Source organism: Salvelinus alpinus, chromosome 29, assembly GCF_045679555.1.
Source record: "Salvelinus alpinus chromosome 29, SLU_Salpinus.1, whole genome shotgun sequence".
Lineage (NCBI taxonomy): Eukaryota > Metazoa > Chordata > Actinopteri > Salmoniformes > Salmonidae > Salvelinus > Salvelinus alpinus.
Window position 1 is genome coordinate 41,077,206 of NC_092114.1, and position 142,030 is coordinate 41,219,235.

General features: G+C 42.8%; 8 protein-coding genes and 3 long non-coding RNA genes across 23 annotated transcripts in view; 5 read left to right on the forward strand and 6 right to left on the reverse strand.

Moving 5' to 3' along the window:
• LOC139559019 (bone morphogenetic protein 8B-like) overlaps positions 1–20,515 on the forward strand; it is a 22,006-nt gene extending 1,491 nt beyond the window's left edge. Inside the window, exons 1-7 of one of the 2 annotated variants that reach the window (XM_071374640.1) lie at positions 1–103; positions 3,876–4,068; positions 4,472–4,620; positions 4,875–5,069; positions 5,270–5,349; positions 5,539–5,649; positions 18,433–20,515. The exon at positions 1–103 is cut by the window's left edge and continues 1,491 nt beyond it. In XM_071374640.1, the coding sequence (XP_071230741.1) occupies positions 1–103; positions 3,876–4,068; positions 4,472–4,620; positions 4,875–5,069; positions 5,270–5,349; positions 5,539–5,649; positions 18,433–18,582 (981 nt within the window). In that variant the 3' untranslated portion in view covers positions 18,583–20,515. The remainder of the gene's footprint in view (positions 104–3,875; positions 4,069–4,471; positions 4,621–4,874; positions 5,070–5,269; positions 5,350–5,538; positions 5,650–18,432) is intronic. The other variant, XM_071374641.1, reaches the window with a different exon arrangement.
• On the reverse strand, positions 10,584–13,634 carry LOC139559020 (uncharacterized). The gene is made up of 13 exons (XM_071374642.1): positions 13,427–13,634; positions 13,113–13,219; positions 12,958–13,029; positions 12,785–12,868; positions 12,514–12,660; positions 12,344–12,424; positions 12,068–12,217; positions 11,891–11,940; positions 11,701–11,770; positions 11,519–11,605; positions 11,322–11,420; positions 11,132–11,212; positions 10,584–11,043 (listed from the first exon to the last, which is right to left on the reverse strand). Exons 1-13 carry the CDS (start codon positions 13,590–13,592, stop codon positions 10,906–10,908), a joined length of 1,332 nt encoding a protein of 443 aa, XP_071230743.1. The 5' UTR covers positions 13,593–13,634; the 3' UTR covers positions 10,584–10,905.
• LOC139559021 (putative nuclease HARBI1) lies at positions 14,344–18,126 on the reverse strand. Of its 4 annotated transcripts, XM_071374646.1 has the most exons (10): positions 17,686–18,126; positions 17,328–17,398; positions 17,064–17,240; positions 16,912–16,973; positions 16,743–16,829; positions 16,614–16,655; positions 16,372–16,545; positions 15,604–16,292; positions 15,211–15,322; positions 14,344–15,116 (listed from the first exon to the last, which is right to left on the reverse strand). In XM_071374646.1, the coding sequence occupies exons 1-8, from the start codon at positions 17,841–17,843 to the stop codon at positions 16,257–16,259; spliced, it is 807 nt and encodes a 268-aa protein (XP_071230747.1). In that variant the 5' UTR covers positions 17,844–18,126; the 3' UTR covers positions 14,344–15,116; positions 15,211–15,322; positions 15,604–16,256. The 4 variants fall into 4 exon arrangements, with proteins under 4 accessions (XP_071230747.1, XP_071230746.1, XP_071230745.1 ...); XM_071374645.1 differs by having other exon boundaries at positions 15,604–16,545; XM_071374644.1 differs by lacking the exons at positions 17,064–17,240; positions 17,328–17,398; positions 17,686–18,126 and adding an exon at positions 15,419–15,534 and having other exon boundaries at positions 15,604–16,829; positions 16,912–16,972.
• Positions 20,516–20,955: 440 nt separating the features above from the next.
• Positions 20,956–22,541, reverse strand: LOC139559025 (uncharacterized). Its single transcript, XR_011671678.1, has 3 exons — positions 22,329–22,541; positions 21,280–21,379; positions 20,956–21,143 (listed from the first exon to the last, which is right to left on the reverse strand). It is a non-coding gene; the product is annotated as an uncharacterized lncRNA (long non-coding RNA).
• On the forward strand, positions 22,429–26,978 carry LOC139559027 (uncharacterized). The gene is made up of 2 exons (XR_011671680.1): positions 22,429–22,484; positions 26,775–26,978. It is a non-coding gene; the product is annotated as an uncharacterized lncRNA (long non-coding RNA).
• Positions 22,912–25,094, reverse strand: LOC139559023 (uncharacterized). Of its 3 annotated transcripts, XM_071374650.1 has the most exons (9): positions 25,050–25,094; positions 24,880–24,960; positions 24,603–24,753; positions 24,426–24,475; positions 24,236–24,305; positions 24,053–24,139; positions 23,856–23,954; positions 23,666–23,746; positions 22,912–23,575 (listed from the first exon to the last, which is right to left on the reverse strand). In XM_071374650.1, the coding sequence occupies exons 3-9, from the start codon at positions 24,744–24,746 to the stop codon at positions 23,438–23,440; spliced, it is 669 nt and encodes a 222-aa protein (XP_071230751.1). In that variant the 5' UTR covers positions 24,747–24,753; positions 24,880–24,960; positions 25,050–25,094; the 3' UTR covers positions 22,912–23,437. The 3 variants fall into 3 exon arrangements, with proteins under 3 accessions (XP_071230751.1, XP_071230749.1, XP_071230750.1); XM_071374648.1 differs by lacking the exons at positions 24,880–24,960; positions 25,050–25,094 and having other exon boundaries at positions 24,603–24,841; XM_071374649.1 differs by lacking the exons at positions 24,053–24,139; positions 24,880–24,960; positions 25,050–25,094 and having other exon boundaries at positions 24,603–24,842.
• A 10,472-nt stretch (positions 26,979–37,450) lies between the features above and the next one.
• Positions 37,451–65,179, reverse strand: LOC139559016 (zinc finger MYM-type protein 4-like). 3 transcript variants are annotated; one of them, XM_071374631.1, is made up of 28 exons: positions 64,574–65,179; positions 62,324–64,250; positions 61,923–62,069; positions 61,647–61,708; positions 61,247–61,396; positions 61,028–61,079; positions 57,950–58,220; positions 57,487–57,676; positions 57,041–57,244; positions 56,645–56,795; positions 56,421–56,536; positions 56,018–56,194; positions 55,687–55,837; positions 55,400–55,572; positions 52,135–52,285; positions 48,527–48,658; positions 48,193–48,230; positions 47,298–47,433; positions 45,971–46,083; positions 45,538–45,736; positions 44,045–44,254; positions 42,800–42,924; positions 42,404–42,581; positions 42,068–42,219; positions 41,856–41,970; positions 41,345–41,602; positions 38,899–39,028; positions 37,451–38,719 (listed from the first exon to the last, which is right to left on the reverse strand). In XM_071374631.1, the coding sequence occupies exons 1-28, from the start codon at positions 64,604–64,606 to the stop codon at positions 38,485–38,487; spliced, it is 5,976 nt and encodes a 1,991-aa protein (XP_071230732.1). In that variant the 5' UTR covers positions 64,607–65,179; the 3' UTR covers positions 37,451–38,484. The 3 variants fall into 3 exon arrangements, with proteins under 3 accessions (XP_071230732.1, XP_071230731.1, XP_071230733.1); XM_071374630.1 differs by having other exon boundaries at positions 38,899–39,031; positions 64,574–65,178; XM_071374632.1 differs by lacking the exon at positions 48,527–48,658 and having other exon boundaries at positions 38,899–39,031; positions 64,574–65,178.
• Positions 65,180–75,294: 10,115 nt separating this feature from the next.
• LOC139559017 (splicing factor, proline- and glutamine-rich-like) lies at positions 75,295–95,934 on the reverse strand. Of its 5 annotated transcripts, XM_071374635.1 has the most exons (13): positions 95,360–95,934; positions 94,875–95,314; positions 94,042–94,230; positions 93,618–93,919; positions 93,412–93,507; positions 92,041–92,237; positions 91,868–91,952; positions 91,671–91,785; positions 91,541–91,583; positions 91,225–91,337; positions 76,367–86,672; positions 75,524–75,598; positions 75,295–75,400 (listed from the first exon to the last, which is right to left on the reverse strand). In XM_071374635.1, exons 1-11 carry the CDS (start codon positions 95,787–95,789, stop codon positions 86,559–86,561), a joined length of 2,124 nt encoding a protein of 707 aa, XP_071230736.1. In that variant the 5' UTR covers positions 95,790–95,934; the 3' UTR covers positions 75,295–75,400; positions 75,524–75,598; positions 76,367–86,558. The 5 variants fall into 5 exon arrangements, with proteins under 5 accessions (XP_071230736.1, XP_071230737.1, XP_071230734.1 ...); XM_071374636.1 differs by having other exon boundaries at positions 76,367–76,418; positions 94,875–95,934; XM_071374633.1 differs by having other exon boundaries at positions 94,875–95,934.
• Positions 95,935–99,588: 3,654 nt separating this feature from the next.
• Positions 99,589–100,933, forward strand: LOC139559026 (uncharacterized). The gene is made up of 3 exons (XR_011671679.1): positions 99,589–100,219; positions 100,317–100,355; positions 100,624–100,933. It is a non-coding gene; the product is annotated as an uncharacterized lncRNA (long non-coding RNA).
• Positions 100,934–116,087: 15,154 nt separating this feature from the next.
• On the forward strand, positions 116,088–136,503 carry LOC139559014 (golgin subfamily B member 1-like). Its single transcript, XM_071374627.1, has 6 exons — positions 116,088–116,288; positions 116,782–116,855; positions 117,309–117,557; positions 120,661–124,889; positions 126,619–135,544; positions 136,453–136,503. The coding sequence occupies exons 2-6, from the start codon at positions 116,834–116,836 to the stop codon at positions 136,455–136,457; spliced, it is 13,431 nt and encodes a 4,476-aa protein (XP_071230728.1). The 5' UTR covers positions 116,088–116,288; positions 116,782–116,833; the 3' UTR covers positions 136,458–136,503.
• Positions 136,504–137,738: 1,235 nt separating this feature from the next.
• The window catches only part of LOC139559015 (golgin subfamily A member 4-like), a 12,712-nt gene continuing 8,420 nt past the window's right edge, over positions 137,739–142,030 (forward strand). The window contains exon 1 of the mRNA XM_071374629.1: positions 137,739–142,030. This exon is cut by the window's right edge and continues 8,420 nt beyond it. Coding sequence (XP_071230730.1) covers positions 137,758–142,030 — 4,273 coding nt within the window. The 5' untranslated portion in view covers positions 137,739–137,757.

The window sequence follows — 142,030 nt, forward strand, 5'->3', positions numbered from 1 at the left end:
GGCCACGTCAGCCATGCCGCACTGCCCACTCTCAGCACACACACGCCGCCGCTGGGGACGGTGGTCAGCGAGGCCGATACGGTCATGAGCTTCGTTAATCTGGGTGAGCTACTGACCGTTGATACACCTGTAATTTTACATTTCTGTGTTTTAATTGGTTATTACTTTCTGTCTCGTTATCCAATTAGTTGGGAGTTTTTTTTTGTTCAGCCAATGGTCTCCCAGTAGTTATTTCAAAATAGAGGCCCCAGGGCCTGATCTGGCCCAAAACTTCTCCTGTGATCTTTTACATGTCTTGCAAAGAGCCAATGTAACTGAAAAAGGTCATCTAGCTCGAATTTTCAATGAGAAACTACGCCAACCTGGCAACCTTATGCAGTGTTGAACCAGTTCACCTCTCAGGGACAGACTTGTTATCACATGAGATACTTTTCCTGTGCTGCACCAGCCCAGACAGTAGACCAACTGATGCTTATCTGAAATGGCATAAAAATTAAACATCCTTTTCCCAATTGTTTCCTTCTGCTATCTCTCCTGGAATGAGATCAGAAACCTTGTTACCGTGGGGAAACGTGATTTCGTGTTATTTCTCTTCACTACTTTCATAGACATTTTGCGTATTGCTTGAACACTTAATATGCTAGTTTCTCTTCGTATTTCTACAGTATTTGGACGTACATATTAATGTTTATTACTGCACCATATATGACTGTTTTTGTTATATATTTGTGTAATTACAGTGGCTTGTGAAAGTATTCACCCCTTTGGCATTTTTCCTATTTTGTTGCCTTGCAACCTAGAATTAAAATTGATTTTTGGGGGGTTTGTATCATTTGATTTACACAACATGCCTACCACTTTGAAGATGCAAAAATATTTTTTCTTGTGAAACAAACAAGAAATAAGACAAAAAAAATGAAAATCTTAAGCGTGCATAACTATTCACTCCCCCAAAGTCAATACTTTGTAGAGCCACCTTTTGCAGCAATTACAGCTGCAAGTCTCTTGGGGTTTGTCTCTATAAGCTTGGCACATCTAGCCACTGGGCTTTTTGCCCATTCTTCAAGGCAAAACTGCTCCAGCTCCGTCAAATTGGATGGGTTCCACTGGTGTAGTAATCGTTAAGTCAAACCACAGATTCTCAATTGGATTGAGGTCTGGGCTTTGACTAGGCCATTCCAAGACATTTAAATGTTTCCCCTTAAACCACTCGAGTGTTGCTTTAGCAGTAGGCTTAGGGTCATTGTCCTGCTGGAAGGTGAACCTCTGTCCCAGTCTCAAATCTCTGGAAGACTGAAACAGGTTTCGCTCAAGAATTTCCCTGTATTTAGCGCCATCCAACATTCCTTCAATTCTTTTTTAAATTTTTTTTATATATATATATTTTTAATTTTACCCCCTTTTCTCCCCAATTTTCGTGGTATCCAATCGCTAGTAATTACTATCTTGTCTCATCGCTACAACTCCCGTACGGGCTCGGGAGAGACGAAGGTCGAAAGTCATGCGTCCTCCGAAGCACAACCCAACCAAGCCGCACTGCTTCTTAACACAGCGCGCCTCCAACCCGGAAGCCAGCCGCACCAATGTGTCGGAGGAAACACCGTGCACCCGCCCCCCTTGGTTAGCGCGCACTGCGCCCGGCCCGCCACAGGAGTCGCTGGAGCGCGATGAGACAAGGATATCCCTACCGGCCAAACCCTCCCTAACCCGGACGACGCTAGGCCAATTGTGCGTCGCCCCATGGACCCCCCGGTCGCGGCCGGCTGCGACAGAGCCTGGGCGCGAACCCAGAGACTCTGGTGGCACAGCTAGCACTGCGATGCAGTGCCCTAGACCACTGCGCCACCCGGGAGGCCCACATTCCTTCAATTCTGACCAGTTTCCCAGTCCCTGCCAATAATAAACATCCCCACAGCATGATGCTGCCACCACCATACTTCATTGTGGGGATGGTGTTCTCGGGGTGATGAGAAGTGCTGGGTTTGCACCAGACATAGCGTTTTCCTTGATGACCAAAAAGCTCAATTTTAGTCTCATCTGACCAGAGTACCTTCTTTCATATGTTTGGGGAGTCTCCCACATGCCTTTTGGCAAACACCAAACATGTGTGCTTATTTTTTTTCTTTAAGCAATGGCTTTTTCTGGCCACTCTTCCATAAAGCCCAGCTCTGTGGAGTGTACGGCTTAAAGTGGTACTGTGGACAGATGCTCCAATCTCCGCTGTGGAGCTTTGCAACTCCTTCGGGGTTATCTTTGCCTCTCTGATTAATGCCCTCCTTGCCTGGTCCGTGAGTTTTGGTGGGCGGCCCTCTCTTGGCAGGTTTGTTGTGGTGCCATATTCTTTAAAGTTTTAATAATGGATTTAATATTGCTCCGTGGGATGTTCAAAGTTTCAATTTTTTTTATAACCCAACCCTGATCTGTACTTCTCTACAACTTTGTCCCTGACCTGTTTGGAGAGATCCTGCCGCTTGCTTGGTGGTGTTGCAGAATCTGGGGCCTTTCACAAAAAGCGTATATATACTGAGATCATGTGACAGACCATGTGACACTTAGATTGTACACAGGTGGACTTTATTTAACTAATTATGTGACTTCTGAAGGTAATTGGTTGCACCAGATCTTATTTAGGAGCTTCATAGCGAAGAGCACGCACCACTTTTCCGTTTAAAACAAAATATATATATAATTCTTTTTTGAAACAAGTAATTTTTTTCATTTCACTTCACCAATTTGGACAATTTTGTGTATGTCCATTACCTGAAATACAAATAAAAATCTATTTCAATTACAGGTTGTAATGCAACAAAGTAGGAAAATGCCAAGGTAGATGAATACTTTTGCAAGGCACTGTACATGCCTTTCAGTTAATGTTTCATTTGATCTTATTTTGACAATGTCTGGTGTGATGCCTTGAACCACCATTTTAAGACCATTTAACTAATCTAGACAGTTTCTCAATTATAGCCCCTGTCAATTGGAATCACCCATCACACACACACCCTATCAATCCGAACCAGTCAAGGCCATGCAACCCGCTCAAGACCGTGCGTAGGGGACACAGCTGTAAGGAATTACAGGCCCCACTGACACACACACACAAACGGAGAAACGGGCTCAGAATACTGCAGGAGAACGCTCTAAAAATACTGCCCAACCTGTAGTTAGTGGTGTGTGTGTTGAGCAGCTGCTGTTGAAGGCCCTTAGTGTCTCTAATTACTGTATACTACAGAGACCGACCAGGGTTGTTACTCTGCTTTGCAGGGCTCCCTGTGGAGGACGTGTGTGTGTGTGAGAGAGAGAGTGCGTGTGAGAGCATAGCGTGTCTTCAAGTATGTGTGTGTTCATGTACGTAGTCTCGCTTGAGACACTGCGGCTGTGGTGAGTGACCAGCGTTTGCGTGTCCATCCCTATATTTCTCAGTCTTTCCCTATTGCCTCTTTCTCTCCCCTCTCTATATTATCGCTATCCAGTCCTCCTTCACTTGGGCTCGCCTGCTCACCTCCCGCCACACGTCTGCTCCTCTCCTCTCGTTCCCCCTATTTCCAATGACTCAGTCACTCACCTTCCAATCCTCCCATCTCCCTCCACACCTTCCCACTTCTGGTGCTCTTCTCTTTCCCTCGGTCTTCTCATTCACACACTTACATATTAGATGTATTGCTCTTTCACCTCCCCCCTGCCCTTGTCCTTCTTGTGTCATGTGGGAATGTCTGCATCATACAATGAGAATATCTCTGTGTTTGTATTAGTCTTTTGAGGGCTTGTTGACTGGAGTGGAAGTAGTGTAGATGTGAATATGAGGTATTGTGCTGTTTACATGTGAAAATGTCAGTGGCCTTACATCGACCTTCCTCTCTCCTCCTCTCCCTCAGTGGAGCAGGAGCGGGACCTGCTGCAGCCACGGCCGTACTGGAAGGAGTTCCGTTTTGACCTGACGCCCCTCCCCCAGGGGGAGACAGTCACAGCTGCAGAGTTCCGCATTTACAAGACCCTGACCATGGGCCAGAGGGCCAACCGCACCCTACACATCTCTGTCTACGAGATCCAACGGGAGAACAAACACAGGTTCCTGCCACTAGATCGACATAATATGTCTATTTAACGCTCTCTCCCTGACATGTTTATAGGATCGGGTTTGGTTTTTGCATGAAAAAAAGGATCAAGGATATCAAATAATCCCTTTTATATTCCCCTCGCTCTCGTTGAATACTCTGTGTTCTCTCTATACACCATGGTTTGTTGCTGCGGCAAAATGCAATGTTTAAAAAGAATTGCAATTCAACTTGACCTCAAACAGCTCCTGGCAATAGAACTCATTTGGCCACGTTGTGGCTTGCGAGGACGTCTTGTACAAGAGCTGAAGCTCAGTGGCTGTCTCTCTGTTTGTTTGTCTCTACTGCATGGCCATACAACATGCTTTGTGTATCTCTCCAGAGGTTGTCTCATGCCACTCCTCTACTTTCCTCAGAGAGCCAGAGTTGGTGCTGCTGGACATTCAGTCAGTGCCCGCGGGGCAGGAGGGCTGGCTGGCTTTTGACGTGACCTCTGCCAGCAACCGTTGGCTCCTGCACCCCCGCAGCAACCTGGGAATCCGGCTTTATGTGGAGACAGAGGAGGGTGAGCCTCATAGAGTTAATACTATGGTCAGGGTCAGGAAATGCTCTGCAGATGGGGAGGTTATTTCCCACAAAATTGATTTCTTGATTATTATGCCTTTGAATAAAGAGGCAAGATAACTCAGAATATGACAGCTGTACCTGTGAAGTAACATAGCATGTGTTATTGTTTAGTAAATACATAGAAATGGAGATATGCTGTTTTGGTTTACCTCACGATTATATCTCACACACACATTGTTTTCTCTCCATCAGACCGGTCCTTGTCAGCTGGGTGGGTAGGCTTGGTGGGTCGAAGGGGCCCCCGCTCCAAACAGCCCTTCATGGTGACCTTCTTCAGAGCCAGCCAGGTCCCCTGTCGCCCCCCACGCGCCCTGAAACCCAACCCCCGCAAGAGGAAGCCCAAATATGACCTGCCCCTGCCCAGTATACATGGTGAGGTCCTACAAGGTCAGGGGACAACACTGGTTTTAGGTCTTGTTGTGAAGCTTGTTTAATGCAACGTAACGTTTAAAGGCATAGTTCATCCAAATGACTAAATTAATTAAGTTGTGTTTACATTTAATTGTGTCTTTATTGTAAATCCAATGCATCCAAAGTGTGCTTTACAGTCTGTCTTGTCTCAAAACATATTGTTTGGTCCCTTTCAGATCACAGCCACGTCAACAGTGGGCGTCAGGCTTGTAAGAGACATGAATTATATGTGAGCTTTAGTGACCTAGGCTGGAAGGTAAGCTTCTGTCTCCCTTAACTACTCATTCTACTGAATAGATAATATCATGAGCTAACATTGTGGCACACAATTAATGTTTTTAGGGAAGCAAGGCATTTGTGTAGTACGTGCATTGTAGTGTATGTATTTCTGATAGAAATATAGTCTGTTCTAGTCATCCTATTTCTATGGGATTCTCTCCATTAGGACTGGGTCCTGGCTCCTACGGGTTACTCTGCCTTCTACTGTGATGGAGAATGCCTATACCCTCTGGGTTCCTGCATGAACGCCACCAACCACGCTATGATCCAACTAGTGGTCAGTATGCACTACTACACCCTCTCTCACATGAATGATTTTTTATTTTTTATTTTATTTTTTATTTCACCTTTATTTAACCAGGTAGGCTAGTTGAGAACAAGTTCTCATTTGCAACTGCGACCTGGCCAAGATAAAGCATAGCAGTGTGAACAGACAACACAGAGTTACACATGGAGTAAACAATAAACAAGTCAATAACATGGTAGAAAAAAAAGAGAATCTATATACAATGTGTGCAAAAGGCATGAGGTAGGCAATAAATCGAATAATTACAATTTAGCAGATTAACACTGGAGTGATAAATCATCAGATGATCATGTGCAAGAAGAGATACTAGTGTGCAAAAGAGCAGAAAAGTAAATAAATAAAAGCAGTATGGGGGGTGAGGTAGGTAAATTGGGTGGGTAGTTTACAGATGGACTATGTACAGCTGCAGCGATCGGTTAGCTGCTCGGATAGCAGATTTTTAAAGTTGTTGAGGGAGATAAAAGTCTCCAACTTCAGAGATTTTTGCAATTCGTTCCAGTCGCAGGCAGCAGAGAACTGGAAGGAAAGGCGTCCAAATTAGGTTTTGGCTTTAGGGATGATCAGTGAGATACACCTGCTGGAGCGCGTGTTGCGGGTGGGTGTAGCCATCGTGACCAGTGAACTGAGATAAGGCGGCACTTTACCTAGCATAGCCTTGTAGATGACCTGGAGCCAGTGGGTCTGACGACGAACATGTAGCGAGGGCCAGCCGACTAGGGCATACAGGTCGCAGTGGTGGGTCGTATAAGGTGCTTTAGTAACAAAACGAATGGCACTGTGATAAACTGCATCCAGTTTGCTGAGTAGAGTATTGGAAGCTATTTTGTAGATGACATCGCCGAAGTCGAGGATCGGTAGGATAGTCAGTTTTACTAGGGTAAGTTTGGCGGCGTGAGTGAAGGAGGCTTTGTTGCGGAATAGAAAGCCGATTCTTGATTTGATTTTGGATTGGAGATGTTTGATATGAGTCTGGAAGGAGAGTTTGCAGTCTAGCCAGACACCTAGGTACTTATAGATGTCCACATATTCTAGGTCGGAACCGTCCAGGGTGGTGATGCTAGTCGGGCGTGCGGGTGCAGGCAGCGAACGGTTGAAAAGCATGCATTTGGTTTTACTAGCGTTTAAGAGCAGTTGGAGGCCACGGAAGGAGTGTTGTATGGCATTGAAGCTCGTTTGGAGGTTAGATAGCACAGTGTCCAAGGAAGGGCCGGAAGTATATAGAATGGTGTCGTCTGCGTAGAGGTGGATCAGGGAATCGCCCGCAGCAAGAGCAACATCATTGATGTATACAGAGAAAAGAGTCGGCCCGAGAATTGAACCCTGTGGTACCCCCATAGAGACTGCCAGAGGACCGGACAACATGCCCTCCGATTTGACACACTGAACTCTGTCTGCAAAGTAGTTGGTGAACCAGGCAAGGCAGTCATTAGAAAAACCGAGGCTACTGAGTCTGCCGATAAGAATATGGTGATTGACAGAGTCGAAAGCCTTGGCCAGGTCGATGAAGACGGCTGCACAGTAATGTCTTTTATCGATGGCGGTTATGATATCGTTTAGTACCTTGAGCGTGGCTGAGGTGCACCCGTGACCGGCTCGGAAACCGGATTGCACAGCGGAGAAGGTACGGTGGGATTCGAGATGGTCAGTGATCTGTTTGTTGACTTGGCTTTCGAAGACCTTAGATAGGCAGGGCAGGATGGATATAGGTCTGTAACAGTTTGGGTCCAGGGTGTCTCCCCCTTTGAAGAGGGGGATGACCGCGGCAGCTTTCCAATCCTTGGGGATCTCAGATGATACGAAGGAGAGGTTGAACAGGCTGGTAATAGGGGGTGCGACAATGGCGGCGGACAGTTTCAGAAATAGGGGGTCCAGATTGTCAAGCCCAGCTGATTTGTATGGGTCCAGGTTTTCCAGCTCTTTCAGAACATCTGCTATCTGGATTTGGGTAAAGGAGAAGCTGGGGAGGCTTGGGCGAGTAGCAGCGGGGGGGGGCGGGGCTGTTGGCCAAGGTTGGAGTCGCCAGGAGGAAGGCATGGCCAGCCATTGAGAAATGCTTGTTGAAGTCTTCGATTATCACGGATTTATCGGTGGTGACCGTGTTACCTAGCCTCAGTGCAGTGGGCAGCTGGGAGGAGGTGCTCTTGTTCTCCATGGACTTTACAGTATCCCAGAACTTTTTGGAGTTAGAGCTACAGGATGCGAATTTCTGCTTTCCCGAAAAGCTGGCCTTTGCTTTCCTGACTGACTGCGTGTATTGGTTCCTGACTTCCCTGAACAGTTGCATATCGCGGGGGCTCTTCGATGCTATTGCAGTTCGCCACAGGATGTTTTTGTGCTGGTCGAGGGCAGTCAGGTCTGGAGTGAACCAAGGGCTATATCTGTTCTTGGTTCTGCATTTTTTGAACGGAGCATGCTTGTCTAATATGGTGAGGAAGTAACATTTAAAGAATGACCAGGCATCCTCAACTGACGGGATGAGGTCAATATCCTTCCAGGGTACCCGGGCCAGGTCGATTAGAAAGGCCTGCTCGCAGAAGTGTTTTAGGGAGCGTTTGACAGTGATGAGGGGTGGTCGTTTGACCGCGGACCCGTGGCGGATACAGGCAATGAGGCAGTGATCGCTGAGATCTTGATTGAAGACAGCAGAGGTGTATTTGGAGGGCAGGTTGGTCAGGATAATGTCTATTAGGGTGCCCATGTTTACGGATTTAGGGTTGTACCTGGTGGGTTCCTTGATGATTTGTGTGAGATTGAGGGCATCAAGCTTGGATTGTAGGACTGCCGGGGTGTTAAGCATATCCCAGTTTAGGTCACTTAACAGAACAAACTCTGAAGCTAGATGGGGAGCGATCAATTCACAGATGGTGTCCAGGGCACAGCTGGGAGCTGAGGGGGGTCGGTAGCAGGCGGCAACAGTGAGAGACTTATTTCTGGAGAGATACATTTTTAAAATTAGAAGTTCGAACTGTTTGGGCATAGACCTGGAAAGTATGACAGAACTTTGCAGGCTATCTCTGCAGTAGATTGCAACTCCTCCCCCTTTGGCAGTTCTATCTTGACGGAAAGTGTTATAGTTGGGTATGGAAATCTCAGAATTTTTGGTGGCCTTCCTAAGCCAGGATTCGGACACGGCAAGGACATCAGGATTGGCAGAGTGTGCTAAAGCGGTGAGTAAGGCAAACTTAGGGAGGAGGCTTCTGATGTTGACATGCATGAGGCCAAGGCTTTTTCGATCACAGAAGTCAACAAATGAGGGTGACTGGGGACATGCAGGGCCTGGGTTTACCTCCACATCACCCGAGGAACAGAGGAGTAGTAGGATGAGGGTGCGGCTAAAGGCTATCAAAACTGGTCGCCTAGAGCGTTGGGGACAAAGAATAAAAGGAGCAGATTTATGGGCGTGGTAGAATAGATTCTGGGCATAATGTGCAGACAGGGGTATGGTGGGGCGCGGGTACAGCGGAGGCAAGCCCAGGCACTGGGTGATGATAAGAGAGGTTGTATCTCTGGACATGCTGGTCTCAATGGGTGAGGTCACCGCATGTGTGGGGGGTGGGACAAAGGGGGTATCAGAGGTACGGAGAGTGGAACTACAGGGTCCATTGCAAACCAAAACAATGATAATGATAACTAGCCTGAACAACAGTATGCAAGGCATATTGATATTTGAGAGAGACATACAATAAGGCATAAAGTGATTGCAGGTCTTGATTGGGAGAGCTAGCTAAAACAACAGGTAAGATAACAGCAGCAATAACAGGGTGCTAGTCTAACACAGCAACAACAGGTAAAAATGGCGACGACTAGGCAGAGAGGGTCGGATTAACTACACACAGATCCTGAGTTAAAGCACAGAGCCGACAGATAAAACACAAATAAACAGAATGGAGTACCGTGAATTAATGGACAGTCAAGCATGCATCAGCTATGTAGCCAAGTGATCATAGTGTCCAGGGGGCAGCCGTAGATGGAGCAGGGAGGCCTCCACTAAGCTAGCACGCGGCGTTTAAAGTTAGTAGCCCGGGGGGTGGTCTGCTCAGACGGAGAGGGTTTGCTCAGACGTGGTCGTGTCGACAGAGAATCCAAGCCGGATGGCGAAAGAGAGGTTGTGAATTGTAGAATTGTGTTTGCTAACTGGTGCTAGCTTGATAATGATAACATTGGTTTCAGTGGGAAAGACGGTAATTGGCTCAGACATTAATGGGAAATATGGCAAATTTAAAGTAAAATACCCATGTTAACTGAGTCTACAATGGCAGACTCTGAACCACCACCCAAAGGACATTGAACAAATTTGACACAACTGTGGGAAGCATTGGAGTCAACATGGGCCAGCATCCCTGTAGAACACTTTCGACAGCTTGTAGAGTCAGTACAGTATCACACATCACAATACAATAAAGTGTGGGCCTGTAGTACCTGTAAATCAACTAAACGTTGTTGTTTATTTCCATATCTAAAAAATAAAGCATAATTGTTCATGTAATATAGCCTCATATTTCCAGGAAGAGGAAATTGTGATGAAATAATCAAGTAAATGAAAAGACAGAGACAAATGCTTTTGAACTACTAGTTATTTTATTTAAAAATGTAAAATTCAGTGCAAAGTAATGTAGTGCATTAGTGTCTAGATCCCTGTTAGGTGGCAAAGTGTCACAAGAATCCTGTGGGGAGAGAAAACAAGAGAATACATTAATTTAATGGGTGTTAACTAATCACGGTTCAACGAAGCACTTCAAGTCCTCATATCCTGAGAGAGAGAGAGAGATGGACAGAGAGAGAGAAAGATGGACAGAGAGAGAGAGAGAGAGAGAGAGAGAGAGAGAGAGAGAGAGAGAGAGAGAGAGAGAGAGAGAGATGAGAGAGAGAGAGAGAGAGAGAGAGAGAGAGAGAGAGAGAGAGAGAGAGAGAGAGAGAGAGAGATGGACAGAGAGAGAGAGTGTGGCCTTTCAGATCTCTGCAGTAAGACTACATGCTGGCCATGAGGTTCTCCAGGTGGTACTCCAGGAGGCTGGAGAGCTCAGTGACCAGAGACACTGGGTTAAAGTACCAGGCCAGCTGCTGCCCAAACATGTCATCTAGCAGAGCCATCAGCCCACCCTGAAGAGAACACCACACAACACATAGATAATGGCTCTGAGTTACTAGCTTATCAAGAGGAAAGAGACAATGAGAGTTACTCCCTGTAAAACGTCATTGAAACCCTGTTAATCAGGAAAAAGTAAACTAGGAATAAGGAAGTAAACTCTTGACTCTTACATTGAGCAGCAGCAGGTATCTCTCAGCCTTTGGCTCAATGCTGGCAGCAGCGGGCAGGAAGGAGTACAGGAGAGCGTACAGACGCTCCATGAACCCACCAGGGTGCTAAAGGAAACAGAGGAGGAGAAGAGAAATTGAAGTGAAATTGCCAAGAGAGCGACATCGAAACATGTACCAGTGAGATGCTACTTACCACCATCAGGGACTTCTGAGCTGTCATCATCCCAAACATCACCAGTTCAAAGAGGACATCTATCAGGTTAACATGATGGATCTAGGACAAGAAAACAGGAACGATTTCAAAAAGATCAGATACTGTGATGTATAAAATACATGCATGTGGAAGAACTCAAAGTGAGACATGAAAGAGTTAATGAACTCACCTTTGCCTCAGCCAGCTCCCTCTCAATGTCAATCTTCTTGGAGGGGTCACTCAGGTAGTCCACAAAGTCCTTATAGGCACGGATGAATTCGGCCTCGTCCTATCACAAAGCAAAGAGCATTGATGTTAGTGAACAGAACACATTTCCCACTGAGGACGCTCTCTTTCCCTTGAATGAATAATGAGTTAGTGAGTTACCATGTGGTGGGCCTGAACCAGTGCGCCCATTAGGACCTTTCCCGCCACAAACAGATAGTTCCTGCTCAAGGTGGAACCAAGCAGTGTCTAGAGAAGAGGGAATAGTTAGGGTGAGACACCCATCTTCCGCTAAGAGACAGAGAGAACAAGAAGATACAGAGAGAAAAAAGTGGGTCACTCACAGTGAAGGCCTGGCGCAGGGAGACGAGCCTCAGGGCGATGTCCTCCACTCTCTTGGTGGTAAGGTAGAGGCTGTGGGAGGGAGGGAATGGAGCATGTCAACCATTAGAGTCAATGGAGATAACAGCATGGTGACCACTATCCTTCAGCATCTGACAAGCCCAGACTACACAGACATTTAGAGGAACTCACTTTAGCAGAGGAACCTCCCTCTCCTCAGGCAGCAGGTCCTCCTCCCAGCCCTACAACAACAGAACAAACATTCAACATCAGTGACCAATGCAATGACATGACAAACAATGGGTCAATGGAAGGATCTTAATGCTACTTAAGTCAATAGAATGTGTAGCTGTGTGTCTAACATCTGACCTCATAGCAGTTGTGGCCCTCAGGCTCTGGCTCAGTGAACGTCTGATTGGTGGGCGTAGAGACGGAGGCAGCCTCCGACCACGCCGAAGAGGAGAGCAGCCCGTCCAGCCCCATGTGGAGAGTGGCGTACACCACCGAGACATCAGTCTGCTGCTCCAAAAACACACACAACACACCTGTTTACCACACACACACCTTATTAGAAAACAGAGCATATCTAATGGAAAAATGCCCAGTAATTGGTATTCTATATACATCGAAAAACCTTTTATTTACCTGGTAGCAGCCAAGCGTCACGTCCACAGACGTCTCGTGGCGGAGGTGAGATGCATACTGGGTCACCCTGCCAGCCACATACTGACAGAGAGAGACGACATGTTAAGGCCAAATGGAATAAGTGAAGAAAAGCCTAATCTAATACTATTTCAGTAGTATTTACATCTTACCTGGATCCAAGTGACGGACTGCACCTTGGTGACACAGTAGGGGATGCCCTCTGGACTAAGCCTGGCTGTCTCCTTGGAGATGGCCCACACCAGTTGAGTCTCCAGGCCTCGAACCCTACTCACATGGTGCATCCTCACCACCACCTGCTGTGGAGAGAAACAACAAGTAACATCAACAAAACAACATCAGCCATCGCTGTAACACATTTCCATCAAGATCACATGACTCTGACAATGTAGATTAGGACTAGGTAGTTACAAAGACACATACCTGGGATCCCCCACGCATGTAGGTGATAATGGGGCTGATGAACTGCAAAGTTCTCCAAGCTTTAGCCACCGGACCGGCATTGTTCTGCACAAGAGGGGGGTGACATTACAATACATTCAGGTTAGAAACAGCAAACATTGTAACGGTGATGTGACTCTGTGTGCTTCTCTTACCCTGATCACAACAGGCCCACAGTACAGGGGGCTGAACCTAATCGGTATCAGCTGCCAATTACCAGTGGCCTCCTAAAGCAGACAACAAAGATTTTAAGAATGAATATGTGGGGTACTTTTCAAACATAAAACCAAAAACGTTCTGAAAAGTGTACCTCAAGGATAGTCGGCACATCCTCAAGGATGATGGCAGCATCCTGGACATGAAGGATAACTGGCAGCAGTGGCACATCCAACTGGACCTCATCCAGTACAGTTGATTCTAAAATTAGGAAAAGGAAAACAACCAATTATTAGGACGTAAAACGTAGCACCCTAGCTAGTACTACTAGCAAAAGTGCATCGCTTAGCAACAATTACTAAAGTTAACGTTAGCTTGCAAGTCAGGATTACAGAAATACACAACATTTCACATATTAAATTGTCAATGTTGAATGTGGTAAAATAAGACGTTTAAAACTCCACATACCCTCTTCGAAGTCGCTGTCGCTGTCCACCTCCCGACGATCGCGAACCCTGCAAAACGGAAAAAGACAACAAAAACAACCCACAAATGAATTTGAACAACCTGTCGACGCAGAAGGCTGCCGACGTCCTCGCACTCTCTCCGTCAATCTTGAAAAGCACCCAGGCATTTTCCAGTCGATGTTTCAATCTCAGGGGCCTGTTGCACAAAACTAGGATAAGGGATTAAGCCAGGATATCTTGGTGATCCTGGCTCAATTGATCCGTAATCCGGTTTCACTAAAGATGGATAGGGGGCAGGAGGATATGTTATGGTATAAATTACCATGGAGATTTATTCTGTGGAGCTAGCCTGCTCCAGACCAGGCTAAATTCCAGGATCTATTTAATCTCATCCCTAATGTCAGTCAGCAGTCACCACAAATGGAAACCAATAGTTATTTCACTGCTCACTATACATTGTTATCACATATAACTAGACCCACTGTTATTATTTAAACGTTTGTGATCATTAATTTCAATGATTTTGGATAAAAAATGATTTTTAGATGATGTTGCTATCATTAGATAATTTACAGTTTCCCATAGACTATAAGGCTATATATAAAATGATAGAATATTAGGGCCACAGAGGGGAAAAAAACACAAGTCATAATATTGTAACCAGTTGTTTTAAAGGAGGACAGTTGTTAAAATGACAGATGTGGGGCATTTCGTGAAATTGTACTTCAGTATGGTTTCATAAACAAAGACATGCTGATGTGCCAGAATATTAAGTATCACATTGTCATAAGTATCAAAACTGTAAAAACAATATGTAGCTTTTCTGCAGAAAGAACCAGCCTCATAAATTTATGACTTTATCCTTTTTCTTCAGTGTGGCCCTAGTACTCTGTCATATAAACAAATACACATTCCATATGAATATAAAAACACAATGTGTAACATTATGTTCCTTTATTGAATAAGGACAAAACAAAGCAGGTAAACCATCAGCTCCTTTCGAAACTGAAGTCACAGTGACTCTACAAGATGGAAAGCACAGAATCCAAGCATATTATACAAAATGATACATACACATTCAAAGGTCTGTATATAACACACCCTGCATGTCTGCACACTAAAATAAATGCAGGACAAATCCATACACATCAACTGAACAGACAAATGAATGGATGCAGTAGCCTCCCTGCAGCCTTGTATTACACACAGTATACCGCACAAACATCATAAGAGGCCAAATTCGTCAAAAAACGAACCCAAAAAAAACCAAATTCCTCTGCCACCGCAGGACATATTTAACCAAAATTGAAAGCACACATACTAACTAAAATAATTCAACACATATTGGTCCCTCAGCAGCCGACCACTGTCGTCATCAGGGAAGATTGCCGGATTGTCCCAGTCCATGGCTGGTGGCACTCTGGGGGCCCTCTCCTTCCTCAGGCAGGCCACATTGTGGAGGACAGCACAAGCCACAGTAATATCACATGCCCTAACAGGGCTGACCCTTAATTTGTGAAGGCAGTGAAAGCGTGCCTTCAGGAGGCCAAAGGTCATTTCAACTCTGGCCCTGGTCCTGGCATGGGCATGGTTGTAGGCCTGCTGTGCTTCCTGGGGGTCTGTGAAAGGTGTCAGGAGAAAAGGCTGGCAGCCATACCCCCTGTCTCCCAGCAACACACCAGAGAATTCACCTGTCAACACAAAATCTCATCATTACTACCTCATAAACACAGTGATATTCTTGACACAGCCATGATGGTTATAAATAGGGGTTGTGTGGCTTACCTTGTGATAGGCACTGATAGATTTCAGAGGCCCGAAAGATTCTGGAGTCATGGACTGAGCCAGGCCATTTTGCCACAACATTGCTGATCACACAGTCAGCATTGCAGACCATCTGAAATCATAAGATGAGGAATATTACACCAATCAATGCACATCACTGGCAATGCAGAGTGTTCGTCAATGGACAATATCAAAAAGTTATGTTCACCTGAACATTAATGCTGTGAAAGGATTTCCTATTCACAAAATCGGCCTCATGGGCACCTGAGGGGGCTTTTATCCTTATGTGTGTGCAGTCCACTGCACCAATGACATTGGGGAAACCTGTCACACAAAGTAATGAGTATCCTACTATGTGTTAACAGTTGTCCTGTAATTTGTAGATCCTCTTACCTGCAATCCTATAGAACTCCTCTTTGATGTCACAGAGTCTTCTGTGGCCAGGGAAGGAGATGAAGACATCTGCTAATGCTTTGATAGCCAGACACACACTCCTTATTGTGCGGCAAATTGTGGCCTTGTTCAGCTGTTCTGCATCCCCCACTGAGTACAGGAAGGCTCCACTAGCAAAAAAGCGCAAGGCCACACAAACCATTTGCTCCACACTCAGTGCATGGCTCCGTGCAGTGCGGTGCTTAATCCTGGGACCCAGTAGTCTGCATAGATACCTGATGCCATCTGCAGAAAACCTGTATCTTTCATATAGATGGTCATCAGGGAAGGCCAGTGGGTCCAACCGGTCCCTGAAGACCCTTTCTCGCCTGAAGGCTCTCCTCAGCACAAGTGCTTCTTCATCCACCAAATCTCGCACGAATGGGCATGCCATTGTCAGAGCAGAAAGGAACACACAATTTTGGGCCTTCATATAGGCTAGTGGCCACACCTGGTGCTGGGGGGGTGGGCAAAAGAGGGCGATGCCTTATAACGATGATTTGGTTGTACTGATTGCTGGGAAAATAAAAAAAACCTTAGAAAGATGCCACCGTCCTGTGTGCTCACAATAAGAGCTCATATGTCATGGCTCACTTGACTTTACGAGAATATACCTAATTTTTATTTTGAGCTGTGTCATCTTCTTGGAGCTGGGGGAGGAAAGAAAAATAATGAATAATACATTTGTGTTACAGTTAGCATACAGTGTACATTGAAGGCATATCTCACCTCCCTCTCAAGTTTTTTTATTTCAAGGTCCAGTTTCCTAATTGTCCTCTTTTTTATTTCGGACTCCAGTGCAAGATTTTCCATCTTTTTCTTCTTGTACTGAATGTCTATGTCTGCCAGTTCTATTTGGTGCCGGAGGTGGTTGCCATACAACTTTCTGATAGCTTGTGAGCTCTGTGAACACAATACAATTAGCGCAGCTGGAATTTGGCAGGATGTGGTGTCCTTTTATTAATACGCACTATGTTGCCAGGCTGGTTTTCCCACTGTATAGCATCTGGGTCCTGTAAAAGAAATTAGATTTTTTGATTTTGATGAGGACTCCTCACCATTGTAGAGTAAATAGTACTTTCACAGTCTTAACATGATACCTCATGCCTTCTGGAATCCAGAGAGATGGTCTCCTCCTCATCATCGTCTCCATCATGTGCTGTTGCTGCTGCACTGGGGCCTTCACCCTATCACATTTAATCGGATTCATATTGAAGCTAGTAGACAAGACATGCCAGGCCTACAGTATGCCTTTGATGGAGTACTCACTGGATCAGCATCGTCTGGTGCTTGTGCTGGTGGCTCTAACAGGAACACAGTGCTGCCAGACACTGCAAGGCAATAGGTAAACCAAAGTCAGACAGTCCAAATTGATTCAATATGAATGTGGTTGTATCCCATGTAGAGATGGAAGGACATACCTTGAATGAAGCGGGTGGCATCTTGGGAGGAACCTATGCTCGTCTCTTTCCCCCCAGGGATCCCCTCTAAGACGGGCCTGCCTTTATTTAGCTCCAAGGCCATGTCCTCTGCTGGGGTAAGGTCAGCCTTTGGTGACCCACCACCCGTGCCTTGTCTGTGGGTATTCTTTTTCACTGCTAAAACAGTACAGACAATGTGTGAGCAGGCACCTTCTGGGTACAATATATGCTTGTGCTTTGTTAAATATTAGTCAGGGACCATACCATTCTGCAGAATGTTCTTGTATTTGATTTTGACCTGCTGCCATGTCCGTTTTGGCCCGTTCATGTTTAATCTACACACACACACACACACACACATTTAATGGAGTCACACTGCAAAAAATTACTTGGTATTTTTGTCTTGTTTTCAGTAAAAATATCAAAAAATTTATCATAGCTTTATACAGTGTGATGGAGTTACTTTACACAATTTCACTCATATCTGCAGTGCATTTCAATTAAAAATTTAACCGTTTCATAATTACAGTACAACTGCATTTTTGGAGATGTGAATTAAATATTTGAATTGTAATTGTGATGTTTCAGCGGAGCGGTGAGTGTGTAATTGTGCACTACTTACGCATTCAGGCGGTCTGCAATACTTTGCCACGCTTTTTCTCTTTGCTTTATCACTGTGGCGGTGTTGCCTTTCTTCTTAATTATATCTTTTACCTCCTCGTATGCCTCCATGAGGATTTGTGCTTCCGACGGGGAAAAGTACGCGGCTCTAGTTGCCATGGTAAATCAGTTAATCTGTGATCTGTGGCGGGGTCTATTTGAGTGAGCCGTGAGCGCGCACCTATCCAGGATTGGTTTCACCTGGCTTAATGAATCCGTGTCTGCTCATCCTGGCTTGGTCTTTGTGCAACCAATTAAGCCTGGACGCACATGTTTTGGCTTCATTGAGCTCAGCTGAGTCATTTATCCCGGATGTCTTAATTCTACTTTTGTGCAACAGGCCCCAGAGGCTTTCCTATGTTGTGTGTGTATAATATAAAATAAAAATACCAAATGTTGTTTTTTTAAGTCACTAGCTAGGTCAATGGCCCATTGAAATGTTTTAGTTTGTTTCATGGAAGTTGTTGAACTTCTGAAAGTCTAGGCTATGCCTCAGTGGGCTATAAAGTCTTGTGGAGCACAGACAACCCGGGGTTAAAACATATTGACCACATTCAGACAAGGGGGGCGAAGCCACAGCCCACTGAGGTAGGAGAGCACTGAAGCATCTGCATAATAATAATCCATATCTCTTTTATAAACAGGATATTATCATTGATTATATCAAAGTGTATGTATGAATAAGTCAGTCTGACCTTTTTCATGGCAGGTTCACCTTTTGAAGCCAGATGAGGTTCCAAAAGCGTGCTGCGCACCCACCAAGCTCAGTCCCATCTCTGTACTCTTCTACGACGACAACAACAATGTGATCCTAAAGAAGCATCGCAACATGGTGGTCAAGACCTGTGGATGCCTGTGACATCTGTGGTGGCCCATCTATTCTACATCATTTTAATAAACTTCACTACCATTGTTCCAAAAGATACAAACAGGGTAATATACCTTGCAACCAGCAGTTGATAGCAATAATCTGGCAATATGCGGAGAAATAGTATGTATTTACACTGAACAAAAATATAAACGCAACATGCAACAATTTCAATGGTTTTACTGAGTTACAGTTCATATAAGGAAATCAGTCAATTAAAATATGTTCTTTAGGCCCTAATCTATGGATTTCACATGACTGGGAATCCAGATGTGCATCTGTTGGTAACAGATACCTTTAAAAATGAAGATAGGAGCGTGGATCAGAAAACCAGTCAGTATCTGGTGTGACCACCATTTGCCTCATGCAGCGGGACACATTTAAGTTAATACGTTTTTGTTATTTTTTATTTAACTAGGCAAGTCATTCTTATTTACAATGTCGGCCTACCCCGGCCAAACCTGACGACGCTGGGCCAATTGTGCGCCGCCCTATGGGATTCCCAATCGTGACCGGATATCATGCAGCCTGGATTCCAACCAGGGACTGCAGTGACGCCTCTTGCACTGAGATGCAGTAACTTAGACCGCTGCGCCATTCGGGAGCCCACATCTCCTTAGCATAGTTGATCAGGCTGTTGATTGAGGCCTGTGGAATGTTGTCCCACTCCTCTTCAATGTATTTTTAAAGTTGCGGGAAGTGGAACATGCTGTCGTGCACGTCGATCCAGAGCATCCCAAACATGCTTGTGAGTATGCAGGACATGGAAGAATTGGGACATTTTCAGCTCCCAGGAATTGTGTACAGATCCTTGCGAAATGGGACCGCGCATTAACATGCTGAAATATGAGGTGATGGCAGAGGATTACTGGCACAGCAATGGGCCTCAGGATCTCATAGCGGTATCTCTGTGCATTCAAAATGCCATCGATAAAATGCAATTGTGTTCGTTGTCCGTAGCTTATGCCTGCCTATACCACTGCCACCATGGGGCACTCTGTTCACAACATTGACATCAGCAAACCGCTCGCTCATGCGATGCGGGATTCATCCTTGAAGAGCACACTTCTTCAGCGTGCCAGTGACCATCGAAGGTGAGCATTTGCCCACTGAAGTCAGTTATGATGCCGAACTGCAGTAAGATCAAGACCCTGGTGAGTATGACAAGCACGCAGATGGCCTTCCCTGTGACGGTTTCTTACAGTTTGTGCAGAAATTCTTCAGTTGTGCAATCCCACAGTTGCATCAGCTATCCGGGTGTCTGATCTCAGACGATCCAGCAGGTGAAGAAGCCGGATGTGGAGGTCCTGGGCTGGCGTGGTTACACGTGGACTGCGGTTGTGAGGCCGGTTGGATATACAGCCAAATTCTCTAAAACTACATGGTAGAGAAAGGAATATTAAATTCTCTTGCAACAGCTCTGGTGGCCATTCCTGCAGTCAGCAGGTGGATGGATTATCTTGGCAAAGGAGAAATGCTTACTAACAGGGATGTAAAGAAATTGGTGCACAACATTTGAAAGAAATAAGCTTTTTGTACATATGGAACATTTCTGGGATCTTTTATTTCAGCTCATGAAACATGGGACCAACACTTAATATGTGGCGTTTATATATTTGTTCAGTATAATATATTGATTTTGAGTATGAGAATGGTATATGAATAACACCCATTGCCTCTTTCATAAAGAAGGATAACCATACTTCACCCCTTAAACTATTCAAATCTACAGTCATTCAGATAATTACATCACCCTTTGTCATATATTCTATGTATCCAATCAAAGCTGTAAAGTACTGTGACATAAGTACAATGCTACATTTCTACCCTTTAGATGGCTATGTTGTCTTGTTGAACCATGAATTTCTCATTGTCTCTTTTAGATGTACTACACATGGTTAAATTAAAACACTAAATATATGGACTATAAGTTTGTGCATTTCTTTAGTTCTGCCTGTAACCAGAACACCTTAGTAGCAATGGAAAATGTCAAATTCAATTTGTTTTGCCATTTTTCTATGTACAGAGGATCCAATACACAGGAATGTGTCATTGTTAATATATTTATGGAGGACTGTGTACTGCTATATTTGTAATAAAATAAACTAGAATATTTATTGCAGAAGTGAGAGTAAATGCCAGTGAACACAGACTTCCAGAAACTGATTGACACTCCTATCCTAGACAGTGTCACCACTCTTCAGCTACATAGCATTGCAGTATGTTGGAAATGCATTTGAAAATACTTATAAGTATGCATTAGTCTGGTATCAGTATAGACGGAATGGAGTTTAACTTGCATTTGGAAGTAACACATTTTCTGCTAGCATTACAAGGCATACATATTCTCTCACACACACAAAAGGTATTCACTGCTTTCCTTCTGAATGGATCAAATAGGCAGAGGAATGCTTTTATATATATTTAGACATTTCTTGGAAATGGTCAAATGCAAAATACAATTGTTACAACGTGTCCAGGAGTCTCAGTGTTTTGTCTCTTTGACGCCATTTAGTTCCAGTTGCAGCGCTCCAATCGTGGTCATCCTGTGTCTGTGAATCACAACATGAAAGGAGATGAGTGACTACAGATCCACATATTGAGTCATACAAAATACAACTTTAACATAGGGCAAGAGTTTGCTTCTAACATGTATAGTGGGAGTCTGAATGATGAGAGCATCTTAACCCAGCTGTAGGTCCATTGTGTGTGTTGGTCTTTTAAGCCTCAGCATCATCCAGCTCTGGGGGCATTGGGGATGCTTGCTCTCAAAGTGCTGCATGAATGACTAAGGAATGGAGGATATCAACAATTGTTGACTGAGACTGACTGGTGACAAACGATAACAAAGCAATAAGATGTATCAAACTACTCCACATAACAGGCCAGTACAATGGTCTAGACACGAAGAGAAATCTAAAAGGTAGGGATGTCAAACGTTCAGGCTGCTGTACAGACTATGGAGGCTCTAGTCTAGAGCGCCCAGTTAAATTGGGTTTGAGAGCATACGCTCTAAATGGTCAAATGAGTGAGAAAGAGATGTCATTGTTGCAATAGTTTGTGAGTGGGCAACATACTATTATCTTAAATGTATATGTTAAATTATTTTGCCATAGTAAATTATATATTACACTAATTTCCCACAAGCCTGCATTTTCACCCCATAAAATCTTGTGGAATTACACATCCATTTCACCTCAGATTGTTGATGCTAGTATAAAAGTGTATAGTTTTCAAGATGACATATGATTGATTGCTTAAAACAGATCAATATATTTTGTTTTGTTCCGATGATTTTGTCACACGCGCTGGGTTATGCAGGACTTAGAAATGCCACATAAGTTAATGAAATGGCACAGAAAATTAAACGCTGTCTCTCTATAAAAGTCGATGGCCACACACCAATAGAGTCAAACTGTCACTTAAATAGCAGCCAACCGTTGTCACTGTTGATATCCTACGTGATTCGTTTGAAGTTAAATAACAAAAAAGTTGTCTGTTTCCTACCGAAATCAACACCTGACATTCCAAGATAAAAATGTAATTCCGCTACAAGTTCTTCTAACCAACCGTGTTATTCCAAGTGTGAATAGTGTTACTTCAAACAGCGCTACACCACAAACATTTAACCCCCATTCTATTGATTTCTATTGACGAAGTCGGCTGATGTAAAAGGTCTTTATAAATACATTTAATTGATTGACGTTTTTAACAAAAAAGTATTGCATTACACTTACCGCGTGGCGACCCACTTAAAACAAAATGCAACAATTCAAAACGTAGGACTAGCTAGCTGTCTCTTACAAATTGTCCTCTAAACAGTGATGTAAACATTATTATACCCTCTGGTTTCCTGCATGAACGCCACCAACCACGCTATGATCCAACTAGTGGTCAGTATGCACTACTACACCCTCTCTCACATGAACGATAACATTGGTTTCAGTGGGAAAGACGGTAATTGGCTCAGACATTAATGGGAAATATGGAACATTTTAAGTAAAAGTCTACAATGGCAGACTCTTAACCACCCAAAAGACATTGAACAAATTTGACACAACTGTGGGAAGTATTGGAGTCAACATGGGCCAGCATCCCTGTAGAACTCTTTCGAGCAGCTTGTAGAGTCAGTACAGTATCACACATCACAATACAATGCCATAAAGTGTGGGCCTGTAGTACCTGTAAATCAACTAAACTTTGTTTATTTCCATATGCAAAGAATAAAGCATAATTGTTCATGTAATATTAGCCTCATAACTCCAGGAAGAGGAAATAGTGATGAAATAATCAAGTAAATGAAAAGACAGAGACAAATGCTTTTGAACTACTAGTTATTTTATTTAAAAATGTAAAATTCAGTGAAAAGTAATGTAATGCATTAGTGTCTAGATCCCTGTTAGATGGCAAAGTGTCACAAGAATCCTGTGGGGAGAGAAAACAAGAGAATACATTAATTTAATGGGTGTTAACTAATCACGGTTCAACGAAGCACTTCAAATCCTGAGAGAGAGAGAGAGAGAGAAAGATGGACAGAGAGAGAGAGAGAGAGAGAGAGAGTGTGGCGTTTCAGATCTCTGCAGTAAGACTACATGCTGGCCATGAGGTTCTCCAGGTGGTACTCCAGGAGTCTGGAGAGCTCAGTGACCAGAGACACTGGGTTAAAGTACCAGGCCAGCTGCTGCCCAAACATGTCATCTAGCAGAGCCATCAGCCCACCCTGAAGAGAACACCACACAACACATAGATAATGGCTCTGAGTTACTAGCTTATCAAGAGGAAAGAGACAATGAGAGTTACTCCCTGTAAAACGTCATTGAAACCCTGTTAATCAGGAAAAAGTAAACTAGAAATAAGGAAGTAAACTCTTGACTCTTACACTGAGCAGCAGCAGGTATCTCTCAGCCTTTGGCTCAATGCTGGCAGCACCAGGCAGGAAGGAGTACAGGAGAGCGTACAGACGCTCCATGAACCCACCAGGGTGCTAAAAGAAACAGAGGAGGAGAGAAAATAAATTGAAGTGAAATTGCCAAGAGAGAGACATCGAAACATGTACCAGTGAGATGCTACTTACCACCATCAGGGACTTCTGAGCTGTCATCATCCCAAACATCACCAGTTCAAAGAGGACATCTATCAGGTTAACATGATGGATCTAGGACAAGAAAACAGGAACGATTTCAAAAAGATCAGATACTGTGATGTATAAAATACATGCATGTGGAAGAACTCAAAGTGAGACATGAAAGAGTTAATGAACTCACCTTTGCCTCAGCCAGCTCCCTCTCAATGTCAATCTTCTTGGAGGGGTCACTCAGGTAGTCCACAAAGTCCTTATAGGCACGGATGAATTCGGCCTCGTCCTATCACAAAGCAAAGAGCATTGATGTTAGTGAACAGAACACATTTCCCACTGAGGACGCTCTCTTTCCCTTGAATGAATAATGAGTTAGTGAGTTACCATGTGGTGGGCCTGAACCAGTGCGCCCATTAGGACCTTTCCCGCCACAAACAGATAGTTCCTGCTCAAGGTGGAACCAAGCAGTGTCTAGAGAAGAGGGAATAGTTAGGGTGAGACACCCATCTTCCTCTAAGAGACAGAGAGAACAAGAAGATACAGAGAGAAAAAAGTGGGTCCACTCACAGTGAAGGCCTGGCGCAGGGAGACGAGCCTCAGGGCGATGTCCTCCACTCTCTTGGTGGTAAGGTAGAGGCTGTGGGAGGGAGGGAATGGAGCATGTCAACCATTAGAGTCAATGGAGATAACAGCATGGTGACCACTATCCTTCAGCATCTGACAAGCCCAGACTACACAGACATTTAGAGGAACTCACTTTAGCAGAGGAACCTCCCTCTCCTCAGGCAGCAGGTCCTCCTCCCAGCCCTACAACAACAGAACAAACATTCAACATCAGTGACCAATGCAATGACATGACAAACAATGGGTCAATGGAAGGATCTTAATGCTACTTAAGTCAATAGAATGTGTAGCTGTGTGTCTAACATCTGACCTCATAGCAGTTGTGGCCCTCAGGCTCTGGCTCAGTGAACGTGCTGATTGGTGGGCGTAGAGACGGAGGCAGCCTCCGACCACGCCGAGGAGGAGAGCAGCCCGTCCAGCCCCATGTGGAGAGTGGCGTACACCACCGAGACATCAGTCTGCTGCTCCAAAAACACACACAACACACCTGTTTACCACACACACACCTTATTAGAAAACAGAGCATATCTAATGGAAAAATGCCCAGTAATTGGTATTCTATATACATCGAAAAACCTTTTATTTACCTGGTAGCAGCCAAGCGTCACGTCCACAGACGTCTCGTGGCGGAGGTGAGATGCATACTGGGTCACCCTGCCAGCCACATACTGACAGAGAGAGACGACATGTTAAGGCCAAATGGAATAAGTGAAGAAAAGCCTAATCTAATACTATTTCAGTAGTATTTACATCTTACCTGGATCCAAGTGACGGACTGCACCTTGGTGACACAGTAGGGGATGCCCTCTGGACTAAGCCTGGCTGTCTCCTTGGAGATGGCCCACACCAGTTGAGTCTCCAGGCCTCGAACCCTACTCACATGGTGCATCCTCACCACCACCTGCTGTGGAGAGAAACAACAAGTAACATCAACAAAACAACATCAGCCATCGCTGTAACACATTTCCATCAAGATCACATGACTCTGACAATGTAGATTAGGGCTAGGTAGTTACAAAGACACATACCTGGGATCCCCCACGCATGTAGGTGATAATGGGGCTGATGAACTGGAAAGTTCTCCAAGCTTTAGCCACCGGACCGGCATTGTTCTGCACAAGAGGGGGGTGACATTACAATACATTCAGGTTAGAAACAGCAAACATTGTAACGGTGATGTGACTGTGTGCTTCTCTTACCCTGATCACAACAGGCCCACAGTACAGAGGGCTGAACCTAATCGGTATCAGCTGCCAATTACCAGTGGCCTCCTAAAGCAGACAACAAAGATTTTAAGAATGAATATGTGGGATACTTTTCAAACATAAAACCAAAAACGTTCTGAAAAGTGTACCTCAAGGATAGTCGGCACATCCTCAAGGATGATGGCAGCATCCTGGACATGAAGGATAACTGGCAGCAGTGGCACATCCAACTGGACCTCATCCAGTACAGTTGATTCTAAAATTAGGAAAAGGAAAACAACCAATTATTAGGACGTAAAACGTAGCACCCTAGCTAGTACTACTAGCAAAAGTGCATCGCTTAGCAACAATTACTAAAGTTAACGTTAGCTTGCAAGTCAGGATTACAGAAATACACAACATTTCACAAATTACATTGTCAATGTTGAATGTGGTAAAATAAGACGTTTAAAACTCCACATACCCTCTTCCAAGTCACTGTCGCTGTCCACCTCCCGACGATCGCGAACCCTGCAAAACGGAAAAACACAACAAAATCAACCCACAAATGAATTTGAACAACCTGTCGACGCAGAAGGCTGCCGACGTCCTCGCACTCTCTCCGTCAATCTTGAAAAGCACCCAGGCATTTTCCAGTCGATGTTTCAATCTCAGGTCTCAAAAATCAGTCAAATTTGTTGTTGTTGAACAGCAAATTGAAGTTGTTCTTGTTTTCGAACAGAAAACGTTCAATAGAATGCCGATATGTTCTAACGGTTAGATGTCTCATGGCAACACATATATTTGAAAATGGTTGTTTACAAGAATTGACAGCTGTGTTGCCATAGAAATGAGTTTGGAACTCTATGGTTACCATTAGAATCCTATACAATTCCTGGTCATCATTCTAATTATATTGACCCTATTTTGTCACCAGAGGCTTTCCTATGTTGTGTGTGTATAATATAAAATAAAAATACCAAATGTTGTTTTTTTAAGTCACTAGCTAGGTCAATAGCCCATTGAAATGTTTTAGTTTGTTTCATGGAAGTTGTTGAACTTCTGAAAGTCTAGGCTATGCCTCAGTGGGCTATAAAGTCTTGTGGAGCACAGACAACCTGGGTTAAAACATATTGACCACATTCAGACAAGGGGGGCGAAGCCACAGCCCACTGAGATAGGAGAGCACTGAAGCATCTGCATAATAATAATCCATATCTCTTTTATAAACAGGATATTATCATTGATTATATCAAAGTGTATGTATGAATAAGTCAGTCTGACCTTTTTCATGGCAGGTTCACCTTTTGAAGCCAGATGAGGTTCCAAAAGCGTGCTGCGCACCCACCAAGCTCAGTCCCATCTCTGTACTCTTCTACGACGATAACAACAATGTGATCCTAAAGAAGCATCGCAACATGGTGGTCAAGACCTGTGGATGCCTGTGACATCCGTGGTGGCCCATCTATTCTACATCCTTTTAATAAACTTCACTATTCAGACCCCTTGACCCTTTCCACATTTTGTTACGTTACATTCTAAATGTATGTATACAGTGGGGAGAACAAGTATTTGATACACTGCCAATTTTGCAGGTTTTCCTACTTACAAAGCATGTAGAGGTCTGTAATTTTTATCATAGGTACACTTCAACTGTGAGAGAAGGAATCTAAAACCAAAATCCAGAAAATCACATTGTATGATTTTTAAGTAATTAATTTGCATTTTATTGCATAACACAAGTATTTGATCACCTACCAACCAGTAAGAATTCCAGCTCTCACAGACCTGTTAGTTTTTCTTTAAGAAGCCCTCCTGTTCTCCACTCATTACCTGTATTAACTGCACCTGTTGGAATTCGTTACCTGTATAAAAGACACCTGTCCACACACTCAGTCAAACAGACTCCAACCTCTCCACAATGGCCAAGACCAGAGGGCTGTATAAGGACATCAGGGTTAAATTGTAGACCTGCACAATGCTGGGATGGGCTACAGGACAATAGGCAAGCAGCTTGGTGAGAAGGCAACAACTGTTGGCGCAATTATTAGAAAATGGAAGAAGTTCAAGATGACGGTCAATCACCCTCGGTCTGGGGCTCCATGCAAGATCTCACCTCGTGTGGCATCAATGATCATGAGGAAGGTGAGGGATCAGCCCAGAACTACACGGCAGGACCTGGTCAATGACCTGAAGAGAGCTGGGACCACAGTCTCAAAGAAAACCATTAGTAACACACTACGCCGTCATGGATTAAAATACTGCAGCGCACGCAAGATCCCCCTGCTCAAGCCAGCGCATGTCCAGGCCCGTCTGAAGTTTGCCAATGACCATCTGGATGATCCAGAGGAGGAATGGGAGAAGGTCATGTGGTCTGATGAGACAAAAATAGAGCTTTTTGGTCTAAACTCTACTCGCCATGTTTGGAGGAAGAAGAAGGATGAGTACAACCCCAAGAACACCATCCCAACCGTGAAGCATGGAGGTGGAAACATCATTCTTTGGGGATGCTTTTCTGCAAAGGGGACAGGACGACTGCACCGTATTGAGGGGAGGATGGATGGGGCCATGTATCGCGAGATCTTGGCCAACAACCTCCTTCCCTCTGTAAGAGCATTGAAGATGGGTCGTGGCTGGGTCTTCCAGCATGACAACGACCCGAAACACACAGCCAGGGCAACTAAGGAGTGGCTCCGTAAGAAGCATCTCAAGGTCCTGGAGTGGGCTAGCCAGTCTCCAGACCTGAACCCAATAGAGAATCTTTGGAGGGAGCTGAAAGTCCGTATTGCCCAGCGACAGCCCCGAAACCTGAAGGATCTGGAGAAGGTCTATATGGAGGAGTGGGCCAAAATCCTTGCTGCAGTGTGTGCAAACCTGGTCAAGAACTACAGGAAACGTATGATCTCTGTAACTGCAAACAAAGGTTTCTGTACCAAATATTAAGTTCTGCTTTTCTGATGTATCAAATACTTATGTCATGCAATAAAATGCAAATGAATTACTTAAAAATCATACAATGTGATTTTCTGGATTTTTGTTTTAGATTCCGTCTCACAGTTGAAGTGTACCTATGATAAAAATTACAGACCTCTACATGCTTTGTAAGTAGGAAAACCCGCAAAATCGGCAGTGTATCAAATACTTGTTCTCCCCACTGTAGTTGACCGAGGCAGCTATAGCAGGACAGAAATTTGACTAACTGACTTGTTGGCAAGGTGGTGCCATGTTGAAAGTCACTGAGCTCTTCAGTAAGGCCATTCTACAGCCAATGTCTGTCTATGGAGATTACATGGCTCCGTGCTCAATTTTATACACCTGTCAGCAACGGGTGTGGCTGAAATACCCGAATCCACTAATTTGACGGGGTGTCCACATACTTTTGTATATATAGTGTATACTATCATCTTAAATTGACATGTTAAATTATTTTTCCATAGTAAATTATTATATAAGATGACGTGATTGATTGCTTAAAACAGATCAATATCTTTGGTTTTGTACTGATGATTATGTTATGGGCTTTACTATTACATTTATGAGTAAATTATGGATTTCATGATTCAACAAGAAGAGAGAAGTGGTAGTCATGTGACTAGGTTGTTTATTCATTCTTAGTTAAAAAAACGTCTAAATCAAGAATTGATTGAGCAAAGAATTCCACCCACTTGCCCCACAACCACAGGTGAGTAGATTCTACTATGCAGAAATGTCCCAAATGGTGGCACACTATTCAGTAATACCTAAAAGTATTACCTAAAAGCTTTCAATGTTAAATAGGCATGTGTTTTACATTTATAGAATTTACTAAATTGGAATTAATAACAAATGTACATTTCCAGGACACAAAATGGAAGTTAATACACAGAAAGCAATGATTTTATAGGTGAAATGTTAGGTTTAAGCTTTAGTCACTCCTTATTTCTAGGTGACATATATATGGATAGTAAATCAACATGTTTATATTCATAATGGCAATTGTGAAAATGTTGTCTCAGTTCAATATATGAATCTATGCTGTCAGTAACATGAAAGATTAATGCCTTTTACCTGTTCATATAGTATGGTATATTATTACATAAATACTCTGTTTTTGGAATGGGACTGTAGACATATGATTGATGTGGGACACTGAATGGCAGTAGGGTTATTTCTGTTCCCTTCCTCCACAGGGAATACCAGTCTATGTGCCAAAGGCTGGGAGCAACATGGGGAGGGGGGGTGCTATTACTTCTCCACTGCTTAACTGACCTGGAATCAGTCGGGATATGTGTATTTCCATGGGGGGACTCCTGGTCATCATAGACAGCCAACAGGAGCCAGTATTACTATTCAATGACATTATGATAAAGTACACCTAAATCACCTTCTACTAAAGCCTTAGATATCTGTGTTAACCCAGAGCAGTACTCTAATATTCATCTTCAGTTATAGTTTCTGGTTAAGACCTTTTGTAGATGAGAAAGTTCTTAAAAAGATCCTTAACAATGACATCAAGTTCTGGATCGGGCTAACGGATGCACAACAAGAGAAAACGTGGTTGTTGGGGGACAACCCACCTCTAGATGAAAAGGTCCGATATTTTGTATTCAAATAGTAATGCATTTGCTTCTAAGCACAACTCACTGTACGCAAAGCATGATAATTCAGTTACATATTGCTGCCATGTACACTACCGTTCAAAAGTTTGGGGTCACTTAGAAATGTCCTTGTTTTCCTTGAAAACATACATGAAATGAGTTGCAAAATGAATAGAAAATATAGTCAAGACGTTGACAAGGTTTTAAATAATGATGTTTAATTGAAATAATAATTGTGTCCTTCAAACTTTGCTTTTGTCAAAATCTTCCATTTGCAGCAACTACAGCCTTGCAGACCTTTGGCATTCTAGTTGTCAATTTGTTGAGGTAATCTGAAGAGATTTCACCCCATGCTTCCTGAAGCACCTCCCATTGGATTGTTGGATTGGCTTGATGGGCACTTCTTACGTACCATACGGTCAAGCAGCTCCCACAACAGCTCAATAGGGTTGAGATCCGGTGACTGTGATGGCCACTCCATTATAGACAGAATACCAGCTGACTGCTTCTTCCCTAAATAGTTATTGCATAGTTTTGGAGCTGTGCTTTGGGTCATTGTCCTGTTGTAGGAGGAAATTGGCTCCAGTTAAGTGCCGTCCACAGGGTATGGCATGGCGTTGCAAAATGGAGTGATAGCCTTCCTTATTCAAGATCCCTTTTACCCTGTACAAATCTCCCACTTTACCACCACCAAAGCACCCCCAGACAATCACATTGTTGCCATCATGCTTGACAGATGGCGTCAAGCACTCCTCCAGCATCTTTTCATTTTTTCTGCGTCTCACGAATGTCCTTTGTGATCCGAACACCTCAAACTTAGATTTGTCTGTCCATAACACTTTTTACCAATCTTTCTCTGTCCAACAAGAATGTTCTTTGTTTCTGGCCATTCTGAGCCTGTAATCGAACCTACAAATGCTGATGCTCCAGATACTCAACTAGTCTAAAGAAGGCCAGTTTTATTGCTTCGTTAATCAGGACAACAGTTTTCAGCTGTGCTAACATAATTGCAAAAGAGTTTTCTAATGATCAATTAGCCTTTTAAAATGATAAACTTGGATTAGCTAACACAATGTGGAGTGATGGTTGCTGTTAATGGGCCTCTGTACACCTATGTAGATATTCCATTAAAAATCAACCGTTTCCAGCTACAATAGTCATTTACAACATTAATGTCTACACTGCATTTCTGATCAATTTGATGTTATTTTAAATGGACAAAAAAAAGACTTTTCTTTCAAAAACAAGGACATTTCTAAGTGACAGCAAAATTTTTAACGGTAGTGTATATTGTGATGTGTTTTCCATGACTGACACGACACACAAATACTGGGGAAATCGTGAGGGTTTGTTACCCCAAATTTGTATTTATTTATGTGTTACCATCTTTCTACCCTAGCTTCTGGTATGGCAATGAGCCTGATAACTGGCCAGGAGAAAATGTAGAAAATCTCAATGCTGAAGACTGCTAGAATGGGGTAGTAAAGACCAAGTTTTGTTGTCAACTGTGATACGCCTCAGAGAATAATATGAGACAATCTTAAGTGAATGAAACAGTATCTTGAATTTTGCTCTGAATACAAGTATTTAAAAATATTTTTAGCTAGCGTTGATGAGTAGAAACTGTATTGGTGAGTGGAGTACAGGAAATTCCTGCTAATTTTCTACATACATCACAACTTTCATATATATTTGAAATATTATGGTGTAACACAAACCAAACCTATAACTCAGCCTGGCAAAAAAAAACATGTCGGATATCTTCCGTTCACGCAATGTCTCTTTATAGCACACCATGTTGATTGTGTTTTGTACACATGTATTTCTGCTTTTCAGTGATTCTAGACCTAAGGTTTGAAAACAAGAATGTTGTGTGCATACAATATCTAAACATCTGGAATCCATTTTATTAATAAAGTTTGTTCAGCTTTTATTTTTTTATATTACCTACATTAGTTCAGGGACAGCAAACTAGAGATGACTGAATACCTTTACAGTACACTTCTGGTGATGTATCAAGAATATTGAAAAGGTAGGAAATTCTTATGTTGAGAGTCGACTCACAGCTTCAAAGTTACAATGTATTAAAGTTTGATTAGTGTCACCTTACCCACTACATGTGTAATACATGCAGCTTTGCAGTAGACTGAGTGGTCACACTATTCATTGTTAGATTGGTAAAATGGAGCCTCATTCACAGTTACTCCTAACATCTTTAAGAACCACTCTTTTCTACACCTATGGTGCCTTCAGAAGCTATTCTTACCCCTTGACTTGTTCCACATTTTGTACTACAGCCTGAATTCAAAATTGATTAAACAATTTTTCCCCCACCCAATACCCCATAATGACAGTGAAAACATGTTTTTAGAAATCTTAGCATATTTATAGAAAATTCAATACAGAAATATCTAATTTACATAAGTATTCACAATCCTGAGTCTATACATACAATCACCTATGGCAGCGATTACAGCTGTGAGTCTTTCTGGGTAAGTCTAAGATCCTTGCACACCTGGATTGCACAATATTTGCACATTCTTTTAACTCTGTCAAGTTGATCATTGCTAGACAACGGATGATCTCCGCATGTTTGGTTCCCACCGTGAAGCATGGAGGTGTGATGGTGCTTTGCTGGTGACACCGTCAGTGATTTATTTAGAACTCACTTAACCAGCATGGCTACAACAGCATTCTGCAGGGATACGCCATCCCATCTGGTTTGCACTTAGTGGGACTATCATTTGTTTTTCCACTTGACAATGACCCCAAACACCTCCAGACTGTGTAAGGGCTATTTGATCAAGGAGAGTGATGGAGCGCTGCATCAGATGACCTGGTCTCCACAATCACCCAACCTCAACCCAATTGAGATGAGTTGGACCAGAGAGTGATGGAAAAGCAGCCAACAAGTGCTCAGCATATATGGGAACTCCTTCAAGACTGTTGGAAAAGCATTCCAGGTGACTACCTCATGAAGCGTGATTCAAATTATCAATGAACCTACCAGGTATCACCCCAAAGCCGTAAACACAGGCACCCTCATAGATATCATCTTAACCAACTTGCCCTCTAAATACAGGAGGGTGGCTGCTTTTAAGTATCTAAAATATATATTTTTTGGTTACTACATGATTTGCCTTTTTTGTTGTTGATTGCTGATCATTGCTAGACAGCCATTTTCAAGTCTTGCCATAGATAAATTGGCTTAAAGTCAAAATCGTAACTAGGCTATTCAGGCACATTCAATGTCATCTTGGTCAGCAACTCCAGCGTAGATTTGGCTTTGTGTTTGACAAGCAGTCCTTGCTGATAACAAGAATTCTCATGACATGAAAGCCATCACCGTGCTTGAAAATATGAAGTGTTTTTCATGGTTCGGGCTAGGCCCCTTAGTTCCAGTGAAGGGAAATCATCGCTACAGCATACATTGACATTCTAGACGATTCTGTGCTTCCAACTTTGTGGCAACAGTTTGGAGTAGGCCTTCTCCTGTTTCAGCATGACAATACCTCCATGCACAAAGCAAGGTCCATGCAGAAATGGTTTGTCGGTGTGGAAGAAAGAGCTTGACTGCCCTGTACAGAGCCCTGACCTCAACCCCATTGAACACCTTTGGGATGAATTGGATAATCGCCCAACATCAGTGCCTGACCTCACTAATGCTCGTGGCTGAATGGAAGCATGTCCCCGTAGCAATGTTCCAACATCTAGTGGCACACCTTCCCAGAAGAGTGGATGGAGGCTGTTATAGCAGCAAAGGGGGGGGGACCAACTCCATATTAATGCCCATGATTTTGAAATGAGCAGGTGTCCACATACTTTTGGTAATGTGTACCGTTCCCCATCTTCATAACTTTGTCAATATGACTTGACCATGATCTGACTATCCAATGTTACTCCTAGGAGTTCAACATCTTCAATGGTCACACCCTTTATGAAGTTGAGGTTTAGGTCTAAGAGAATGCTTTGAACCAAATCCAATGACTTAAGTGTTTAGATGTATTTAAAAACAGCTTTGTTAATGACCCATTCTGACACGGACTAACTCCTTGCTAAGAGTCTCAGTGAGTTTACTGGCTGTAGGTGCTGATTTGTAGAGTGTGCAGTCATCAGCATACATTGTCACTTCAGCTTCTTGCAAGACAATTAGCAAATTATTTGTAGAAATAGAGAAGAGTAATGGTCCAAGGCAATTGCCCTGTGGGATACTACTGCACATATCTGATGTTAGGGAAGCTTCCATTGAAGAACACCGAGTTCTATTGGATAAATAATTTTCCAACCATGTGATGGCAGGTGATGTAAAGCCATAAGAAGTGAGTTTTGTCAATAACAAATTATGATCAATAACATCAATGCGGCACTGAAATCTAACAATACAGCTCCAACTATCATCTTATTATGCATTTATTTTTAGCCAACCATCTCAGTCAGTGCAGTACAAGTTGAGGTTCCTTCCCTACATGCACGCTGAAAGTCAGCAGTTGGCTTGTTCTTTGAAAAATTGCATTGTATTTGTTCAAACACAATTTTCTCCATCAGTTTACTAAGAACAGGCAGCAAACAGATTGGTCGGCTGTTTGAGCCAGGAAAGGGTGTGTGATGCACACACAATGTGTGGTCACGTGTTCATGTATTGTTTCTTTGTATTGGGGAAGAACGCTTTTACTGAAATGTCTGTCCTCCAAGGGTTAGACATTGCGATGCATTTATACTACTGTTGGCCAGTAGGGGGTAGTGAGACGTTCGCTTCGCACTGGGCACTATATGCGATCCTGCACCTGTGTGTTCTCATAATTGAGAGAACCTTTGAAAGAGAAGCCACGTTCTCCCGTTTCATCATTTATCCTGTGTTACAGGAACTATTATATGCTACACCAGCCCCAAACCTGGGACCTGTAACAGGTGCTTTATCATTTTTAGGTAGTTGAATTACTTCAGCTCCTTTAGGCTTTGGGTAAAGACATCCAAATAGGGGTGGTTAATACAGTCTGCTACCATTCTCAATAGTGTTCCATCTAGGTTGTCTATACCTGGTGGGTTATCATTATTGATAACAATAGTTTTCCCACCTCTTCCACACAAACTTGACCAAAATCAAAACAGCAATACTTCTTTCATTATTAGATCTTCAATGCACAAATAAATGGTTCACTGTTCAATGTTTTAAATTCCCTTCTGTTTGTCCACTTTACCAGTGAAATAGTTATTGAAATGATTGGCTATATCAAAAGGTTTGTTATAAATGACCCATCAACTTCAATGAACAATGGAGATTAATTGAGTTTTCTGCCCATAATATAATTTAAGGTGCTCCAAAGTGTTTTTTCATTGTTTGTCATTTATCTTATTTTGGTTACATAACTTAAGTTTAGTCACAATTTCTCCATTTAGTCACCCAATCAGCTGAGCAGCCTGACTTGCTCGCCACCTTATTTTTGCACCATAAAATGTTGTTTTAATTCACCATCGATCCGAGGGGCACTAACAGGTGCATGCTTGTCGACAACTGGCAAGAATCATTTTACAAATACGCCAAGCGCTGCATCTGGATTCTCCTCATACACATCAGACCAAACACATTTTTTACATCTTTAACAACATTTATGATCTCATCACTTTAGGCCCTGCATTTGGTACTTCGACTTTACTTGTTATTGCCACAATGTTATGGTCACTACATCCAATGGGAACTGACATTGCTTTGGAGAAAACCTTTACTAACGATGCAGAGCTTATGTTTAATACAAGTGAATGTCACAGATACAACACTTTGCATAAACTAATTGGTTGAGCGATAACCTGGGTCATGTTAGAGGCATTCGTCACAGTAAGAAGCTTCCTCTTGAGAGGACAATTAGATAACCAGTCAATGTTCAGGTCACCAAGAAAATACATTTCTGTTAGTATCAGAGGCCTTATCTAAAAATCACACATTGTCCAGATAGTGAGTTTGCACTTTGTGGCCAATAGCAGCACACATAAGAGGCTTCAGATGGGGCAGGGGAACCTGTAACCACAGCACTTCATTGGTCATGAGATCCTTTCTGAGCTTTACAGGAATATGACTCTGAATATATACAGCAACACCTTCCCCGTAGACATTCCTGTCTTTTCTATAGATGTTATATCCTTGTTTTCCTACTGCTGTCATTTAGGTTAGTATTGTGGAGTAACTGATGTTGATCCATTCTCAGTTCTCTTAACAAACATTCAACTTTGTAACAGTTTTTAAAAATCACCATTGGCCTCGTGGTGAAATCCCTGAGCAGTTTCCTTCCTCTCCGGCTACTGTTAAGACTGACGCCTGTATCTTTGTAGTGACCGGGTGATACAAAGCCAAGCCATGCTCAAAAGGGATATTCAGCATCTGCTTTTTACACTACCAATCAGTGCCCTTCTTTGCGAGGCATTGAAAAACCTCCCTGGTCTTTGTGGTTGAATATGTGCTTGAAATTCACTACTCAATTGAAAGACCTTACAGATAATTGTGTGTGGGGTACAGAGAGGAGGTAATTATTCCAAAATCATGTTGAACACTATTATTGAACACGGGATGAGTCCATGCAACTTAATGCGATTTGTTAAGCACATTTTTAGGCCTGCCATAACAAAGGGGTTGAATACTTGACTAAAGACATTTCAGCTTGACATGTTGTATTGTTCTACAAACAAAATCCCACTTTGACATTATGGGGTATTGCGTGTAGATCAGTGGCACAATCTACATTTAATCCATTTGAAATTCAGGCTGTAACACAACAAAACGTGGAAAAAGTAAAGGGGTGTGAATAGCTTCTGAAGGCAGTGTATTATGGGGGAAAGTATTGTTTATCTAGTAATACACTGACCTGGACAGAGAGTCGGGATGACTGTTGTCTCCATGGGGGGGGGGGGGGGACACCTGATCATTATAGACAGCCCAGAGGAGCAGATAGCTTTGACGCTTAACTGACAATGTAATGAATTGCATCTAGAGCAATTCCATTCCTATTAAATTCCTAAGTTGTAAGCAAAATTATACATTTTCTTTAATAATTTAAGGGTATTTTACTGTGTTTAACTAATAGTATAGAATTATGGGTGGACAACACCTCTAGGTCCAAATAAAAAGTCAGAATATTAGTTTAAATCTATTTCAAGTATCACATTTGCTAGCATTGATGAATGAATAGTAAAGGGGTTTGTGAGCTGATGACTGAAGTTCTACTGTAATACTGTTTTGCTATGTTGTAATTCTAATTGCTTTCTAAAACTGACTGACAAAATGTATCAGAGATGTTCACTTTGAGCATGCTTCTTAAATTGAGTTCAGGCCTAAATAATAATAAATGTAAAAAAAAAAAAACATATATCTGTAATTCTCTGCATTAATAAAGCTTCCAAAGTTAAACATTTGTTTATCAGCATTTATTTAAAAATATTTGATTAAAAAGTTTCTCAGAAAAAAATCAATGCAATTTTGAACTAGTATGAGGAGCACTTGCAAGGTAAATGCTTGTCTTTCCAAATGAACAAACGATTCTACGTCCTCTTTCCTGACATCACAAGTGTTCTACATAAGGAAACACAGAATTACATTTTTTTCCTTCAACATTATACATGCATGTAGGAGCACTGACGTGACATCAAGCATTTTGACAAGTTGAAATGACTCGATATAACTCATAGTCAATTCAAGGAATGTCTGCCAGCCATCAATTTTAGTAGGCAATGGACAACACCACTGATAGCAAGTTATATCACTCGTTGTTCGTACAATATCTCATTCCCAAAACAACGAGGCTAATCCCTTCAAAACACAAAATTCTCAAACAACTTTGCTGACATGGCTGAATGACATTGCAATCACTGGCATTCTTTTCAATCCATTGTAACTTCTGTAGTGACCCAATAAAGAAAGAAAGACAGGGAATATTGAATTCAGCAGTAGAAAGGACCAGGTCAGATACGGGATCCCAAATTCTTAAAAGCTTTTGACCATTTTCCCAATCGGAGTCCATGTTGAATAGGGCTGGAGAGCATCGTCTCTCTCCTATGGTGACATTAAAGAACTTGAAAATAGCTTGTTAACCGGACTTGTTTTTCTCTACGACCACAATAATGCTGACAAAGGCAGTATGGCAGTTCTTAAAGTGATTCCTCCTACTTTCTCCCTCCATTTGCCTTGTAGTGACCGGACAGAATAAACAGTGTCTCCATTGAGCAGTTGAGCATCTGTTTATAATTTGCATGTACACACATCTCCTACACAATGTGTGTACATGATACCGTCTCAGTCTAGAACTGTGTGAACCCACTCCTCTTCACACACGGCTGAAGGTGGATCCTAGGAGTCCTTACGGATCAACACGTAGTGTTTGTATTTAAACAAAAGCTTATAACTGTACGTGTGTGTGTGTGTGTGTGTGTGTACCAGTCCTCATGGTCAATCTGAGTTGTCGTCGTGTTGATCGGGGACCCACTCAGGGTCCTTGGACTGGGGCTTGTTCCTCTGGGGGTCTCCCAGATGGATCTCCCTGACGGTGAGGATGCGCGTCAGCATGGTGTCCAGAGTGTGGTCATCCAGGCCCTGGGAGGAGAACCACATGGGGCTGTTGGGGACGCACGAGCGCTCCGGGAGCAGGAAGAACACGTTGGTGCGCTGCTTTACCGAGTCCGAGCTGGAGGAGAGAAGAGGAGGAGGAGAGCTCTGTGTTAGAGAGGGCTCGTTTTCAGTGATATGAGGAAAGAGCTCAGAAAAGCTGAGTTTTGAAAAGCAATGTCAAGAAGAAGAATTTCAGGTTACACTACTAAATGTTAGATTGGCCTGCAGCATGGGGAGATGGTGTGTGTCACTCACCACTTGGAAAGGTAGAACTCGTACAATCGGACAGGACAGCGGAGGGGATTCTCACTGTTCTCCATCATCTCCAGCACCTCCTCTTTCTCCTCGTCATCCCTCTTCCTCTTCGCTGCCACACCATCTACATCTGCTACACACACACACACACAGGTCCACGATTACATACGAATCAAATATGATCTGTGTCATACTTTTTTTTTTACAAATGCATGAGTAAAAACAGCAAACCACACACAAATCCCCTAAAGAGTTAGCCAAGGCAGCAGTGGCAGGGGAAGAACTCCCTAATTAGGAAGAAACCTTGAAGGCAACACAGAGAGTGTTTAATAGTCATGTACAGGGTTGCAGGTGTGATTGCAGGGAACAGTGAAAATCTTAGGCGCCAACATAGGACCAAGTGAAAAAATGAAAATATATATATTTTTTAAGCAATAGAAATGGCACTATATACATAAACTGTAGCAGTAATGAATATATAAATGTCCATTGGGGTGGAGGCAGAGTAAAGACTTTAGGGAGTGGGAAGGGAATTACCATAGGGGGAGCACCATGACCATTGAGGGGGCATGGGGACCAAGTTAAATAATAATAATATATATATATTTTTTTTAAAACTGCATTCAGAAAGTATTCAGACCCCTTGATCATTTCCACATTGTTACGTTACAGCCGTATTCTAAAATGTATTATATAGTTTCCCCCCTCATCGATCTACACACAATAACCCATAAAAAAGGAAATATCACATTTACATAGTTATGCAGACTACTCAGTATTTTGTTGAAGCACTTTTGGCAGCAATTACAGCCTCGAGTCTTCTTGTGTATGACGCTACAAGCTCGGCACACCTGTATTTGTGGAGTTTCTCCCATTCTTCTATGCAGATCCTCTCAAGCTCTGTCAGGTTGGATGGGGAGCGTCACTGCACAGCTATTTTCAGGTGTCTCCAGAGAAGTTCGATCGGGTTCAAGTCCGGGCTCTGGCTTCAGACTTGTCCCGAAGTCACTCCTGCGTTGTCTTGGCTATGTGTTTGGAGTTGTTGGAAGGTGAACATTCGCCCCAGTCTGAGGTCCTGAGCAGGTTTTCATCAAGGAACTCGATCCTGACTAGTCTCCAAGTCCCTGCCGCTGAAAAACATGGATGGTGCCAGGTTTCCTCCAGATGTGACGCTTGGCATTCAAAAGAGTTGAATCTTGGTTTCTCATGGTCTTAAGAGTCATTTAGGTGCCTTTTGGAAAACCGTCTCATGGTGACACCGTTGAGAATGGGGACGTGTCCAGCCTGGTTCCTAGTGAAGTCCACAATCAGCTCCTTTGTTTCGCTGACGTTGAGAGAGAGATTGTTTACCTGGCACCACACCGTCAGTGCCTACCTCCTCCCTGTAGGCAGTCTCGTCGTTGTTGGTAATCAGGCCTACTCCTGTTGTGTCGTCAGCAAACTTGATGATCGAGTTGGAACTGTGCGAGGCCACGCAGTCGTGGGTATACAAGGAATACAGGAGGAGACTAAGGACACACCCTTGTGAGCCCCCTGTATTGAGAATCAGTGTGGAGGAGGTCATGTTTCCTACCTTCAGCACCTGGGGTTAGCCTGTCAAGAAGTCCAGGACCCAGTTGCATAGGGAGGAGTTCAGATCCAGGGCCGTGAGCTTTGTAATGAGCTTATAGGGCACTGTGTTATTGAAGGCCAAGCTGTAGTCGATGAAGAGCATCCTCACATATGCATTCCTTTTGTCCAGGTGGGTCTGTCAGGACGGTAGGCAAATTGGAGACAGTCGAGTGTGTTGGGGAGGGAGGAGGTTATATGGTCTTTGACTAGCCTCTCAAAGCATTTCATGATGACGGAAGTGAGTGCTACTGGCCGGTAGTCATTCAGTTCAGTTATGTTCCCTTTCTTGGGCACAGGGAGGATAGTGGACATCAGAAACTTGCAAGTTCCTGTACATTTCCTCCGTCGCACCATAGGGTGTTAGCCATAAAGCAGAGCCCACCACCTTTGCGCTTGCCAGAGAGGCTGCTTCCTATACACTCAAAAAACTGTAAAACCCGCTGGTTGCATATAATCCATTTGGTTGTCGAAGGAAAGCCAAGTCTCAAAAGTATGTTGCAGAATCTGATGTCCCTCTGGAAGGAGATCCTCGCTCTGAGTTTGCCAAGTTTGTTCATTAATGATTGAACATTGATGAGTAGTAATGGAGGACTGGTCGCCCAGCATCTTAATCTCACCACGTCACGTCTGCCACTCCGTCTTTGCTTCCTACTTTGCCGAAGAAGCTAGTCCATTATTTTCCAGTCTCATGAAAAAATAAGTAAAACCTGCAATGTTTTACCGGAGCAGAAACATATGCAAAACACAGTATCAGGAAGCACAAAAGACACATGAACAAGACAAGAGCGAAGGGTAGAGAGGTGAGTGAAGGAGACCACAAAAAGACTAAAAGCACCTGCTGTCTCGGTAGCCACGTCCTTCTTGGGGATGGGCGGGTAGAAGCGCAGGAAGTTGGACTTGGTGTTGTCGTGGATGGACTTGGTACAGCGCATGACGTGGGCGAAGGAGAGCTGCCGGTGCTGGGCCACCGTCTTGAACTGGAAGAACTTGGTGCAGAAGAAGAGCAGCGTGTTGAGCAGCACGATGGGAGAGTAGGCCCCCAGCTGTTTACAGTCCCACAGGTACTCCTCCTCCACCCGCGAGTGCAGGTAGCCTGGGAGGGAGGGAGGGAGGGGAGAGATTCAAACATTAAAGACCGTTCAAGAAGCATACTAATAACACAACCCCAACGCCATCAACCTACCTACTATACCTGAACGGAAAGGAAGAGAGGGGGAGAGAGAGCGGGAGTTAAGATGGAGGAGCGAGATATGGAATAAGAGGTCAAAGCAAAGGCCTTAATACCATTTTTTTTTGTTATAAACTTTATTTCCCCCACTGGGCGTACGAGCGTGTGCATGTCTTACCACTGGCCGTTATGGTAGGTTTGAAGCCTTTCAGCAGCTTGGTGATCTCCAGGGTGAACTTGCCATAGAAGAGATCAGTGAATATGTTCTCCATGCGCCCATTCTGAAATAAGTACTGCAGAAAGAGGGGCCATTATACATGACATTTAACAGAACGATATCACCCGGAGTGAGTTTTTGTGTGTATATCTGGGTTAACGTGTGTGTTCTACCTGCTGGATGCCGAGGCAGAGATAGAACAGACTGTCCTGGCTGTAGGACTCTCCGTTGGGTCGTTGGACTTCACAGATAAACCGACAGAGACCGTAGCCCAGCTCTGCTGTAGTGCACTTTAAAACATCCTCCTTTATCTCCATTGGTCGCGCTGTAACGGGGAAACAGAACGTCAAGGTTAACTTATTCGGTCTACTAAGTTAAATGATTCCCATAGGCAATCAAGAGGAAGGTTGAATTCTATAAGGAGGCGGTAAATGAGGAAGAAGCAAAGCAGCAAAATGTGTGATATCAGGATTTTCATAATAGTCAAGTGTATCAGTGAGCAGACCCACAGCCAAATCGAGGCTTCTCCAGGTCAGGCTGGGTCTTGCTCCACTGGACCCATCTCTTCCAGGCGTCCACCCCGTACATGTGCTGCAGTTTAGGGGGCTCGCCGGGCACCACGTCACTATGCGCCTCACCCAGTGACGCCACCACTGACGCAGTCTCTGCTGCTTTCGACTTACGCCTCTGTGGGGTCAACAGGGTTGTCACACACACACCGAAATAGGTAACACTTGACTTGAAGCCGAGTGTCAAGTAAAGTGTTACCCAGAATTACAAAGAACGAGGAAAATTAAAATAAATTTAAAAAAGGCGCAATGCTGGGAGTCAAAATATGGAAATAAAAATCGCACAAGGCGCTCTTTGAAAGGAGTCTCATTTAGACTTATTTTTGGGGCTCGTACCTTTTTCTTCTGTGGCAAGCCATCCCGAGCTTTCCTTCTGGCTCTTCGTCGTGGAGGAGAAGGTGGAGGACTGGGACTTCTATCCCTCTCCTGATCCCTCCAATGGGCCATCAGCTCCAGGGTTTCTGACAAAACGATAGAGATATTTGACTACAGACTACAATGAGAATGAGGCCAGAAGAATTGCAGTGTGTAGTATCAAAGAAGGGTTTGACTTACTGAGGCTTGTTACATGTTTAAAATATAACAGGGCAGTTGAAAGATGGAGATATATAGAGCTAGAAGCCATTCACTATATAGTCAATATGTTTTGACCATATAATTACCCTCATCAAAGATTGACAGTCTTCAACCAAGGTATAAGTAGTTTCAAGTTCCTTGGTGTTCACATGACCAACAAACTATCATGGTCCAAACACACCAAGACAGTCGTGAAGAGTGCACGACAAAACATTTGATTTGGCATGGGTCCCCAGATCCTCAAAAAGTCCTACTGTTGCACCATTAAGAGCATTCTGACCGGTGGCATCCCCGCCTGGTATGGCAACTGCTCGGCATCTGACCGCAAGGCGCTACAGAGGGTAGTGCGTATGGCCTAGTACATCACTGGGGCCAAGCTTCCTGCTATCCAGAACCTATATAATAGGCGGTGTCAAAGGAAAGCCCATACAATTGTCAGACTCCAGTCACAGAATGTTTTCTCTGCTACCGCACAGCAAGCAGTACCGGAGCGCCAAGTCTAGGACCAAAAGGCTCCTTAACAGCTTCTACCCTCAAGCCATAAGACTGCTGAACAATTAATCAAATGGCCACAAGACTATTTACATTGACACCCCCCTCCATTTGTTTTGTACACTGCTGCTAATTATCTATGCAGTCACTTAACCCCAACATGTACAAATTAACTCGACTAACCTATACCCCTGCACACTGACTTGGTACCGGTACCCCCTATATATAGCCTCGTTATTGTTAATTTATTGTGTTACTTTAGTTTATTAGGTAAATATTTTCTTAACTCTTCTTGACCTGCACTGTTGGTTAAGGGCTTGTAAGTAAGCATTTCACGGTAAGGTCTACTACACCTGTTGTATTCGGTGCATGTGACAAATAAAGTTTTGATTTGAAGTACTATACAAGTTACACGGGGAAACTTCAGAAACAAAAAGCCTCAGACTGAGTCCATGTAAACAATGCTCAAAATCAGGAATCCCTGAGAAGGTGGAAAAGTCCAGCATCACTCACGGACAGGGAAGTCAGCCTCTATGTCCATGATGGGGGGTGGGGGTGTGGTGGGGGTGTTGATGTCCATGATGGGTCGGAGCGTCTCGTGGGCGTAGGGTCGACTGTGGCGCGAGGAGACGCCGGGGGTGGGAGGTGGCTCGTCATGCCAAGAGGTGAGGAAGTTACTCAATTCTTCTGTGTCCAGGTCTCCACTGTAGGTGCTTCCCTGGTCTGGTCCCCGAAGAGAAAACACAAAAGTATTCAAGTTATGAGACAGCTCTCAACATGTTCATCATTTACTTGACAGTTAAGTAGGAACTTCTTGTTAAAATGGTAATCTCAATTACACAGTTTCTTTAACATTCATTGATATCACCATGTACCAGGCAGTTACTAGTGTTGAATTATTTGAGGTAAGTAACAAACTATTGTTACTACATCGTTTTTGTTAATACTATGTACAGTGCCTTCAGAAAGTATTCACACCCCTTGACTTTTTCCACATTGTTGTTACAAAGTGTGATTCAAATGGATTGAATTGTTGTTTTTAAAAATGATCTACACAAATACTCTAATGTCAAAGTGGAAGACAAATTAACATTAGAAAAAATAAACATGAAAAAATTCAACACTATATCTTGATTAGATACTGTAAGTATTCAACCCCTTGAGTCAATGCATGTTAGAAATACCATTGACAGAGATTACAGCTGAGTCTTTCTGGGTAATTCAATGTCCATTGTTACTTTCAAAAATGTTCAAGCTCAGTCAAATTGGTTGTACTGAGAACTACAATGTTGTTGATCAATCCTCAGGTTTCTCCTATCAAAGACATTAAACTCTGTTATAAAGTCACCATTGGCCTGATGGTGAAATCCCTGAGTGGTTTCCTTCCTCTCCGGCAACTGAGTTAGGAAGGACGCCTGTATCTTTGTAGTGACTGGGTGTATTGATACACCATCCAAAGTGTAATTAATAACTTCACCATGCTCAAAGGGATATCAATGTTTTTTTTTGTACCAATAGGTGCCTACCAATAGGTGCCATTCTTTGCTAGGCATTGGAAAACCTCCCTGGTCTTTGTGTTTGAAACTTACCTACAATAAGGGTTAAAAAAGAGGAATCTATTGTAGAGAAGCTAGGCAAACTTCTCATATCTGAAAAGGGGGGAAATAAGCTCAATGAACCAATACATTACCTGAAAAATAACGCGGAATTCAAATTACCAATAGCTTTTTAGACTCTCATTCAACTGTGAATTGCTTTTTAAAGAGAGACTTGGTGGAAGCGCCAAGAAAGCCCAGTTATAACACGCATTCATTGCTGTAGCTTGGCCTATGTAGCCATAGAGAGGGTCTCAAGTTCCAACTGGCTCATGTTCATTAGGCCACGCAACAGAACATGTTGTGCAAGTCCATGAAATCTCTCCATGTCGCAGTCCGTTTTCTTCCATTTGGTGCATAATGAACATGACCCAGGTCTCATCCCAATCCCTGACTCCCGCCCCTGGTTACCATCTTGTACTGCTGGGGCTGGCCTTTCAGGGGGTCGCTGCGGAGACTTCTCCATCCCCTCCTCCGCTACCATCTCGGCCATGAGGATGAGGTCTGCCTCGAACGGGTCAGAGGGGATCTTCTCCTTGATGTCCTGGATGGTCTGCACGATGCGCTCAGCGTTGTCCAGAGTCACCGGCAGGAACATGGGCACGGGCAGCTGGAAATGGGGCGGATAAAGAGTTAGATGTGGAGGCTATGAGGGCTGCAATTTGTTTGTTCATGTAGCACTTCTGTTCTGCAAGAGCATGTATCAGCCAACCTACAACTCAATGTTCAATGTTAGTTGGTTTCAAATTAGTCCAGAGCACACAGCTCTTGTTTGAGAGAATTCGAGGAGAAATCTGTGTGCCAGACTCAGGTGAAGTCTAGGTAGTGTTTGGTGTTAACATACCGGTATGGGGAGTCCAACAGGCTGGGGGGTGTACTGGGTGTACAGGTTCATGGGGACTGGAACATACACCGGTACTGGGACAGGCACGATGATCACCCTGGGGAAATTATCATCTGTGGACCAACAATGTCAAGGTAAATAGAAATACAAAATGTAGATGTGTGCGCCTTTGAATATGTACACTACATGACCAAAAGGTATGTGGACACCTGCTAGTCGAACATCTCATTCCTAAATCATGGGCATTAACATGGAGTAAGTCCCCCTTTAGCTGCTATAACACAGCCTCCACTCCTCTGGGACGGCTTTCCACTAGATGTAACATTGCTGCGGGGACTTGCATTAGTGGAAGTCGGGTACTGTTGTGCGATTAGTCCTGGCTCGCATTAGTTCCTTCACTGGAACTAAAGGACCTAGCCAGAAACCATGAAAAACAGCGCCAGACCATTATTCCTCTTCCACCATACCTTAGTTGGGGCAATATGCATTCAGGCAGGTAGCTCTCTCCTGGCATCTCCCAAACCCAGATTCGTTCCCGGACTGCCAGATGGTGAAGCGTGATTCATCACTCCAGAGAACGCGTTTCCACTGCTCCAGAGTCCATTGGCGGTGAGCTTTACACCACTCCAGCCGACACTCGGCATTGCACATGGTCATCTGCTCGGCCATGGAAACCCATTTCATGAAGCTCCTGACGAACAGTTCTTGTGCTGACGTCGCATCCAGAGGCAGTTTGGAACTCGGTAGTCAGTGTTGCAAGCGAGGACAGACCATTTTTAGGCGCTTCAGCACTCCCGTTCTGTGAGCTTGTGGCCTACCACTTTGCGGCTGAGCCGTTGAATCCCTTAGATGTTTCAACTTCACAACAGCACGTACAGTTGACCGGGGCGGCTCTAGCAGGGCAGAAATTTGACGAACTGACTTGTTGGAAAGGTGCCACGTTGAAAGTCACTGAGCTCTTCAGTAAGGCCATTCTACTGCTAATGTTTCCTTATGGAGATTACATCGATGTTATACACCCGTCAGCAACGGGTTTGGCTGAAATTGCTCATTTGAAGGGGTGTCCACATACAAAAGTATGTATTCAATGGCCTATCACAGCCATTTATTTTTTGTTTATGCATTTTACTTGAATTATGTGTTCCACCCCCTAATTCACCATGTTTTCATTTAAAAAAGGGGGAGGGGCCTTAAAAGCATCGTTTTTCACCTCTCCTGCACATGTTATTTTTGATACCTTTTAAACCTTCATATTGTTTTGTATTTTCTTGAGTGCAAAGAAATACAAATAGTGCATGTGGTATATATGCTGTGTGTGGTGTTGTACCTGTCTGGCACCCTGAGGTGGTGAGGTTGGGTTTACACATGATGCCCTTGTTCTGGACCATTGGTTTACAGAGTAGTGCCTTGTTCTTCTGAACCTTGGGTGGAGGGGCCCGAGGGGCCTGTGTCTGTGTGCTGGCCTGCCACACAATGAAGAGACTGTTAGTAACCATGGGACAAACCTAATTCCACTTGAATTTCACTTAGTTTCCAATTGACATAAATGCAGGACTTAGGCTGAGTTTAGTCAGCCAAATTCTGATATTTTGCCCAATTATTTGCAAAATATCTGATCTGATGGGTCGAAAGCCCAATTAGTGAAAAAATATACAAATTAGGCTGCCAGTGTAAACGCAGCCTAAGTTCCAATTCGACTTAAGTGCAAGTTCCAATTCGCCCCTATGTGCATAACACAAACATACACTGGGTATACCAAACATTAGGAACACCTTCCTGATATTGAGTTGCACCCCCCCACTTTTGCCCTCTGAACAGCCTCAATTCGTCGGGGCATGGACTCAAGGTGTCGAAAGCCTTCCACAGGGATACTGGCCCATGTTGAGTCCAATGCTTCCCAAGATTGTGTCAAGTTTGCTGGATGTCCTTTGGGTGACGGGCAGGTAGCCTAGTGGTTAGAGCGTTGGACTAGTAACCGAAAAGTTGCAAGATCGAATCCCCGAGCTGACATGGTAAAAAAAATCTGTCGTTCTGCCCCTGAACAAGGCAGTTAACCCACTGTTCCTAGGCTGTCATTGAAAATAAGAATTTTCTTAACTGACTTGCCTAGTTAAATAAAAATTTGAATAAAAATTCTTGATACACACAGGAAACTGTTGAGTGTGAAAACCCCAGCAGTGTTGCAATTCTTGACGCAAAAAGAACACCTATGCACTACTTACATTTCCAACATACTTCACATGTCTTCTTGGAACAGTCCCTGTAATGACGCAACAGAACAGGAGATAGTATTAAACACCACAGTCTGTCAGTTAGGCCTGCTAATGAGATCATTTTCCAACCTAATTTCATTTGTAATTAACCTGCACCTTAATGGGTGTCAAAAGGCTACGCTATTAGCAACAACTCAACTCCATTCAAAGACATTTACTGATGAATGAACACACTGGTTAAACACTCTCCAGTTACACGTAATAGTGTACAACACCTTGTGTGTATACCCGTGTGTATACAGTAAATTGTATTTAACTGGTAACCGAGTCTGTGTGTGTATACCTTGCAGGGCAGTGGTGTAGTTAGGCTGGCCAATGGGGGAGCTGGCTAGTGAGACTACGTTGGCGATGACTGGATCAGACATGCTCGTAGCAGTGGTAGTATTGGAGGGGGATTGAGCGATTGAGATGGCCACTGGAAGGATGAGCGGAAGAGAAAGAATGAGAGCGTGAGATAAAATGTTGCAGTGACTATACAGTGCTTATGGAGCGTGTGATTAAAATGGATTGGTCTTTTTTTTGTGTCAACGATCTATACAAAAATAATAATTTCAAATGGGAAGAAAAATATATATTTTTCAATAATGAAAAATAAAAGTTACACTAATATACCTTGATAGAAAAGTATTCACCTTGGGCAAGTCTCATAAGAGCCTTGCACACTTTTATTGTGCAATATTTGACCATTATTCTTCAAGCTCTAACAAGGTGTTGGGGATCATGGCTATACGGCAATTGTCAAGTCTTCCCATACATTTTCAAGCAGATTTAAGTCAAAACTTTAACTTGGCCACTCAGGAACATTCACTGTCTTCTTCTTAAGCAACTCCAGTATATATTTGGCTTTGTGTTGTAGGTTGTTGACCTGCTGAAAGGTTAATTCCTCTCCCAGTGTCTGGTCTAAAGCAGATTATCCTCTGGGATTTTGCCTGTGCTTAGCTCCACCCCGTTTCTTTTCATCCTGTCAAGCATACCCATAACATGATGCAGCCACCACCATCCTTGAAAATAAGGAGGCAGTTACTCAGTGATGTGTTGGATTTGCCCCAAAAGATGCTTTGCATTTAGGCCAAAAAGTGTATTCCTTTGTAGTCTTATTTTTTATTCTACAGTATTACTTCAGTGCCTTGTTGCATACATACAGTGCATTCGGAAAGTATTCAGACCCCTTGACTTTTCACATTATTCTAAAATTTATTTAAAAAGTTCCTCAGCAATCTACACACAACACCCCATAATGACAAAGCAAAATCAGATGTTTTGAACATTTAAAAATAACAGAAATACCTTGTTTACATAAGTATTCAGACCCTTTGCTATGAGACTCGAAATTGAGCCGAGGTGTATCCTGTTCCATTGATCATCCTTGAGATGTTTCTACAACTTGACTGGAGTTCACCTGTGGTAAATTCAAATTGATTGGACATGATTTGGAAAGGCACACACCTGTCTATAAGGGCCCACAGTTGACAGCGCATGTCAGAGTAAAAACCAAGCCATAAGATTGAAGAAATTGTCCGTAGAGCTCAGAGACAGGATTGTGTCGAGGCACAGATATGGGGAAGGGTACCAAAAAGAAAGGTCCCCAAGAACACAGTGGCCTCCATCATTCTTAAATGGAAGAAGTCTGGAACCACCAAGACTCTTCCTAGAGCTGGCTGCCCAGCCAAACTGACCAATCGGGGTAGAAGGGCCTTGGTCAGGGAGGTGACCAGGAACCCGATGGTCACGGACAAAGCTCCAGAGTTCCTCTGTGGAGATGGGAGAACTTTCCAGAAGGACAACCATCTCTGCAGCACTTTATGGTAGAGTGGCCAGATGGAAGCCATTCCTCAGTAAAAGGCACATGATAGCCCACTTGAAGTTTGCCAAAAGGCAACTAAAGGACTCAGACCATGAGAAACAAGATTCTCTGGTCTGATGAAACCAAGATTTAACTTTTTGGCCTGAATGTCAAGCGTCACGTCTGGAGAAAACCTGTCACCATCCCTAAGGTGAAGCATGGTGGCGGCAGCATCATGCAGTGGGGATGTTTCAGCGGCAGGGACTGGGAGACTTGTAAGGATCAAGGGAAAGATGAACGGAGCAAAAAGTAGAGATCCTTGACGAAAACCTGCTCCAGAGCGCTCAAGACCTCAGACGGGGGCGAAGGTTCACCTTCAACAGGACAACGACTCTAAGGACACAGCCAAGACAACGCAGGAGTGGCTTAGGGACAAGTCTATGAATGTCCTTGAGTGGCCCAGCCAGAGCCCGGACTTGAATATCTCTGGAGAGACCAGAAAATAGCTGTGCAGCGACGCTCCCCATCCAACCTGACAGAACTTGAGGATCTGCAGAGACGAATGGAAGAAACTCCCCAAATACAGGTGTGCAAAGTTTGTAGTGTCATACTCAAGAAGACTCGAGGCTGTAATCACTGCCAAAGGTGCTTCAACATAATACTGAGTAAAGGGTCTGAATACTTACGTAAATGTGATATTTCATTTTTCTTCATTACACTTGTTAACATTTCTAAAAACCTGTTTTGTCCATGCTTTGTCATTATGGGGTATTGTGTAGATTGATGAAATTATCATTTTCCCTTCAACAATTTTAGAATAAGGCTGTAACGAAACAAAAAATGTGGAAAAGGTCAAGGGGTCTGAATACTTTCCGAATGCACTGTATGTATGTTTTGGGATATTTTAATTATTCTTTTCACTGTAATTTAGGTCATTATTGTGGATCCACTACAATGTTGTTGATTCCTCCTCAGTTCACTCCCATTGAACTCTGTAGCCGTTTTAAAATCACCAATGGCCTCATGGCGACATCTTGAAGGAGTTTTATTTCCTGTCCAGCGGCTCAGAAGGACGGCTGCATCTTTGATGTGTCTGGGTGGTTTAATACATCAACCAACAGCATAATTAGTAACTTGATCATGCTTATAGATATATTCAATGTCTGATTTGTTATTGTCACTGCCCCAATCACTGCCCTACTTTATGAGGCTTTCGAAAAGCTCCCTGGTCTTTGTAGTTGTGCTTGAAATTCAAAACTTCACTGAGGAACCTTACGGGGGACAGAGGAAGTGGTAGTCACATTAAAAAATCATGTCAACCCCTATTATTTCACACAGAGTGAATCCATATAGCTTATGTGATTTGTTAAGCCAAATTTTACTTCTGGCCAAATTTTACTTTACTTCTAATTTTACACTTGCAATAACAAAGGGGGTGAATACTTATGCAATGACAATTTTTGTTAATTTGTAAAATAATCTCATTTTATTATCCACTTTGACATTATGGAGTATTTTGTGTAGATCAATGACAAAAAATTACAATTAGAACTATTTCAAATCGCACTTTGTAAAGCAACAAAATGTGAAAAAGATTCAAGGACGTGTAGACTTTCTATAGGCAAGGAGTATACCAAACATTCAGAACACCTTCCTAATATTGTCCTCAGAACAACCTCAATTCATCAGGGCATGGACTCTTCAAGTTATCGAAAGCGTTCCACAGGGATTCTGGCCCATGTTGACTCCAATGCTTCCCACAGTTGTGTCAAGTTGGCTGGATGTCCTTTGGGTGATGGACCATTCTTGATACACGCGGGAAACCCAGCAGTGTTGCAGTTCTTGACACCTACCATACCCCGTTCAAAGGCACTTAAATATTTTGTCTTGCACATTCACCCTCTGAATGGCACACATTCACAAGGTCTCAATTGTTGCAATGCTTAAAACATCCTTCTTCAACCCATCTCCTCCCTTTCATCTACACTGGGGGACTCCCGAGACTTAATGTGTACCTCTCTTTTCAAATCACGAGCTGTGACAGGCAACACAAGGACATGTAATACCCTATGATGAAACATTACAATGCGCTATAACGTAAGTCCTACCCTTTTGGCCCTGGGGCTTGCCCTGGTTCTGGGTCTGCAGGCTGCAGAAGTCGAGCAGACACTGGAGGTTGCAGAAGTGCTTCACCTCGCCCAGCATCGGCAGGGTCTCAATCAGCTTCCCCTGGCGCTCGCACGCGTCACACTTGGCCACCTGAGGCAAAAATCAAGATGTAGATATAGCAGAGAGCACCTCAGAGTAAGAATTTCTTAGAGTTAGCCAGGTGGGACATGCACATATCACAGTAAGTAAATGTTTCCTCAATAAAGTAGCTATCGGCAAAGTCAGAGCTAGTCATTGGAGGGGGGGGGGTGGGGCAAGATACCAGAGGTGGCAGAACGCAGTGCTCGGGTTGGGGTGAAGGGTTTGAACATAGCCTGAAGGTAAGGAGGGGCAGTTCCTCTTGCTGCTCTGTAAACAAGAACCATGGTCTTGTAATGGATGCAAGCTTCAACCAGTATGGTGTGCAGAGGAGCAAGGTGTCATGGAAGAACATGGGAAGTTTGAACACCAGGTGGGCTGCAGCGGTCTGGATAAATTGCAGGGGTTTGATGGCACAAGCGGGGAGCCCAGCCAACAGAGAGTTGCAGTAGTCCAGACGGGAGATGGACTAGGACCTGCGCTACTTCCTGTGTGAGGTAGGGTCGTACTCTACGGATGTTGTAGAGCATGAACGAGTCACTGCTTTGATGTTTGCAGATAAAGACAAGGTGTTTTTCCTCAATATGCATACTGCTGTGATCCACACTCGTGCTCTGAGTGAATTCTCTTGAGTACGTTCGTGAGGACGAGTGTGTGGAGAATGCATAAAACAATACATTTGAGAAGCACTCACTCCCCCTACTGTATTACCTCACTCTTCACCTCCCCATTCACTGAACCTTCTTCCAAGATATACACAAAACAAACGTTTTACTTAATTGTCAGCTAGATATGTGAATCATAATAATCAAGCTAGCCAGCTAATTAAACAGGCAAAAATGACCTAAAACTAATGTTAATCAAGGTAGATGTACCTTTTTCGTGGGTAGCTACCAATTCTTCATGGCTAGCTAGCTAGCTAGCTAGCCAGCCCTATTGACTTACCAATTCACTGAACCATCTCTCAGCCAGGACAACAATGGCAGTAGAAACTAAACAAAAAACACAAAGCAACTGTTATACGTCATAATTATCTGCTAGCTATATGTGAATCGTAATAATGCACACCAGTAGTGAGAGTACGTGGTGCAGACACAGATCCTCTCCATGTCACCTGGTAGGAGCAGTCTGCCAGGTAGGATGCAATCCAAGAGTGTGCAGAGTCTGAGACGCCCAGCCCTGAGAGGGTGGAGAGGAGGATCTGATAGAGTCTGAGACACCCAGCCCTGAGAGGGTGGAGAGGAGGATCTGATAGAGTCTGAGACGCCCAGCCCTGAGAGGGTGGAGAGGAGGATCTGATAGAGTCTGAGACGCCCAGCCCTGAGAGGGTGGAGAGGAGGATCTGATGGAGTCTGAGACGCCCAGCCCTGAGAGGGTGGAGAGGAGGATCTGATGGAGTCTGAGACGCCCAGCCCTGAGAGGGTGGAGAGGAGGATCTGATGGAGCCTGAGACGCCCAGCCCTGAGAGGGTGGAGAGGAGGATCTGATTGTTCATGGTGTTGAAGGCATTGGATAGATCTAGGAGGATGAGAACAGAGGAGAGAGAGGTCAGCTTTGGCAGTGCAGAGAGCCTCCGTGACACAGGGAAGAGCAGTCTCGGTTGAGTGATCCGTCTTGAAGCCTGACTGGTTAGGGTCAAGAAGGTCATTCTGAGAGAGATAATGAGATAGTTGGTCAGAGAGAGCACGCTCAAATGTTTTGGAAAGAAAAGGAGGGATACCGGTCTGCAGTTCTTGACGTCAGAGTCGACGAGCGTTTGCTTTTTGAGGAGGGGAGTGAATCGGGCCATTCTGATGTCTGATGGGACGCAGCCAATGATCAGGAATGAGTTCATAAGGGAAGTGAGCAATGGGAGGTCTGGAGAAGGGTATGTGGTCGAGCAGGCAGGATGTCGGGCGGCCGGACCTCAATAGTTGCAGGATTTATAGGCTGAGTGAATGAAGAGAAGATGTCTTCAGCTTTCGTTTCAAAGATGTTGACGAAGTCGTCCGCAGAGAGGGACGAGGGAGAAGGTGGAGAAAGGTTCCCTAAGGGTTAGACAGAAACTTGACATTTAAAGTGACAGAAATTGGCTTTAGCAGTTGATACAGAGGAAGAGAAGGTAAAGAGGGAGTGAAAGGATGATAGGCCGTCCACAAGTGTAGTTTTCCTCCATTTTCGCTCAGCTGCCCACAGCCCTGCTCTGTAAGATCGCAATGAGTCACTCAGCCACGGAGGCCCGTGCCGGCCGGGAGGAAAGGTGAGGGAGAAGAGAGGAAAATCTCCCCTCAGGAGACATTAGCAGCCCTGTGCCACCACCGCAACGAACAGATGCTCTCGGGCTGTGAGGGGAAATGTAGTCAGATGAAGAGAGAGCAGCTGGAGTAGCAGTGTTCTCTGGGGTGATCCATGTCTCCGTCAGGGCCAAAAAGTCAAAGAACTTAAGGGTAGCATAGGCTGAGATGGACTCTGCATTGGTCCAAACACTGCCAGAGACCAGGAATTCCACATAGGTTGTGCGCGCACTGTAAACTAAATTAGAAGGGTTGCAGCCAAGGGGTGGGAAGCATCTGTAAAGCCTACAGCGAGAGGAGCAAATGGGTACAGAAAACACACACACACACACAGATGCCAAAGAGCAAAATGAGATCTGAAAATAACTAGGTAAGATATTTAAGTGAGAGAGTGGTGTGGAGCCTTCCTCTCTTTCCATCCTCGAATAACTCGACAGAACAAAGAACCGTCTTTGTTTCGGCGGCAGTCTTAGTTTTGCGACGAGACCGCTGCTGACATGGATGCCGTTTACAGCTGCCGCTGAGAAAACAGGGGAGACTGAAGCACTAACACGAATTGCCCTGCCAACAGCTATTCCAACTGCCTTATTGGATACACCATTTGGAAAGTTCAATTAATTCACTCATGTGGTTTCTTATCCCCAACTTCTTCCTTCCACCTGCACTAATATGAGAGAACAAGTCTTCAAGTTTTCGGACAAGTCTACAAAAGTTTGTATTCGAGTAATTTCAGATCCATTTAAACTGAAAGAAAAAGGAGAGATACACACCAACAGAAGACTGCTTCCAAGTATTGAGCCTCATTGAACCCCAGGTGTTTTGTTCAGTTCTTTAGCGTGGTTCCTTCCTTTACCTGACAGAAGAGCAGGGTGTAGTGGGACTTGCACTCATCCGAGCAGAACTCCTCCATCTTGCCTCCGTACTGGCCTGTGACGGCCTCCTGCGCGGTAGAGGCGCAGTAGGCACAGGTTCTGCAGTGTTTCCCCCAGCGCTTGGTCAGGTCGTGCTTGTAGAGCAGCTTACAGCCTGGATATGGAGGAGAGAAGAGGGCGAGAGACAGGGAAATGTGTCTTTATACACCAAGGTGCGAACTCCTGGAAGTAGCAGGCCTATTAAAACATGTACGATCTCCATCCTCACCTTCACTGCAGAAGGTGTAGTCCCTATTGTTGATTCTCTTGACCTCCTTGGCCGGCTTCTCAATCTTGCAGTACTCGCAGCGCGCCATCTCGTAGTTGATCTTTCTGTACTCCTCGGAGCAATTTACTGAACAGAGGAATACCACCTTATCCTGTAGGGTTGCAGACATACATTCAATCAACTCTAGAGCAGCATTAACAGAGGCTGTCAACATAGAGGGGAGGTGTGTTTGTGAGAGGGCGATAGAGTTCAACAAAATGGAGGAAGATGGAAACGCAAAGAGAAGAGAAATGAGGGGGGTAGAGAGAGAATTTAAATACAGTATAGGTACCTTGAACTGAATGAGCTCGGGCTTGGAGGAGAAGAGGCGGTGGCACTGGAAGCAGGGCAGTCTGGTCCCCTGGGATCCCCTGTCCATGGTCTGGCCCGGGGCCGCGGGGGGAGCTGTGGTCCCTGTGCTCGGGGTCACGTTCATCTGGCTCTGGGAGTTGCTCTTATTGAACTGATCCTACAGGCCACAGAAATATTATAACATTGTAGTGTCAGTGCAGGACAGCAAGCAGAACTTTGTACAGCGTACATGTTTTAATAAACAAAGCGTAAAATATCAAAAGCAAGCATTATTAGAGCCTCGATTAATATCATTGAAGGTCATTAAGTTGCCGCCCTTTAAATAGTTCTACTCAAATTAACGTTTCAACTGAGCTACTTCATTAACCCAGACGAGGCGTTACCTGAAAGGTGACGACACAGTTCATGGTGCAGAAGTTCCGGATGGATCCGTCCGACATGGCCAGGTGGAAGGAGGGCACCGTCTTCTGACCACAGGTGTTGCACTCTACCTGAGCACCTAGGTTGACACACAAGGAGGAGAGGGAGTGTTATGGATGTACATGCATATGAGCGAGTGAGCGAGAGGAAGGTGTATATGTTGCTGAGGTGGTTAGCCTAGCTATACCTGAGGAGCTGACGGTCTGTACTTTGTGGGCTGTAACACAGCCAGTAGAGCAGAACATCTCCAGCTTGCCGTCAGAGTCGGCGCTGTCGACCATCTCCACCGGTGCGCGGAAGTTGCGGCACATAGTACATGCCACAGTCTTCTTAGCTTTCTGAAAAACCAGACCGAACACAAAGGAAGACAGAGTGAGTGCTTTTGCTTGATTTAACTTACAGGTAGATGGTTTTTATGTACTGGAGGCGATCCACCTCCGAAGAGCTTTGAGAGGAATTGAGAAAACAAGGGTGGCGGAAGCAAGGATTTGACAAATCGTAACATTTTTAGAAACAGCCCTAGTTTACAGTCCACCAGCTTCTTCTGACTGCGTGACCTGCATCTCAGGGATCAGATTCTTACCTGTTTGAAGGTGGTGACACAGCCGGCGCTGCAGAAGGTCTTGTTGACCCCCTGCACGACCAGCACGGTGACCTTGCCGTAGCAGTAGTTGTTGCAGCTCTGGCAGCTGTTCATGGACAGCTTGTTGGTGGAGCGGAAGCGTGTGAAGCACACCTCGCTGCACAGCCTGTGCATGCTGCCCTGGAAGATCACCTCGTGTTTACTCTGTGTGGGAGAGAACAAGGAGCTGATGTTGAGACGAGACAACGGAGGGGCAGGAATAAATATTTAAGGCAAAAGAAGTCCAGTTTTATACTTTAACCCACTAAAACCTACTATAGAAAAAGTCTGTCAATCCAAAATGGTTCACTTCCCTGTCAACTCTGACATTACCACTTTTATATTGCCAATTTTGTTACTCCTAGCAACGACCACACTGACACGCTCAGAGACGATAAGTCCCTTACAATGCAGGCCTTTTTGCACATGCTGCACTTGACGGCCCCGGTTATGGTGGAGAGGGAGGAGGAGAGGGTGGAGACGGCAGAGTTCCTCTTGAAGTTGAAGGAGGAGAGGCAGGTCTGGCTGCAGAAGTCCTTCACCGTGCCCATGGTGTCCACAGGAGCTGTGATCACGTCCTTGGGGTTCGCAATCTCCCTGAGGGGGGGGGGGGTGATAAGTTCATAATTGATCTATGAACGTATTTTCGCTTACATTCAGTTAGCTCACAGTGCTTTACATTAAAATGCATGTGGAAAAATGTAGCACAGTGGAAGTCAAATGTGAATCATAGTGTAAGGCTAATAAGTACAAAAGGTAAATCAAATTATTTTTATTGGTCGTCACCTTGGGAGTTTGGTCCATTCCTTTATCTTCCATAAATAATTATCTACATAGCTACTCCATTGGCATGACAACAGCAGGACTCACTTGAGGCAGTAGTGGCAGGGTTTCTTGGCCGGGCAGGTGGCAGTCGTCTTGACGGCGGACGGGGGGCTGTAGGTGGTGAGGCAGGACGTGGAGCAGAAGAGGTCCGAGGAGCCCTTCCTCTGGTAGGCCGTTTGGCCCTTCAGCAACACCTTGTTACAGGCCGAGCAGGCCACCCGCATAGCCATGGGCATCAGCGGAGGGATGGAGGAGGCGGCCGGGGTCAAGGGAGGCATCACAGTCTTGGAGAGGGCGGTCACTGGCGTGGATGCGGCTGTGAATAATAGAGAGAGAGGGATGGAGGTTGAGGGAAGAGAGAAATATATCATCTGTAAGGTAGTAAGCAGTCACTTTTTGCTCCTACAGAGCCTGTGGTAGACTATAAAGATCCACTCCACAGCCCAGGGATGATTCTGCCATGAAAATATATATATTTTTGGGATGTTAAAAAAAACGTTATGGCCTCCCGAGTGGCGCAGCGGTCTAAAGCACATTGCAGTGCTAGAGGCGTCACTACAGATCCGTGTTTGATCCCGGGCGGCCGCAACCGGGAGACCCATGAGGCAGCGCACAAATTGCCCAAAGTCATCTGTGTTAGGGGAGGGTTTGGCCAGCCGGGAAGTCCTTGTCCCATCGCGATCTAGCGACTCCTTGGCAGGGTCGTGTTTCGGAGGACGCATGGCTCTCGACCTTCGACTCTCCCGAGTCCGTACGGGAGTTGCAGCGATGGGACAAAACTAACTACCAATATGATATTACGAAATTGGGGAGAAAAAGCACACTTTTTTTTTAAATTAAAACGCTTTCCGTGTAAACTTTAACACCTAAAACCAAATATAAAGTAGGTAGAAAAGATAATGTACCTACAGCGCCTTCGGAAAGCATTCAGACCCCTTGACCTTTCCCACATTTTGTTACGTTACAGCCTTATTCTAAAATGGATTTTAAAAATACTAAAAATCCTCAGCAACTTACACACAATACCCCATAATGACAAAGTGAAAACAGGTGCGTTGAAATTTTTGTACATTTATTAAAAATACTAAACAGAAAATACCTAATTTACATAAGTATTCAGACCCCCATCCTGTTTCCATTGATAATCCTGGAGATGTTTCTTCAACTTGATTGGAGTCGACCTGTGGTAAATTCAACTGATTGGACATGATTTGGAAAGGCACACCTATTTATATATGGTCCCACAGTTGACAGTGCATGTCAGAGCAAAAAGGCACCGATCTGAGGAAGGGTACCAAAAAACATCTGCCGCATTGAAGGTCCCCAAGAACACAGTGGCCTCCATCATTCTTAAATGGAAGAAGTTTGGAACTACCAAGACTCTTGCTAGAGCTGGCCACCTGGCCAAACTGAGCAATCGGGGGAGAAGGGCCTTGGTCAGGGAGGTGACCAAGAACCCGATGATCACTCTGACAGAGCTCCAGAGTTCCTCTGTGGAGATGGGAGAACCTTCCAGACGGACAATCATCTCTGCAGCACTCCACCAATCAGGCCTTTATGGTAGAGTGGCCAGACGGAAACCACTCAGTAAAAGGCACATGGCAGCCTGCTTGGAGTTTGCCAAAAGGCACCTAAAGGACTCTGACCACGAGAAACAAGATTCTCTGATCTGATGAAACCAAGATTGAACTCGTTGGCCTGTACACTAAGCTTCACGTCTGGAGGAAAACTGGCACTATCCCTACGGTGAAGCATGGTGGTGGCAGCATCATACTGTGGGGATGTTTTTCCAGCGGCAGGGACTTGGAGACTAGTCAGAATCGAGGCAAAGATGAACGGAGCAAAGTACAGAGAGATCCTTGATGAAAACCTGCTCCAGAGCGCTCAAGACCTCAGATGGGGACGAAGGTTCACCTTCCAACAGGACAACGACCCTAAGCACACAGCCAAGACAACGCAGGAGTGGCTTTGGGACAAGTCTCTGAATGTCCCTGAGTGGCCCAGCCAGAGCCCAGATTAGAACCCGATCGAACATCTCTGGAGACCTGAAAATAGCTTTGCAGCAATGCTCCCCATCCCTCCTGACAGAGTTTGAGAGGATCTACAGAGAAGAATGGGAGAAACTCCCCAAACACAGGTGTGCCAAGCTTGAAGCGTCATACCCAAGAAGACCCGAGGCTGTAATTGCTGCCAAAGGTGCTTCAAAGTATTGAGTAAAGGGTCTGAAAACTGATTGTGATATGTGGTATGTGATTTCTTAAAAAAAAAGAATTTTTTGCAAAAGTCTAAAAACCAGTTTTTTGGCATTATGGGGTATTGTGTGTAGATTGTTGACGGAAAAAAAACAATATAATACATTTTAGAATAAGGCTGTAACGTAACAAAATGTGGAAAAAGGCAAGGGGTCTGAATACTTCCAAAGGCACTGTATATTTTTTTTAATAACACAATCTTCGAGAACTATCAAATCACCAAAAAAAAGCTAGACATTCAGTGAGAATTGAAAATTCCCAAAACAATTAATTTAGCAGTATTCATTTTGTTAGTATGTTTGAGCAAAAGAACCCAGCATAAGCCATGGCAAAATGCATAGAATTACAGGAAATTAGCTTTAAAACCGCAAAAGTTTCTCTTAGCTCAATGGCAGAATATGTATAATCAAAGGAAACTTGCATTAAAACTGCACAAATGTATCTCAGCTCTATCTAGAACATTTTAGAATTGCAGGAAAATGGCTTAAAAATGTAACACCATCTCTAACCCCGCCAAAATAAGGGCCGTTAAAGTTCTCTGTAAAATTCGACGGCATGCCCCCTGCCACACCCTAAGGCCCTATTTGATCCAGAAAAAAACCTGCAGCCAGGTTTAGACATTAAGGCCGTTTTTCTTAATCCTGGGGACACATTTTTCTTTTTGCCCGAGCACTACACCGATTCCACTAATCAGGTTTGCTGATGATTTGGTTAGTGGAATTAGGTGTGTAGTGCTAGGGCAACAACCACAAAAATATGCATTCATTTGGGTCCCCAGGACCATGATTGTGAAACACTGCCTCAGGGCTTTGACTGTTGAGCGACCACTAACGTGTCCTGATGTGTACAAATATCAAAGTGCCCTGCTCACCGATTGGGGTAGGGGCGCCGCCCACAGAGAAGACGTTACTGATTTTCAACTCCTGTAAATAACAAAAAGGTGATATACATTTAACACGCACACAGAACTTGGGATAAAACACACACACAGCTTGAACTATATGCATTGATGTCAATAGACAAACCTTCAAGTAACAGACAACAGAAATGCCCAGTTAAAACTAGGCCAGCGAGTTTAGAGATGTCGTACCTCCGCGTCTGGTTCATCCTTGACGCCCTCTGTGAGGACTACTGGAGCCAGGGCCTGATCATACTCCTCATCTACTGGCTCATCCTTCACATTCACCATGGAGAGGGTGTCAACGCTGGTGGACACAGGCTCTGCTGTCGGCTGGGCAGACTGCAGAGGACATTCAACAGCAGCATGCAACATTCAGCAAGAATTGTAGATGGAATCATGCAAGTTAATGTGAATGGTTACAGGCCATCTATTACACGGGTATTCTGACAAAGCCTTTCGCAACACACCTCGAAATCTTTAACACACATAAGCAGTGGCCACATTTCTGCCAAACTTAAGCTTGTGTAGTCACTCGGGCGGAAATGAATTCACTCTATTCTATCGGTTGTGACGGAGAGAGGATACTCACATCTACAACTTTGACTGGCTGTCCTGTCACTCCATTCTCCAGCCCTGCAGGACTGTCAGAGCCTGCAGAAAAACAAGCAACCGGTCATTCAGCTTGAGAATGTATTATTATTATTCATTTTTTTAACAGTAAAACCATTACTGAGAAACAGAAGTGAACTCATTAGCATCTGAATATTGTGAGGGACCACACTAACATTCAAGTATTCGGGTCATGTCTGAACACCATGCAGCCAAAGACGGTATATTCCAAAGACGGACTCTCGTGGCCTCTCACCTTTACTGTTCTGTGGGAGAATAGCTTCGCTAGAGGTGGGACTGGGGTGAAATGGTTTGACATCTTCAGAATTGTCCTCCTCCATAGGTGGAGACGAGCCGCTAGCCTCCTCAAAGCTGGTCTGCTCAGCAGGTTGCTCTGTGTCCTCTGTCGTGGAGACAATGTTTGAGAGATGGGATAGTGTGAGTAAGGTGACATGATTGATGTCTGAGGACTTTCGACACTTGGGCATTCCAGCAGCAATTGAGTGTCAAGCAAGATAGCAAAGGGTTTAGGGTAGCATCCCACCCGTAAAAACAAACAACCTGAAGAAATGAATTAAGCAAACTACGGAAACAATTGATAATCCTGATCCTAAACTTGAAAAGCCAACAAAAAGCTGCAGGCAGCAGTCTTATTACCTGTATCCACAATAGAAGGCATGGAATCAGTGTTGTCCACTCGCCCGGTCTTCTCCATTTGCTTCTCTGTCAGTGCATCTGTCCCGGTGTCCATCTTCTCCACTTCATCCCCATGATCCAGGGAGTTACTGCTAAAAGCGTCCATGTCGCTTCCCTCTTCCACAGCAGTTATCACGGGCATCCCCTCCAAGTTGTGTTCCTCCTGCATCTGTTCATCCTCAACTTTGATAGCATTGACCTCCATCTCATCATCAGCATCCACTACTCCCATGTCCAGAGGTATGTCTGTGCTATCTGTTTCACCATTAGTCTGTGAAGCATTTGTATTGCCTGTTTCTTCCACAGTCTGGGGTGCATCTGTACCAACTGTTTCTCCGACTGTCTGCGAAGCATCAGCACTGGCTGTTTCTCTTTCCGTCTGTGAAGCGTCTGCACTGGCCGTTTCTCTTTCCGTCTGTGAAGCGTCTGCACTGGCCGTTTCTCTTTCCGTCTGTGAAGCGTCTGCACTGGCCGTTTCTCTTTCCGTCTGTGAACCATCTGCACTGGCTGTTTCTGAAGCATCCACGCTGGCCGCTTCTCTTTCCTTCTGTGAAGCATCCACGCTGGCCGCTTCTCTTTCCGTCTGTGAATCATCCACGCTGGCCGCTTCTCTTTCCGTCTGTGAAGCATCCACGCTGGCCGCTTCTCTTTCCGTCTGTGAAGCATCCACGCTGGCCGCTTCTCTTTCCGTCTGTGAAGCATCCACGCTGGCCGCTTCTCTTTCCGTCTGTGAAGCATCCACGCTGGCCGCTTCTCTTTCCGTCTGTGAAGCATCCACGCTGGCCGCTTCTCTTTCCGTCTGTGAAGCATCCACGCTGGCCGCTTCTCTTTCCGTCTGTGAATCATCCACGCTGGCCGCTTCTCTTTCCGTCGGTGAAGCATCCACACTGGCCGCTTCTCTTTCCGTCGGTGAAGCATCCACGCTGGCCGCTTCTCTTTCCGTCGGTGAAGCATCCACGCTGGCCGCTTCTCTTTCCGTCGGTGAAGCATCCACGCTGGCCGCTTCTCTTTCCGTCGGTGAAGCATCCACGCTGGCCGCTTCTCTTTCCGTCGGTGAAGCATCCAAGCTGGCCGCTTCTCTTTCCGTCGGTGAAGCATCCACGCTGGCCGCTTCTCTTTCCGTCGGTGAAGCATCCACGCTGGCCGCTTCTCTTTCCGTCGGTGAAGCATCCACGCTGGCCGCTTCTCTTTCCGTCGGTGAAGCATCCACGCTGGCCGCTTCTCTTTCCGTCTGTGAAGCATCCACGCTGGCCGCTTCTCTTTCCGTCGGTGAAGCATCCACGCTGGCCGCTTCTCCTTCCGTCTGTGAAGCATCCACGCTGGCCGCTTCTCCTTCCGTCTGTGAAGCATCCACGCTGGCCGCTTCTCTTTCCGTCTGTGAAGCATCCACACTGGCCGTTTCTCCTTCCGTCTGTGAAGCATCTACACTGGCCGTTTCTCCATCCGTCTGTGAAGCATCCACGCTGGCCGCTTCTCCTTCCGTCTGTGAAGCATCCACGCTGGCCGCTTCTCTTTCCGTCTGTGAAGCATCCACACTGGCTGTTTCTCTTTCTCTCTGTGAACCATCTACACTGGCTGTTTCTCTTTCTCTCTGTGAATCCTCTTCACTGGACATTTCTCCCACAGTCAGCAAGGCATCTGTTATCATTTCTTCCACTGTCTTTGAATTCTCGGCATAGGATTCCTTCACAGTTTCTGAATTACCAGCATCCCCTGCCCCGTCTATAGTTGAGGTACTTGCACTGACTGCATTGGTAGCATCATCCCCACTGTTTCCATCTGCCGAGGCTGTTGGTGCATTGCTGCGTGATGCTCCTGGGTCCACAGAATCCACTGATGCTCCAGCCAGAGATGGCTGCTCCATCTCCTTGTTTGGCTCACCTGTATGCTGAGTTAAGACAATATTCTATTAATAATGGTCCTATAAGTAGGGTCCTGAGTTTTTCATTACCACGTGACCTGACCAGGACAAAGTCAAGAACACAGTTAACAGACAGATCAAGTGTCATGGCTACTAAGGCTAATCTCGAACTCATGCTTACAATCAAATACCAACGCAGTGAGAACCAAATAGAACCAAGTTTGAGAGTGCAGTGTTTAAGTTTGTTGATTTTCTTGCGCGGGAAATGAAGGGGAGGGTCGATATAATTAACTACCTCGCTTGCAGAAGACATAACTAACTAGTTACATGAATTCAAAAACGTAAATTACCTCTGACTGGTCCGCTTTCTGGGATGCAGGCATGACTTGCTTCCAACGGCAAAAGACGACTAGCTCTTATTGTCACTCACTCACAATATAAGTCCAACAAAATATACTAAAAACGGAACAGAGGCTTGCTAGCCAACATGCATTAAAACTACTTCTGCCGCCTCCTTGTTGTGGGGAAAGCTAGCTAGGTAACGTTAGCCAGCTAGTAGCAACGATATGTAGCCAGCTAAAACGAGTCTTAATTTGAATTACCGAATAAGGTTCTTAAGCTTTGCCGTGCATATGACGTTAACTTCGGATATATCAATGCCGGTGAATTATAACTTTACAGAAGTCAAGTCCTTTGCATTTTCACTCTGCACAGCTCCTCGAAGTGACTAGCGAAACATACATCTGCGTAAACATGGAAGACCTGGCTATGTCATTTCCTGATTCACATCCACATTGCTACACCTCAGTTCCGCCAACAAGAATAATGAAAGCAAACTTATGCTTGATCTGGCAATGCGATTCCGGAGGGTGTGGCATAATTGCGAAGCCTCAGGAGGCTTCAAAATCAAGCTCCACACCACATCTCTGTGCGCCTCCTAAATGTTGTAACAATGTAAAGGGCTCTGTACATGCCTGTAAAGCTCCGCAATGGCATGATGGTAGGTGGGGACGGGAGGTCATATAAACACAAACTTACTTCCTTGACAACAGCTTCGCTATGTGAAGCTCAAGAAGTATGAAATACCTGACTTCTGCAGAGGCCATATCACAGTAAATGCTGTATTTATCGGATTAACAATTTGTTACCTTTAAAAGACTGTACATGGTCAATCCAATGTCTGAACGTGACTTTTATTCTGAAAGATTCCAAAATCCGTGACCCAGAAGTACTTAGTTATTATTGCCTGCTTCACAGATGTGCTAAGCGGTCAAGAATAAATAACTACTTCTGGGTCACGGATTTTTGAAATTCTTCAGAATAAAAGTCCAATCCTGTATACTTTGTTAATTTTTGGCACAATTATCGATATTCTATACTAATTATCATACAAAGAATAATTAAAAGTATTTCTATAAGATATTGTCTTTTTTTTTTTTAAGCCTAAATGGTCAACAATGTTTTTTTGTGTGTGTACTCCTATCATTTAATGCACCATACAACATTATCTGTACATTGTGTCGCAGTAAAAGGGGTACTCATGAGCACTTGTAGTTTCCAAATCCACAGAGTTAACACCCAGATGAGCGTCACTGCTCATTTGGCGGCCCTTATAGAGTGGCACATAAACTTAAATCCAGTAGTTTTTTCATATTGGCCATACAGCGGCTGAATGTAGTTGTGATCCCTGCTAAATGGGAACATGTTGCTCGAGATGAATGTGACAGAAGAATATAATCAAACTAGATTAATTGTTGTAATGTGCCCTTGTGTACAGCCTATGAAACGAGTAGGTCATAGGAGAATAACTTGAATCTAGTCTAATTATTAGCTTTGGTCGAACCAGGCTGCAAACCGTTCTGCAGCCTTGTGAAGCAGATGTGCATCAAGTTTGGAAAATGCGGGCTAGATATCCGGCAAAAAGTGAGTTAACCTTGTATCCTCATTTACCTGTTTATGTTTATTTATGTCTCTATACACACACACACACACACACACACACCATTATCTGCTCACTCACACATAACATGCATACATTTATATTGACTCTACACACACCCACTCACATACAAGCTGCTGCTACTCTGTTTATCTTATATCCTGATGCCTAGTCACTTACCCCTATACATATCTACCTCCATTACTCCAGTATCTCTGCACATTATAAATATGGTATTGGAACTGACCCTGTTTATAGTATGCTTACTTACTTATTGTGTTCTTCATATTTCTTCTTATTTTTTTTATTTTTTTTCTAGTATTACATTGTTATTGATTATTGCATTGTTGGGTTTTGAGTTTGCAAGAAAGGCATTTCATTGTACTTGTGCATGTGACATTAAAACTTGAAACTTGAAAAACAACATATGGCAAAACACATATGGCGTGACTGCGGCATCCCCAACTAGCGTTACGTACTGCTCCATTGACAATGAATGACTTCCACCAGAACTTAAAGAGTTTGATACAGCTGGTGAACATAAGGCTTAAAGCCAATTTATGCTTAATCTGAAAATGTGGTCGGAGGCGCCATATGGATGGTGTGACGCAATCGCAGAGCCTCCGGAGGCATGTAGAGACCAACTTGAGCTCTGTACTACCCTGCACTGCGTCTCACAAAGACACGGAGGTTGGAACCAAAAATCTCAAATTTGGACTCATTCAACTAAAGGACAGATTTCCATCGGTCTAATGTCCATTGCTCGTGTTTCATGGCCCAACCAAGTCTCTTCTTTTTATTGGTGTCCTTTAGTAGTGGTTTCTTCGCAGCAATTCAACCATGAAGGCCTGATTTACGCAGTCTCCTCTGAACAGTTAATGTTGAGATGTGTCTGTTACTTGAACTCTGTCAAGCATTTATTTGGGCTGCAATTTCTGAGGCTGGTAACTCTAATGAACTTATCCTCTGCAGCAGAGGTAACTCTGGGTCTTCCTTTCCTGTGGCGGTCCTCATGAGAGCCAGTTTCATCATAGTGCTTGATGGTTTTTGCAACTGCACTTGAAGAAACTTTCAAGGTTCTTGAAATGTTCCGTATTGACGGACGTTCATGTCTTAAAGTAGTGATGGACTGTCGTTTCTCTTTGCTTATTTAAGCTGTTCTTGCCATAATATGGATTTGGTATTTTACCAAATAGGGCTATCTTCTGTATACCACCCCTGCCTTGTCACAACACAAATGATTGGCTCAAACGCATTAAGAAGTTAAAGAAATTCCACAAATGAACTTTTAACAAGGCACACCTGTTAATTGAAATGCATTCTAGGTGACTACCTCATGAAAATGGTTGAGAGAATTCCAAGAGTGTGCAAAGCTGTCATCAAGGTAAAGGGTGGCTACTTTGAAGAATCTCAAATATAAAATATATTTTGGTTTGTTTAACACTTTTTTGGTTACTACACGATTCCATATGTGTTATTTCATAGTTTTGATGTCTTCACTATTATTGTACAATGTAGAAAATAGTAAAAAATAAAGAAAAACCCTTTAATGAGTAGGTGTGTCCAAACTTTTGACTAGTACTGTATGTAATCGTCTTTGTATCTCAATTATTGTAATGTGGTAAACCTTAAAAATCTAAATTGAAAATGATTCAAATCTAAAAGATCAAATTCAATGAGAGAGCACCCTTAGATCATGGGAAATGGCATCACAATGATCGTTGCACTGAAATCATTCCCACGGTAAATGGCTAGGCCTCATATGCTATGAACCAACACACACCATTGCAGAGACTTTGTTATTACCGTCCGCAATTGATATGGTGAAAACAATGTGTTGGGAGGCAAAGGCACAGAAACTCACATCAATACCTTTGTCAGATAATATTGTTAAATGAAGAATATATGCAATTGCTAGCAATCAAGAGGAAACTCTGACTGGACGATTCAAAAACTCCCCAGCTAATGCTCTCCAAATGGACGTTAGCAGTGAGGGCCAAGATGCCCATGCATTGACTTTTGTTCGCTATACATGTCGTGGGATGCTATTCACAAGGACATATTGTTATATCTCGCGATTCCCGAGCATGAAACGGCACAGGGAATGTTCAGTGTGCTGCGTGGCTATATTGACGGAAAAACTAATTCTGTTGTATCGAATGGTGGGCTTTTTCACAGATGGGGATCGATCTATGGCGGGACGGCAGGCAGGCCCCTAAACTATGGTTATGAATGTGTTTCCCTCTGCCTTATGGACGCATTGTATGATACACCAAGAGCAACTGCTGGCAAAACAGCTGAGCACAGAACTCAGAGATATACTGCAGCAGGTAACTTCAATTGTAAACTACATCAAACCACATCCACTGCACACACGCCTGTTCGCAACACTACATGGAGATATGGGATCAGAGCATGACAATGTTCTATTTCACACCAAGGCTTGGTGGTTATTAAGGGGGAGTGTTGGAAAGATGTTTCGCATTGAGCGTGGAACTGTTGCCAATCACAATTGATGTCAACAACAAAAAACACACACTTGGTTGACTTTCTGTGTAATGAAAATAAAATGTGTCTCTTTGCCTATGTAACAGACATATAGGAAACTAAATGAGCTGAACGCAAGCATGCAGAGAAAATACAAAAACATTCTACAGATGAGTGACCGAATCAGTGGATTCAGACTGAAGAATACTTATTGGGGGAGAGAGTCTTCAAAAGTGAACTGTGCCCCCTTCCCTCAGCTGTCCATGTTTCTAACATAAAACAGCATCATTAGGCATAAGTTTCACCACATGAGTGATGACTGCTCACCTCCCACGCTTGGAAGAGTACTTTGGGGTCGACTTCCTAATCCGTTTCGACTGTGATCCAGGTTCAGCCAACATGCAGGTAAGTTAAATTAACAGCTGATTGAGCTGTCATGTGACCGAATGCTGCAGACAACGCATTCACGGGTCACTACGGAGGAGTTTTGGTTCCTGACTCAAAGGGAATACCGTGCCGTCTCCCTTTTAGCATTAAAACTCATGGTACCCTTCGCCAACTCATATCTGTGTAAAGCTGGATTCAGTGCTCTCGTCTGCATTAAAACCAAATATCGATCCAGGTTGGATGTGACAGCAGAGATTAGTACTGTCGAACCACGCCTCTTGACTTTGAGAAACTCCAACGCGACATCCATCAATCACACCCATCTCAATAGTGGTGGTGAGATAAGAGACATTATGTCAGACTAATTTGTAATTGACAGTCTAGCCCCACGTTATAAGAACGGGATGGTGAGTTGAGAAGACAATCAGAAATACTGTTAGAATGTTTTTCAATTGACTACCATAGCGCCAAATAAAAAAGTCAACATTGGCCAGTGGAGACTGGTGGGAGGAGCTATAGGAGGACAGGCTCACTGTAATGGCTGGAATGGAATTAAAGGAACGGAGTCAAACGTGGTTTCCATATGTTTGATGTGTTTGCTACCATTACATTTACTCCATTCCAGCCATTACAGTGAGCACGTCCTCCTATAGCTCCTCCCACCAGCCTCCCCTGACATTGGTTGTTAATTACATCAACAAAAAACACATTGTTGCCGTCGCAAGAATTTTCAGATATCGAAATGGGGTCGTTGTGAAGTGGAAATGTTTAGGAGCAACTAAAGTTTGGTGGAGGAGGAATAATGGTCTGGGGCTGTTTTTCATGGTTCGGGATAGGCCCCTTAGTTCCAGTAAAGGGAAATATTAATGTTACAGCATACAATGACATTCTAGATGATTCTGTGCTTCCAACTTTGTGGCAACAGTTTGGGGAAAATCCTTTCCTGTTTCAGCATGACAATGCTCCCGTGCACAAAGCGAGGTCCATACAGAAATGGTTTGTTGAGATCGGTGTGGAAGAACTTGACTGGCCTGCACAAAGCCCTGACCTCAACCCCATCGAACACCTTTGGGAAGAATTAGAACCCTGACTGCGAGCCAGGCCTAATCACCCAAAAGCAGTGCCCGACCTCACTAAAGCACTTGTGGCTGAATGGAAACAAATCCCTGCAGCAATGTTCCAACAACTAGTGGAAAGCCATCCCAGAAGAGTGGAGTCTGTTATACACTGCTCAAAAAAATAAAGGGAACACTTAAACAACACAATGTAACTCCAAGTCAATCACACTTCTGTGAAATCAAACTGTCCACTTAGGAAGCAACACTGATTGACAATAAATTTCACATGCTGTTGTGCAAATGAAATAGACAAAAGGTGGAAATGATAGGCAATTAGCAAGACACCCCCAATAAAGGAGTGCTTCTGCAGGTGGTGACCACAGACCACTTCTCAGTTCCTATGCTTCCTGGCTGATGTTTTGGTCACTTTTGAATGCTGGCGGTGCTCTCACTCTAGTGGTAGCATGAGACGGAGTCTACAACCCACACAAGTGGCTCAGGTAGTGCAGCTCATCCAGGATGGCACATCAATGCGAGCTGTGGCAAGAAGGTTTGCTGTGTCTGTCAGCGTAGTGTCCAGAGCATGGAGGCGCTACCAGGAGACAGGCCAGTACATCAGGAGACGTGGATGAGGCCGTAGGAGGGCAACAACCCAGCAGCAGGACCGCTACCTCCGCCTTTGAGCAGGAGGAGCACTGCCAGAGCCCTGCAAAATGACCTCCAGCAGGCCACAAATGTGCATGTGTCTGCTCAAACGGTCAGAAACAGACTCCATGAGGGTGGTATGAGGGCCCGACGTCCACAGGTGGGGGTTGTGCTTACAGCCCAACACCGTGCAGGACGTTTGGCATTTGCCAGAGAACACCAAGATTGGCAAATTCGCCACTGGCGCCCTGTGCTCTTCACAGATGAAAGCAGGTTCACACTGAGCACATGTGACAGACGTGACAGAGTCTGGAGACGCCGTGGAGAACGTTCTGCTGCCTGCAACATCCACCAGCATGACCGGTTTGGCGGTGGGTCAGTCATGGTGTGGGGTGGCATTTCTTTGTGGGGCCGCACAGCCCTCCATGTGCTCGCCAGAGGTAGCCTGACTGCCATTAGGTACCGAGATGAGATCCTCAGAGCCCTTGTGAGACCATATGCTGACACATGCACATTTGTGGCCTGCTGGAGGTCATTTTGCAGGGCTCTGGCAGTGCTCCTCCTGCTCAAAGGCGGAGGTAGCGGTCCTGCTGCTGGGTTGTTGCCCTCCTACGGCCTCATCCACGTCTCCTGATGTACTGGCCTGTCTCCTGGTAGCACCTCCATGCTCTGGACACTACGCTGACAGACACAGCAAACCTTCTTGCCACAGCTCGCATTGATGTGCCATCCTGGATGAGCTGCACTACCTGAGCCACTTGTGTGGGTTGTAGACTCCGTCTCATGCTACCACTAAGTGAGAGCACCGCCAGCATTCAAAAGTGACCAAAACATCAGCCAGGAAGCATAGGAACTGAGAAGTGGTCTGTGGTCACCACCTGCAGAAGCACTCCTTTATTGGGGGTGTCTTGCTAATTGCCTATAATTTCCACCTTTTGTCTATTCCATTTGCACAACAGCATGTGAAATTTATTGTCAATCAGTGTTGCTTGCTAAGTTGACAGTTTGATTTCACAGAAGTGTGATTGACTTGGAGTTACATTGTGTTGTTTAAGTGTTCCCTTTATTTTTTTGAGCAGTGTAGTAACAAAAGTGAGACAAACTCTATATTAATGCCCGTGATTTTGTAATGAGAAGTTCAACGAGCAGGTGTCCATATAGTGTATGTATATACTGTTGTAATAGTGTTTTACTTTTCTACAACTTTTTAGAACCTTTAACGTTCTTATAAAATTGTTTAATTGAAGGAACTTGTATTTACAGGTACTGCACATTAAAAAGCTCATCAGTGGTTGGATTTATTTATTATTCTGTGACAAATTGCCAGTCCATACTCTATTCTATTCTGAGCCTACACATACACCTTGCCAAAAAAATAACTAGTGATCTAATTTCGAGCCTTTCCAACTTACAGTATTTTCAGGGTAAGACGATTTGTAACACACTTTGAAAATGTAGAACTATCCAAGGCTCTTTTCATTCTAAATGCCTGGGATCAACTGAAAGACCACCATACAAAGTGGCTTGCATAACCGAGCAGTCCTCAATCAAGACCCGTTGTTCCTAAACATGAAACTCAGTCCACTTCCTTAGTGGGTCGTGGAAAGTCACTTTATTTTTTCCAGGGGCCTAATCAGGGTGTATGTGAATCTCCCCCTGCTGGAGTTTCAGGGAAGTGATCTTACTATCCAGCTCGTCCATAAACCCTTCATCCACAGATTCACTGTCCCCCTCCTCCCCCTTTCCAAATCCTTCCGTGGGCAAGAATATGTGAAGCTGTGTGCGTGCTGGCATAGGAGCGGCGGGAGGCGAAGGTTGGCTGGGGAGGCTCAGGCAGGGCGTTCCTCTCACTGTTAGACCCTCCCCTTGTGACGACTGGCGGTACTGTATCACCAGAGGACGGAACTCGCCTTGCTCCGTGGCCAGGGTCAGGCTTTGTGATCTGGGCTTCACCAGCTTTGGGTTGGGTCTGATGGGGTAGGAGAAGTGGGTGTACACTGGTCTGCTGCTCTGGCTTAGGTTATTTCCTACTACTGTGTCACAGGACATGCAGAGAGGCAGAGGTCGTTTCCGCAGAGGGTGACAGCGGTTGCGGGAAAACCCCTCGAACAAGGCTCGTTCTCCCGGGGTGAAGAGGGAGGGCTTGCTGATGCTGTGGGGAGAGCAGTCAGACAGGTGAAGGTGGGACAGAGGCAAAGAGAAACACTGATCAGCAACTACGGGGAAATAACATACATAAAACATACTGTAAAACCAGACATGACGGCGTAAAAGGTGAAATGTTGACACACTTTAAACATCCTTTAATCATTTGTGTATCAGGGGCCTGAACAGAAACAAACCAATTACATTCAAACAAGCATTTAAGTCCTACTCGGCCAAAGGAAGCGGTTGACCAGTGATACATTCATATTGTACATTTGTCTTCATTGAGGAAATACAGTATCGAGTCTTGTTGAGATAGACAGTGTGAATCAAGTTGGTTAGTTATTCAAAACCTGCAATCTAGAGATGATTACATTAACTGACTGCAGCAGAACATGTGGAGTCAGGGGATGTGTGCTGCTGGAGAGTGTTTCCATTCGTAAGGTATTTAAGAGCCTCACTCAGGTTTCACATCCTATCCCCCAAGACACAAACACAGCATCGTTCCTGCACCACATTGTAGTTAGTGTCCCGAACAGAAACATATCCTCTTACACCTGAGATTTATGGAGGAAGGCTTCTGTTGTCAAAGTGACGTGTATACAGTACCTAATTTGATACTTAATTGCTGGGAACTACACAATTTGCTTTGCTTCTTTCCAACAGAAGTTAAGTTGAGGCAATTAAATACAATTTCCAGACAAATCAGGAAATAATCACCATATCTAATCAATTCACTGTATGATGTGTTATGCATCAATATCACAATATTTTTCAGATAACAATGTGTCTTTTGAACATTGCACCAACGAGAATACAGCACAAAACTCACGTATAAAGAGTTCCTCCATTATATCTGGTTCGCAATTAACTCCTCCAATAACAAGAAGAATGCATTCAGCAGCCAAGGCTATAGTGGTTGCATGGGCCTGAGGCTGATACCCCTAGAAGTACGGGTATCAACTTACCTGAGCGGAGTCATGGTGGTCTGCCTTTGCGGGGCTTTAACGGCAGCTAGGGAAGGCAGTCGGACAGTGTCACTTTGCCGGGTTCCATTGGGCTGAGCCAGAGGGGGCACAGAGTTGGACTGGAGGTAGGTTCGGACTCGAGCTCTGCTCCTCTGCATGGCTCTCTGGTTCCATAGCCCACCGGCATCCAGGCTAAGGCCAGGACGGGCTCCGGTGGTGCTCATGTCTCCAGCGGACTGCACAGGCCCGTCTCAGTGTGTGCACTGGCGCCCCTGGGGGTGCATGCAGCCAGGTGAGGTCGATCAATGATTCATGCCCATTAAAGATGCATCGATGAGGCAGGCCAGGTGGATGCCAGCTACTTTATTCCCTCTACCCTTCTTCCAGGGGTCAACTTACACAGGTAGGTGCAAGTGGCTATGATTCACCTATTAATTTTACAAACTTCAGAAGTAGTCAAATATTGCAGGGCAGAGTGGAAGTTTTACTTTTGATGTTTGGAGTTGAGACATTTGGAAGCATTCAAGTCAGAGCAAGGACTACTTAAGTCTGCTTCATGTTGAATATGAACAAGTCAAAACCACTTCTTTAAAATATATATCCCAAGTTAACATTAGTATTTCCAGCCTAAGTCTTCGGTTGCCCTGTATGATTGCAACAATTACATCAGGACAGTAATACAATGTGAGATATGGATTTTTTTTAAATCAAGTCATGAAATGTCTACTAAGTGACTAGAGCAAGGGCATTGGGGCAGTGTTTCTTCCCAAATAACTATTGCCTTAAGAGACTAGTGCCAGGATGCAACGCAAGTCACACCAAACAAAACCAACCCACATGCCCCATTCCTTCTGGTCCAGCCTGGTGTACCTTCAGCTGGACCATCTCCAGCAGACAGCCAACCCACAGAATACAAGAGTGATCCAGCACAGGGAAATACCGCACCTTCCCCTTAATTATAACTGGACAATCAGAGGCTTCCCAGACACAGGTGAGAATAAACATTTAGTGTGTTTGCGAGTTTAAATGATTTGATATACTGGTAGACAGGGATCACAAGGCCTCAGTCAGAACAAGCTAAATAGGTCAACCAAAATCTACTCATGGCAGATCTATAAACATGTTATACTTGGGGAGGCATGTAAAACATGCACATGAGTTCAATCAGTTCTATTTAATTGTCGAATAAGGAAAGTAAATAGGCAGTAGTTTATTTTACACTTTAAATGGCATTGTAATTATGGTCATTTGACAAGCTTCACTAGGCACAATTTAGTACCAATTGTGTTAACTTACTATTTTGCCTGGTAAATTAGTGGAAACAGTAGTGTAAAAAAGTGCTACCAGTTCTATTAAAATGGCCAAAACATCCCTGTGGATAGTAGTCGTCTCTAGAGATGCACTATAACAATTACAGATGTATTAAAAACAAAACACAAGTCTCAAAGTTGAACCTTTTATTACAATAGCTTGTAGAAAAAATAAATGTCCCGTTGAACTTCTAGCTTCTCTGCTGGTTGGAGCCTGGTGCGGCGTCAGAATTCTTCCCTTATGGGAGAGAGAAAAGAAATGGAATGAGTCGCTACAAAATGTCATCCATTGGAAATGTGAATCAAGGAATAACACAACCACACTATTTAGACTAACATGTTTAAGAACAGTTCAACCAACCTGCAGAACCATTTCCTTGCTTTAGGAGACCAGAAAGGTCCCTGCTCAGGTTTGTAGACAGTCTCTTCAGTTAACCTGACAAAAAAGGTACATAAGTCAACAACTTCCACTAAGAACAAAGCAACATTGTCAAAAACAAAGATTCCCATGTGTTTAATATAAAGTACTTAACCCCGTAAGGTTGATGTCCATGCCCCTCGGAAATCTAATTAACATAACAGAAATCCTACTGAAAATGTGTCAGTTTAAGCTAGAGATTGGATGGGTCTCAATCCACCGCATCCACTTATGTCACACTTGCGCATCTGCAGTGAAAGGTGACAAAGCTAGAGCGGTGTTAGTCAGACAGACATCCTGAATCTGTAGCATCCAAACGGTTTGGCCCTATAAACTATTTGACCCTGCTGTGGAAAAGGTGAGACTCAGGAACAAGTTTGTTATTGCACTAGGACGCCCACAGGCCTCAACTGGTTACCCCGGTACCAGTTGAAAAAAATGAAGTACATATGGAGACTGTTCTGTATCTGAGAGATACTAAACAGACTTCAGAACAAACTTCTCTTAGATGTGTATGGGCTAATAGCAGTAAGGCTAAAAATACTATAAAATGTCATACTTCCACGTCTTAAAATTAAAATAGCTAAATGATCCTTAAATTCCATATAGCTTAGTAGATCCCCCCCCCCCCCCCCCCCGGCTTAGCATGGGCTTAGACTTACGGGTTAAGAGACAAATGCTTCAAAGAGGTAGACAATGCCTCTGCAACATTACATCAATTCAGACTAGTATTTGCCCTTTGGTGCAATGACAGTCATCCACCTAGCCCCTCGGGAGGTAGCTTACCATATGTTAGACCAGGAGCAGCTCATCAGCCTCCTACAATCACCCGAGGCCCCTGCAGTAAGAGAGAAACAATGAGTTCGAAGCTAGGAACTTGGGAAAGTGATCCTAAGACATTCCTATACAAATAGCTGTGGAATTGAGTGCTAAACTACATGGATGTAGAGGATGTTTATGGGAATTTAAAATTACAAAAACTATAGTACAGGCATGCACTAGATTTAATTGACTGACATACTGTAAAATGTGAAAGTAAAGAACTTGTGCCAAAAAGACATACATAAAAAATAAAGCGCAAACCCAATAATACGGGTGCATTTTGACAAGTAGTAAGTGTATAGCCTAGGTCACTTTATAGCTAATGTTTTTTGTAACTTCTGTGGTAACAGGCAAATGCGTAAGAGCCATGACACCAATCATGCAAATACGTGAGAACTGGAAACGGTTACAAAGCAAGGTAAGCTTGACTTGGTTTACACTGGAAAAGTATTGTTATAGCAAATCCCCAAAACGTCAGGAGTTGCACCTATGAAGACGCTTTCACCTTATACATCATGATGGGTATTTGCGACGTCGGTCTTGCAGAGCGAGTTTGGAAAGGGCATAGCCCTTCCAGTAGCAGCCCTAAGGCCCTGGAGGGTAGTTCTGGCATCACACTCTGAAGGGGATACGGAGAAGCAGACTGACCACTCAAAGAGACCTCCGAGGGTAAATGGATCACAGTGCAGACAGACACACTCGACAGCCCTAGGGCTGATTTCACTGCTCATGGTAGTTCTCTACACAAGACGCTTAGTCCAAGATCACCAACACTAAGTTTGCTGCTTGAGACACCGTTTACATACAAGCTGCTACACCAAGGTTGGCACAGTCCTTGTGAACTGTACAGAAGAACCCTTTACAAATCGATTGGCTGGCTGGTCACTGGCTTGAGAATGTCACTGATAAGGACAATTGACGATACTTTGAAGCATGAAATGCACAACGGGGGAAAAACTGGGGAAGAAAAACCGGCGGCCATTTCTTGACAGTGCCACAGATCGTTTCAAAACACAGGAGAGAGAAAATGCCTTTATGGCAGCTGCCACACTAAAGTAAAGGTCTCTTTATGCATATCTAGGTCGTAAATGACGCAGATAGACCCAAACCCAGTCTCCTGACTGTCCACCCCGCCCAAGAACAGACCAGTGGATTAACATGTTCTAGTTGAGCTTAGCAATACACCAAAGTTACATTCTACATAAGTTAGGCTGTTCCCTAAATCAGTAAGGTGATTATTATTACCTCACAGTAAATAAATTAAAGCTGGGTCGAACAAAAGTCACATTAAAACTAAAACCTTCCTAATTTACCTAGGGGAACAAATGAAAGTGTAAGACCCCATGAGTAATGAGCCGTACAACCATGAAAATTGGAGGTTGCCGATCACGTATGTCCCCCCAAAAAACAGGCTACTGCTACTTGACAAGACAGCATTTCTGCCTATGACAAAGACCCCAAATATTAGTACAATTCACTGCTCTAGTATTTCTACATTGAGAATGCTGTGGACATGTCCGAATACCCATACTTGCGTCCTAAATAGACTGAGTACGCAAAAAAATTATTCAATAGTGTGCAACATACTGATAAGTATACTTTAAAAATGCCCTGATGTCATACTCATTTCAGCTGACCAATTAGATATGGGGATGCACTACCGAAATCAAATAGTGGGAAAGAATACAATCTCACATGATTCGTTCTCAGTGAGAAAATAGAATGTTATAACATGTTAATTTTGTAAATAGTATGGTTTAAATGCCAGAATATTACACAAATTCTGGCTCTTCATTTAGTAGAATTCGATGCACACTTTCCCATACTGCATTGGAACAGGTGGACTGCGGGGTATAGGTTCTCTTCAAGTAGTCAAACAAAACTAACCCACTTAATTCGGAAGACGTCAAATAGCGAAGCTTCTGCGGTGGTGTTCAAAAAATGTAGGCTAAGTAGTTTGTTCACCTTAAAATGACCAAGTATTGCACCGTAGGCTAAATCTTTGAAACCAAAAGTTGATCTGTTCTCATGGAAAAGTGTATTCTGTTCTTACTAAATACTAAACCATCTTTTGATTACTGAATGTGTGGGCACCGGGGACTCGGGATGTGTCTGGGTTGACGTCATGTATAATTATTATATATATTATTTAAATCAGGCCTCCTGATTTTAACATTATTTAAACATTTATGATCAAGCTGTTGCAGTCATCATCATCATCTCGTTCCCAATGAACAGTGCTTTAGTGTATTATGTTGCTGACCAGCGGTGTCAGGTGGTGGCCCAAAAATTGCCAAAGACTGCTGCCACCCAAGACAGACTTCACTCTACCGTCCGGCAAACAGTACCGAAGCATCGGCTCTCGGACCAACAGGCTCAGACAGCTTCATTAGACCACTAAATAGTCAATGGTACCCAAACTATCTGCACTGACCCTATGCACAGTTACTAGACACATACACCAGAGTTTCCCAAAACACCAAGGGGTGCACATTTTGGTTTTCGCCCCAGCATTACACAGCTGATTGAAATAATCAACTAATCCTCAAGCTTTGATCATTTAATAAAAACATATATATTTTTTTATAAAATCAACTGTGTAGTGTTGAGGACAGAGTTGTGGAAACGCCAAGATTTTTATTTAGTCGCTCAGTAGCATAAAGTTACACACCTACTCATTCCAGGGGTTTTCCTTTGACTATTGTCTACATTGTAGAATAATAGTGAAGACCTCAAAACTATTAAATAACACAAATGGAATCGTGTAGTAACCAAAAGTGTTAAATCAAAATGAGATTCTTCAAAGTATCCACCCTTTGCCTTGATGACAGCTTTGCACACTTGGCATTCTCTCAACCAGTTTCATGAGGTAGTCACCTGGAATGCATTTCAATTCACAGGTGTGCCTTGTTAAAAGTTAATGTGGAATTTCTTTAACTTCTTAATGCGTTTGAGCCAATCATTTGTGTTGTGACAAGGCAGGGGTGGTATACAGAAGATAGCCCTATTTGGTAAAAGACCAACTCCATATTACGGCAAGAACAGCTCCAATAAGCAAAGAAAAGACAGTCCATCACTACTTTAAGACATGAAGGTCAGTCAGTACGGAACATTAAAAACTTTGAAAGTTTAAGTGCAGTTGCAAAAACCATCAAGCGCTATAATGAACCTGGTTCTCATGAGGACTGCCACAGGAAAGACCCAGAGTTACCTCTGCTGCAGAGGACAAGTTCATTAGAGTTACCAGCCTCAGAAATTGCAGCCCATATAAAGTGTCCATTTGGAGATCTGATAGTATTTCTAAATTGGCTTAACGCACCACCAATGAGCTGTGGAGCTACTCAAAGTAAACATTTCCTTCAACTCAAACAGCAAGCAAACAAAGTTGGTTTTTACATCCATTGAGAATGACTATAGTTCCTCAATGTATTTAAAATATTAACAGAAAAGGCATGCGCTGATCTAGTGGACACAAGAATTAAAATCAGATAAGCATATTTTATCAGTGCTCAACTTGGACTGAAATAGGTTCCGGTACTGTTTATTTTTAGGTGCAGGAACTCCACAATATCTTTTGACCTAATATTCTATAAAAAGAGTAACAGGAGCTTAAGCAGTAGAACATTTGAGGTGCTGGTACTCAGCTCCTGCCCAAGTCAAGCACTGCTTCTCATTTCTTGCGCAAATAGCCTTCAGCTGTGTCTGTCCTGAGCTCACTGGCACAGGAAACTGACTGGCACAGGAAACTGAGGGCCCAGAATATTTTGCACAATGTTGCAACGTTTGCTAGTGCAAGTCTCTGGGCCTGACCCAAGTTAAGTTGATACAATGTTTCAAGTTCATTGCAGACAGGCCCATGCATAGCCAATGTGCTTTATAGGATTTAAAATATATACTCTACCTGCAAGTTGCAATGTTTTTGTTGGCTTTCAGTTTGTATCATTTACATAGAATGTTGAGTAGACCATGACAATGATTTGGAAATATGAAGAGATGATTATTAATGAAATGAAACTGTTACAGGAAAATATGCATATGAAAACCATAACTGGCACACAGATCGGTAGAAATATATAGGTATTCCACATAAGGGAGAAAGAAAAAAAAAAGGTGGCTAACTCCGTGTAGCCCATTACTGGCAACTTCAGGAGAGTAATGGCAGAATCTGCAAAAGCCAGCAGGAGAATTGTTAAGGTCTTTTTCTTCTGGTGGTCTATATACACAGAATAATATATTAATATAATATAATAATATATTGAATTGGAAATTATCCATTACCAGGCTGGTTAATTCAATGCCTGTCTGTTGAATTAGGAAAAATCCACCCACACTTGGCCCCACCCCACCTACTCAGGAGCCGCATGCATCATACTTTTTACTAAACGGTATGCAACGATGAGTAAAGTATGTAGTACGCTAGTATGGGTATTCAGACAGTCTGAAATATGATAATACATTGACTCGTTAGAAGTCCTTCTGAGTTTTGCCTTAATATTGAAATGGACAGGGAAAATATCGCTAGCCAGTGTTGCATTGCAGACTCCCAAACAAGCCAGTCCATGTAGAGCACACGTCAAGTTCAAAAAAGAACATTTTTAAAAAGAATGTCAAAAGGAAGATTCTCATTTCCCCAGACAAACCCCCACCCCCCAGAACAAATGTCAAGCTCTGAATATTGTTTACATCAACACTATCGCTATTGCAAATAACTAGTCCGACTTGAGTCAGAGTCCTGTGCTCGAGTACTACAATACAGTGATCCCTCGCCACTTCGCGGTTCACTTATCGCGGATTCGCTATTTCGCGGATTTTCATAATGCATTTTTTATTTTTTTTTGGTGCATTGTGCTCTGCATTCTGATTCGCTAAAAACTCACTCCCGCTTCTTGTATCAAAACATGCTACGAATTGTGCTATCATTTTGTCGTCTCGTGCAGTTATGTGTACGTACATAAAACAGCTTGGCAAATTTACATTAAGTTGGCCAGGAAGGAAGGAAGGACTAACGCTTGGTCGCTTAGCAACCATGGTGCGAATGGCCACTGAACTTAAGCGAGTAGCTGAGGAATGGGACCCTTTGATGAGCCGTTCATTACAGTTCTCCAACGTAATCGATGGTGGCATGTCGGTGTACAAGGATCTTTTTGCAAAGAAGAAAAAAGAGCGACAACAGCTGCCTATCACTATGCTCTTCTCCCGAACAAACACACCTGCACCGCGGGCTTCAGAAGAAGAGAACACTGCAGAGCGCAGTCAGGATGCAGCGGCCCAGTCTGAAGAGCAGTGAAACGGCCTACACGTGAGTCACTGTATTTGTATACATGTAATAGTTGCTAATTGTAAAAAAAAAAAAAGTTTTCTATTTCGCGGATTTCACTTATCGCGGGTCATTTTCGGAACGTAACCCCCGCGATAAACGAGGGATTACTGTACACCTTACTTGCAACATTTTGGCCTAGGTCTAAATGTAGGCTGCCGTATCAAGGTTCGCAATATAGGCAAAGTAAATGCTGTTGTCCAGTGTTTCCCTAGTATTACAAAGGAAAAGCTTCACAAATCACTTCTATTACTTGATCAAATAGCATGTCATGAATAGGATATAAACAATAAAGCACCGCCCACCGACAACGATTTCTTGTGACTACCAATTGGTTACGAGTCCCTTCTACAGTGCCAAGGAAGCCATGAATTCAATGTCAAATTCCTAATTCCAGCTAAATCCAACACCGCCCCCCCCCTGGCAATACGTTTGTGAGAACTTTGCACTGTGTTTCAAAAGGTCATTACAGCTTGAAAGAGAAGTATCTGCAAAAGGAGTTGTGTTGACTGCACTGACCTAAAGTAGAGTTGAGGGTATACACCATCATTCACTATTCATTGTTGAGCCAGTGACACAGCCATCCATATACAGCTCGTTTCATACAGAGACCAGCTTTGGTCAAAAAATGAAAGGGAAAATATCGGATACTGCACAGGCTAAAAAACACAAACACTGCCACAAGTTCACATACAGGAGGGAGGAACAAGTACTGCACTGTGATTCCATTTTTCAGAAGTGTGATGCCAGAACCCCTGTATCGTCACATTACGTGACAGAGGAAGGTAGAGCAGTTAAGTTTGGCATTTAAACAAATCATAAAACAGGAACACTTACCTTCTCAGTGGCTCTGTAAGCATACCTCTCGCTGCACACAAGTCCAGGCTCTACTGTCCACTGACTTCTGCAGAACTACTGATCCTCAACGTAACCAACTGCCGGAGCCTCTACTGTGGAATGGGGCAGGCTGGCTGTTGGACTTTATTGCACAGCTACTGCACCCCCATGCACTCAAGACACTTGAAAAAGACAAGCCTCTCTCCTTATAGGTACGCAGGTCTCCTGAGTCTGCTGAAGGGTGACGGGGAATAAGGGGAAGGTCTACCAAAGACTTCCATCGGTTATACAAGGTCTTTGATACAAAACTATCAGAGTGGAGTACTTCCATAATCCATACAAAGCCAGGACAACACTATTCTAAAAATAGATATACTGAACAAAAATATAAAACGCAACATGTAAAGTGTTGGTCCCATGAGCTAAAATAAAAGATCCACACGCACCAAAGGCACATCTCAAATTTTGTGCACCAATTTGGTTACATCCCTGTTAGTGAGCATTCCTCCATTGCCAAAACAATCCATCCACCAGGTGTACCATATGAAGTAGCTGATTACACAGGTGCATCTTGTACTGGGGCCAATAAAGGGCCAATAAAATATGCAGTTGTCACACCGGCCTCACAACCGCATGTAACCACGCCAGCCCAGGACCTCCACATCTGGCTTCTTCACCTGCGGGATCAGAGACCAGCCACCCGGACAGCTTATGAAACTGACAAGTATGTCCGTAATAAAGCCCTTTTGTAGGGAAAAACTAACTATGCTTGGCCTGGCTCCTAAATGGGTGGGCCTATGCCTTCCCATGGCTTTGCCCCTGCCCAGTCATGTGAAATACATAGATTAGGGCCTAATTACTTTATTTCTGTTGTCCAAATTTCTTAAGTGAACTGTAATTCAGTAAAATCTTTGAAATTGTTGCATGTTGAGTTTATATTCTTGTTCAGTATATATATAAAACACTAATGGGTGGTCTACATCCCCACTACAGGTGCATATAAACATAGCTAGCAATATATAGTTTAACCATTAGTTTGTGTCCTGATCTGTGATTCCATCTGCAAACGTAAGAGTATGATACTATGGCTGCGTTTAGGCAGGCAGCCTAATTCTGATTATTTTCTCACTAATTATTATTTTGACGAATCAGACCAGCTCTGAAAAGATCTGATGTCAAAATACCAATTAGTGGGACAAATAACAGAATTGGTCTGCCTGTAAACACAGCCCAAGAAGCTAAAATAAAGCAACCCCTGGTAATTCTTTGTTAACATCAGATCTCCACAGATCAAGTCAAAATTCCATTTAAAATGAGGTCAGATCTTTCTCAGTATACTGCACTACTGGGCCTATATCCAACCGAGTTGCCTGTAGGCCTACATTAGTACGTAAGTTGACCAACTTGGTGAGTAGTCCAGCAAGAGCTGACAAGAGTTCACCTAGAAACATACACCCTAACAAACAGTGCCAGATTCAATCAGTTGTTCTTGTTATTCAGCCATTCAGGCAAACTGGATCCCATAGTCTCCCAAATCACCTAGATCCACTGGCAATAACACCCAGTAAGAATATGAGATGGGGTGTCTGTTCCAATCAGTTGTTAAATCAAAACTATTTCACCAACTGGTACCCTGTTACAATACTGAACCTTAACTGCCAACTCTTCACTAAGGCAAGACTGTCTTCATCAGGTTGGTCTGTTTAAGACAAGTCATAGGAGTAAACTGTATTAAGTGCTACTCAGTTAGGCCTATGATCTATTGGTTTAGAAAGGTCTCCTTGCACACTGCAACCTTTAATAAGGTGGCGAAACCTGTCAAAGAAGAAATGTACAGAAAACATAGAAACATTGAATGGTTTACATTACTTTTGTCAAGGTACTCAGAGATTTGAGTAGACAACGGGTTAGATAAACTGAATGTTTATAGTCATTTGATTAACATGCTCCACAACCATGATCGATCTTTTTGCTGTAATTGTTGAGGTAGAAATTTTGCCGAAATTGTAAGAGCCTATTGAGTTCAACTACATAGTGACTGTTGGTATTTCCATAACGATGTAAAAAAATATATATATCTTTTTGAAAAGGGTGAGAATTTCCTAACTAGGAGGAGCAAGTTCTTCAATAAAGAAATGTTCCTACACGGAAAATGTTACATTCTTTGTAGTCTTCTTGGCAATTTTTTAAATGTATTTTAATTGCTGACATATCTACCCTTTGGTGTGTGTCGCCTTAAGTCTGTTGGAAACTAGATTTAGAGGTGTAATCAAAGACTAAAAAATAAAAATATAAAATTGTTGCAAAGGGCTGGCACTTTCATAACGCATCTTCTTAAATGCGTGAAAGATAATTGGTTAAAAACTGTCAATCTGCCCTAATCCTAGGGAAAGTTTGAGCTCATTATTTAATTCCCCAGAGTCAGGTGAACTTCTGGCTACCATTGGTCTATGCATTCAAATTGAAGAGGTAGTTTAGCAAGCCAAAGCTAAATAGCTTAGCGCAAAGATGGGAAGTTCAGGTAACATCAAGACTTCCAGTCTTTGCGCTAAGCTAGCACAAACGCTAGCATTGGCTCCCGAAACTACCCTTTTAACGCTTCCATGATGGTTTGATTTAGTTGTCTAATCTGCATGTAAAAATTCAAAATGACAGTGGTACTCGCTGGAATGAATCAGTTGACAACACTCTTGGTTTATCATCAGCGCTTAGGCTAGGAGAGCTACTAAAGAAATCCAGGGAAAGAGCCATAAATAAAAAGGAGGCTGAAAAGTTCTACATTAGCATTGAGGGCAAAAGCACAAGCTACCGGTCCCCCTCAGTTTCTCGTAATAACATGACCAGTTGAATTATGACTTGCACACGTCAGACAGTGGCTGGAACTAGAATTATTTAGGGTAAGATTCATAGATCCTTTTCATACATTCTCTTGTATGATACATTCATTGGAATGTAACAGATTACATATTGCAATGTCAAGAGACTTATGAATGAAGTGCTGCTTTTAAACATTAGCGCGGGTCAAGGTGAACCTTTGACCTTGGTTCAATATGTATCCAACTTCAGAACAGTCCAACACAAATCCTTTTTATCAACGCCAAAGAAACAGTTGTCAAAGACCATATCACTTCAATTAGGGCTAGACAAAGACATACGTTTAAAGCAATTGTTAATGAAACTTGAAAAACTGAACCGAGACTTTCCAAGGGCATTACTAATACCATATTTTTTTTTCTCCCCAAAATATTTTTTTCTCTTCTAGAAACACTAGTCGCGTTTGACACCAGGACTGCTTATTTCCGTTGTCAACATTGGGCCCCACAAGTACAATTTCTACTTGGCCTAACTGTGCTGCTCTAAAATGTCAACTTTCTTGGCTTTAGCAATACTGTCTCAGTATGCATATTTGTTCAATTTCATTCACATGGGAACATGGTGATGAATAACATTAAAGTCACCCCCGGTCATTCCAACATACTAAATCCAGGGTATGCTAGACAATATATTAGTCAATAATTGACCCACTTAATAGATGACGGCTAGAGCAAAAGGCTTAAAATTCTTGCTGGGCTTATTTAGGATAACTAAGGGCTAAAATAAACTTTAAGAGGGTTTGGAGAGAACCAACTGAAGTCTTTATTGTAAAGTTACATGTTTTTACTTCAAATCTTAAATGGCACAAAACACAGCCATTGAGAAAGGTGAGAAAAGTTTACATTTATCACCATTTACGACACGAGTCACAGAGCATGATACAACTGGAAAGAAAGTTATACATAGGTGAGAAAGCACTATGATCACTGAGGGTGACCAATGTATTAATTTCACACTACTCCAAATACAAAATCAAAAAAAGAAAAAACCTAACTTGCCATAAAAATGAATGAGTCTTCAGGCTAAAATGCAAGAACACTTTCAACTTAAATACAACAATTATGACTCAATGTGAAGATGTTCAGAGAATCTACACAAAAACGCTGCTATGAATGACACTGAACAGATTTAAAAGCGGGCCTTCTTGGCAGGCCCATCAAACTCCTCACGGACCCTGCCAAACCCTTGGTTGTTAGGACCCAGTCCCCCCCGGCCTCCCTGAGGGAAGTTTCGCTCATTTCGCTATAGGGATTAACAACCATACCAAGGAGCCAGATTGGAGGGGGTGAGGGGAGAGCAGTGCGGTGTACACAGTTCAAGTCCATATTCAGGGGAGGGGGTAGAGAATTGGATTTGTTTGAGAGCCATGACAAAATAAACAGCAGGAGACATGTCCAAGGGAAACGTTCGTTGAAATAGTTCCAATACGCAGATCCACAGGTGCCACAGGTAACATACAGAGAAGGAAGAAAGGGTAATGTTTTCGTTAGTTAGGTCCTACCATAGTCTGCTGTGCATGCCAAAAGGCTGGGCTACATCATTCACTACTGGCATCATGTGGAGCATTTTGGGGAAGACTGCCAGTTTGCTATGGCCCAACGGTTACATATAATGCCAAAACCTACAGGTAGGCCCGACAAAAGCACTTCAGCGCTACAAATGCCACCTTCTTAAAATTCTTTGTGTAGAACTATATCAGGCCTATTTAACAATATAGCTGTAAATCTGTTGCTCGCGTTGCCTCTATTGCTTAAAACACACTAGTAGGATATCACTGCACGACTACAGTATTGATGACCTTTCAAATGGCAGTAAAATAGTGGGGAAAATTTGATTTTAATCAATGGGCCCACATGAAGTCTTACCCATTTGTTAATCTTGAAGCGTTCATGGCTTTAGTAAAACACTGAACCGGGGGGGGGGGGCAAATTTCACATTACAAACTACAAGTGTAAGCGAGTTTACAGGCTCGCCAATAGGCTAGCACTAATTCAAGTAGATGTTCATTAGCCTAATCCTGCCATGTTATTTGCAGGGTCTTCGCTTTACAGAGTGCCATTTCACCAACCAAACCTTCTACAATTTAATAACCATCACATATTTGGAAATATGCCAGTAGGTGACGCAAAATAGGTCCATATTGGTTAAGACTCAAAACTGAAGTTTCACAGCGGTTGTGGCAAATCCAGATTATCTACTGCAGTTCCTGGATGAAAAGACAATGTTCCATTTTGCATACACACAAATTTCCACCCCGCTCCTGAACGAAGTAAATCTCAATGTTTTATGCATATGGAATGTTTTAGAAGGGTCCTTCACTTCCTCACTGCTCATTGTGCAGCATCAGAAAATGCAAAAGACATGAACAAACGCAACAAAAAACATGTCCTTTTAGAAACAGACACGCTGTCGGTATATTAACGTAGGTCTTTAGATGTTGTACACATGACATTCCGAACTTTATCCACAACGTTATGTTCCATTTCTTTGACTCAAACCATTTCTTCTACCAGCTGTGTTGCGCAGTCTGTGTCCATGTACTATAGGGAAAGGCTCAGCCTGCAAAGCTGCGTGAGGTAAACAGCACGACTCAAAAATGGATCACAACATTGCGAAAAAAGTTAAGGGAAACAAATTGTGTACAACATTAAAGACCTACATAACTATACTAAATGGATGTGTTTGGGTGCTTTTGTTCATGTCTTTGGCGTGCCCTGATACGACACGAGGAGCACCGAGGAAGTGTATCGCGGCTGGGGCAAATTTTTCAATAAGCCACATCACATTGGGTGTCTGGACTAGAGGTCGACCGATTATGATTTTTCAACGCCGACACCGATTATTGGAGGACCAAAAAAAGCCTTTACCGACAATTTAAACAATACTGAATGAACAATGAACACTTATTTTTTACTTAAGTTATGACTCGTCAACTAATACCATTTGTATTTCCTATATTTCTGACTATTGGATGTTTTTATAGGCACTTTAGTATTGCCAGCCTAATCTCAGGAGTTGATAGACTTGAAGTCAAAAACAGTGCTGTGTTTCAAGCATTGCTAAGAGCTGCTGGCAAACGCAGTAAAGTGCTGTTTGAATGAATGCTTACGAGCTTGCTACCACCGCTCAGTCAGACTGCTCTATCAAATCAGACTTAATTATAATATAGAAATACAAACCTTTGGACATTAATATGGTCAAATCCAGAAACTATCATTTAGAAAACAAAACGTTTATTCTTCAGTGAAATACGGAACCGCTACGTATTTTATCGAACAGGTGGCAACCCCAACTCTAAATATTGCTATTACATTGCACAACCTTCAATGTCATGTACTAATTATGTAGAATTCTGGCAACTTAGTTCAGTTTGCAATGAGCCAGGCGGCACAAACTGTTGCGTTCAGTGCAAGCAGAGTCAGGGTATATGCAAGAGATGTGACAATTTCCCTAGTTAATATTGCCTGCAAACATTCAATTTATTTTAACTAAATATGCAGGTTTAAAAATAAACACTTCTGTGTATTGATCTTAAGGCATCGATGTTTATGGTTAGGCACATATGTGCAACGATTGTGCTTTTTCGCGAATGCGCTTTTGTTAAATCACCCATTTGGGGAAATTGAAGTAGGCTGTGATTCAATGATAAATTATCAGGCACTGCATTGATTACATGCAACGCAGGACAAGTTAGTTAAACTAGTAATATCAACCAGGTGTAGTTAACTAGTGATTATGTGAAGATTGATGTTTTTTTTTTACAAGATAAGTTTAATGCTAGCTAGCAACTTACCTGGCTCCTTGCAACCACAAGGTCCTTTTGGCGCTGCACTCACATAACAGGTGGTCAGCCTGCCACGCAGTTTCCTTGTGGATTACAATGTAAATCGGCGTCCAAAAAGGCCGCTTACCGATTGTTATGAAAACTTGAAATCGGCCCTAATTGATCGGCCATTACATTTACATTTAAGTCATTTAGCAGACGCTCTTATCCAGAGCGACTTACAAATTGGTGCATTATCGGCCATGCCGATTAATCAGTTGACCTCTAGTCTGGACCCTTCTAGAACATTTCAGTTTTACATCAAAAATAGAGATTTACTTCAGATATAGGAATAATGTCCTTTAAGGTGTCCTAAACATTTGTAGACCTTTTACCCCAGTCATATTCAGAATACTTTGGTTTGAATTAAGCCATGTTTCACACTTTAAAATGCCTAAACTCTAAAAATGAATGTTCACCTACAAGTATGTTGATCTAGGCACATGGTGTAATTTTTTTTAATTAATTGTTGATTCTATTTGGACACAATTTGCCTAACAAAAGCAGGCTTAGGTAAGGCAGGCGTAGCCATATCAGCCATTTTCTTCAAACTAATAAATGCTTGGTCAATTAATTGTAGTTCTAATGTCAACTTCAATAAATGGCATCCCGATGTGTCATTGCGTCCATGTGTGTAGCGGCAAGACCAGACAGTAACATATCTACTAGCCATCTTCCCTTCAGAGTAATCTTACCTTCCCTATGCGATCCCTGCACTATAAAAAGGTGGGTTCATTTTGCATTGCTTGCACTGAAGAACAGAAAAACTGACACGTGGAGCTATCAGTAAGACACGTTGTCGAACTGCACAATCCAGTATCGAAAAGCAACATCTGCTCACCTATTGCAAAAGTGGCCGACCTGTTGTGCTGTTTTTCCTGCCAGATTGTTTTGCCACCCTTGCGTCAAAGCGGCCGTGTGCCATTACACGAATTGATAGATCCTTGACAGTATAAAAACTTAACTCATACAAAACACAAGCTGTATCCCTTCTAAAAATGGACTTAACAGCTTTGCGTCAGACCATTTAAGGAAGTTACCAGATATTTAACTGGTCAACTTATTAATTGCATTTAGCCTATAACATAAAAAAGGACATTAATACACCTGCCTGCCATAGGCCTAACGCGGATGCCTTCATCACATTCTGGGCCTTAGAGGGTTTCACCCACAGAAAACAAATAGCACACGGTTCCAAGCAGTCAATGCAATGCCTGTCATCCTCAGTTCTTCATATTCTGTTATGCAAGTTGCACTAAGGAGCTTACCCATTAGCTTAATGGTATGTCAAGAGACATTTGCTTCATAAAGCAACCTGTACTAAAACCCTTCATTTGAATTGCTTGGACAAGGTGGTGGCCGGGGAAATGTTACAACAACTAGGTAGTCAATCCATGCCACAAGAGAACATTGCAGGAAGTTCACTTTTCACACTGAGGCCCCTAACAATATTTCCAGGTTACACCAAGACAGCATCTGTACCATTTCATGTGATAGCATGAAGTTCAATGAGTGTATGGGAAAGTTCTAAATCCACAAATTGCCGCAAAAAAATGCTGCCGGGTGACATCTTTCCACTTGCCAATAAAAAGTGCCTGTCTGGCTCACACAAGACAGGGCTTGCAACTGGTCCATTACACGAAGTAGGAGCTTTGAGAAAGCACTGGAACACAATTCACCGGGTTTAGTACAAGTTGATTATTTTCAGCTGAAATACAGGCTGTAAGAATAGAGGAACTGAGATAACATGCTGTTGCTGAAAACAGCCGTTGAGCACAAATTTAATCTCAACATGGCAGAGACGCCTCAGAAGATGCAAACAAGCTTCATTTCTTCCACACGCTTCCAAACTTGGCCGACCGGAGCGAAACCATCTACTTCACTCTCCCTGATGACAACTACAGCAAGCAGTGGAAAAACCCACACTCAACTGGGCCCTATTAGTGTTGGAATCCATTTGGAATACATTACCATTTCGTTGGGCATCATGGCTCCCCCAGCGCTGGGTCCCCCCATGCCTTGGTGTCCCATGGGGAACTTCTGGTTGGGTGAGCCAAATTGATTTTCTAGTAGGGACAACAGGACTACACGTCATAAATTAAAATGAGAGTCAGGGCAGCCCTTAAGGGGCAATGTTGTCATATGCTTTTATAAAAGCAGTAAAACTCCGTACTCTCGTTTCGAAACACATTTCTGGATCCAGCTGAAATTCAAGATATGGGTTGCAAGAACACAACACACAAATTACAATTCATGAAAACAAATTGTTATAAGATATACTACTCACCAGCCATGCCCATGGCACCACCCTGAGTCATTCTCATATCCCTCTGAAATCAAGACAGTAATAAGACGCAGCTCAGTTGCAAATGTCAAGATCTGAATGGTTGTATGATACTCTGCTCAGCTTAACTTACATTGTCCATGAAGTTGCCACTTCTGTAGGCCTCCTCACGCTTGCGGCGCATTTGCTCCTCAATCTCCCTCTGGCGAAGCATCTCCTCCTCGCGTAGGCGACGCTCCTCCTCCTGCCTGTTATGCACACTGCCAAGTTTCAGTAACACTCCAATTAATAAATTGTGGAACAAAAAGTGACTCAAACAAGTTTCAATACCTGAGCTGCATCTCTTTCCTCTTCTGCATCTCTGCACTGTGCATCTCTTCCATGCGCCGTAGTTCCTCCTCCCGCCTCAGCAGATCTAAACAGAGTGCAAGAACATACATGTAAGACACTGCTAACTGCTTTTCTATTTTGAAAGGTGGTCGTCTGTCCCAAGCTAAACTTGCCTTGGCGGATCATGTTGGCCTGGTGCACATGGAACGCATCATCCATCTCTCCCTCCAGTTTCTCGCGGGCTTCGCGAATGTTCTTCTCCACCTGCTGCCGCTGCTGCTTCTCCATGTCGTCCAGGGACTTCCAGCGCTTAGAGTACTCAAACTCAAACGTGCCAGGACGGGCAAACCTGGGCGGCTCCTCCCGCTCCCTGCAGCCACAAGTTGTTAGAATAGAAAGTTGTAACCAAGACGTACATAGCGGGGTACTCAACATAGGTAATCATTTTATCAGAAAATCAACTGGAGTGGATTTCAACAGCTGTCTCATCTGCCAACCCAACATCTGGTAAGCACTTTAGCCCAACGAGTCCCACCTTAACGCATGCCCGTTTTGGACTTATAACCCTTCTTAAACATTGTGTTGTTTGAGCTACAGACTTGTGGGTTGTGGCATTGGATTTGTCTATTTCTGCATCCGTAGATACCAACCATTCGTCTGTGTGATGCGGTGTTGGTGGGAAATGGGCGGATCACTACGGGACCCGATTGGTAGTAGTTACAGTCTTGTCTCATCGCTGCAACTCCCGTACGGACTCGGGAGAGGCGAAGGTCGAGAGCCAAGCGTCCTCCGAAACACAACCCATTTCCCACAACCCCAATGCACATCCAACCCGGAAGCCAATGTGTCGGGGGAAACACCGTACACCTGGTCAGCGTCGCCAGGTGTACGGCCCGCCCGCCACAGGAGTTGCTAGTGCGCGATGAGACAAGGATATCCCTGTCGGCCAAACCCTCCCCAACCTGGACAACGCTGGGCCAATTGCGCGCAGCCCCATGGGCCTCCCGGTCACGGCCCGGCTGCGACAGAGCCTGGGCTTAAACCCAGCACTGCGCCACCCGGGAGGCTGGGTCCGTGTTTTTAATACAAACTATTAAAAGCGGAGACTCACGAACAAGTCACATTTCGCTCTATGATTCGTACAAATTCATTTGCGGCAGATTTTTGCTTTGGCTGTGCTTATTTTTTTATGGTTTATGTCTAAATGTTTTTTTGTCTACTTGTAGCCATTGTTGTCCTGAAAAGAAAAATGGTATAACACTTCATTGTTTGGGTAAATATGGACATGCAGATAAATGAAAAGCAGACTGCTGGAATCTCGGGAATGATAGGGTTAGCAGCGCAATTTGCATGAAAAGATCCACCCGGGCAGCACCTGGCTACAATAGCTATATTTCCAATTCTCACCTCAACTCAAAATGAGCATAACATCAAAGGTATACTGTGGGTGTGGTAATAAGAAAACAAAATACGCACACCAATCAAGCACAAAATCCCATATGCTATTGAATTAAAGCCATTTAGGTATATGAAGTGAGGGTTACTTATGATAGTTGTGGTTCTTCTGTGCCAGTTTCTCTGGTAGACCATCCTCATCATCATATTGTTCAAGAGGCTCAACGACAATTGGACGAGGTGACCTAAGACATTAAGAGTATCAATTACAGCGCAAAAGCATGAGCCATTAGGAGAAAGCTTCATGTGCATTCATGCTCTACTTAATGTTGCCAAATAGATGTATATAACTTACGTGGTGAGCAAGAAGACGCCATCGTTGCAACGATCCAGGGCCTTTCGTGCAGCAGGCTTAGAGGCAAATTCAACAATGCCCTTGCCAGTGGAGCGCCCGCGATCATCTACAATTACCACAGCTCTTTCTACCACTCCAAACTGGGAGAAGGCCTCCTCCAGTAGCTCATTGGAAACAAAAGGTGACAAGTTCTTCACAGACAGTGCAGCAGAGTGAGTTGCAAAGCGCACCCGAAGCGGTCTGCCTTTCATGGGCACATCATCCAGTTCAGCTTTTGCTATCTCAGCCAATGCACGGGATTCCTGGAATGGTAGAAAGGCTTTTAAACTGTAACTAGAGAGGGCAATAAACACCAAAAATGACTTTATGGTAGAGCCAACTACTAAAATGACAATGTCATGCAACCACAGTGTGGTTCACTTACCAGGCGTATGAAGCCAAAGCCTTTGTTTTTGTTGATGAAAATCTCACTGGGCTCGCCATACTTCGCAAACAGCTTCTTGAATGTGTCATCTGAGATATCATTGGGAAGATTTCCAATGAAAAGGCGGCATCGTTGAGTGTATGTCTTCTCGCCAGGTCTGCGCAGGGATGACAACGTCGCTCTCAACTCCTAGAGACAACGTTCAGTTTCCAAAACCAAAATGTCAATGATAATGTAACTAGAACATTACTTGTAATTAACCTTAACCGTAGTTAAACAAAACCAAAATATAAAAGTAGTTGGGATAAGATCAGCTATTTGTATTGTATGAACATATCACGGGGACAAAGGACCCAGTTAGTACTAACTAGCTAGGCTATATGCATGTTACTCAATCGGTTTACACCCCCCCACAGTTGAGGAAAAAGGCCCAACTTTTAGTTTGCGTCTTCTCAGTGGCTTCTTCCATGCGCTTGTTAACCGCGTCGTGTGGATGATTATATAGAAATCAGCTTTCAGTAACATTGTCGAAATGTACCCGTGGTTTAAAAAAATATATATCAAAGTATACACATCGTCGTCGCTAGATTCTCACACAAAATGGCCGACGTGTCTCCCATGTAACAGTTAGCCACCTAGCATAATTAGCTAACGTTTGCTGGATAACTCCGCAGAGTGTTTCGTTTTGAACGGAAAGCTTTACTTTACTAGCTCAGTGGGTCCACTTGTATTTAACATAACACACCTGCATAGCTAACATTAGCTAAAATACAGTAGTTAGTTAACATACTAATTACGGAATGTTAGTTAGTGTGACTGACGTCCTTACTAACCTTGGGGTGCTGGGCTTCCTCGGCCTCCATTGAAGTATTCTGAGTTTGAGGTTCAGGTTTTTTGTTAAAGGGTGCAGATTTATGCCCATTTCCATTGGCGTTGCCTGGTCCTGCTCTTTGCTGGTTCCTATTCATTTGGTTTGGTGGGGGAGATGAAAATGTTGGTTTCTTCATTTGGTTTGGTGGGGGAGATGAAAATGCTGGTTTCTTCATTTGGTTTGGTGGGGGAGATGAGATTTCGGGTTTCGGAGGAACAGGCTTCGGAGGTGGTGACAGCATTTTTGGTTGACCTGACGGCGCTGCTGCTGCGGCCGCCGGAGGTGTAGCTGCGGCGGCTTTCGGAAGTGCTGCTGCGGCGGCTTTCGGAGGTGCTGCTGCGGCGGCTTTCGGAGGTGCTGCTGCGGCGGCTTTCGGGGGTGCTGCTGCGGCGGCTTTCGGGGGTGCTGCTGCGGCGGCTTTCGGAGGTGCTGCTGCAACTGCCGGAGGTGCTGCTGCAACCACCGGAGGTGCTGCCGCCGGTGCTGGAGTCGTTACTGTGGGCGCCGGAGGTGCTGCTGCGGTCGCCGGAGGTGCTGCTGCTGCTGCTGCTGCGGCCGCGGCCTGCTGTTGTTGCTGTACGGGGCCCTTCATGGTTAGCGCAGGGCCAGGAGTAGGTGGTGGCCGAATCGGTTGAGCGCCTGGCTGGGAAATAGTAGGTGGCAGAGGCTTCTGAGGGGTTATCGGACGTATCTGGTTGGGTGGTTTTCCAAAGTTACCGGGATGAGGCCCTCTTTGAAAGGGGTGTTGGTTTTGTCTGAAATTATTCAGGTTACCCATTCCACCTCGCATCGGACCACCAGGCCCAGCTCCCCGGCGTTGAAATCCAGCCCCACGGTTATTTCCTCTAACGTTAATGTTAAATCTGTCCCGAGACATATCTGCGTTGTAGGATCACTGGATAAAATACAAAGATGTAATATACCGTTAAGCGTAAACAAAGCGTTGAAGTATGTAGCTAACTTACTGCTTTTGTTCCGAACAGCTCTTCTTCTTTTCTAAAATGGCGATTCAAAAACGTCGTCGTAGTGATTTTGAAAGGAATCCCACTTGCGCCTGCGTATCTCCGCCCGGGCGTCTCCATCTGATGTGATATTTTTTGGGGGGGAAACAAGCCTGTTTCTTTTTATATATTTTCTTTATATATATATAGAAAATAATATTTTTGATGGAAATCATAATAAGTTCACGGTCCATGTAACGATCAGTGTAATAATCTAATGCACTTGTTCAAATGGAATAATATAATATTCGTTTGAATTTCTCAAGTTCTCAATTGTCTGATCCACTCGTTTAAATTGAAAATGTTTTTCAATTTCACATTTTTTTGCACTGTAAAATGTAGATTTCTATATAGTTTTTCACATGTATCAAATGTACCTTTATTTGTTTGAAAATTAAAGTTGAAATATTGGTGTGGCTATGAAAACTGGGTGATTTCTAGTATGTGGCTCAAGTGGAAGCTACCACTTCAGTGCAGGGGGATTAGCCTATAAATAATGTGGTAAATGAATGTTGTCCTTGGAGGCTAAGTCACACACACACACACACACACACACACACACACACACACACACACACACACACACACACACACACACACACACACACACACACACACACACACACACACACACACACACACACACACACACACACACACACCAGATATCCCCAAAGCAATGCTATACTAGTCTAACTGAATGGCGTTAACTCTTTTGGTACGGTCACTGCGAAGACATGAGCTGTGTTAGAATACCCATACTAACATACTGTAAACTACATACTTAATGAGTATATACTACATACTATATACTATTAGTTCATTTTAGCATACTGTAAAGGAACAGTATCCTTTCAGTTGAGCATACAAGATCTTCCTCTGTCTACCGGAAGTTGATGCTGTTGCTATGCAACCTCTTGCTAGCTAGTTAGCGTAACAAATTATTAGTTAGACATTTTACGACTTCGGGTGTGTTCTTAAATTCAATCTGGAGTGCGTAAATTCAGAGCACTGTCAGATTGTCCGTTTGTAAATTCAGAGCTCACTCTGGACTCTCAGCCCGAGGAGTAGGGTTGATTTGAGCGTTCTGACCTTAGCTTGGGTGCTTGACTGCCATTGTAACGTTGGCTAGCTTGCTAGCTACTTCCAGACACAAACGAGACCACTGACCATGTTACTCGCCCTAGTAGAGCTGGTTAGGCAGTTTTCATGTTATCCAGAGCGTTGGTGATGATAACTGTGCTGATGGCAACAATTTAATGATGCTTTTTTGCCGACGTTTAATGACACTGGCCATATTCAACACACTCAGACGAGAGTGATATGAAGGAGTAGATAGCCAGAGCGAATTTACGAAAGCACCCAAATGTCCATTGAGAACGCAAAACGACTATACCATTCCAACATAGCGTGTAAGATAACTTATTTGAAAAGTCATTACTTTATTACATTGCTCAACATTTTCTTAACATTTGTCATAATTAGTTTGCATCCGCTCTCGTTGTACTTCGGCTGCATATTTTCGTCCATTTTCTTCAAATCTGGAAACGATGTGAAGCCACGTACATTTCCTGAAGAATTGCATTATGGGACCTAAAGTACTGCAATAGTGTCCTGTGCGTGTATACTTCATATTTTTGGCGAATTTAGTACGACATTCAAAAACTTTTGGCATGCTAACCATATCCATACAATTTATTTTTTTATATATTTTTTTAATTCACCTTTATTTAACCAGGTAGGCCAGTTGAGAACAAGTTCTCATTTACAACTGCGACCTGGCCAAGATAAAGCAAAGCAGTATGACAAAAACAACAACACAGAGTTACACATAAACAAACGTACAGTCAATAACACAATAGAAAAATCTATGTACAGTGTGTGCAAATGTAGAAGAGTAGGGAGGTAGGCAATAAATAGGCCATAGAGCCGAAATAATTACAATTTAGCATTAACACTGGAGTGATAGATGTGCAGATGATGATGTGCAAGTAGAGATACTGGGGTGCAAAAGAGAAAGAGGGTAAGTAATAATATGGGGATGAGATAGTTGGGTGTGCTATTTACAGATTGGCTGAGTACAGGTACAGTGATCGGTAAGCTGCTCTGACAGCTGATGCTTAAAGTTAGAGAGGGACATATAAGACTCCAGTTTCAGTGATTTTTGCAATTCGTTCCAGTCATTGGCAGCAGAGAACTGGAAGGAAAGGCGGCCAAAGGAAATGTTGGCTTTGGGGATAACCAGTGAAATATACCTGCTTGAGCACGTGCTACGGGTGGGTGTTGTTATGGTGACCAGTGAGCTAAGATAAGGCGGAGCTTTACCTAGCAAAGACTTATAGATGACCTGGAGCCAGTGGGTTTGGCGACGAATATGTAGTGAGGGCCAGCCAACGAGAGCATACAGGTCGCAGTGATGGGTAGTATATGGGGCTTTGGTGACAAAACGGATGGCACTGTGATAGACTACATCCAGTTTGCTAAGTAGAGTGTTGGAGGCTATTTTGTAAATCACATCGCCGAAGTCAAGGATGGGTAGGATAGTTCGTTTTACGAGGGTATGTTTGGCAGCATGAGTGAAGTAGGCTTTGTTGCGAAATAGGAAGCCAATTCTAGATTTAATTTTGGATTGGAGATGCTTGATGTGAGTCTGGAAGGAGAGTTTACAGTCTAACCAGACACCTAGGTATTTGTAGTTGTTCACATATTCTAGGTCAGAACCGTCCAGAGTAGTGATGCTAGTCGGACGGGAGGGTGCGGGCAGTGATCGGTTGAAGAGCATACACTTAGTTTTAATAGCATTTAAAAGCAGTTGGAGGCCATGGAAGGAGTGTTGTATGGTGTTAAAGCTCGTTTGGAGGTTTGTTAGCACGGTGTCCAAAGAAGGGCCAGATGTATACAGAATAGTGTTGTCTGCGTAGAAGTGGATGAGAGAATCACCAGCAGCAAGAGTGACATCATTGATATATACAGAGAAAAGAGTCGGCCCGAGAATTGAACCCTGTGGCACCCCCATAGAGACTGCCAGAGGTCCGGACAACAGGCCCTCCGGTTTGACACACTGAACTCTATCTGAGAAGTAGTTGGTGAACCAGGCGAGGCAGTCATTTGAGAAGCCAAGGCTATTGAGTCTGCCGATAAGAATGCGGTGATTGACAGAGTCGAAAGCCTTGGCCAGGTCAATGAAGACGGCTGCACAGTATTGTCTTTTATCGATGGCGGTTATGATATCTTTCAGGACCTTGAGCGTGGCTGAGGTGCACCTATGACCAGCTTGGAAACCAGATTGCATAGTGGAGAAGGTACGGTGGGATTCAAAATGGTCGGTGATCTGTTTGTTAACTTGGCTTTCAAAGATTTTAGAAAGGCAGGGCAGGATGGATATAGGTCTGTAAGAGTTTGGGTCTAGAGTGTCTCCCCCTTTGAAGAGGGGGATGACCGCAGCTGCTTTCCAATCTTTGGGAATCTCAGACGACACGAAAGAGAGGTTGAATAGGCTAGTAATAGGGGTTGCAACAATTTCGGCGGATAATTTTAGAAAGAGAGGGTCCAGATTGTCTAGCCCAGCTGATTTGTAGTGATCCAGATTTAGCATCAGCTGTCTGGATTTGGGTGAAGGAGAAGCTGGGGGGGGGGGGGGGGGGCTTGGGCAAGTTGCTGCAGGGGGTGCTGAGATATTGGCCGAGGTAGGGGTAGCCAGGTGGAAAGCATGGGCAGCCATAGAAAAATGCTTATTGAAATTATTGATTATCTTCGATTTATCGGTGGTGACAGTGTTTCCTATCCTCAGTGCAGTGGGCAGCTGGGAGGAGGTGCTCTTATTCTCCATGGACTTTACATTGTGCTACAGGAAACACATTTCTGTTTGAAAAAGCTAGTCTTAGTTTTCCTAACTGACTGAGTATATTTGTTCCTGACTTCCCTGAAAAATTGCATACCGCAGGGGCTATTTGATGCTAATGCAGAACGCGCCACAGGATGTTTTTGTGCTGGTCAAGGACAGTCAAGTCTGGGGTGAACCAAGGGCTACATCTGTTCTTAGTTTTACATTTTTTGAATGGGGCATGCTTATTTAAGATGGCGAGGAAATCACTTTTAAAGAGCAACAAGGCATCCTCTACTGACGGGATGAGGTCAATATCCATCCAGGATTGGTCAATGACCAATAAGCATACGATATACTCAATTCACTTCACAAATAGTACGGTAGGTCCTGGAGTTCTTGACACTGACTTTTTTTTATTTGAATTTGAGAAGACAGCAGGTGAAGGTATTTAACTGAAAAATGTTAAGATCTCAATTTAAGGTAAGGTTTCTCCCTTTATGATCTAAATTGATATTGTTTTATAGTTGTGCAAATGGCTGTTGTTTGACACTTTCTCACTTTTCAATTTCTAAAACAGAAAATGGACACAATTCAATGGATATAAATCAACAAAGAGGTAAGAATATGCCAAATCAGTGTAGGTTCCTCGGAGGAAGGGGAGAACCATCCTCCTCAGTGAATTTCATAAAAATAAAAATGGTAAAACATTTAAAAAAGTTATCCTTTTTAGATAAAACTATACTAAATATAATCATGTCACCAAATAGCTGATTAAAACACACTATTTTGCAAAGAAGGTCTACAGTAGCCTCAACAGCATTCTTTAGGGTTGTCACGCCCTGATCTGTTTTACCTGTCCTTGTGATTGTCTCCACCCCCTCCAGGTGTCGCTGATTTTTCCCAGTGTATTTATCCCTGTGTTTCCTGTCTCTCTGCCAGTTTGTCTTGTATATTTTTCCAAGTCAACCAGCGTTTTCCCGTTCTCCTGCTTTTTGCTATTCTCCTTTTTCTATTCCTCCCGGTTTTGACCCTTGCCTGTTTCTGGACTCTGCCTCACCATTCTGCCTGCCTTGACCACAAGCCTGTCTGCCACTCTGTACCCTCTGGACTCTGATCTGGTTTTGACCTTTTGCCTGTCCACGACCATTCTCTTGCATACTCCTTTTGGATGAATAAACATTGTAAGACTCCAACCATCTGCCTCCTGTGTCTGCATCTGGGTCTCGCCTTGTGTCATGATAAGGGTAGCACCATGGTGTAGCCGGAGGACAGCAAGCTTCTGTCCTCCTCTGGGTACATTGACTTCAATACAAAAACCTAGGAGGCTCATGGTTCTCACCCCCTTCCATAGACTTACACAGTAATTATGACAACTTCCAGGGGACGTCCTCCAGCCTATCAGAGCTCTTGCAGCATGAACTGACATGTTGTCCCCCCAATCAAAGGATCAGAGAATTAATCTAGTAGTGAAAGCATAAGCTACAGCTAGCTAGGACTGCAGTGTATAACATGTGGTGAGTAGTTGACTCAAAAAGAGAGAAAGATAATAGTTGAACAGTTTTGAACAAATTCATTTCTTCCAAAATGAAGGAGAAGCAAAAGAGAAATAGAGAGAGAGATTTAGTATTTTTTTTCAGTTTCACTTACTTACCTAGCAAATGCAGCTCGTTAGTTTAGCCTACTAAAACACCCTGCTCAAACAGAGGGAAGCTATGTTAGCTAGCTCACTATGACTTTCCAACACAACACTGGAACTCTTCCAAGTCAAGGTAAGCTTATGGTATTACAAATTTATTGTCACCGGGGCCCACCGGTGTAACTGCTTACTGACTGTACACTAACGTTACTGCATAATTGTAGTGGGTTTATGCATGAGTTCTATTAGCTATGCTGACTATGGCATTACTTTAGCTAATATGGTGACAACGACATAGGCTGTGTGTAGCGGTTTGACTTGGAAAGGTTTTTTCGCCTGGTCACATACAGCTGATGTGTTGTGCATTGAAGTCCACAAGTGAAGGGAAGAAAAGGAATACAATGTGGCTGTTATGAGAGTGAACTCTGTTTACGTGTGATCAGGGGTGAATTCATTCGGTTGATTCTGTTGAAAAACTGAAGCAAACAGAACAAAGCGGGGATAAACATACCTGAATTTGTCCAATAGAAACTCTTGTTTGCAACTGTTGGACTAATGCTTACACCCTGTATCAGCTAGATGCATGCAAGAGTGTGCAAGGCTGTATTGCATGTCACTGTCTGTCACCTCAAATTTGTCTCTCGACCTGTGTGCACCTATGTTGGGAACTTTCATTCATAGACTAGGTTGTAGCAACCTCATGATGGGTATAGGGAACATTTGAGTATCATGTAGTAGCCTTAACCTATCTCTGTTACATTGAACTGGGTGAATGGAATATGAATGAGAGTCATCCAATATGCTGTAATAGAAATAAGGCCATGCTCATGAAAAAAAAGGGTCCTCCCTTATCTTAAATGTCACTGACCGCCACTGGTAAGAATATGTTAAAGGATATAGCTGGATTGGGAGTTGGGGCTTTGAGGACTGAACTGTGGAGCCAGATACCTGCCAAAAGGTTGAACGTAGGTATTGTTAGGATCGTAAGAAAAGCCATGCGTGAAACATGAAGCGTAAACATTAAAATAGATCTGTAAACTTACAAGCCCTACGACTATGAATGAACATTTAGATATAGAATTTTTACTTTACATCTCCCTTTACTCGGTTACAGATCTTTTTTATGCGTACAAACTTTTGTCAGTAATGTGGCATCTGAAAGTTTCATTTCCAAAATAAAAGTCTAGAGCTTGTTTTCAAACTGCATTCAATAACAAAGTTATACCAGTTGATGTAGTAGTATAGGCTTGTGCCTTCAGCAAATGACTTGTGTGAGAATGATAGACACAGAAGAGCCTTGTCTAGAATAACCGCCTGAGCTGCAAAATAGAAAGTAGCCTAAATATGATTTAGGCTTATTCCACTATGTAAATATGCCATGCGGTGTGTTATGTAATGGCCATATAATTGCATAATTATTTTTTGGAACCGTGTGGGGGTATTGTAGTGGTCATGTAACCTAATGAATCACACTTTTTCCAGTATTTGGGAACACGGACTGTAGGCTTTATATTAGGCATTTTGACTGTTGTATTAGTGCATTCCACTTTGTATGTAGGCTTGTTATAGTCATTTGCGTTGCACAATCCCATCACGCAGAGTCTATATCCATATCAATAAATGAGACAAAACAAAATATTGATTAAGTCATGGCTTGAGCGAAAAAGCCAAGGGGTCCCATATGGTCAAGACTATCTATAGCCTATGCTAATTGCCAGATCTGTTTTCCCTATCAGCCACTGCATGTGTTTCTTAAACTATTTTCTTTAACATGTATTTAGAGGATATATTCAGAAGCCTGTGAGCTAGGGTCTCTTTCAAGAAGAGCCCTATAATAAAAACAGTTATAGAGCACAGAGTTCTAAAATTATTCCGCAAGTACCCAAAATGATAGTCTAAATTGCAATGCCTACAAGTTGAACACTTATTTTTTTATTTGGATATGACTTTTCCAAAGGCGTATGGTGCTGTGGTGCTGCATGGAGATCACAAGTTCTTCAACTGGGCAGCAGTGTCATGATGGAGGGAATAGCCTATACGGAGACTACCTAAGACCACTGCAACAGAGTTATTGTAAAGTGTGGGAATAAGCTTATTGTCATGACTTCCGCCGAAGTTGGTCCCTCTCCTTGTTCGGGCAGCGTTCGGCGGTCGACGTCACCGGCTTTCTAGTCACCACCGATCCATGTTTCATTTTCGATTTGTTTTGTCTTCATTGTACACACCTGGTTTCCATTCCATAATCATGTTCCTTATTTAACCCTCTGGCTTCCCCTTTTGTTTTGTGCGTGATTGTTTTTGTCAAGTGGTTCCGTGTACGTGTTCTGGATTGTTTATGTTTATCCTTGTTGGATTATTGTTGATATTGAGGAAATATCGTGGCTTTACTCATACCTGTGTCCTGCGCCTTACTCCGCTTTATTCCATTCACCTGGAACACTGACACTTATGCCAGACTTAGCCTACGCTTAACCTCTCCCTTGTTAATTTCAAAGTCCATATGTTCATCACCCAATGTGTTTTCTCAATAGGTAGTTCATCACAAGCCCATACTCCACAAAATAGTTTTCCTATCAAGCGGCTCATGAGACCTTGTAGCTCTTGGGTCTTCATGTTTTGCTCAATGTTCCTTAATATCTTAATGAATAATAATCCACTAAGACTTGTCTTCGGGCATTCACCAACATTGAATCAGAGCATGCATAAACAATCATACTAACTGTACGATCTAAAGGTGTACGGAAACGCATTTCCAGCCTGAGGTTACCTTGGGACACCACAGACAGATTTCCTGATGTGTCATAATCTGGTGATGAATTGAAAGCATACAATGTGTAACCCTCTGCAAAATAATTTCTGTCAATAGTTAAAGAGAGATCTTTTAGATCCTGTAGCGAGGATATTTTGTTATTGAATTGTGGTTGGAAAGCCTTAGCAGGGACCTGACGTCCGTCCTGACAGAATGCAACATACTCTGCATTGAAATGCTGAAAATGTATAGTTTCTTTTAATGTAAACTGCCTGTATTAGAGGTGTGATCAACCAATCTTATAGCGATGTAGAGGGGTAACGTGCCTAAAAACACGTTACCCCTCTACATCTTGACTGCAGATTCTACTCCCCACAGCTATACTGAATGTTTTCATGGTAATTCCTTGGAGAGCGTAAAGGGCATATCCTTCCATGAAAGCCTGTGAACGATCCAGACGAACTGCTGGAGATAGACACTTTTTAAAATAAAAAGCCGAGCACCCAACACTTTTAAACTAAAGTCACCGTCTCGGGCAGCCATCAGACAAAACTCATCCTTGGCCATTGTTAATTTTATCCTTAAATCAACCGAATTTAAGAGTAAACGTTCTTGAAAGAAAAAGAGTGTTCCAGACCTAGCAGATGAAACTCTCGAGAGGCTGTACAGTAGAGAGCAGGAGTCTCCAGTCCTTTGTTTTCACCAGTAGTGGGGTCTATGGCTTCCACAGAAGCTCCTGCAGTATCCTTACTAAACAGCCCAGCGCTGAATTGTCTCTTCAAAGTGTCTTCGGAGTAGTTTAGTAAACATTCCATGATGGCCCTATAAGGATAGGTGGCACTGCTTTGACTGATAAGGCGTTCACCCAAAGGCACATCCACTTGGGAGAAGATGGTCGCCAAGGGGTTATTAATGAGGCTCACCGTGGCATCATTTGCAATATTGGTACCATCTCTTTTTTTTTTTTGGTCACTTTGAGATGTAAATGCAATAAGGTGTTGTTGAGGTCCAGGTAGTTGTCACCATGGCCTGGGATGAAAAACTCTATAGGTCCATTGTCTGTAATGGCAGAGAGTGGGGCTATCTCCACATAACTGGATCTATCTATTGAAAATTGTGTTAAGGGGGCCGTGAAAAGATCGAGCTCTGTTTTTATAGCTTCAGAGCACATGCGGTGTAAAAGAGCCATGTTGCTTGTTCTTTTAGAAAAGGTTTCTGAGTATTCTCTGAAATAAATAATTCTCTCTCCTATTATTCTGACATTTCACATTCTTAAAATTAAGTGGTGATCCTAACTGACCTAAGACAGGGAATTTTTACTAGGATTAAATGTCATAAATGGTGAAACACAGAGTTGAAATGTATTTGGCTAAGGTGTATGTAAATTCCCGACTTTAACTGTATCTATGGGTGTTGTGAGCCGTAAAGTATTTCCACAGTCTGTCCTTCAAAGTCATGTTAAAGCGTTCAACAACTGAAGCTTTCAAATCTGAACCCGTAGCAAAATGTACGATATTGTGCTTCTTCATTAGTTTCTGAAAAGTATTATTGAAATAGTATTTACCGCCGTCAGTCTGCACTTTCTTGGGAGCTCCTCCTTCCTCCAAGATAGTCAAAGGCCCGGGTCACCTCTACCCCACTCTTATTTTTAAAGACCCTTACAAATGCTATTTTAGAGAAAATGTCTATAACTGTTAGTATGTATCGATTTCCATAATTTTTATCATTAAGTTTCTGCATGTCACATAGATCCGCCTGAAACTGGGACAAGGGATGAGTAGAAAAAACTCTATTTAGAGGAAATTGTTTTCGCACAGGTTTATGCAGAGTGTAAGCATCCTGCTCTGCAAGCCATCATTCACTTGAGCATCGCTTAACCTGCTACCTGTTTCTTCAGCTATATCTCTCTGGAACCTCTCCTTCCCCCATAAGACCCTGAGTTAGAGGGGGTATAATACATGTTTTTCAACATCTGCTCTGTCACACCCTGGTCTTAGTTATCTTTGTTTTCATTATTATTTTAGTTAGGTCAGGGTGTGACATGGGGAATGTATGTGTTTTGGTTTGTCTAGGGGTTTGTACGTTTATGGGTCAGTGTCTTGTCTAGGTGTTTGTATGTCTATGGCTGCCTAGATTGGTTCTCAATTAGAGGCAGCTGTGGTTTATTGTCTCTGATTGAGAGCCATATTTAAGGCAGCCATAGGCATTTGGGTTTTGTGGGTAATTGTCTATGTTGTACGTTTATAGCTTCACGATCGTTTGTTGTTTTGTTTCGTTTTGTTATAGTGTTCGTTGCGTGTTTTTTCCTTTCTCTAATAAAGGAGAATGTATTTTGCACACGCTGCGCCTTGGTCCTCTCTCTCTCCGCAAGACGATCGTGACATGCTCAGCCATCCTTCTTGCCTCTTTGATGGACAATAACAATAATGTACCCATTTCATTTTCATTTTGCATTTTATTTTTGCATACATTTTTAAGTATTACGTATCCATACAATTTGGGATACGTAGCAAAATATTATTACCCTTTTTCTCAATGACCCAGGCATGCAACACATGGTATACTTTTAACACATACATTCGTTATATAAGTGTATACACAAAAAATATGATACATGTTACAATTAAATGATGGCTCAAACAAATAAACTAAAATCTTAGACAAGGATGTTTCTAGTTCTTCAGAATCATCCGCAAGACGGGATACCAGTTGTGGCCATTGTAGAGTCTCCCCCGTATGTCTTACATGACTCATGATTTGTTCCATTTTTAACACACGCTCTGCATTAACCCCTGTATTGTTGGCTGTGTAGAGCGAGACATTGTCCACTTTATTTTCAATAATTTGTTGCATAAGAGTTGTAAATTATCTCAAAAGAAAAAATCTAGTTATTCCCTCTAACATGGTATGCAAATAGTTACCCATTTCTTTATATCTAATTTAAAAAATATATAATAATGGTACTCGTTTTCTTGGGGTTCATTGAGCCAGAAAGTAACCACATCAGCCACCAAAGCTTTCTTGTATTTGTTGTCGTCCCTCAGTGATTGCCTGATTTCTTTGAGTTTCTCGTGGATGTAGATCGCCTCCTTCAGGTCATGTAGGAAAGCCTCTGTTACACCATAAACCTTAGGAATAGATGGCACAAGACCCATAGACTCCAGGGCTCTGACCATTGATGTTATAAAACGGTCGGACCACAGTCTTTTCACCAGCTCCTCAAAGTGGTTGAAGAAAAAGTACATGGGTGGGTCATATAAACAAGGATGTCGTCGCTGGCTGGGGTGATAGATCTCACAACCGTGGCATTTTTCTCTTATATACTCTCCAATCACCACATCTAAAAGTGCGGCTACAGAGGCCTTGATGGTATCCACAAAAATAGTACTGACCACCCCATCAAACACATCCTCATGCTGTGTATATGTAGGGGGTGTCGGAGGGCATGACTAGGGGGAGTAGAAAGGAGGGCTGTGAGGCATAGAGTCTTCAGGGTCTGGTACCCACACATATTGGAGTCCTCATATGGCATATGAATATCCATGGTATATGCTGAAATGAAGAACCAGAGGCTTTATGGTCACCCCTTTTATTGTTGAACCATTCCTTTGGGATCGGGGCGTGGTTAACGTAACACCAGCATACATAGTTTTTTCAGGGGTTGACCCTTCTGGGGGTTCCTTTGAATCAACATCCTTAGTACTCATATGTATAATGCACTGGCTCTGTAAAAAGAGAGCATCCACTAACTCAAACAATTTCAATTCCATTATATCCCAACCTTTAAAAGAAATAAGCATCTGTAACCTAAAATCCCCTGTCAGCCCACCATCACGGAAGTTCCCGTTGTGTATTTTCTCGTGGCTGATATAGAACTCCACGAGTCCACAAGGAAGTCCATTCGTTCTTTGTATTTTCACCCTATGAAATATTCTTCCTGAGGAGGCAGGGGCGACTAGCCCGTGTACACGTTATAACCGTTTGAGCTAACTCTCAGTTCAGGACACACCACCTTGCGAAACACATGCCAGTCTTCAAACCTGTAGTCCACTCCTAAGGTCTGGTCTGTATATTCTTCTCCTTCGGCTAAGGTATAGAGTTTCACTTTACAGGCAGGGTAATTAAACATATACCTCCACAGTTGTCCATTAGACATCAACACTTGATCTTTCAGTCCAGTTACAGGAGGTATTTGGGTTCTATACAAATTTTGAAAATGCTTTTTTGACGCATCATATATTGCTGATTTATACTCAACGAGTTTTCTGAAGTTTATCTCTCTTGAGGTTTCTTGTCGCTCGTAGTGTTCACGAGCGACAGATACTACTGGTTATGAATCATTATTCCTGGTAGATACTACTGGTTATGATTAATTATTCCTGGTAGATACTACTGGTTATGATTCATTATTCCTGGTAGATACTACTGGTTCTGATTCATTATTCCTGGTAGATATTACTGGTTATGATTCATTATTTCCGGTAGATACTACTGGTTATGATTCATTATTCCCGGTAGATACAACTGGTTATGATTAATTATTCCTGGTAGATACTACTGGTTATGATTCATTATTCCTGGTAGATACTACTGGTTCTGATTCATTATTCCTGGTAGATACTACTGGTTATGATTAATTATTCCTGGTAGATACTACTGGTTATGATTCATTATTCCTGGTAGATACTATTGGTTCTGATTGCAGACAGAGCTCAGAGAATGGAATGGTGTAATATTTAATTAGTCATATTTTGATAAGGTGTATGCATGGTGATGTCCACGTCAGCCAGAGATATACCCATGATGTAGAGATACACCTAGCAGACTGAAACTTCACTGTTGTAGGCACAATACAGCTAGTGCTATCTAGACTTGCGCTGGCAAACAAATCCATTACATTAGCTAACTAAATGTGAAGTAAACTGAACTGAGTAATGGAGACTTTTAACTTGAAAACGTGCAGGATACCTCTTTCCGTTTACCCACAGGAGGATTCAGGAGCCTGCTCTCAATGAGACAGGCTGCTACTGCCTGCTGCCGCTCAGTTATTCGTCAGATGGGGAGGAGAAGAGGTGTTAGGGGAGACAAGTGGGTTAATGGGGGGCCCTGCATGGATTGGGTAACTACACTGAACAAAAATATAAACGCAACATGTAATGAATTGGTCCCATGTTTCATGAGCTGAAATAAAAGATCCCAGAAATGTTCCATACGCACAAAAAGGTTATATCTCTCAGATTTTATGCACAAATGTGTTTACATCTCTGTTAGTGAGCCTTTTTCCTTTGTCAAGAGAATCCATCCACCTGACAGGTGTGGCATATCAAGAAGATGATTAAACAGCGTGATCATTACCCAGGTGCACCTTGTGATAAGAACAATATAAGTTAACTCTAAAATGTGTAGTTTTGTCATACAACACAAAGCCACAGATGTCTCAAGTTTTAAGGGAGCGTACAATTGGCATGCTGACTGCAGGTACAGTATGTCGACCAGAGCTGTTGCCAGAGAATTTAATGTTAATTTCTCTACCATAAGACGCCTCCGATGTCATTTTAGAGAGTTTGGCAGTATGTCCAACCAGCCTCACAACCGCAGACCACAACTGTCACCATACCAGACCAGGATTTCCACATCCCGCTTCTTCATCTGTGGGATCGTCTGAGACCAGCCACCTGGACAGCTGAGGAAACATGTGAGTTTGCACAACCAAAGAATTTCTGCACAAACTATCAGAAACTGTCTCAGGGAAGCTCATCTGCGTGCTCGTCGTCCTCACCAGGGTCTTGACCTGATTGCAGTTCGGCGTCGTAACTGACTTCAGTGGGCAAATGCTCACCTTCGATGACCACTGGCACGCTGGAGAAGTGTGCTCTTCACAGATTAATCCTCGTTTCAACTGTACCGGGCAGATGACAGAGTGGTACTCGTGTGGGCGAGCAGTTTGCTGATGTCAACGTTGTGAACAGAGTGCCCCATGGTGGCGATGAGGTTCTGTTATGGCAGGCATAAACTAGGGACAACGAACACAATTGCATTTTATCAAAGGCAATTTGAATGCAAAGAGTTAACCTGACGAGATCCTGAGGCCCATTGTCGTGCCATTCACTCGCCACCATCACCTCGTGTTTCAGCATGATATTGCACGGCCCCATGTCACAAGGATCTGTAGACAATTCCAGGAAGCTGAAAATGTCCCAGTTCTTCCATGGCCTGCATACTCAACAGACATGTCATTGAGCATGTTTGGGATGCTCTGGATCGACATGTATGACAGAGTGTTCCAGTTCCCGCCAATATCCAGCAACTTCGCACAGCCATTGAAGAGGAGTGGGACAACATTCCACAGGCCACAATCAACAGCCTGATCAACTTTATGTGAAGTAGATGTGTTGCGCTGCATGAGGCAAATGGTGGTCACACCAGATACTAACTGGTTTTCTGATCCACGCCCCTACCTTTTTTAAAGGCACAGTACATTCGGGAAAGTATTCAGACCCCTTGACTTTTTACACATTTTGTTACGTTACAGCCTTATTCTAAAATGTATTAAATAAAAGAAATCCTCGTCAATCTACACACAATCCCCAAAAATGACAAAGTGAAAACCGTTTCATATAAAAAATGTTTTGGCAAATACCTTATTTACATAAGTATTCAGACCATTTGCGATGAGACTCGAAATTGAGCTCAGGTTCATCTGTTTTCCATTGATCATCCTTGATGTTTCTACAACTTGATTGGAGTCCACCCGTGGTAAGTTGAATTGATTGGACATGATTTGGAAAGGTGCACACACCTGTCTATATAAGTCCCACAGATGACTGTGCATGTCAGAGCAAAAACCAAGCCAAGAGGTCGAAGGAATTGTCCGTAGAGCTCCGGGACAGGATTGTGTCGAGGCACAGATCTGGGGCAGGGTACCAAAACATTTCTGCAGCATTGAAGGTCACCAAGAACCCCATGGCCTCCATTATTCGTAAATGGAAGAAGTTTTGAGCCACCAAGACACTTTCTAGAGCTGGCCGCCCGGCCAAACTGAGCAATCAGGGGAGAAGGACCTTGGTCAGGGAGGTGACCAAGAACCCGATGGCCACTCTGGCAGAGCTCCAGAGTTCCTCTGTGGAGATGGGAGAACCTTCCAGAAGGACAACCATCTCCGCAGTGCTCCACCAATCAGGCCTTTATGGTAGAGTAGCCAGACGGAAGCCACTCCTCAGTAAAATGCACATGACAGGCCGCTTGGAGTTTGCCAAAAGGCACCTAAAAGGACTCGCAGACCATGAGAAACAAAATTCTCTGGTCTGATGAAACCAAGATTGAACTCTTTGGCCTGAATGACAAGCGTCATTCAGAAAACCTGCTCCAGAGCACTCAGGACCTCAGACTGGGGCAAAGGTTCCAACAGGACAACGACCCTAAGCACACAGCCAAGACAACAAAGGAGTGGCTTCGGGACAAGTCTCTGAGTGTCCTTGAGTAGGCCGGACTTGAACCCGATCGAACATCTCTGGAGAGACGTGAAAATAGCTGTGTAGCGACGCTCTCCACCCAACCTGACAGAGCTTGGGAGGATCTGCAGAGAATAATTGGAAAAACTCCCCAAATACAGGTGTGCCAAGCTTCGAAGCTGTAATCGCTGCCAAAGGTGCTTCAACAAAGAACTGAGTAAAGGGTCTGAATACTTATGTAAATGTAATATTTCATTTGTTTCTATATATATATACATAAATTAGCAAACATTTCTAACCCTGTTTTTACTTTGTTATTATGGGGTATTGTGTGTAGATTGATGATGGGGGAAAAAACGATTTAATACATTTTCAAACAAGGCTGTATGTAACAAAATGTGGAAAAAGTCAAGAGCTCTGAATTCAAATGCACTGTAAATGTCAATGGAAAACAGCTAAAACAAATTAAAAGGGAATGTTCGCTGTCATTTCAGAGTTTGATGTGACTGAGTTAGCTTTTGTTAGCTATTAATTTCTAAAATCCCTATTACACTCTGGGGTAGGGATAGAACCCTCACGGTTCTTTGCCTTCACTGGGTATATACAGTGGGGAGAACAAGTATTTGATACACTGCCGATTTTGCAGGTTTTCCTACTTACAAAGCATGTAGAGGTCTGTAATTTTTATCATAGGTACACTTCAACTGTGAGAGACGGAATCTAAAACAAAAATCCAGAAAATCACATTGTATGATTTTTAAATAATTAATTTGCATTTTATTGCATGACATAAGTATTTGATACATCAGAAAAGCAGAACTTAATATTTGGTACAGAAACCTTTGTTTGCAATTACAGAGATCATACGTTTCCTGTAGTTCTTGACTAGGTTTGCACACACTGCAGCAGGGATTTTGGCCCACTCCCCCCTACAGATCTTCTCCAGATCCTTCAGGTTTCGGGGCTGTCGCTGGGCAATACGGACTTTCAGCTCCCTCCAAAGATTTTCTATTGTTTCAGGTCTGGAGACTGGCTAGGCCACTCCAGGACCTTGAGATGCTTCTTACGGAGCCACTCCTTAGTTGCCATGGCTGTGTGCTTCGTGTCGTTGTCATGCTGGAAGACCCAGCCACGACCCATCTTCAATGCTCTTACTGAGGGAAGGAGGTTGTTGGCCAAGATCTCGCGATACATGGCCCCATCCATCCTCCCCTCAATACGGTGCAGTCGTCCTGTCCCCTTTGCAGAAAAGCATCCCCAAAGAATGATGTTTCCACCTCCATGCTTCACGGTTGGGATGGTGTTCTTGGGGTTGTACTCATCCTTCTTCTTCCTCCAAACATGGCGAGTGGAGTTAGACCAAAAAGCTCTATTTTTGTCTCATCAGACCACATGACCTTCTCCCATTCCTCCTCTGGATCATCCAGATGGTCATTGGCAAACTTCAGACAGGCCTGGACATGCACTGGCTTAAGCAGGGGGACCTTGCGTGCGCTGCAGGATTTTAATCCATGACGGCGTAGTGTGTTACTAATGGTTTTCTTTGAGACTGTGGTCCCAGCTCTCTTCAGGTCATTGACCAGGTCCTGCCGTGTAGTTCTGGGCTGATCCCTCACCTTCCTCATGATCATTGATGCCCCACGAGGTGAAATCTTGCATGGAGCCCCAGACCGAGGGTGATTGACCGTCATCTTGAACTTCTTCCATTTTCTAATAATTGTGCCAACAGTTGTTTCCTTCTCACCAAGCTGCTTGCCTATTGTCCTGTAGCCCATCCCAGCCTTGTGCAGGTCTACAATTTTATCCCTGATGTCCTTACACAGCTCTCTGGTCTTGGCCATTGTGGAGAGGTTGGAGTCTGTTTGATTGAGTGTGTGGACATGTGTCTTTTATACAGGTAACGAGTTCAAACAGGTGCAGTTAATACAGGTAATGAGTGGAGAACAGGAGGGCTTCTTAAAGAAAAACTAACAGGTCTGTGAGAGCCGGAATTCTTACTGGTTGGTAGGTGATCAAATACTTATGTCATGCAATAAAATGCAAATTAATTATTTAAAAATCATACAATGTGATTTTCTGGATTTTTGTTTTAGATTCCGTCTCTCACAGTTGAAGTGTACCTATGATAAAAATTACAGACCTCTACATGCTTTGTAAGTAGGAAAACCTGCAAAATCGGCAGTGTATCAAATACTTGTTCTCCCCACTGTATAGTGTATACGTATATAGCCTTTTTTAGTAAAGGGTCCTTTAATCTCGTCCAAAGAACCTAACGATTATAAAGAACCCTAAAAACAATGTGTAAGCACTTCACGATCAAGGGATACTACAGTGTGGAGTATAGGATACTACAGAATTCTATAGTAAACTAGTATTTGTGGGTAGTGATTCAGTTACCTCTGTCCCTTATTTTAATGTCAACCCTGTTACGTGAACTGAACTCTCCTTTTAATATGGTGAAACTATTTTAAAATATATTTTACAATGAAACATTGAACATCTAATAATCAAAATAGTGTAAAAGCAGGTGAGCTGGTTCTACTATTTTCGGCCATTTTCAGTTTTTTTTGTGGTTGAAAACTGAGCAGGTCGAACATAACACGTCAACCCTGGCTCATATAGATAGACAGGCTAGAATGTTTTAACAATACAAATGTTTTGTGAAGCTTGCATTCAATTGCCGCTTCCTGTTGCACACAAGTTTCCATTCACCCTGTCACAATGGGATTTATGGCTGATTTAAGATGAAATTGTCAACCCTGTTACCTTATATGGCACTTAATATGCACTTACTATGGTATTTTTTAATTTAACCTCTTGAGATGGGAAAACATGTTTTTTTATGAAGTTGGACATGTGCTTATGACAGAATGTTAAAATCCACCCCCCCAATCGAATTGGTGGAACGACCCATCACTGGAAGCATTTTCAGGTGTCCTGTATTCAATGACAATAAGTGCTGTCTTTCTGCTGAATACCCTTAATAGCATGGCTCAGCTAGAGCTCCTCTACACATTTGATATTTCAACAGCAAAAAAAAGCAAAAAAGAGACCATGTTTGTATGTGGGTTTATTAACTCAATGATAATGAGCTTTCATTGTCTTCTTATATGCCCCCTTTATTTATCCTACGGTTCAGACTTGGTGTACAGGGAGAATACTGTAAGAATGGCCCATTTTCTGAATTCTATATTGTACATTTAGTTACAGTTGAAGTCGGAAGTTTACATACACCTTAGCCAAAGACAATTAAACTCAGTTTTTCACAATTATTGACATTTAATCCTAGTAAAAATTCCCTGTCTTGGGTCAGTTAGGATCACCACTTTATTTTAAGAATGTGAAATGTCAGAATAATAGTAGAGAGAATTATTTATTTCAGCTTTTATTTATTTATTCACATTTTTGTCCCCATGTGCAGTTGCAAACCGTAGTCTGGATTTTTTATGGTGGTTTTGGAGCGGTGGCTTCTTCCTTGCGGAGCGGCCTATAGGCTATGTTGATATAGGACTCGTTTTACTGTGGATATAGATACTTTTGTACCTGTTTCCTCCAGGTACAAGGAAACAGGTTGTTCTGGGATTGATTTGTACTTTTCGCACCAAAGTACGTTCATCTCTAGGAGACAGAACGCGTCTCCTTTCTGAGCGGTATGACGGCTGTGCGGTCCCATGGTGTATATACTTGCGTACTATTGTTTGTACAGATGAACGTGGTACCTTCAGGCGTTTGGAAATTGCTCCCAAGGATGAACCAGACTTGTGGAGGTCTACAATTTTATTTCTGAGGTCTTGGCTGATTTCTTTTGATTTAACCATGATGTCAAGCAAAGAGGCACTGAGTTTGAAGGTAGGCCTTGAAAAACATCCATAGGTACACCTCCAATTGACTCAAATTATGTCAATTATCCTAACAGAAGCTTCTAAAGACATTACCTAATTTTCTGGAATTTTCCAAGCTGTTTAAAGGCACAGTCAACTTAGTGTATGTAAACTCCTGATCCACTGGAATTGTGATACAGTGAATTATGAGTTAAATAATCTGTCTGTAAACAATTGTTGGAAAAATTACTTGTGTCATATCAGCTATGTTTTTTTTCAGTAAATGAGGCTGAATGAACTGTTTCGCTGCCAGACAAGTGCTCCGCTGATAGCCAGGTGTAGCAGTGGTAGGATTCACTCCATTGTGCTGAAAAGAAAGACAGCTTTATGTATTGCCCTAACAGTTTGTGTGCACCGTTGTTCACCATTATAGTGCAATTAATTTAAAGTTTAGTGTTGTGTTGTGGCTTTGCTGGCATGCATCTAAAAAACAAATGTTTGAGTTTGTCCCACCAAGTTTTAAATGCTAAAATCGTGTTCACATGATTCTTTTGCAAGTTCTGGGTTGGGGACTTCGGGTTGTCTGGCACCATGCCAATCAAAGTGCAGAGATGGACCCCACCCTTATCAGAGAGGGCCAGACTAAGGACAAGATGCGTATTAAGATATTTTACCACGCCTGTGTTGCCTTTCAACCAATCAAATGGAAGCTCACTTTCTGTTACATTTATCCACCTTCAAATTAAGTGTGGAAAGAGAAGATATCAAATGTTTATGAAGCCTCTGCCTATTTTCTTTCTCTACTGATCTGGTACGACTGCAAAACCAACACCAACACCACATCGGACAAGCAAACGGAATAAATTCTACTCACAGATCGGTCACTACTAAGGTGAGTTGTTGTTTTAATAACTGACTCAGATAAGATACTATATACTTTATTGGTACATTCTAGATGGAAATGTGTCTTCTGCTTTTCCCCCAACATTATCTACCAATACACCAATATATTAGATATTATTTTCTATAAAAAATGTGTACTACAAAAAAAGAACTGAACCAAAACCTTATAGAGAAAATTCAGGGACATACAGTAGGGAGGACAGAAGTGAGAAAGTTGTTATTTGAAAAAAAGAAACAGTCGAAACGCAAGGTCTCTAAAGGTGTTATTTGTTGGCATATCAATATGTTTTGTAAATGTGAAATTTGAAACCTATTTCTCATCTTGTCGTGATATTTTTTTGTGAATCATACTTATGTCTATATGAGTAATAAATATTTGGTGTGTATGCATGCGCGCACATGCGCGTGTGCCTGCCTGCGTGCGTGCGTGCGTGCTCAAACTGAGTTTGATAACATAAAGCCACCTTATCTATTTCGACCAGGCCAGTGATCTCATGGACAGCAGCCCCCTAAGGAACATTGGAAGAGGCAAACATGGCAAAATCAAGAAACCACGGTACATCTTGCGTTCTGTAAAACAGTATACACCCTTTTGCTCTTCAGGTTTGAGTTCTTCTTAAAAATAATATAATACTATAATTAAAAGTATGGCTGAATATATATATATATATATAAAATTATTCAGCCATAATTTTAATTATAGTATTATATTATTTTCAATGATTAAAAATGAAACTATAATTCTATTTTGTGACATCTTTCGATATGTGTTTGTGATTGACAGTTCACCCTTGGCATGTGTGTGCATTGAATCATTAAATAATGACATCTTGTGCAAGTACAAATGACAATTTATTCCGTTTGTACTTATCAGGAGTCGCCTGTAACTATATAAAATGGTATAGAATCTTACAAAGATCTTAGCCAGTTATACTTCAAATAAAGCTACATGATAATTAATTAATTAATACATTCAGCAACTCATTGAAATTAATGTATTAAATCCTAGTGGGGGACTTCTTGGAGGAGTTCAGAGAGCAGATCATTGCGCAGGTGAGATTATCTGGACCCATAACAGACGCTGTGATCTCACAACATCTTATCCCAGAAGAGCTGGCACACAGCGTCCGTGCAGCCCAGACCACACAAGACCAGATGAGGGCTCTGTTTGAAGCCGTAGAGAGAGAGACACCCCAAACCAAACGTGCATTCCATCTGATATTGAAACGGAAAGAGCCTGAACTCATGGACAAGCTAGGTAAGATTCATTCATATTTCTGATCTTCGGTTCACCTTATTATACAATTGTTGGAACATTCTAGACATGCTCTTCACCATAAATATATCCGCCATAAAGTTGTTATTAAATGAACGACACTGTTTCTTTTTATGTTTCTTTTTATGAAGACGAGCAAGATTTTGTTGAAGGCGGAGATAGTTTTTTTAGTTTTAAAGTTAATTCCCTGCAATTCTAAACTTTTTATCATGAGGTGTAAAGAAAATATTGCTGTTTTAAAGAACGTTTTTGAAATTTCTGAAATGTTTATACAAATTTCATGCAATTCTACAAATTTTGCCATTGGTCACAGAGAATTTTTTTAGCTGTTTTACAGCTAATCTCCTGCAATTCTACCCATTTTGCCATAGGGTGTAGAGAAATCTTTGCAGTTTTAAACAGGGGTTGGAACCGGTTCAGGGAACAGAACCTAAAACCGGAAAATAGTAAACATTTTCGAGGAACGGAAACAGAACCATTGTCAGAATGAAACGATAGGAAAATTATTTCGGTTCCAGCCCCTGGACAATATCCTGCAATTCTACACATTTTTCCATGACTTATGCCATGTAATATTATATCTGAATGAGAGTGACTAACAAAATCAATGGAGGCCCCCTGGAGGTCAGGGCCCCTGGTCACCTGCCCTGTGTGCCTGGTCAGTATTCGGCCATGATTACTACAAGTTTCGAAAGCTGGCTAGACTAAATTAGGAATAAAAAAATGGTTAACTGACATGGCTAATTGTGTGACTGTCAGTGACTGCTATAACAAGAGAAAAACTTCTCATGCACAACCATATTTCAAAATTGCACCTTATATTCTACTATGCTAACTCTAAACAGTAAATTTGAGACCTCAATATGTCCCCCCCCCCCCCCCCCCAAAAATAAGAACGTACATTTTTGCATGTCCACTTTGGGTCACGACCCATACTTTAAAGAAGCTATATGTAGATGTTTTGCTTTGTAATTGCAGAAAATGTCCATAATATATCTGCAGTAATACTGGAAGGATAGTGTGGAGGGGGGAGGGGGCAATACAAAATCACATTCTAAAATGGAGACTTTCTATTTGACAAGATGGGAAAACTGCACTGTCCCTCTCTTCCATCGGCATCACTAAGTGGTCCTGTCCTCCTCGAGCACAACGAACAATGGCAGCCTGGGGACAGTGGCCAATGTAGAAATAGTTTCCTGGTTGCAAAAGTGTCCTGCTTGCTAAAATTCTACACTCTTCACATACATTTCAGTTTATGTGAGAAAACAATACACACTGTTCAATACATAACATCCAAGAAGGCTCAAGGTCATTGGCCACTGATAAAATGACGTCAAATCATGTTAAATCTACAGTTGCTTTGATTGGACTCAACATCATACTTTCAAAATCTTAGCTAGCTGTCATTGTCATGAATCAAGCTAACAATCTACTGGAAAATCCTTTTCAATCCTTGTCATATGAAGAGAAATAATAAAGAGAAATAATAGATACAACGTATCGGTGCTCATTGGCCATTGGAAATAAACATACACAACAAGTCGGAAATCGCAAATTCAACAATGAGTAGTTTGGAAGGAATCAGTGGCTAACTGCAAGCATTCCAATGCAATCACTAGCCTTAACGGTCTCATTTCCAAGTTTAAATGATAAACATTCAACATTGGCCATGCTCTCAATCCAGCATGATTTCTGCCGTGCTCAAAACAACTGTTAACTTGGAACTGGGATATCTGACTTCAGTGAGCTCAAGACAACTGGGAACTCGGGGGAAAAACGCACTCCGACTGGGAAAAAATACATTTTGAACGGTCATCCAACTCGGAATTGTAAGTCGGGAACTCGAGCCTCTTTCTAGAGCCAATACTTGTTTTTTCCCCCAGTTCCCAGTTGTCTTGAAAGCATCATAAATCCAGAGAATGCCAGACTTTGATGACAAAGTTTGATGACAAAATTTGTCCACGAAAGACCGTCACGCCACCTTCCTGTTCAAGTGAGTCCAAAAATATATTGTATGCTGCTGCATAAATTATGTAATATGCCAGAGAGATATGTATACTTTAGCTAAGAAGGTAATAGTAAATGTATGTTGTGTAGTAAGCTGTTAGTAGCCCATGTGCCTCACCCTAATAATTTGGTCTATTTTCACCTCTTAATTTTGCCTACTGTTCTGACTTGGTGGTGCACATGTAGTCTAGAACCTCTTTTAGAGAAATATAATCATCGAATATTGTAAGAGCTTTCATTGTCTTCTTATATACCACCTTTATTTATCCTGACTTGGTGTACATGGAGAATACTGTAAGAACGGCCCATGTTCTGAATTATGTCGCTGTACATTTAAAAAGTGCTGAACAAATACTTATATTGACTACATCCGTCCTAGCTCGCTCATTAATGTCTTAATCGAAATTACAGATTGCCTCTTATCCACTTGTCGTCCCCTTATGCCATAGTTTGTACATCTCAATTGTCAGTAGAAACAACATTTGTTTAAGAAAGTCAGCCATATCAGCTATGTTTTTTTAAGGCAGTAAATGAGGCTGAATGAACTGTTTCGCTGCCAGAAAAGGCTTGGCTGGTGTAGCAGTGGTAAGGTATTGGGACTATTGTTGGGGCTCTGCGGTTGGGACAGCTTTAGGCCCTAACAGTTTGTGGACACCGTTTGTCACCGTTATAGTGTAATTAATGTATTGTTTAGTGTTGTGTAGTGTATTGGCTTTGCTGGCATGCATCCCAATTTTTTTATTTTTGTTTGCCCCACCAAGACGTACATGCTAAAATCGCCACTGTGGTTAGAATAATGGTAGGGACGTCCCAAGGATCCCGGATAGCACTAACCTCTCTACCATGTTACAGGATAACAGTGTGCACGGGGGGATATTTGAAATGCCTAGTTGTTGTTGCAATTCATCTAGCTTCCACATGGGTGAGACATTCTACATGTAGCACCTTTAAGAAAGGCTGCTTTAAAGTATGGCCAAGTGTTCTTTATCTGAAAAAGTGCTCACCTTTTAATAAATGCTATGCTCACTGGTTTGCTTTGAGAAAACTCTGATGTATTGCTCTTCCTCACCCACAACAGAGCAGAGACAACGAAACAGTAAGATGACACAGACAGGATTGGATCAAAGGTATGGAGATACCACAACATTAGAGGACAAGACAACACCAAAACTTGGCATACAGACAAAAAAGGAATCTCTTAAGAGACGAAGACAAGAAACAATGCAAGCAATTGAGGAGATTGAAAAACTTTGGGAGGGGTCAAGATGGGAGAGAAATGAAACGAACTACATGAAAGCAAAGATTAAGCAACAACAAGATGAAATAGAAAGGCTAATGGCTGAGAAACAAGAGCAAAACACAACGATGGAGCTGATGAGGATGGAGATACAGAATGTGAATGAAAAACTGAAACAGAACATGGAGGAAATAAATGTAGAGAAAGACAGAATACGACAATTGTGGGCTGATGTCCAAACAGAGAAAGACATTCTGGAGAGAAGACACAATGAGACCATTAACGAGAGACAGAGTTTGGAATTGATCAAGTATGAGACATTGAGAGCAAAAGAGGAGATGGAGCACTGCAAGGAAACTACAAAACAAGAGCAGGAGAAAATGGAACAGATTAAGGCTGACATTCAGGGACAGATAGAGGACATGGAAATAAGAATTGCAGAAACCAATCAAGTAAAAGAAAAAATGGAAGCGATGAAGGCCGATGTACACCGGGAGCAAGGTCAGCTGGAGACAAAAAGAGAGGACATTAAAAGACAAAAAGAACAATTTGAGCAGATTAAATGTGAGATAGACAAAGTAAAAGAAGAGATGGATCGAAGGTGGTATGAAACTGAGAAAGAAGAGCTTGAGCAGAGAGCTAGGATCCAGCAAGAGAAAGAGGAACTTGCAAATGTAAAAGCTGAGCTGCAGAGAGCTAAAGAGGAGGTTGATCAACACAGGGAGAAGACGAAGCAAGAGAAGGACCTGGTCAACAAAATGAAAGCAGAGATTCTTCTAGACAAGGATTCACTTGAGAAGGACAAACAAGAAACATTAAGAAAACAAAAGGAGTTGGAGCAGATCAAGTATGCGATTCAAATGGACAAAGAGGAGATTGAGCAAAACAGAGAGGAAGCAAAGCGAGAGAATGAGAAGATGGAACAGAGGGAAGCTGAACTGCAGAGACAAGTGGAAAAGATCGCGAGAAAAATTGAGGAGACAAAGCAAGAACATGACCGAATGGAAAACGTAAAAGCAGAGATACAGAGGACGAAAGAAGCACTGGAGAAACAAAAAGATGACACCAGGAGAGTGAAGGAGGAAATGGAAAAAAGAAGGTATGAGACTGTCAAGGAGGAGCTGGAGCAGAGAGCTGAAATACAGAGACAGAGAGAAGAAGTGGAAATGCTAAAGTCTGAAATGCAGAAAGCCAAGGGCGTTGAAGAAATACGAGAAAACCGAGCGAGAGAGGAAGCCAAAAAGTGGAGTGAAGAAGTAAAGCGACAGAGAGATGGGATCAAACAATTGAGAGCTGAAGTTCAGAAGGAAAAAGACAACGTGGAGAGGAAAAAGCAAGAGACAATGAGAGAGAGACAAGAATTGGAGAGGATTCATTTTGAAACACTGAGAATGAAAGAGGAGAATGAGCAAAGCAGGGAGATCACAAAACGAGAAAAGGACCAAATGGAGCAGATGAAAGTTAATATACAGAGACAGATAGAAGATATCGAAGATAAAGTTACAGAGACGAAACGAGCAAAAGACAAAATTGAAGAAGTTAAAGCAGAGATACAGAGACAACGTGAAGATCTGGAGAGTAGAAGGGAAAAGACAGAGAAAGAGAGAGAGCATTATGAAGAGGTTAAGTATGAGATAACTCAATTGAAAGAGGACATGGAAAGGAAATGGTGTGAAACAGAGAAAGAAGAGGTGGAACAGAGAGCAAGAGCACAGCAAGAGAAGGAAACACTTGAAAGGTTGACGGAGGAAAAACAGGAAGTGCGAGAGGAAATAGAAAGAAACAAGGTGGAAACGCAACGAGAAAGAGAAAACCTGGAAAAAATGAAAGCCAGTGTAAAAGACGAGAAAAACATTGCAGAGAAAATATCTGAAGAGGCCAAACTAAAGAATGAGAACTTAATGGAAATGGAGCGTAAACTTCAGGAAGAAAGGGAAGAGATCAAGAGGAGCACGCAAGTCACAAAGCAAGAGAAGGAAGAGATCGTAGAGATGAAGGCTGAACTCCAAAGACAGATGGCAGAAATAGAGAACCGTGTGAAGGAGGCAAACAGAGCAAAATATGAGGTGGATCAGGCAAAGGTGGTCGTACAAAAAGTGGAGTCCCAGCTGAAAAAGCAAAGAGATGAGGCTGGAAGAGTAAAAGATGAAATTGAGAAACAGAGATATGAAGCAGTGAAAGAACAGCTTGAACAACGAGCTGAAATCCAAAGGGAAAGAGAAATGTTGGAGAAAATAAGAGATGAGTTACAGAGAGCTAAAGAAGATTCCGAAGAAATACAGCTTCAGAACGAAAAAGGGGACTTACAAAAGAAGATGGATGAAACAAAGCAAGAGAGGGAGATGCTTGAGCAAATAAAAACAGAGGTTTTGTCAGAAAGGGCCATATTGAAAAGACAAATCCATGAAAGCGCAAGAGAAAGAGAGGACTTGCAATTGCTTCGGTGTGAGACCCTGAAGAAAAAGCAGGAGTTTGAGAAAAAGAAGGATGAAGCTGTCATGGAAGAGCTTGAAGGGAGAGCTGAAATGCAGAGAGATAGAGAGGAGATAGAGAGAACCAAGAAGAAAATAGAGAGGGAGTTAAAACAAGGCAGGGATGCCACGAGTCTAGAGAGAGACGAAGTTGAACGGATGAAGGTTGAAATACAGAACCAGCACGAGGAAATGACAAGATCCATTGAGAGGACAAAGCAAGCCAGAGACGTGATGGAACAGATGAAAGATGAAATTCAGAGAGAAAAACAACTTTTGGAGAGAATAAGGGAAGAAACAATAAGAGAAAAAGAACCCTATGAAAAGGTCAAGTGTGAGCTAAACAGAGTAAAAGAAGAGATGGAAAAACTCTGGGACGAGGTACAGAGGGACGAACAGCAAGAGAGAGACAAACTGCAGAGAGAAAATGTGGAGTTGAATAATAGAATGGAGGAAATTAACAAAGAGATTAACCAGATTGAAACAATTAAATTTGACCTAGAGAGACAGAGAGAGGAGATTGAAGCAAGGATGGAGAAGACAAAGAGAGAGATGGACAAGCTGGAACAGACGAAGGCTGAAATACAAAGACAGAAAGAGGACATTGAAAACAAGATGGCAAAAACAAAGAGTGAGAAAGAGGAGATGGAAAGGATCAAATCTGAGATACAGAAGCAGAAAGAGGAAATTGAAAACAAAATGCAACAGGCAAAGACAGAAATGGATGAGATGAAAAGTGTGAGGGAAGATATTCAGAGACAGAGACAAGAGATCGAGAACATGATGCAAAAGGCCAAGAGAGAGATTGGAGAGATGGAACTAGTGAAGACGGAGATGCAAAGGAAGAAAAAGGACCTTGAACAGATGATGAGAAAGACTACGAGAAGAAAGGAAGAAATGGAAAAGATGAAGGATGAAATAGAGAGAGCGGAAGAAGATGTGGAACAAAGAAGGGAAGAGACCAAAAGGGAGAGAGATGCAATTGAACAGGCGAAGGCTGAAATAGAAAGAGCAAAAGAGGAACTGGAGATTCGTCTGGAAGAGAGCTTTAGAGATATTGACGAGAAGGAACAGATGAACGCTGAGATACAGAGATTAATCCAAGAGGTAGAGCGAACCAGAGAAATGGTACGACAAACAAAAGTGGCAATGGAAAACAGGATGGAAGAAAGCAATATGGAGATGGGTGACAAAGACAGAGTGAATGCTGTAATCCAGAGATTGATTCTAGAGGTGGAACAAACCAGAGAGGTGTTAAGAAGGGTGAAAGAAGAAATGGAACAGAGCAAGGAGGAGTTAAAAGGGGAAAAGGACAAAATCAGACTGATGAAGACGGAGACACAAAAAAGAAAAAAAGAGCTGGAGCAAAGGATGGAGAAGATCATGCGAGAGAGGGATGAGTTAGAACTGGTGAAGTCAAAGATACAGAGACAAAAGGAAGAGCTGAAACAGAAGATGGAAGATGTAAAGACTGAGAGTGAAAAGATGGAACAGATGAAAGATGAAATACAGAGAGCGGTTGCAGAGATAGACCTGGCAAGGGAGGAGATACAAAGAGAAAAAAGGAAGATTAAAGAGGACAATGCAAGGAAAAAGAAGGTATGTACCGAATTATTGTGTTACATATTTTTTTACAAGATTGGTTGTCAAATTTGTTGTGGAAAGATTCACATACAAAAATCTCTGATTCATTCACAAAAAATGCAGGCCTGCTAACTCAAAATAAATCAACACAGGAATTGAAGTAAACTTGCCATTTATTTTATAATGCCATCAATAAAATATACAGAAAAAAAATATGAACGCAACATGTTGGACAAAAAACGTATTTCTCTCAAATGTTGTTTACATCCCTGTTTATGAGCATTTATCTTTTGCCAAGATAATCCAAGAAGCTGATTAAACAGCATGATCATTACATAGGTGCACCTTGTGCTGTGGACAATAAAAGGCCACTCTAAAATGTGCAGTTTTGTCACACAAGACAATGCCACAGATGTCTCAAGTTTTGAGGGAGCGTGCAATTGGCATGCTCACTGCAGGAATGTCCACCAGAGTTGTGGCCAGATACTTGAATGTTAATATCTCATAAGCTGCATCCAACGTCATTTTAGAGAATTTGGCAGTACATCCAACCGGCCTCCGCAGACCACGTGTAACCATGCCAGCCCAGGACCTCCACATCCGGTTATTCACCTGCGGGTTGGTCGGACAGCCATCCGGGACAGCTGATAAAATTGTGGGTTTGCACAACCGAAGAATTTCTGCCCAAATTGTCAGAAATCGCGTCAGGGAAGCTAATCTGCGTGCTCGTCATCCTCACCAGGGTCTTGACTTGACTGCAATTTGGCGTCATAACCAACTTCAGTGGGCAAAGGCTCACTGTTGATGGACACTGGCACGCTGGAGAAGTGTGCTCTTTACGGTTTCAACTGTACCGGGTGGTACTCGTGTGGGCGAGCAGTTTGCTGAGGTTAATGTTGTGAACAAAGTGGTCCATGGTGGAGATGGGGTTATGGTATGGGAAGGCAAACACAATTGCATTTTATCGATGGCAATTTGAATGCACAGAGATACCGTGCCGAAATCCTGAGGCCCATTGTCATGCCATTCATCCGCCACCATCACCTCATGTTTCAGCATGATAATGCACGGCCCCATGTCGCAAGGATCTGTAAAAAAAAAAATCCTGGAGGTTGAAAATGTCCCAGTTCTTCCATGGCCTGCATACTCACAAGACATGTCACCCATTGAGCATGTTTGGGATGCTCTGGATCTACGTGTACGACAGCTTTTTCCAGTTTGTGCTAATATCGGTTAATATCCAGAAACTTTGCACAGCCATTAAAGAGGAGTGGGACAACATTCCACAGGCCACAATCAACAGCCTGATCACCTCTATGTGAAGGAGATGTGTCGCGCTGCATGAGGCAAATCGTGGTAAAACCAGATACTGACTGGTTTTCTGATCCACACCCCTACTTTTTTTAAGGTATCTTTGACCAACAGATGCAAATCTGTATTCCCAGTCATGTGAAATCCATAGATTAGGACCAAATGAATTTATTTAAATTGACTAATTTCCTAATATGAACTGAACTGAAATTGTTGCATGTTGCTTTTATATTTTTGTTCAATGTATATTTCAAAATGAATCAGAGAAGTAACTTTAAGTAACTATGTATATGGAGCTCTCCATCCTCATTACCGTTATCCACAGGGTGAATGTCAAACTGTGAAATTGATTCATTAAGACATAATGTAGTTTCTATGTAAAGTGCCCAGAAGGCAAGTTTCTAAGCTCAAATCAATTTTCTGCTTTGGAAAGGATATGATGGAGTCTATGAAAGCTGAGCTTGACAGACAGAAAGAGGAAAAAAACAGAATGAAAAAGGAAATGCCAATGATGAAGACCATGGTCCAGAGACCACAGGATGAAACAGAAAGGACCTATCTTGGAGATATGACAACTGAGATCCCATTTGAGTCACAAGAGCTAAGAACCGCCATTGAAAAAGAAAGAAGAGACTTGGAGCGCAGAGAGAAAATGATTATGAGAGAGAAGTATGACCTGGAAAAGTCAAAAGCCGAGTTTGAGAAGGAAAAGGCTGAGATGGAAAACATGATCACAAAACAACGAGAGGAGGACAGACAAATGATTGAGGACATAGAAAAGAAAAAAGAAAATCTCAAGCAAATGGATGCAGAGATGCAAAGAAAAATACAGGTAATCGTAAGGGAGGTGCAATATAAAAAACAAAAGATGCAGCACTTTAAAAAAGCCAAAGATAAGTTTAAACAAACGCAGGTTAAATTTAGCAAAGAGAAAATTGAAATGGGAAACATCAAAAAGGCTACCGTGGCGGAAAGAAATAAATTAGCAGTAGAGCAAGCTTACATAGAGAAACGTAAGGAGGAGATGGAAGCGATCCTTGAAAGGACAAAGAAGGAGAAGGAAGATCTGCTGAACTTAAAAGCTCAAATAGAGGGACGGAAAGAAGACAGAGACGAATGGGGTGAAAGCCTGAACAGGGAAAGAAAGGAACTAGAATATCTGAAAAGTAAGATGCAAAAAGAAAAAGAGGATACGATAAGAAACAGGAAGATTTCGGAAAAAGAGAAAAAGGACTTGGAGCTGATGAGATCTGAGACGCAGAAAGAAAAGGGGAAGATGGAACAAGAGAAGCTTAAGGTACAAGTGGAGAGAGAAAAGCTTGAACAAATGAAACTTGAGTTACAGAGGAAGTCCAACGACCTAGATATGATCAAAGAAGACACAAAGAGGGAGAAAGTCAGCGCATCACCAATTCCACAACAAAAGAACGAAATTGATTGTTTGGTGGAGGAGACAAAGAGGAGTAAAATCGAAGAAGAATTGATGAGCGCTGAAATAAAAAGACAGAAAGAGGAGAAAGACGGCAAACAAGACATTCTATCGAAGGAGAGAGAAGATCTGAATAAACTCAGAACAGAGGTAAACAATCAGAGAGAAGAGATTGAAAATATCATGAAAGAGCAAATTAAAGAAAAGTCTCTAATTAATCAGACAAAGGCAGAGATGGAACAAGAGAGATGTGAGTTGGACAGAAAAAAGAAAATGATAGAGCAGAATATGGATGAGCTAGAGCAGAGAAAGTGTGAGATGAGAAAAGTAGAAAACAGAATTGTCGAACTTAGAAAAGAAGAAGAGAGTATAACGAATGAGATGAACAGGATGAGAAAGAACACAGAGCAGAAAATGTTTGAAATACAGAGACGGTCTGAAAACATAAATCAGCTAATGGATGAGACAAGACGGGAGAGGGGGAAGGTTGAAGAACTGGCTATCCAAACTCAAAAACAAAGAGAAGAAATGGTGGGTTTCATGGAAAAGAACAAAGAAAAGCAGAACGAACTGGAACTCATAAATGACAAGATTGAAAGAGAGAAACAAGACATCGAAGAAAGTCGGGATGTGCTAACAAAGGAGAGAGAGGAGCTGGAACAAATGAGGAATGAGACACAGCAACAGAGAGAGGAGACAGAATCTCACATGGAAGACCAAAGGAAAGAGAAAGAACATTTGGAACAAATAACGATGGACATGAAAAAACAGTTGCTAGAGGTGGATAATGACAAGGAAATGATAGAAAGCTCAATGGGTGAACTGAGAGTGAAAGAGGCAGAAATGGTGAGAGAAAAGGAGAACATGGAAAAGAAGATGGCTAGACTCAAAAAGGAAGAGGATGGAATGCGGGAAGAAATAGGAAGGAAGATGGACAACTTAAAGCAGGACAGTTATGAAATCAAAAGACTTAGAGATGAAATTGACAGTGAGAAGAACCAACTGAATGCAAAATTGCTTGAGTTGGAAAAAATGCGTGAAGAACTAGATAGAGAGAAGAAGGAAGTGAAAGACAAGAAGGATGAAACACTGAAAGAAAAAGATCAGTTGGAAGAGAGGCGAGGTAAGATAAGTAAGGAGAAAGAGGAATTGGATATCAGTCTTGAACTGATGAAAAGACAAAGGGAAGACTTGACGAGCTTGAAGGCTGAAGCAGAAGCACAGACCGAGCCTATGGAAAATGACTGGAAGGAACAGCTCACGAAGGAAAGACAACAACTTGAAGATGTAAAGGAGGAGATACAGAAGGAAAAAGAAGCCTTTGAGAGAAAAAAGGGATTGACTATGAAAGAGAGAGATGAGTTTGATCTGATGAAGTCTGAAACCCAGGGACAATTGGAGGAAATGGAACAAAACAAACAAGACATTCGTGTGGAGAAGGAAAAGCTGGATCAGATCAAAGCTGAGTTAGAAAGACGGTCTGAAGACATAAATCAGGTCATGGATGAGACAAGACGGGAGAGGGGGAAGGTGGAAGAACTGGCTATCCAAACTCAAAAACAAAGGGAAGAAATGGTGGGTTTCATGGAAAAGAACAAACAAAAGCAGAACGAACTGGAACTCATGAATGACAAGATTGAAAGAGAGAAACAAGACATCGAAGAAAGTCGGGATGTGCTAACAAAGGAGAGAGAGGAGCTGGAACAAATGAGGAATGAGACACAGCAACAGAGAGAGGAGACAGAATCTCACATGGAAGACCAAAGGAAAGAGAAAGAACATTTGGAACAAATGACGATGGACATGAAAAAACAGTTGCTAGAGGTGGATAATGACAAGGAAATGATAGAAAGCTCAATGGGTGAACTGAGAGTGAAAGAGGCAGAAATGGTGAGAGAAAAGGAGAACATGGAAAAGAAGATGGCTAGACTCAAAGAGGAAGAGGATAGAATGCGGGAAGAAATAGGAAGGAAGATGGACAACTTAAAGCAGGACAGTTATGAAATCAAAAGACTTAGAGATGAAATTGACAGTGAAAAGAACCAAGTGAATGCAAAATTGCTTGAGTTGGAAAAAATGCGTGAAGAACTAGATAGAGAGAAGAAGGAAGTGAAAGACAGGAAGGATGAAACACTGAAAGAAAAAGATCAGTTGGAAGAGAGGCGAGGTAAGATAAGTAAGGAGAAAGAGGAATTGGATATCAGTCTTGAACTGATGAAAAGACAAAGGGAAGACTTGACGAGCTTGAAGGCTGAAGCAGAAGCACAGACCGAGCCTATGGAAAATGACTGGAAGGAACAGCTCACGAAGGAAAGACAACAACTTGAAGATGTAAAGGAGGAGATACAGAAGGAAAAAGAAGCCTTTGAGAGAAAAAAGGGATTGACTATGAAAGAGAGAGATGAGTTTGATCTGATGAAGTCTGAAACCCAGGGACAATTGGAGGAAATGGAACAAAACAAACAAGACATTCGTGTGGAGAAGGAAAAGCTGGATCAGATCAAAGCTGAGTTAGAAAGACGGTCTGAAGACATAAATCAGGTCATGGATGAGACAAGACGGGAGAGGGGGAAGGTTGAAGAACTGGCTATCCAAACTCAAAAACAAAGGGAAGAAATGGTGGGTTTCATGGAAAAGAACAAACAAAAGCAGAACGAACTGGAACTCATGAATGACAAGATTGAAAGAGAGAAACAAGACATCGAAGAAAGTCGGGATGTGCTAACAAAGGAGAGAGAGGAGCTGGAACAAATGAGGAATGAGACACAGCAACAGAGAGAGGAGACAGAATCTCACATGGAAGACCAAAGGAAAGAGAAAGAACATTTGGAACAAATGACGATGGACATGAAAAAACAGTTGCTAGAGGTGGATAATGACAAGGAAATGATAGAAAGCTCAATGGGTGAACTGAGAGTGAAAGAGGCAGAAATGGTGAGAGAAAAGGAGAACATGGAAAAGAAGATGGCTAGACTCAAAGAGGAAGAGGATCGAAGGCGGGAAGAAATAGGAAGGAAGATGGACAACTTAAAGCAGGACAGTTATGAAATCAAAAGACTTAGAGATGAAATTGACAGTGAAAAGAACCAAGTGAATGCAAAATTGCTTGAGTTGGAAAAAATGCGTGAAGAACTAGATAGAGAGAAGAAGGAAGTGAAAGACAGGAAGGATGAAACACTGAAAGAAAAAGATCAGTTGGAAGAGAGGCGAGGTAAGATAAGTAAGGAGAAAGAGGAATTGGATATCAGTCTTGAACTGATGAAAAGACAAAGGGAAGACTTGACGAGCTTGAAGGCTGAAGCAGAAGCACAGACCGAGCCTATGGAAAATGACTGGAAGGAACAGCTCACGAAGGAAAGACAACAACTTGAAGATGTAAAGGAGGAGATACAGAAGGAAAAAGAAGCCTTTGAGAGAAAAAAGGGATTGACTATGAAAGAGAGAGATGAGTTTGATCTGATGAAGTCTGAAACCCAGGGACAATTGGAGGAAATGGAACAAAACAAACAAGACATTCATGTGGAGAAGGAAAAGCTGGATCAGATCAAAGCTGAGTTAGAAAGACGGTCTGAAGACATAAATCAGGTCATGGATGAGACAAGACGGGAGAGGGGGAAGGTCGAAGAACTGGCTATCCAAACTCAAAAACAAAGGGAAGAAATGGTGGGTTTCATGGAAAAGAACAAACAAAAGCAGAACGAACTGGAACTCATGAATGACAAGATTGAAAGAGAGAAACAAGACATCGAAGAAAGTCGGGATGTGCTAACAAAGGAGAGAGAGGAGCTGGAACAAATGAGGAATGAGACACAGCAACAGAGAGAGGAGACAGAATCTCACATGGAAGACCAAAGGAAAGAGAAAGAACATTTGGAACAAATGACGCTGGACATGAAAAAACAGTTGCTAGAGGTGGATAATGACAAGGAAATGATAGAACGCTCAATGGGTGAACTGAGAGTGAAAGAGGCAGAAATGGTGAGAGAAAAGGAGAACATGGAAAAGAAGATGGCTAGACTCAAAGAGGAAGAGGATAGAATGCGGGAAGAAATAGGAAGGAAGATGGACAACTTAAAGCAGGACAGTTATGAAATCAAAAGACTTAGAGATGAAATTGACAGTGAAAAGAACCAAGTGAATGCAAAATTGCTTGAGTGTGAAAAAATGCGTGAAGAACTAGATAGAGAGAAGAAGGAAGTGAAAGACAGGAAGGATGAAACACTGAAAGAAAAAGATCAGTTGGAAGAGAGGCGAGGTAAGATAAGTAAGGAGAAAGAGGAATTGGATATCAGTCTTGAACTGATGAAAAGACAAAGGGAAGACTTGACGAGCTTGAAGGCTGAAGCAGAAGCACAGACCGAGCCTATGGAAAATGACTGGAAGGAACAGCTCACGAAGGAAAGACAACAACTTGAAGATGTAAAGGAGGAGATACAGAAGGAAAAAGAAGCCTTTGAGAGAAAAAAGGGATTGACTATGAAAGAGAGAGATGAGTTTGATCTGATGAAGTCTGAAACCCAGGGACAATTGGAGGAAATGGAACAAAACAAACAAGACATTCGTGTGGAGAAGGAAAAGCTGGATCAGATCAAAGCTGAGTTAGAAAGACGGTCTGAAGACATAAATCAGGTCATGGATGAGACAAGACGGGAGAGGGGGAAGGTTGAAGAACTGGCTATCCAAACTCAAAAACAAAGGGAAGAAATGGTGGGTTTAATGGAAAAGAACACAGAAAAGCAGAACGAACTGGAACTCATGAATGACAAGATTGAAAGAGAGAAACAAGACATCGAAGAAAGTCGGGATGTGCTAACAAAGGAGAGAGAGGAGCTGGAACAAATGAGGAATGAGACACAGCAACAGAGAGAGGAGACAGAATCTCACATGGAAGACCAAAGGAAAGAGAAAGAACATTTGGAACAAATGACGATGGACATGAAAAAACAGTTGCTAGAGGTGGATAATGACAAGGAAATGATAGAAAGCTCAATGGGTGAACTGAGAGTGAAAGAGGCAGAAATGGTGAGAGAAAAGGAGAACATGGAAAAGAAGATGGCTAGACTCAAAGAGGAAGAGGATAGAATGCGGGAAGAAATAGGAAGGAAGATGGACAACTTAAATCAGGACAGTTATGAAATCAAAAGACGTAGAGATGAAATTGACAGTGAAAAGAACCAAGTGAATGCAAAATTGCTTGAGTTGGAAAAAATGCGTGAAGAACTAGATAAAGAGAAGAAGGAAGTGAATGACAGGAAGGATGAAACACTGAAAGAAAAAGATCAGTTGGAAGAGAGGCGAGGTAAGATAAGTAAGGAGAAAGAGGAATTGGATATCAGTCTTGAACTGATGAAAAGACAAAGGGAAGACTTGACGAGCTTGAAGGCTGAAGCAGAAGCACAGACCGAGCCTATGGAAAATGACTGGAAGGAACAGCTCACGAAGGAAAGACAACAACTTGAAGATGTAAAAGAGGAGATACAGAAGGAAAAAGAAGCCTTTGAGAGAAAAAAGGGATTGACTATGAAAGAGAGAGATGAGTTTGATCTGATGAAGTCTGAAACCCAGGGACAATTGGAGGAAATGGAACAAAACAAACAAGACATTCGTGTGGAGAAGGAAAAGCTGGATCAGATCAAAGCTGAGTTAGAAAGACGGTCTGAAGACATAAATCAGGTCATGGATGAGACAAGACGGGAGAGGGGGAAGGTTGAAGAACTGGCTATCCAAACTCAAAAACAAAGGGAAGAAATGGTGGGTTTCATGGAAAAGAACAAACAAAAGCAGAACGAACTGGAACTCATGAATGACAAGATTGAAAGAGAGAAACAAGACATCGAAGAAAGTCGGGATGTGCTAACAAAGGACAGAGAGGAGCTGGAACAAATGAGGAATGAGACCCAGCAACAGAGAGAGGAGAAAGAATCTCACATGGAAGACCAAAGGAAAGAGAAAGAACATTTGGAACAAATGACGATGGACATGAAAAAACAGTTGCTAGAGGTGGATAATGACAAGGAAATGATAGAAAGCTCAATGGGTGAACTGAGAGTGAAAGAGGCAGAAATGGTGAGAGAAAAGGAGAACATGGAAAAGAAGATGGCTAGACTCAAAGAGGAAGAGGATAGAATGCGGGAAGAAATAGGAAGGAAGATGGACAACTTAAAGCAGGACAGTTATGAAATCAAAAGACTTAGAGATGAAATTGACAGTGAAAAGAACCAAGTGAATGCAAAATTGCTTGAGTTGGAAAAAATGCGTGAAGAACTAGATAGAGAGAAGAAGGAAGTGAAAGACAGGAAGGATGAAACACTGAAAGAAAAAGATCAGTTGGAAGAGAGGCGAGGTAAGATAAGTAAGGAGAAAGAGGAATTGGATATCAGTCTTGAACTGATGAAAAGACAAAGGGAAGACTTGACGAGCTTGAAGGCTGAAGCAGAAGCACAGACCGAGCCTATGGAAAATGACTGGAAGGAACAGCTCACGAAGGAAAGACAACAACTTGAAGATGTAAAGGAGGAGATACAGAAGGAAAAAGAAGCCTTTGAGAGAAAAAAGGGATTGACTATGAAAGAGAGAGATGAGTTTGATCTGATGAAGTCTGAAACCCAGGGACAATTGGAGGAAATGGAACAAAACAAACAAGACATTCGTGTGGAGAAGGAAAAGCTGGATCAGATCAAAGCTGAGTTAGAAAGACGGTCTGAAGACATAAATCAGGTCATGGATGAGACAAGACGGGAGAGGGGGAAGGTTGAAGAACTGGCTATCCAAACTCAAAAACAAAGGGAAGAAATGGTGGGTTTCATGGAAAAGAACAAACAAAAGCAGAACGAACTGGAACTCATGAATGACAAGATTGAAAGAGAGAAACAAGACATCGAAGAAAGTCGGGATGTGCTAACAAAGGAGAGAGAGGAGCTGGAACAAATGAGGAATGAGACACAGCAACAGAGAGAGGAGACAGAATCTCACATGGAAGACCAAAGGAAAGAGAAAGAACATTTGGAACAAATGACGATGGACATGAAAAAACAGTTGCTAGAGGTGGATAATGACAAGGAAATGATAGAAAGCTCAATGGGTGAACTGAGAGTGAAAGAGGCAGAAATGGTGAGAGAAAAGGAGAACATGGAAAAGAAGATGGCTAGACTCGAAGAGGAAGAGGATCGAATGCGGGAAGAAATAGGAAGGAAGATGGACAACTTAAAGCAGGACAGTTATGAAATCAAAAGACTTAGAGATGAAATTGACAGTGAAAAGAACCAAGTGAATGCAAAATTGCTTGAGTTGGAAAAAATGCGTGAAGAACTAGATAGAGAGAAGAAGGAAGTGAAAGACAGGAAGGATGAAACACTGAAAGAAAAAGATCAGTTGGAAGAGAGGCGAGGTAAGATAAGTAAGGAGAAAGAGGAATTGGATATCAGTCTTGAACTGATGAAAAGACAAAGGGAAGACTTGACGAGCTTGAAGGCTGAAGCAGAAGCACAGACCGAGCCTATGGAAAATGACTGGAAGGAACAGCTCACGAAGGAAAGACAACAACTTGAAGATGTAAAGGAGGAGATACAGAAGGAAAAAGAAGCCTTTGAGAGAAAAAAGGGATTGACTATGAAAGAGAGAGATGAGTTTGATCTGATGAAGTCTGAAACCCAGGGACAATTGGAGGAAATGGAACAAAACAAACAAGACATTCGTGTGGAGAAGGAAAAGCTGGATCAGATCAAAGCTGAGTTAGAAAGACGGTCTGAAGACATAAATCAGGTCATGGATGAGACAAGACGGGAGAGGGGGAAGGTTGAAGAACTGGCTATCCAAACTCAAAAACAAAGGGAAGAAATGGTGGGTTTCATGGAAAAGAACAAACAAAAGCAGAACGAACTGGAACTCATGAATGACAAGATTGAAAGAGAGAAACAAGACATCGAAGAAAGTCGGGATGTGCTAACAAAGGACAGAGAGGAGCTGGAACAAATGAGGAATGAGACACAGCAACAGAGAGAGGAGAAAGAATCTCACATGGAAGACCAAAGGAAAGAGAAAGAACATTTGGAACAAATGACGATGGACATGAAAAAACAGTTGCTAGAGGTGGATAATGACAAGGAAATGATAGAAAGCTCAATGGGTGAACTGAGAGTGAAAGAGGCAGAAATGGTGAGAGAAAAGGAGAACATGGAAAAGAAGATGGCTAGACTCAAAGAGGAAGAGGATAGAATGCGGGAAGAAATAGGAAGGAAGATGGACAACTTAAAGCAGGACAGTTATGAAATCAAAAGACTTAGAGATGAAATTGACAGTGAAAAGAACCAAGTGAATGCAAAATTGCTTGAGTTGGAAAAAATGCGTGAAGAACTAGATAGAGAGAAGAAGGAAGTGAAAGACAGGAAGGATGAAACACTGAAAGAAAAAGATCAGTTGGAAGAGAGGCGAGGTAAGATAAGTAAGGAGAAAGAGGAATTGGATATCAGTCTTGAACTGATGAAAAGACAAAGGGAAGACTTGACGAGCTTGAAGGCTGAAGCAGAAGCACAGACCGAGCCTATGGAAAATGACTGGAAGGAACAGCTCACGAAGGAAAGACAACAACTTGAAGATGTAAAGGAGGAGATACAGAAGGAAAAAGAAGCCTTTGAGAGAAAAAAGGGATTGACTATGAAAGAGAGAGATGAGTTTGATCTGATGAAGTCTGAAACCCAGGGACAATTGGAGGAAATGGAACAAAACAAACAAGACATTCGTGTGGAGAAGGAAAAGCTGGATCAGATCAAAGCTGAGTTAGAAAGACGGTCTGAAGACATAAATCAGGTCATGGATGAGACAAGACGGGAGAGGGGGAAGGTTGAAGAACTGGCTATCCAAACTCAAAAACAAAGGGAAGAAATGGTGGGTTTCATGGAAAAGAACACAGAAAAGCAGAACGAACTGGAACTCATGAATGACAAGATTGAAAGAGAGAAACAAGACATCGAAGAAAGTCGGGATGTGCTAACAAAGGAGAGAGAGGAGCTGGAACAAATGAGGAATGAGACACAGCAACAGAGAGAGGAGACAGAATCTCACATGGAAGACCAAAGGAAAGAGAAAGAACATTTGGAACAAATGACGATGGACATGAAAAAACAGTTGCTAGAGGTGGATAATGACAAGGAAATGATAGAAAGCTCAATGGGTGAACTGAGAGTGAAAGAGGCAGAAATGGTGAGAGAAAAGGAGAACATGGAAAAGAAGATGGCTAGACTCAAAGAGGAAGAGGATAGAATGCGGGAAGAAATAGGAAGGAAGATGGACAACTTAAATCAGGACAGTTATGAAATCAAAAGACGTAGAGATGAAATTGACAGTGAAAAGAACCAAGTGAATGCAAAATTGCTTGAGTTGGAAAAAATGCGTGAAGAACTAGATAAAGAGAAGAAGGAAGTGAATGACAGGAAGGATGAAACACTGAAAGAAAAAGATCAGTTGGAAGAGAGGCGAGGTAAGATAAGTAAGGAGAAAGAGGAATTGGATATCAGTCTTGAACTGATGAAAAGACAAAGGGAAGACTTGACGAGCTTGAAGGCTGAAGCAGAAGCACAGACCGAGCCTATGGAAAATGACTGGAAGGAACAGCTCACGAAGGAAAGACAACAACTTGAAGATGTAAAAGAGGAGATACAGAAGGAAAAAGAAGCCTTTGAGAGAAAAAAGGGATTGACTATGAAAGAGAGAGATGAGTTTGATCTGATGAAGTCTGAAACCCAGGGACAATTGGAGGAAATGGAACAAAACAAACAAGACATTCGTGTGGAGAAGGAAAAGCTGGATCAGATCAAAGCTGAGTTAGAAAGACGGTCTGAAGACATAAATCAGGTCATGGATGAGACAAGACGGGAGAGGGGGAAGGTTGAAGAACTGGCTATCCAAACTCAAAAACAAAGGGAAGAAATGGTGGGTTTCATGGAAAAGAACAAACAAAAGCAGAACGAACTGGAACTCATGAATGACAAGATTGAAAGAGAGAAACAAGACATCGAAGAAAGTCGGGATGTGCTAACAAAGGACAGAGAGGAGCTGGAACAAATGAGGAATGAGACCCAGCAACAGAGAGAGGAGAAAGAATCTCACATGGAAGACCAAAGGAAAGAGAAAGAACATTTGGAACAAATGACGATGGACATGAAAAAACAGTTGCTAGAGGTGGATAATGACAAGGAAATGATAGAAAGCTCAATGGGTGAACTGAGAGTGAAAGAGGCAGAAATGGTGAGAGAAAAGGAGAACATGGAAAAGAAGATGGCTAGACTCAAAGAGGAAGAGGATAGAATGCGGGAAGAAATAGGAAGGAAGATGGACAACTTAAAGCAGGACAGTTATGAAATCAAAAGACTTAGAGATGAAATTGACAGTGAAAAGAACCAAGTGAATGCAAAATTGCTTGAGTTGGAAAAAATGCGTGAAGAACTAGATAGAGAGAAGAAGGAAGTGAAAGACAGGAAGGATGAAACACTGAAAGAAAAAGATCAGTTGGAAGAGAGGCGAGGTAAGATAAGTAAGGAGAAAGAGGAATTGGATATCAGTCTTGAACTGATGAAAAGACAAAGGGAAGACTTGACGAGCTTGAAGGCTGAAGCAGAAGCACAGACCGAGCCTATGGAAAATGACTGGAAGGAACAGCTCACGAAGGAAAGACAACAACTTGAAGATGTAAAGGAGGAGATACAGAAGGAAAAAGAAGCCTTTGAGAGAAAAAAGGGATTGACTATGAAAGAGAGAGATGAGTTTGATCTGATGAAGTCTGAAACCCAGGGACAATTGGAGGAAATGGAACAAAACAAACAAGACATTCGTGTGGAGAAGGAAAAGCTGGATCAGATCAAAGCTGAGTTAGAAAGACGGTCTGAAGACATAAATCAGGTCATGGATGAGACAAGACGGGAGAGGGGGAAGGTTGAAGAACTGGCTATCCAAACTCAAAAACAAAGGGAAGAAATGGTGGGTTTCATGGAAAAGAACAAACAAAAGCAGAACGAACTGGAACTCATGAATGACAAGATTGAAAGAGAGAAACAAGACATCGAAGAAAGTCGGGATGTGCTAACAAAGGAGAGAGAGGAGCTGGAACAAATGAGGAATGAGACACAGCAACAGAGAGAGGAGACAGAATCTCACATGGAAGACCAAAGGAAAGAGAAAGAACATTTGGAACAAATGACGATGGACATGAAAAAACAGTTGCTAGAGGTGGATAATGACAAGGAAATGATAGAAAGCTCAATGGGTGAACTGAGAGTGAAAGAGGCAGAAATGGTGAGAGAAAAGGAGAACATGGAAAAGAAGATGGCTAGACTCGAAGAGGAAGAGGATCGAATGCGGGAAGAAATAGGAAGGAAGATGGACAACTTAAAGCAGGACAGTTATGAAATCAAAAGACTTAGAGATGAAATTGACAGTGAAAAGAACCAAGTGAATGCAAAATTGCTTGAGTTGGAAAAAATGCGTGAAGAACTAGATAGAGAGAAGAAGGAAGTGAAAGACAGGAAGGATGAAACACTGAAAGAAAAAGATCAGTTGGAAGAGAGGCGAGGTAAGATAAGTAAGGAGAAAGAGGAATTGGATATCAGTCTTGAACTGATGAAAAGACAAAGGGAAGACTTGACGAGCTTGAAGGCTGAAGCAGAAGCACAGACCGAGCCTATGGAAAATGACTGGAAGGAACAGCTCACGAAGGAAAGACAACAACTTGAAGATGTAAAGGAGGAGATACAGAAGGAAAAAGAAGCCTTTGAGAGAAAAAAGGGATTGACTATGAAAGAGAGAGATGAGTTTGATCTGATGAAGTCTGAAACCCAGGGACAATTGGAGGAAATGGAACAAAACAAACAAGACATTCGTGTGGAGAAGGAAAAGCTGGATCAGATCAAAGCTGAGTTAGAAAGACGGTCTGAAGACATAAATCAGGTCATGGATGAGACAAGACGGGAGAGGGGGAAGGTTGAAGAACTGGCTATCCAAACTCAAAAACAAAGGGAAGAAATGGTGGGTTTCATGGAAAAGAACAAACAAAAGCAGAACGAACTGGAACTCATGAATGACAAGATTGAAAGAGAGAAACAAGACATCGAAGAAAGTCGGGATGTGCTAACAAAGGACAGAGAGGAGCTGGAACAAATGAGGAATGAGACACAGCAACAGAGAGAGGAGAAAGAATCTCACATGGAAGACCAAAGGAAAGAGAAAGAACATTTGGAACAAATGACGATGGACATGAAAAAACAGTTGCTAGAGGTGGATAATGACAAGGAAATGATAGAAAGCTCAATGGGTGAACTGAGAGTGAAAGAGGCAGAAATGGTGAGAGAAAAGGAGAACATGGAAAAGAAGATGGCTAGACTCAAAGAGGAAGAGGATAGAATGCGGGAAGAAATAGGAAGGAAGATGGACAACTTAAAGCAGGACAGTTATGAAATCAAAAGACTTAGAGATGAAATTGACAGTGAAAAGAACCAAGTGAATGCAAAATTGCTTGAGTTGGAAAAAATGCGTGAAGAACTAGATAGAGAGAAGAAGGAAGTGAAAGACAGGAAGGATGAAACACTGAAAGAAAAAGATCAGTTGGAAGAGAGGCGAGGTAAGATAAGTAAGGAGAAAGAGGAATTGGATATCAGTCTTGAACTGATGAAAAGACAAAGAGAAGACTTGACGAGCTTGAAGGCTGAAGCAGAAGCACAGACCGAGCCTATGGAAAATGACTGGAAGGAACAGCTCACGAAGGAAAGACAACAACTTGAAGATGTAAAGGAGGAGATACAGAAGGAAAAAGAAGCCTTTGAGAGAAAAAAGGGATTGACTATGAAAGAGAGAGATGAGTTTGATCTGATGAAGTCTGAAACCCAGGGACAATTGGAGGAAATGGAACAAAACAAACAAGACATTCGTGTGGAGAAGGAAAAGCTGGATCAGATCAAAGCTGAGTTAGAAAGACGGTCTGAAGACATAAATCAGGTCATGGATGAGACAAGACGGGAGAGGGGGAAGGTTGAAGAACTGGCTATCCAAACTCAAAAACAAAGGGAAGAAATGGTGGGTTTCATGGAAAAGAACAAACAAAAGCAGAACGAACTGGAACTCATGAATGACAAGATTGAAAGAGAGAAACAAGACATGGAAGAAAGTCGGGATGTGCTAACAAAGGAGAGAGAGGAGCTGGAACAAATGAGGAATGAGACACAGCAACAGAGAGAGGAGACAGAATCTCACATGGAAGACCAAAGGAAAGAGAAAGAACATTTGGAACAAATGACGATGGACATGAAAAAACAGTTGCTAGAGGTGGATAATGACAAGGAAATGATAGAAAGCTCAATGGGTGAACTGAGAGTGAAAGAGGCAGAAATGGTGAGAGAAAAGGAGAACATGGAAAAGAAGATGGCTAGACTCAAAGAGGAAGAAGATCGAATGCGGGAAGAAATAGGAAGGAAGATGGACAACTTAAAGCAGGACAGTTATGAAATCAAAAGACTTAGAGATGAAATTGACAGTGAAAAGAACCAAGTGAATGCAAAATTGCTTGAGTTGGAAAAAATGCGTGAAGAACTAGATAGAGAGAAGAAGGAAGTGAAAGACAGGAAGGATGAAACACTGAAAGAAAAAGATCAGTTGGAAGAGAGGCGAGGTAAGATAAGTAAGGAGAAAGAGGAATTGGATATCAGTCTTGAACTGATGAAAAGACAAAGGGAAGACTTGACGAGCTTGAAGGCTGAAGCAGAAGCACAGACCGAGCCTATGGAAAATGACTGGAAGGAACAGCTCACGAAGGAAAGACAACAACTTGAAGATGGTAAGGAGGAGATACAGAAGGAAAAAGAAGCCTTTGAGAGAAAAAAGGGATTGACTATGAAAGAGAGAGATGAGTTTGATCTGATGAAGTCTGAAACCCAGGGACAATTGGAGGAAATGGAACAAAACAAACAAGACATTCGTGTGGAGAAGGAAAAGCTGGATCAGATCAAAGCTGAGTTAGAAAGACGGTCTGAAGACATAAATCAGGTCATGGATGAGACAAGACGGGAGAGGGGGAAGGTTGAAGAACTGGCTATCCAAACTCAAAAACAAAGGGAAGAAATGGTGGGTTTCATGGAAAAGAACAAACAAAAGCAGAACGAACTGGAACTCATGAATGACAAGATTGAAAGAGAGAAACAAGACATCGAAGAAAGTCGGGATGTGCTAACAAAGGAGAGAGAGGAGCTGGAACAAATGAGGAATGAGACACAGCAACAGAGAGAGGAGACAGAATCTCACATGGAAGACCAAAGGAAAGAGAAAGAACATTTGGAACAAATGACGATGGACATGAAAAAACAGTTGCTAGAGGTGGATAATGACAAGGAAATGATAGAAAGCTCAATGGGTGAACTGAGAGTGAAAGAGGCAGAAA

Coding starts and splice junctions, on each gene's coding strand:
- LOC139559020 (XM_071374642.1), bottom strand. CDS start 13,592: ATGCCTGGGTGCTTTTCAAGATTGACGGAGAGAGTGCGAGGACGTCGG. Junction 13,220..13,426: donor CGACAGCGACTTCGAAGAGG/GTATGTGGAGTT, acceptor TCCTAATTTTAG/AATCAACTGTACTGGATGAG. Junction 12,218..12,343: donor TGACGCTTGGCTGCTACCAG/GTAAATAAAAGG, acceptor TTTTTGGAGCAG/CAGACTGATGTCTCGGTGGT.
- LOC139559021 (XM_071374644.1), bottom strand. CDS start 16,075: ATGAAGGCCCAAAATTGTGTGTTCCTTTCTGCTCTGACAATGGCATGC. Junction 15,323..15,418: donor TTCACAGCATTAATGTTCAG/GTGAACATAACT, acceptor TTATGATTTCAG/ATGGTCTGCAATGCTGACTG. Junction 15,117..15,210: donor CTATCAGTGCCTATCACAAG/GTAAGCCACACA, acceptor TTGTGTTGACAG/GTGAATTCTCTGGTGTGTTG.
- LOC139559017 (XM_071374633.1), bottom strand. CDS start 95,789: ATGTCTCGGGACAGATTTAACATTAACGTTAGAGGAAATAACCGTGGG. Junction 94,231..94,874: donor AGGAAGCCCAGCACCCCAAG/GTTAGTAAGGAC, acceptor CGTTGTCTCTAG/GAGTTGAGAGCGACGTTGTC. Junction 92,238..93,411: donor AAGAACCACAACTATCATAA/GTAACCCTCACT, acceptor TTGTGGCTGCAG/GGAGCGGGAGGAGCCGCCCA.
- LOC139559016 (XM_071374630.1), bottom strand. CDS start 64,606: ATGCCTGCATCCCAGAAAGCGGACCAGTCAGAG. Junction 61,080..61,246: donor AGGATGAACCAGACGCGGAG/GTACGACATCTC, acceptor TGTTATTTACAG/GAGTTGAAAATCAGTAACGT. Junction 55,838..56,017: donor CCGAGCTCATTCAGTTCAAG/GTACCTATACTG, acceptor GCAACCCTACAG/GATAAGGTGGTATTCCTCTG.
- LOC139559023 (XM_071374648.1), bottom strand. CDS start 24,818: ATGCTCTGTTTTCTAATAAGGTGTGTGTGTGGTAAACAGGTGTGTTGT. Junction 24,476..24,602: donor AGGGCCACAACTGCTATGAG/GTCAGATGTTAG, acceptor CTGTTGTTGTAG/GGCTGGGAGGAGGACCTGCT. Junction 23,576..23,665: donor CTCAGAAGTCCCTGATGGTG/GTAAGTAGCATC, acceptor TGTTTCTTTTAG/CACCCTGGTGGGTTCATGGA.
- LOC139559014 (XM_071374627.1), top strand. CDS start 116,834: ATGGCAAAATCAAGAAACCACG. Junction 117,558..120,660: donor TGAACTCATGGACAAGCTAG/GTAAGATTCATT, acceptor CACCCACAACAG/AGCAGAGACAACGAAACAGT. Junction 124,890..126,618: donor ACAATGCAAGGAAAAAGAAG/GTATGTACCGAA, acceptor TGCTTTGGAAAG/GATATGATGGAGTCTATGAA.